Below are 116,349 nucleotides of genomic sequence, written 5' to 3' on the forward strand. Positions count from 1 at the left end.
GACAGGTTAATTATTAAACGTTAGGTTACATGCTAGACAGACATATTATATAATAAAGACCACTGACTACCAATTGTATTGTAGTCAAGGATAGCTATAACAAAATGAGGGTATGTTAGGCTAGGTGATATACAGTGCTCCGCATTAATGTTAGGTACACACAAATATATGTATATTAACAGCCGCATAGTTACTCTTTCAGGAGATGGAATTACCCTTGTGAGTACACTTTTGATGGGCAGTCAGTGGTCGCCTGCCAAGGGACCCCCCTAAATATATCTCGAAGCATTTAAATAAAAGGGGATATAAGGACTGCTATGGTAGTTATAGTCCCGATGTGTGTCATGTTCGTATGGTGGCAGTCCCTGTATGGACGATCCAGACGAGTGTCTGTCTTAGGCGGGAAAAGAGTCCCTGTTGCCGTGCCGATCATCGTGTACAGTATGGTGGCTGTAGGTGGTTAATCCGCGTTCGTTGGCCCGCATGCAGTGTGGAAGGTAAGGTTAAGTTGTTGTCCCTCTGTAGTGAGGCTAGTGGGGTATGAGGATGTGCTCGCCTGTTCCTGCTTGGCGTCCTTCGGCAGTCCGTCCTTGAGAAGTCAGAAGGGAGGGTGCCTCAGTCAGCCCTCGGGCATGGATAGCTGGGCATGCAGTCTCCGCCATTTTAAAGGTGGACTCTGTGCTCTGTGGTCTCTTGTGAAGGTGCCGCTTCTAGCCGGTGCTGCCCGCAAGTTTATTCTGTGCAGGGGGAGCGGTGTGGGTCGCTTCTGAGCCTCACTGCCGGTTTTGGTGCCAGCATCCTTGGTCTCCGCCATCTTGCACGCTGCGCTTTGGTGCTGGATCCAGGCGGCCCTGCTGCTGCTCCCGGGATGGTCGGGGCATGCGGGGGTGGGGACCGGGATCACCCCCCCAGTCCATGGGGGGGGGGGGAACGGGGCCACAGCTCCACGGGTCTGGCTCCTGTCTGAGCACCGATGAGCAGGATAGCGGGGCAGCGACCGTCTGCCCCACTCACCGCCGGAGTAGGCCTCGTTGATGCCAGTGAGGATTCATCCCCCAGGGGACTGAAACCGGTCGGGCCAGCCTCACCCTGGGTCCGGTACTCTCCACCCGATGTGTTTCACTGATTTTTGTCAACTTTTTATGCCAAAATAAACTGATTGCTTGTTCTTCCGTTGTAAATTTCGGGAGCTGGTCTGACATGCGACCATCTCGCTCGGCGGCCTGGCCCTGCCCCCATCATCAAATATTTTAATATGAAAGTCCTCCATATCAACAGTGGAGTGGGCATCTGGGCCCACTGTTTCTTGTGCCCCTCAGGACCAGATATTTTTATGTCGATGTTGTGCTTCCAGTGATGGTACTGTGCGGTTAAGCCTCTGGACCTGTTGGGAGATCTTATCGTTTGTGTATGGGTCACAGTCAGTAGTCCCTCTCGTTCCTCCTCTCGGTATTTAACGTCGCTAATGAGTCGATTCAGGCTGCCTATTTCAGTTTGCTTTCTGCTAGGTCTGCTTTCCTAACCGCTTGTAGATCCTACAGGAGCTTTTCAATGTTCCCTTTAGCGGAGGGTGATGTGGCGGTATACCCTCTCGAGAATGGGTTACTACCGCCTGTGGTCGCCCCTTCCTAGTTGTGCCCAGTCCTAGAGTGATTATAGCTGCAAACCAGTGATTATAGTATTTTGCAGGAAGGCAAGCGTGGTATCACCCAAACACTAGTCGAGACTTAGGGAAGGGTAAACAAGAACTGTTTATTGTAGGAAAGATACAAAGTATTTATGCACAGGCATCGCTGTGTCTGGGAGATAATGGTATCTCCCGGACACAGGAAGCCGAACACACAAAAAACCCAAAACTCACCCAATACAGTAACACAACCCCATGCCATACATCACCAAATAGCTCCTGGTCCCAGCTATAATCCCTGCAAATAGCGGGGCGATCGGATGTACAGAGCCAGAGAAATCATCATATAAAGTCTGGGCTTAACACTCTGTACATTCTCACAAATAGTTCCACTTGGTTTAGGCCTGTAGAGTCAAACTACACGCCTAAACCATGCAGCAACCAATCAGCACTCACAGAGGGGAGGAGTTACAAGCTAAGCCCTTGAGGGCTCGCCGACCAATCGTGATAAATGGCGCAAACAAGTTTGAATGGCAGCTCCTTCTCCTATTGGTTGGCATGGATTTCCCAACCCAAGGTAAGCTTACCCCCAAGGGTACAATTCAGCTCCCATGGAGTTATGAAAAAAATATTGTGCAATAGCGGAATTGACTTCCGCATGGCTGATTCAGGGCAGTTGCCCGATGTGCATGACATAATGGAAGTCAAATTGAGACAGAAATGTTCCATCTAGTGATTTGCTGCCGCATTCACGGCTTGCCAACTACTCGCGATGTAGCCCCGCTTTCTAGTCGCATGTCTCTGCACCCTCATCAAGTGGCTCTGCTGCTCCTTCACAATGTCACTGTCCCATTGTCCACACTGTCACTGTCCCACACTGTCAGACTACTCCCTCTCCCACAATATAACTGCCCCAAGTTGTCACACTGCCCCCTCCATCACATTGTCACTGTCCCATTGCCCACAGTGTCACTGTCCCACTGCCCCACACTGTTAGACTACTCCCTCCCCCACAATGTCACTTACCCAAGCTGTCACACTGCCGCCTCCAAACACACACTGTCCCCTCCACCACAATGTCACAGGCCCCAAGCTGTCGCACTGCCAACTCCCAACATACACTGTCACGCTGCCCCCTCCACCACAATGTCACTGCCGCAAGCTGTCACACTGCCACTCCCAACACACACTGTCCCCTACACCACAATGTCACTGCCCCACTCCTACAATGTCATTGTCCCACACTGTCACACTGCCTCACACTGTCATTGCCCCACACTATCAGACTACTCCCTCCCCCACAATGGCACTGCCCCAAGTTTTCACACTACCCCCTCACACACACTGTCACACTACACCCTCCACATACTGTCACTGCCTCCCTCGGCCCCACACCCCACTACCTCAACCCTATAACCCCCAGCCCTCCACACAGCACCCCATGGCTACCACAGTAGAGCCACATCGCACCAACCCTCGCTGTTTACCCTTGTAAACAGCCCAGGCATTACAGGAACAACTGCCCCCAGCAAATCCGGATGGAGTGGAACTGACCCCCATCTAACCAGCCCTGAGCCGGAGCCCACTGTGAAGAGGGAAACCGTTACGGGGGTGGTCCAGGCGCAACCCAGGAAATTTGGCCAGTGCTTCATGAGATGGCCCCGGTACAAGCTGTGGAGGACAGCCATGCCGAGCATAGGCAAGTTGTCAAAATAAATGGCAAGGAGGCTCAGGGGCTAAGAGACACGAGGGGCACTCTGACCCTAGTACAGCCGCACCAGGTTAGCACCACGGCAAATACCGGCCGGACTGTGGCTGGTAGAGTCGCCGGCGGAGCCATCAATACACAGAGGTCGGCATCATGCAAGACTTACCGGCAGAGGTGTGAATACATACACACACACACACACAGATTTCTGAATGCACACAGGCGTTGCTGAATGCACACAGGCTGATTTATACACGTACACACAGACTGCTGAGTCCATACACACAGACATACAGACATACAGACTGCTGAGTCCATACACACACACACAGACATACAGACTGCTGAGTACAGACACAGACTGCTGAGTCCATATACACACACAGACTGCTGAGTCCATACACAGACACACACACACACACACAGACTGCTGAGTCCATACACAGACACACACACACACACACATACTGCTGATTCCATACACACACACAGACTGCTGAGTCCATACACACACACACAGACATACAGACTGCTGAGTCCATACACACACACACAGACATACAGACTGCTGAGTACAGACACAGACTGCTGAGTCCATATACACACACAGACTGCTGAGTCCATACACAGACACACACACACAGACTGCTGAGTCCATACACAGACACACACACACACACACACATACTGCTGATTCCATACACACACACAGACTGCTGAGTCCACACACACACACACACATACACAGACTGCTGAGTCCATACACCCACAGACTGCTGAGTCCATACACCCACAGACTGCTGAATCCATACACACGCACAGACTGCTGAGTCCATACACCCACAGACACACAGGCTGCTGAGTCCATACACAGGCAGAGACTGCTGAGTCCATAAACACACACACACACACACACAGATTGTTGAGTCTTTACACACATACAGACTGCTGAGTTCATACACACACACAGACTGCTGAGTCCATACACACACACACAAACACACACACACAGACTGCTGAGTCCTTACACACACACAGACTGCTGAGTAGGACTGCCATCAGAAATTTTAGGGCCCCTGACACAGATCAAGATCTGGGCCCCCGGGGCCAGCACCAAGTCCGCCCACAAGGATGAAGTGTGTGTGTATAGTGGATGTAGAATGTGTGTCATGGATGCAGTGTGTATAGTGGATGTAGAATGTGTGTAGTGGATGCGGTATTTGTGTCATGGATGCAGTGTGTATAGTGGATGCAGTATGTGTGTCATGGATGCAGTGTGTATAGTGGATGCAGATTGTACATTTAGTGTAATGTATGTAATGTTTGTATGCATGCATTAGATGCAGAGTGTGTGTGTAGTGAATGTAGGTGTGTATAGTGAATGCAGAGTGTGTGTTTTTGTAGTGGATGTAGTGTGTATAGTGAATGTAGTGTGTATAGTGAATGTAGTGTGTTTGTAGTGAGTGCAAAGTGTGTTTAGTAAATGTAAAATGCAACTAGTGAGTGCAACGTGTGTATAGTGAATGCAGTGTGTGTGTGTTTGTGTGTAGTGCAAAGTGTGTTTAATGAATGTAGTGTGTGTGTGTGTGTAGTACCGAGCGTGTTTAGTAAATGTAGTGTGTAGTGAGTGAAATGTGTGTGTATAGTGAATGTAGTGTGTGTGTGTGTAGTGCAAAGTGTGCTTAGTGAATGTAGTGCAAAGTGTGTTTAGTGAATGTAGTGTGTGTGTAGGGCAGAGTGTGTTTAGTGAATGTAGTGTGAGTATGTGTAGTGCAGAATGTGTTTAGTGAATGTAGTGTGTGTAGTGCAAAATGTGTATAGTGAATGTAGTGTGTGTGTGTAGAGCAAAATGTGTATAGTGAATGTAGTGTGTAGCGCAAAGTGTGTTTAGTGAATGTAGTGTGTGTGTAGTGCACAGTGTGTTTAGTAAATGTAGTGTTTGTAGTGAGTGCAGAGTGTGTTTAGTGAATGTAGTGTATGTGTAGTGCAGAGTATGTTTAGTGAATGTAGTGTGTGTGTGTGTGTGTAGTGCAGAGTGTGTTTAGTGAATGTAGTGTGTGTGTAGTGCAGAGTGTGTTTAGTGAACCTAGTATGTGTGTGTGTGTAGTATTTTTTTTATTTGTGTGTGTATATTTCAATTTTATTCCCCCCTCCCTGGTTCTTACCATGCCAGGGAGGGGGGAGATCGCATTCCCTGTTGGTCCAGTGGCATGGTGGAGGGTGCCAGCCGCGGTACATTGAAGAGGGGGCCCAGCAACACACACTGTCTTCCTTTCCAGCTCCCCTCTGACTAACTCTCGCGAGACAGGCCTGCGTGCTGTGCGCTCTGGCGGCCGCAGGAAAGTTAGACAGAGAGCAGCTGGAAAGGAGGACAGAGTGTGCTGCTTTGCCCCCCTCTGCAATGTACAGGTAGCAGGGCGCCCTCTGTGCACGTATATATAGCGAAAATCGCTAGATATATATATGTGCACATAATGAATGTGGGGCTCGGGCCCCCCAGGACCGCCGGGCCCATGACAACCGTTATGGTTGTCATGCCCTGATGGCGGCCCTGCTGCTGAGTCCAAACACACACACACACACACACACACAGACTGCTGAGTCCAAACACACACACAGACTGCTGAGTCCATACACACATACACACACACACAGACTGATGAGTCCATACACATTCTGCTGAGTCCATACACACACACACACACACACAGACGGCTGAGTCCATACACACACACACACACACAGACTGCTGAGTCCATACACACACACACACACACAGACTGCTGAGTCTATACACACACACACACACGCACACACACAGACTGCTGAGTCCATATACACATACACACACACACAGACTGATGAGTCCATACACAGACTGCTGAGTCCATACACACATACACACACACACACAGACTGATGAGTCCATACACAGACTGCTGAGTCCATACACACACACACACACACACAGACTGCTGAGTCCATACACACACACACACAGACTGCTGAGTCCATACACACACACACAGACTGCTGAGTCTATACACACACACACAGACTGCTGAGTCCATACACACACACACAGACTGCTGAGTCCATACACACACACACACGCACACACACAGACTGCTGAGTCCATATACACACGCACACACACAGACTGCTGAGTCCATACACACACACACTCAGACTGCTGAGCCCACACACACACACACACACACACACACAGACTGCTGAGTCCATACACACACACACAAGCTTCCTCACTAGCAGAGACACACACACACCTGAGCACATCAAGCCTACCTGTTGCTGGGGGTCAGACACTCAGACATCTTCTGGCCTTTGCAGAGCAGCAGCATGGGCTGCTGCTTAACGGCAGGGGCGGGGCTTATTTTCGGGAGGTGGGGCTTCATTTGGGGCGCGGCCTGTGCCGGGGAGCCTGTCAGTGCTCCCTCCGGCCACAGACAGCCCCCAGCACCGCTCCAGCTCCTCTCTCCTGCATACCCTCGGGCTGTCACACACTGTTACAGCCCGAGGGAATCGAATTTAAACACATGGACAGCAGGTTGCTGGCATTTGAGGGGGCCCAAGGGGGGGCACAGCATGATGTAGGGGGGGGGCATGCCCACCCCCAGCGACACCACTGTAGCCTGTTGCGGCTAAGGCTTTCTTCAGCGCGGCCAGTGACACACCTCCGAAACTCAAGAAGTATGAACGCAGTCACTGAGTGCTATATCCACATGATCCCACTTGCTTGCCCGCATGGCTTTCACGTTCCCCTGTGGGGGATCGCCCTACCTGCTCCTAAAGGAGCCATAATCACTAGCCAGGGAAGCTGGCCAGGCATGAGGCTCCTGGATCCTCCCTGGACAGTGATTATGGCTCCTTCAGGAGCAGGTAGGGCGTTCCCCTGCAGGGGAACCTGAAAACTATGCAGGCATTCAAGTGGTCACATGTGGGTATGGCGCCCTTTCTACCCATTTGCCGGCGAAACACCTCCACTCCCTGAGTGCCAATTGGTGCAAATTGGTTCATGGCCTTTCTCCTGATTGGCCATCACGTGGTTGAGATGCAAAGTTTGAATCCACCGGACAAAATCAAGTGATTCTGTGGAGCTATTTTCGGGTATGTACAGAGTCTCAAGCCCAGACTTTGTACGATGATTTCTCGGGCTCTGCACATCCGATAGCTCCGCTATTTGCAGGGATCATAGCTGAGACCAGGCGCTATTGTATGGCATGTAGGGTTGTGTTACTGTACAGTGTGTATTTTTGTGGTTTTGGTGTGGTAGGCTTCCTGTGTCTTGAGATACCATTATCTCCGAGAGACAGCGACGCTTGGGCGGGCTTATGTTTTCATGTTGCTAGGGGTCTGTGCATAAAGACTGTGTATCTTGCCTGAAATAAACAGGGTTTTTTTCGCCCTTCACTAGGTCTCGAATAGTGTTTGGGTGATACCACGATTGCCCTTCTGCAAGCGGCTATAATCACTGGCTAGCAGCTCTAATCCCTCTAGGGCTGGGCACAACATGGAAGGAGCGACCACAGGCAGTAGTAACCCATCCTCGAGAGTATACCGCTACACCACTCTCAACAACATTCAGACGTCTATGAGGCAGGTGTTTGTTAATACCCCAAAAGAGGCGTTTTTTGACGGGGTTTGTCAGCAACGGGGCCGTGCCACCGGCTGCTTTTGGTCTTCAAGCTCCTGAAATATTGTGCAATCACCTTCGTTATTATTATTGTTAAGGGTTCCTAGGCTATTGTCGCCGTTCTGTACAATGGCATGGGCAGTTCCCTCTTTCTACTGCCAATACCTCTCCCTATACAACCAAACATTCTGCAAGCACTCCCTGCTGCTCTATAGCATTGTCTTCCTACCTTTGAGTCATCAGAAATAATCTTATGTCCAAGATGCATTATCTTGCCCTTATCCACATTCAATGTCAGTTGCCACAACTTTGACCATTTTTCTAGTTTACCTATACCATTTGCCATTTTGCTTATCCCTCCTGGAACATTAACCCTGTTACATATCTTAGTAGTGTCAGCAAAAAGATATATCTTCTGCAATATCACTAATAAAAATATTAAAGAGAATGGGTCCAGGTACAGATCCCTGAGGTACCCAACTGGTGACAAGCCCATGCTCGAATATACTCCATTAACTACAACCCTCTGTTGCCTGTCACTCAGCCACTGCCTTGCCCATTCAACAATATTGGAATCCAAACTTCAAGATTTCAGTTTATGGACAAGCCTTCTATGTGCAACAGTGTCAAAATCCTTACTGAAATCTAGGTAAGCAATGTCTACTGCACCACCCTGATCTATTAATTTAGTAACCCAATACACGTTCTATTTCCTAGTTCCCTCTGTACGGCCTGACCACCTGGTTTCTGACGTGCTTACTCCACACTCCAGGTACGGTCTGCCTTACGTTGCTGCCTCATACCTCCCCTACGTTTTTGTTACATGTTTTCCCCAGGTACGTCCTGTCTCGCACTTCGCCCCCCACCTAGTCTAGATGTGGCTGGCTGTCAGAGTCTTAGGTGTCCAATAGAGGTTATCTCCCCCTGGCTTTCTTAGCCTTAGGTTAGTGGTCCCGCGACGCCAACACCCATCCTCATACTCGGAGGTACTACGCCCCTCGGGCCAAATCATAGTTAGTTGCCTCGCATGTGGCATAGAGAGGGCCTACCCTGTCACTCCCATTCTGTCTTATGCTTTACTGGTCACCGAGAGGCTGACACCCCGCCACAACGTTCAGTGGCCACGAAATCCCCTCGCGTCAACGCATAGATAGAGTCTCTCAAGCCGCTTGGCATCTAGCAGGGCCTCACCTGTCACCAACTTAGTTTTAATTGTTTCGCCGCCTTGCGGCACTAGCAAGCTGGCCAGCTCACACTGGTCCTACACTTACTCTGGTCCTTTTTCTTGCTCTGATTTCTCGCTTCTTTCTTTTAGCATGGATCAAGTACCGGAAGGTGGCGAACACTTGTTACTGCCCGACACTCCGGCCAGGTCTGGTACTCCATCTCGCAGGGGAGATTCTGCCACGCCTGCCTCCTTCGGTTCCTGGTTGATTCTTCACCTCATGACAGATTTTCGGAAATGTCAGCTCCCGTTCCCTGCATACACTAGGAAGACCGAACTGTTCTCCATTTTAGATGCTGGACCTTTCTGATGTTTTCACTCCGACCATGTAAGTAAACTCCCATTTACCTGGCTTTCTACGGTCTTCTTAGACCCCGTGAACTTACCACTACTACCATAACCAACCTACAATAATGCCTCAGGAGGTCTCACCTAGTTAATTTGGGAGACTATTATGTACTTACACTTCCTCACACTCGAACTACACATACTCTGTTCATACCACAACCACTACAGAACCTAGACATATTTTTCATACTATGTCCATGTAAGTCATGCTCTTCCTGTTGTTGATTGTAATAAATTCTAGTCTGTATCTTTTTGGCCCTCTTTATTTACAGGCCTACTGCTACGTCGGTTCCGGCACACCTCAACCAACTTTTCCTCTTCTTACACATTGCTCTCCTTACACTCTTGCCTCTGCCTTTTTATGCCCCTACCACAAACGTGAAGGCTTGGCCTGCAGTTGTGGGATGGGCATGGTCCCCTATTTAAGCTCACTACTCACCTCCACCTGTCCCGTTCGTTTCTTAGTGTTGCTTGACCCCACCCTCCTCTCCCTTTTATACTTTTCTCTATTCATTACTTGGTAGGCCCTCTTTATTTACAGGTCTACTGCTACGTTCCCCGCACACCTCAACCGACTTTTCCTCTTCTTACACATTGCTACACAGTCATACTCTCCTTACACTCTTGCCTGGGCCTTTTTATGCCCCTACCACAAGTATAAAACGAACAAGGGAACGTTGGAAAGTATAATACTGAAACTTAAATAAAATAAATAAAAAAATTTAAAAAAATATATACAAAATTAGGTTTCTAATAAACATGTTTTCCTGGTAGGATAATCAAAATCAAATACACATTCACCTTATCAGTGGCTGGAATGGCACACAGTAACATAGTATCAAATTGTAACAAGTATGCCATACCTTCAAAAACAAAAGAAACAAAGGATCTATTAAAGCATATGCCGACAAATCTTTTAAAGATTTTCCCGTGTGGTTTTCAAAATGAACGTAGGAAGTTGGAAAGCAGAATACTGAAATTGACATTGAAAATAAAAAAATAAAAAGCGATTTAGGTTCTTATAAACTTGGTAAGATTCTTCGTTTTTTCCTGCTTTCATTATTTATACATTTTCTGATGCACATTTAAACAGCTACGAATCTCTCAAAAATGTTAGGATTCTGACTGAAACTGGGAATTGGGGTGGGTGGAGAGAGAGAAAATGATTATCTAGCTCCAAGGAGAAAAAAAAAAAAGCAATATACATATATAAATCATAGAAAATGGGATGAATGGTTCTGTTTTTAGGTATAATTATTTCCAAGTGCTTGTATTATTGTTAATGTACTTTATTATGCCTCACAGCAGGACCTGTTTGCTAGTAAAGTGCAGGAGATTAGCCAATAGAAATAAAGAACATAGTCCTGGATAATAAAGGGTGCGGGAGGAAGGGATTGACAAGCTCGTTTGGTTGAAGACATAGTGGCTCTGAAAAGAGCCTTTGGTTGGAGAAATGAAGAGATTGGTCAGGAGAATGGCATTAAGCGCGCTCTCCTCTAATCCTGCGAGCCAGCTGGATGTCTTTGGGCATGATGGTCACTCTCTTGGCGTGGATGGCACACAGGTTGGTATCCTCGAAGAGGCCAACCAGGTAAGCCTCGCTAGCCTCTTGCAAGGCCATGACAGCAGAGCTCTGGAAGCGCAGGTCGGTTTTGAAGTCCTGGGCGATCTCACGGACCAGGCGCTGGAAGGGCAGTTTGCGGATCAGCAGCTCAGTGGATTTCTGATAGCGACGGATTTCCCGAAGAGCTACCGTGCCAGGGCGGTAACGGTGAGGTTTCTTGACACCACCGGTAGCGGGAGCGCTTTTCCTGGCAGCCTTGGTGGCCAGCTGCTTCCTGGGAGCCTTCCCTCCGGTGGATTTACGGGCTGTCTGCTTAGTACGGGCCATTCTGTCAAACTGAGCGTCTCACCTACCACAAGGTTATCAGGAGCTATGGCTAGAAAGCCGCGAGCCCGAGTTCTTTATAGATGAAAGATGGATATGATTGGACACAATGTACCACGCCCCTAACTCTGATAGGAGAGAGACGCTGCCACTTGGAGACAAAAGTGTAGTTTGAAATACTGAGCACAACGCATGCTCTTTCAATGTTACACTGCCATCTAGTGGCCATGTATAGGTACTGCGTTAATTGATTAATTACATAATTCGATCCAGAACTAAGAGATACTATGTGTAATACATACAATCAGTGTAAAAATTAAAAGATTATAATTATGTCTTTAGCTAAATAATTTATCGAGACATATTTACTTTTAATCTCTTTACCTGCATTCCGTGCTATTACAGGATTTGTCTATTATGTATGAAGCAAAGGGAAGGAAAATGAAACATTTTATCAGTAAATGCAGTCTGCACTGAATACTTGCCGGAGCTGCAAATTCGAATACGGTAGAAACCTTTCCCGCTGGCGTTTTTTTTTCTCTAGTTCAAAAATGACTATTCAGCAAATCACCGCAAAGCACAACCTCCTGCATCAGCCAATCAACGACAAGAGCCGCCCAGTGACGGTTTGATTTGTCTATCAGTTCCCCACTCGGTCGTCTCAAGAGACATATAAGAGAAGGCAGCCGTGTTGGGAGCATTCATTGTTCCACTTGTCTCAGCTCAGAATGTCTGGTCGCGGTAAAGGAGGGAAAGGGCTCGGTAAAGGTGGTGCCAAGCGGCACAGGAAGGTGCTCCGTGATAACATCCAGGGGATCACTAAACCGGCTATCCGCCGTTTGGCTCGCAGAGGAGGTGTCAAGCGAATCTCCGGCCTCATTTACGAGGAGACTCGAGGAGTGCTGAAAGTCTTCCTGGAGAACGTTATCCGCGATGCCGTCACATACACCGAGCACGCCAAGAGGAAGACGGTCACCGCCATGGACGTGGTGTACGCGCTGAAACGCCAGGGCCGCACTCTCTACGGTTTCGGAGGTTAAACGTTTCGGCTGATGTTCGATAATTCATTCAAACCAAAGGCTCTTTTCAGAGCCGCCCACTCCTTCCCTCATAAGGCTATAATTCCACCAGGATGGCTCGGCTGTCTCAATGCTCCCTACAACATATTGGAGAACGAGAAATTACAGAGTAGCCTTCCGGTAACACAAACTCCAATGTGTTTCCTATCCATATAATGTTGCCTTATGTTTCCCCGAATATCCTGCTTCGTTTTCTGTTTGAATGCAATGCTCTCATAAAACATGAAATAAGGGCATTGGAGGCTGAGAGGGTTAAAGTCTTCCTTGTTAGTAAGACTAGAATCCTCTCTGCACTAAACTGCAGTCAGTATGTGATCTAAAACGGCCGGAGAGAAAAGCTGCTGTGATCGAAGCAGCCATTCCCGCTTTTTATATGGAAAACATGCTGCATACTGACTTTATACACCTCGAAACAGACCTAAAACTAGACATTCTATACTGTGATAATTATAGTTTGAGGAATCATTAGAATTCTCTAAGCATCACAGTCCATACAAATTATATGGCAGTCGTTTCCACCTGAGTATGAAAGGGTTAAACTATATGCATTTTATCATCACAAAATACTGCTTAATGAAACTGCAATCAGTATGTGGCCAGGAAATGGCGGGAGAGGAAAGTGGAAGAACAAAAAGCTGCTGTGACAGAGCCAGCAGGGGGACTATATCGTGCAGGATTTAAACTTCGCCATTTTGTAACCGACTTTCCCGCTTTAAAAACGCCATGCAGAGAACGCTGAATGTATAAATTTGGTAATAAATACATTATAAGAGGGAAACAGACCCACCAAACTCCTAATTTTAATTTATAAAGTATTCATTGAGATTGATATTGCTGGTTTGATCCATGATATGTATTAAACAAAAAGTAACCATTGCAATCTGTATACACGAGATGGCAGCATTGTATAATTTGTGAGAGAGGAGTGTGAATGGAAACACGTTTCATGTGTAAGCTAGATTGATACATTATAATAGTTTCAGGCTGTTGTATCTTTTAGTATACTTTATAACCAGCAGAATAAATGTTACACTATAGGTTCTGCCATTGAGAGTGTTTTACAATTTATTTTAGCTTGAAGAAGATTTCAAAATTGAAATAGTGTAACGCGACAATCGATTACTTTTTACATTTCGCACATAGAGAATACTCTCGTAATATAGTCACAGCTCTCTCGTGGATTGTGTGGGTGGCTCTTAGAAGAGCCTTTGTGTTATTAGAGTTTGGGTGACGGGTCTTTACTTGGCGCTGGTGTACTTGGTCACTGCCTTGGTGCCCTCAGACACGGCGTGTTTGGCCAGCTCTCCGGGCAGTAAGAGCCGTACAGCGGTCTGGATCTCCCGGGAGGTGATGGTGGAGCGCTTGTTATAGTGAGCCAGACGGGAGGCTTCCCCTGCGATGCGCTCGAAGATATCATTGACAAAGGAGTTCATGATCCCCATGGCCTTGGAGGAGATACCGGTGTCGGGGTGGACCTGTTTCAGCACCTTGTACACGTAGATGGCATAGCTCTCCTTCCTGCTCTTTCTGCGCTTCTTCCCATCCTTCTTCTGGGTCTTGGTCACGGCTTTTTTAGAGCCCTTCTTGGGTGCGGGAGCGGACTTGGCTGGTTCAGGCATGATGATCAGAGAAATCTTACGAAATTTCCAACAGAATAAGGAACACGTTCCCCAGCTGCTCTATATATAGAAGCCCTGGCAGTAAAGCCTGACCTGTGTGCATTTTCTATTGGTTCGTTCAGTAAGAGCATTGAGCATGGAACGCGGTAACCTACAGCGATTGGTTACTTTCTGAGTCGGACGCTGATTGGTGGCTTTAAAATGCAACCAATTAGATTAGAGCTCGCGGTATCTGAGATGGTATAAATAGCCGTGCAGGGGGCGCCAAGGTCTAGACGATAATTCGATTTCGTTTTGAAAATGTCAGGAAGAGGCAAACAGGGCGGCAAAGTCAGGGCTAAAGCCAAGACCCGATCATCCAGAGCAGGTCTGCAGTTCCCAGTCGGCCGTGTCCACAGGCTGCTCAGAAAGGGCAATTATGCCGAGCGGGTTGGAGCCGGAGCTCCGGTCTATCTGGCTGCAGTGCTGGAGTATCTGACCGCCGAGATCCTGGAACTGGCTGGGAATGCAGCCCGAGACAACAAGAAGACCCGCATCATCCCCCGCCATCTGCAGCTCGCTGTGCGCAACGACGAGGAGCTCAACAAACTGCTCGGAGGGGTCACCATAGCCCAGGGTGGGGTATTGCCCAATATCCAGGCTGTTTTACTGCCCAAGAAAACCGACAGCCACAAGCCAGCCAAGAGCAAGTAACTCCACTGTCCCTCAGCTCCCAAACTTACACAAAGGCTCTTTTAAGAGCCACCCACAATCCCCAGAAAGAGCTCACACTGATATATGACTGTATGGAGGTGATCACTGTCTTGCTACATTCTTATACGGTTATTCACTACAGTGACACGTCAAAGGGAATTTAGTATTTAAGGGTCTAATACCTCTTTTTTACAGTCTCTGTAATTCGGCTAACGAACTAAGTGATGCTTTTCAAATTTCCATTAAAACACACCTAGCGGACTTTCCCTTTCTAACCATTGCTATTACTACTTGTTATACACTGGGGAGTCTTTAGTGAAACACAAGAAATCGATCAAAAGCGGATTAATAGTTAAGTCACTATTGTGAACAATAGGAAAGTGCTGCATATCATTATAAGGTGGAAGGAAGTAAAGACTCCAATCCATCCCGATTTTCACACATCGGTAGATTCAATTAAACTTGAGATCTTTTGGGGTTTTTTTGCCTCAATTTTATAATTCAGGTTTTAGTGAATGAGCATGCCTCTCTTTCTACTGGTAATGCAAAAGAGGGCGGCAAATTCCAATTTCAAGTGACTTCCAATCATGCCACAAAAAAAAAAATCTCAACTCCAAAGCCAGTCAGATTTCTCCTAGGTGGGATTTAGTCACACCATATGGCCATGTGGGGGTCCTCTCCTGCTTCAAAATAAGCCAGTATGCCATACGGTGTAACTAAATTCCGTATTGCCAAGATAGGTCTAAGTAAGTAGTATTGTAAGATTTCATGCTGTATTTTGGGATGTGCTCTCCTTCACATGTACAAACCTTTTGGAAATGTATTACTGTTCTGCTTTAATTGTACTACGTTGTTTATTTTGTTTTCCATATTTCTAAACACTAAAAATATAGATGAACCAAAAACCCTCTCCCCTCCCCCTTTAAAAAAAAATAAATAAATATATATTTATTCTTGATGTGGTATCATTCAAGTAAGACACATAAAGTCATAGCTTTCCCATATTTTGTAAATTCTAGTAGGCTTAAATTTGTATACTTTCATATCACTAGAAATGAGGCAAATCTAATCAACATGAGGTTGAGGGTCAATCATCAAAGCCTGGGCCTCCTCCCTATTTTCTTCTCCCTTGCACAGTGGGTCAGCTAACTGCCTCCATCCACACATCAGGACATGCATGCACACATTCACACGGCAAGGGATTTTATATACCACTCGAGATAATATTCTCAAAGCCAAGCGACTTTTTCTAAAAATGGTTTTCACTGAGACCTCATTGTGGGGCTGGACTATTCACGGTCCACAGACCCAACCCATGGGCAGCCTAGATTTCCTTTAAAACAGCCTTCTGTCCTCTAGGTAAGCCCACTGGTGCAAAATGGTAGAGGAGGGGTAGTCTCAATTAGGGTCACTACAGGCCACCTTTCCCACACCTGGCTTACACACAGGTTCCCTCGCCCACAGGCCATCATTCCCAGCTATTTAAATACCCTCCCTCTCACAGGAAAAGTACAACATTAACTTTCACAAGGTAAGTACAAAAGAAAAAATGCATTACTGTAAAACCAAAAATAAAAGCAGGTTGTGTCAAATAGACAGTGTGTCTGGGAAAACAAACAGCCCCAATGCAACCCATATGCCAGGCCGGGTGGTTTATAGAGGGTCTTGGCTCTTCTCCTCACCACCTCGTCTCAGACTGATTACGGCTTTGGGTGGATCTACATTCACCCTCGATAGTCGTAGAGGCGTCAATTGAAGGGTGCAAGTGACTCTCCAGCCGACAGTGTTGACACAGAATCTCCTTGAGGCACCCACCACCAGAGTACCTGCATCTTCGCCACTCCATCAGGACGGAGAATGGCAAATCATCAAATATTTTATTTATTTTTTAAATTCTTTATTTTTGTTGAGGCATGTGATTATGGGGGTACAGAAAAAAGAGAGGGAGACGTTCAAGAGTTGTACAGGATGGGGTCGTCATAACATATTGACAAAGTCTCCTATGATTATCAACCTCATTTTATATATATATAGTAACATGCTGTGGCTAAATACTGTTATCTCTTGCTTTAATACTGTAATCTCTCGCATTGATACTGTTTCCTCTCGCTTTAATATTGTTATCTCTCGCTTTAATACTGTTATCTCTCGCCTTAATACGGTTATCTCTCGCTTTAATACGGTTATCTCTCGCTTTAATACGGTTGTCTTCTCGACTTAATACTGTCAACGTATAGTAGCTTACATGCAAGGCTGTACTCGGTTGGGACAGGTTAATTATTAAACGTTAGGTTACATGCTAGACAGACATATTATATAATAAAGACCACTGACTACCAATTGTATTGTAGTCAAGGATAGCTATAACAAAATGAGGGTATGTTAGGCTAGGTGATATACAGTGCTCTGCATTAATGTTAGGTACACACAAATATATGTATATTAACAGCCGCATAGTTACTCTTTCAGGAGATGGAATTACCCTTGTGAGTACACTTTTGATGGGCAGTCAGTGGTCGCCTGCCAAGGGACCCCCCTAAATATATCTCGAAGCATTTAAATAAAAGGGGATATAAGGACTGCTATGGTAGTTATAGTCCCGATGTGTGTCATGTTCGTATGGTGGCAGTCCCTGTATGGGCGATCCAGACGAGTGTCTGTCTTAGGCGGGAAAAGAGTCCCTGTTGCCGTGCCGATCATCGTGTACAGTATGGTGGCTGTAGGTGGTTAATCCGCGTTCGTTGGCCCGCATGCAGTGTGGAAGGTAAGGTTAAGTTGTTGTCCCTCTGTAGTGAGACTAGTGGGGTATGAGGATGTGCTCGCCTGTTCCTGCTTGGCGTCCTTCGGCAGTCCGTCCTTGAGAAGTCAGAAGGGAGGGTGCCTCAGTCAGCCCTCGGGCATGGATAGCTGGGCATGCAGTCTCCGCCATTTTAAAGGTGGACTCTGCGCTCTGTGGTCTCTTGTGAAGGTGCCGCTTCTAGCCGGTGCTGCCCGCAAGTTTATTCTGTGCAGGGGGAGCGGTGTGGGTCGCTTCTGAGCCTCACTGCCGGTTTTGGTGCCAGCATCCTTGGTCTCCGCCATCTTGCACGCTGCGCTTTGGTGCTGGATCCAGGCGGCCCTGCTGCTGCTCCCGGGATGGTCGGGGCATGCGGGGGTGGGGACCGGGATCACCCCCCCGGTCCATGGGGGGGGGGAACGGGGCCAAAGCTCCACGGGTCTGGCTCCTGTCTGAGCACCGATGAGCAGGATAGCGGGGCAGCGACCGTCTGCCCCACTCACCGCCGGAGTAGGCCTCGTTGATGCCAGTGAGGATTCATCCCCCAGGGGACTGAAACCGGTCGGGCCAGCCTCACCCTGGGTCCGGTACTCTCCACCCGATGTGTTTCACTGATTTTTGTCAACTTTTTATGCCAAAATAAACTGATTGCTTGTTCTTCCGTTGTAAATTTCGGGAGCTGGTCTGACATGCGACCATCTCGCTCGGCGGCCTGGCCCTGCCCCCATCATCAAATATTTTAATATGAAAGTCCTCCATATCAACAGTGGAGTGGGCATCTGGGCCCACTGTTTCTTGTGCCCCTCAGGACCAGATATTTTTATGTCGATGTTGTGCTTCCAGTGATGGTACTGTGCGGTTAAGCCTCTGGACCTGTTGGGAGATCTTATCGTTTGTGTATGGGTCACAGTCAGTAGTCCCTCTCGTTCCTCCTCTCGGTATTTAACGTCGCTAATGAGTCGATTCAGGCTGCCTATTTCAGTTTGCTTTCTGCTAGGTCTGCTTTCCTAACCGCTTGTAGATCCTACAGGAGCTTTTCAATGTTCCCTTTAGCGGAGGGTGATGTGGCGGTATACCCTCTCGAGAATGGGTTACTACCGCCTGTGGTCGCCCCTTCCTAGTTGTGCCCAGTCCTAGAGTGATTATAGCTGCAAACCAGTGATTATAGTATTTTGCAGGAAGGCAAGCGTGGTATCACCCAAACACTAGTCGAGACTTAGGGAAGGGTAAACAAGAACTGTTTATTGTAGGAAAGATACAAAGTATTTATGCACAGGCATCGCTGTGTCTGGGAGATAATGGTATCTCCCGGACACAGGAAGCCGAACACACAAAAAACCCAAAACTCACCCAATACAGTAACACAACCCCATGCCATACATCACCAAATAGCTCCTGGTCCCAGCTATAATCCCTGCAAATAGCGGGGCGATCGGATGTACAGAGCCAGAGAAATCATCATATAAAGTCTGGGCTTAACACTCTGTACATTCTCACAAATAGTTCCACTTGGTTTAGGCCTGTAGAGTCAAACTACACGCCTAAACCATGCAGCAACCAATCAGCACTCACAGAGGGGAGGAGTTACAAGCTAAGCCCTTGAGGGCTCGCCGACCAATCGTGATAAATGGCGCAAACAAGTTTGAATGGCAGCTCCTTCTCCTATTGGTTGGCATGGATTTCCCAACCCAAGGTAAGCTTACCCCCAAGGGTACAATTCAGCTCCCATGGAGTTATGAAAAAAATATTGTGCAATAGCGGAATTGACTTCCGCATGGCTGATTCAGGGCAGTTGCCCGATGTGCATGACATAATGGAAGTCAAATTGAGACAGAAATGTTCCATCTAGTGATTTGCTGCCGCATTCACGGCTTGCCAACTACTCGCGATGTAGCCCCACTTTCTAGTCGCATGTCTCTGCACCCTCATCAAGTGGCTCTGCTGCTCCTTCACAATGTCACTGTCCCATTGTCCACACTGTCACTGTCCCACACTGTCAGACTACTCCCTCTCCCACAATATAACTGCCCCAAGTTGTCACACTGCCCCCTCCATCACATTGTCACTGTCCCATTGCCCACAGTGTCACTGTCCCACTGCCCCACACTGTTAGACTACTCCCTCCCCCACAATGTCACTTACCCAAGCTGTCACACTGCCGCCTCCAAACACACACTGTCCCCTCCACCACAATGTCACAGGCCCCAAGCTGTCGCACTGCCAACTCCCAACATACACTGTCACGCTGCCCCCTCCACCACAATGTCACTGCCGCAAGCTGTCACACTGCCACTCCCAACACACACTGTCCCCTACACCACAATGTCACTGCCCCACTCCTACAATGTCATTGTCCCACACTGTCACACTGCCTCACACTGTCATTGCCCCACACTATCAGACTACTCCCTCCCCCACAATGGCACTGCCCCAAGTTGTCACACTACCCCCTCACACACACTGTCACACTACACCCTCCACATACTGTCACTGCCTCCCTCGGCCCCACACCCCACTACCTCAACCCTATAACCCCCAGCCCTCCACACAGCACCCCATGGCTACCACAGTAGAGCCACATCGCACCAACCCTCGCTGTTTACCCTTGTAAACAGCCCAGGCATTACAGGAACAACTGCCCCCAGCAAATCCGGATGGAGTGGAACTGACCCCCATCTAACCAGCCCTGAGCCGGAGCCCACTGTGAAGAGGGAAACCGTTACGGGGGTGGTCCAGGCGCAACCCAGGAAATTTGGCCAGTGCTTCATGAGATGGCCCCGGTACAAGCTGTGGAGGACAGCCATGCCGAGCATAGGCAAGTTGTCAAAATAAATGGCAAGGAGGCTCAGGGGCTAAGAGACACGAGGGGCACTCTGACCCTAGTACAGCCGCACCAGGTTAGCACCACGGCAAATACCGGCCGGACTGTGGCTGGTAGAGTCGCCGGCGGAGCCATCAATACACAGAGGTCGGCATCATGCAAGACTTACCGGCAGAGGTGTGAATACATACACACACACACACACAGATTTCTGAATGCACACAGGCGTTGCTGAATGCACACAGGCTGATTTATACACGTACACACAGACTGCTGAGTCCATACACACAGACATACAGACATACAGACTGCTGAGTCCATACACACACACACAGACATACAGACTGCTGAGTACAGACACAGACTGCTGAGTCCATATACACACACAGACTGCTGAGTCCATACACAGACACACACACACACAGACTGCTGAGTCCATACACAGACACACACACACACATACTGCTGATTCCATACACACACACAGACTGCTGAGTCCATACACACACACACACAGACATACAGACTGCTGAGTCCATACACACACACACAGACATACAGACTGCTGAGTACAGACACAGACTGCTGAGTCCATATACACACACAGACTGCTGAGTCCATACACAGACACACACACACAGACTGCTGAGTCCATACACAGACACACACACACACACACACACACATACTGCTGATTCCATACACACACACAGACTGCTGAGTCCACACACACACACACACATACACAGACTGCTGAGTCCATACACCCACAGACTGCTGAGTCCATACACCCACAGACTGCTGAATCCATACACACGCACAGACTGCTGAGTCCATACACCCACAGACACACAGGCTGCTGAGTCCATACACAGGCAGAGACTGCTGAGTCCATAAACACACACACACACACACACACACACAGATTGTTGAGTCTTTACACACATACAGACTGCTGAGTTCATACACACACACAGACTGCTGAGTCCATACACACACACACAAACACACACACACAGACTGCTGAGTCCTTACACACACACAGACTGCTGAGTAGGACTGCCATCAGAAATTTTAGGGCCCCTGACACAGATCAAGATCTGGGCCCCCGGGGCCAGCACCAAGTCCGCCCACAAGGATGAAGTGTGTGTGTATAGTGGATGTAGAATGTGTGTCATGGATGCAGTGTGTATAGTGGATGTAGAATGTGTGTAGTGGATGCGGTATTTGTGTCATGGATGCAGTGTGTATAGTGGATGCAGTATGTGTGTCATGGATGCAGTGTGTATAGTGGATGCAGATTGTACATTTAGTGTAATGTATGTAATGTTTGTATGCATGCATTAGATGCAGAGTGTGTGTGTAGTGAATGTAGGTGTGTATAGTGAATGCAGAGTGTGTGTTTTTGTAGTGGATGTAGTGTGTATAGTGAATGTAGTGTGTATAGTGAATGTAGTGTGTTTGTAGTGAGTGCAAAGTGTGTTTAGTAAATGTAAAATGCAACTAGTGAGTGCAACGTGTGTATAGTGAATGCAGTGTGTGTGTGTTTGTGTGTAGTGCAAAGTGTGTTTAATGAATGTAGTGTGTGTGTGTGTGTAGTACCGAGCGTGTTTAGTAAATGTAGTGTGTAGTGAGTGAAATGTGTGTGTATAGTGAATGTAGTGTGTGTGTGTGTAGTGCAAAGTGTGCTTAGTGAATGTAGTGCAAAGTGTGTTTAGTGAATGTAGTGTGTGTGTAGGGCAGAGTGTGTTTAGTGAATGTAGTGTGAGTATGTGTAGTGCAGAATGTGTTTAGTGAATGTAGTGTGTGTAGTGCAAAATGTGTATAGTGAATGTAGTGTGTGTGTGTAGAGCAAAATGTGTATAGTGAATGTAGTGTGTAGCGCAAAGTGTGTTTAGTGAATGTAGTGTGTGTGTAGTGCACAGTGTGTTTAGTAAATGTAGTGTTTGTAGTGAGTGCAGAGTGTGTTTAGTGAATGTAGTGTATGTGTAGTGCAGAGTATGTTTAGTGAATGTAGTGTGTGTGTGTGTGTGTAGTGCAGAGTGTGTTTAGTGAATGTAGTGTGTGTGTAGTGCAGAGTGTGTTTAGTGAACCTAGTATGTGTGTGTGTGTAGTATTTTTTTTATTTGTGTGTGTATATTTCAATTTTATTCCCCCCTCCCTGGTTCTTACCATGCCAGGGAGGGGGGAGATCGCATTCCCTGTTGGTCCAGTGGCATGGTGGAGGGTGCCAGCCGCGGTACATTGAAGAGGGGGCCCAGCAACACACACTGTCTTCCTTTCCAGCTCCCCTCTGACTAACTCTCGCGAGACAGGCCTGCGTGCTGTGCGCTCTGGCGGCCGCAGGAAAGTTAGACAGAGAGCAGCTGGAAAGGAGGACAGAGTGTGCTGCTTTGCCCCCCTCTGCAATGTACAGGTAGCAGGGCGCCCTCTGTGCACGTATATATAGCGAAAATCGCTAGATATATATATGTGCACATAATGAATGTGGGGCTCGGGCCCCCCAGGACCGCCGGGCCCATGACAACCGTTATGGTTGTCATGCCCTGATGGCGGCCCTGCTGCTGAGTCCAAACACACACACACACACACACACAGACTGCTGAGTCCAAACACACACACAGACTGCTGAGTCCATACACACATACACACACACACAGACTGATGAGTCCATACACATTCTGCTGAGTCCATACACACACACACACACACACACACAGACGGCTGAGTCCATACACACACACACACACAGACTGCTGAGTCCATACACACACACACACACACACACACACAGACTGCTGAGTCCATATACACACACACACGCACACACACAGACTGCTGAGTCCATATACACATACACACACACACACACACACAGACTGATGAGTCCATACACAGACTGCTGAGTCCATACACACATACACACACACACAGACTGATGAGTCCATACACAGACTGCTGGGTCCATACACACACACACACACACACACACAGACTGCTGAGTCCATACACACACACACACAGACTGCTGAGTCCATACACACACACACACACACACACAGACTGCTGAGTCTATACACACACACACAGACTGCTGAGTCCATACACACACACACACACACACACACAGACTGCTGAGTCCATACACAGACACACACACACACACACACAGACGGCTGAGTCCATACACACACACACACAGACTGCTGAGTCCATACACACACACACACACACACAGACTGATGAGTCCATACACACACAGACTGCTGAGTCCATACACACACACACAGACTGATGAGTCCATACACACACAGACTGCTGAGTCCATACACACACACACACACACACACAGAGACTGCTGAGTCCATACACACACACACACGCACACACACAGACTGCTGAGTCCATATACACACGCACACACACAGACTGCTGAGTCCATACACACACACACACAGACTGCTGAGCCCACACACACACACACACACAGACTGCTGAGTCCATACACACACACACAAGCTTCCTCACTAGCAGAGACACACACACACCTGAGCACATCAAGCCTACCTGTTGCTGGGGGTCAGACACTCAGACATCTTCTGGCCTTTGCAGAGCAGCAGCATGGGCTGCTGCTTAACGGCAGGGGCGGGGCTTATTTTCGGGAAGTGGGGCTTCATTTGGGGCGCGGCCTGTGCCGGGGAGCCTGTCAGTGCTCCCTCCGGCCACAGACAGCCCCCAGCACCGCTCCAGCTCCTCTCTCCTGTTACAGCCCGAGGGAATCGAATTTAAACACATGGACAGCAGGTTGCTGGCATTTGAGGGGGCCCAAGGGGGGGCACAGCATGATGTAGGGGGGGGGCATGCCCACCCCCAGCGACACCACTGTAGCCTGTTGCGGCTAAGGCTTTCTTCAGCGCGGCCAGTGACACACCTCCGAAACTCAAGAAGTATGAACGCAGTCACTGAGTGCTATATCCACATGATCCCACTTGCTTGCCCGCATGGCTTTCACGTTCCCCTGTGGGGCATCGCCCTACCTGCTCCTAAAGGAGCCATAATCACTAGCCGGGGAAGCTGGCCAGGCATGAGGCTCCTGGATCCTCCCTGGACAGTGATTATGGCTCCTTCAGGAGCAGGTAGGGCGTTCCCCTGCAGGGGAACCTGAAAACTATGCAGGCATTCAAGTGGTCACATGTGGGTATGGCGCCCTTTCTACCCATTTGCCGGCGAAACACCTCCCCTCCCTGAGTGCCAATTGGTGCAAATTGGTTCATGGCCTTTCTCCTGATTGGCCATCACGTGGTTGAGATGCAAAGTTTGAATCCACCGGACAAAATCAAGTGATTCTGTGGAGCTATTTTCGGGTATGTACAGAGTCTCAAGCCCAGACTTTGTACGATGATTTCTCGGGCTCTGCACATCCGATAGCTCCGCTATTTGCAGGGATCATAGCTGAGACCAGGCGCTATTGTATGGCATGTAGGGTTGTGTTACTGTACAGTGTGTATTTTTGTGGTTTTGGTGTGTTCGGCTTCCTGTGTCTTGAGATACCATTATCTCCGAGAGACAGCGACGCTTGGGCGGGCTTATGTTTTCATGTTGCTAGGGGTCTGTGCATAAAGACTGTGTATCTTGCCTGAAATAAACAGGGTTTTTTTCGCCCTTCACTAGGTCTCGAATAGTGTTTGGGTGATACCACGATTGCCCTTCTGCAAGCGGCTATAATCACTGGCTAGCAGCTCTAATCCCTCTAGGGCTGGGCACAACATGGAAGGAGCGACCACAGGCAGTAGTAACCCATCCTCGAGAGTATACCGCTACACCACTCTCAACAACATTCAGACGTCTATGAGGCAGGTGTTTGTTAATACCCCAAAAGAGGCGTTTTTTGACGGGGTTTGTCAGCAACGGGGCCGTGCCACCGGCTGCTTTTGGTCTTCAAGCTCCTGAAATATTGTGCAATCACCTTCGTTATTATTATTGTTAAGGGTTCCTAGGCTATTGTCGCCGTTCTGTACAATGGCATGGGCAGTTCCCTCTTTCTACTGCCAATACCTCTCCCTATACAACCAAACATTCTGCAAGCACTCCCTGCTGCTCTATAGCATTGTCTTCCTACCTTTGAGTCATCAGAAATAATCTTATGTCCAAGATGCATTATCTTGCCCTTATCCACATTCAATGTCAGTTGCCACAACTTTGACCATTTTTCTAGTTTACCTATACCATTTGCCATTTTGCTTATCCCTCCTGGAACATTAACCCTGTTACATATCTTAGTAGTGTCAGCAAAAAGATATATCTTCTGCAATATCACTAATAAAAATATTAAAGAGAATGGGTCCAGGTACAGATCCCTGAGGTACCCAACTGGTGACAAGCCCATGCTCGAATATACTCCATTAACTACAACCCTCTGTTGCCTGTCACTCAGCCACTGCCTTGCCCATTCAACAATATTGGAATCCAAACTTCAAGATTTCAGTTTATGGACAAGCCTTCTATGTGCAACAGTGTCAAAATCCTTACTGAAATCTAGGTAAGCAATGTCTACTGCACCACCCTGATCTATTAATTTAGTAACCCAATACACGTTCTATTTCCTAGTTCCCTCTGTACGGCCTGACCACCTGGTTTCTGACGTGCTTACTCCACACTCCAGGTACGGTCTGCCTTACGTTGCTGCCTCATACCTCCCCTACGTTTTTGTTACATGTTTTCCCCAGGTACGTCCTGTCTCGCACTTCGCCCCCCACCTAGTCTAGATGTGGCTGGCTGTCAGAGTCTTAGGTGTCCAATAGAGGTTATCTCCCCCTGGCTTTCTTAGCCTTAGGTTAGTGGTCCCGCGACGCCAACGCCCATCCTCATACTCGGAGGTACTACGCCCCTCGGGCCAAATCATAGTTAGTTGCCTCGCATGTGGCATAGAGAGGGCCTACCCTGTCACTCCCATTCTGTCTTATGCTTTACTGGTCACCGAGAGGCTGACACCCCGCCACAACGTTCAGTGGCCACGAAATCCCCTCGCGTCAACGCATAGATAGAGTCTCTCAAGCCGCTTGGCATCTAGCAGGGCCTCACCTGTCACCAACTTAGTTTTAATTGTTTCGCCGCCTTGCGGCACTAGCAAGCTGGCCAGCTCACACTGGTCCTACACTTACTCTGGTCCTTTTTCTTGCTCTGATTTCTCGCTTCTTTCTTTTAGCATGGATCAAGTACCGGAAGGTGGCGAACACTTGTTACTGCCCGACACTCCGGCCAGGTCTGGTACTCCATCTCGCAGGGGAGATTCTGCCACGCCTGCCTCCTTCGGTTCCTGGTTGATTCTTCACCTCATGACAGATTTTCGGAAATGTCAGCTCCCGTTCCCTGCATACACTAGGAAGACCGAACTGTTCTCCATTTTAGATGCTGGACCTTTCTGATGTTTTCACTCCGACCATGTAAGTAAACTCCCATTTACCTGGCTTTCTACGGTCTTCTTAGACCCCGTGAACTTACCACTACTACCATAACCAACCTACAATAATGCCTCAGGAGGTCTCACCTAGTTAATTTGGGAGACTATTATGTACTTACACTTCCTCACACTCGAACTACACATACTCTGTTCATACCACAACCACTACAGAACCTAGACATATTTTTCATACTATGTCCATGTAAGTCATGCTCTTCCTGTTGTTGATTGTAATAAATTCTAGTCTGTATCTTTTTGGCCCTCTTTATTTACAGGCCTACTGCTACGTCGGTTCCGGCACACCTCAACCAACTTTTCCTCTTCTTACACATTGCTCTCCTTACACTCTTGCCTCTGCCTTTTTATGCCCCTACCACAAATGTGAAGGCTTGGCCTGCAGTTGTGGGATGGGCATGGTCCCCTATTTAAGCTCACTACTCACCTCCACCTGTCCCGTTCGTTTCTTAGTGTTGCTTGACCCCACCCTCCTCTCCCTTTTATACTTTTCTCTATTCATTACTTGGTAGGCCCTCTTTATTTACAGGTCTACTGCTACGTTCCCCGCACACCTCAACCGACTTTTCCTCTTCTTACACATTGCTACACAGTCATACTCTCCTTACACTCTTGCCTGGGCCTTTTTATGCCCCTACCACAAGTATAAAACGAACAAGGGAACGTTGGAAAGTATAATACTGAAACTTAAATAAAATAAATAAAAAAATTTAAAAAAATATATACAAAATTAGGTTTCTAATAAACATGTTTTCCTGGTAGGATAATCAAAATCAAATACACATTCACCTTATCAGTGGCTGGAATGGCACACAGTAACATAGTATCAAATTGTAACAAGTATGCCATACCTTCAAAAACAAAAGAAACAAAGGATCTATTAAAGCATATGCCGACAAATCTTTTAAAGATTTTCCCGTGTGGTTTTCAAAATGAACGTAGGAAGTTGGAAAGCAGAATACTGAAATTGACATTGAAAATAAAAAAATAAAAAGCGATTTAGGTTCTTATAAACTTGGTAAGATTCTTCGTTTTTTCCTGCTTTCATTATTTATACATTTTCTGATGCACATTTAAACAGCTACGAATCTCTCAAAAATGTTAGGATTCTGACTGAAACTGGGAATTGGGGTGGGTGGAGAGAGAGAAAATGATTATCTAGCTCCAAGGAGAAAAAAAAAAAGCAATATACATATATAAATCATAGAAAATGGGATGAATGGTTCTGTTTTTAGGTATAATTATTTCCAAGTGCTTGTATTATTGTTAATGTACTTTATTATGCCTCACAGCAGGACCTGTTTGCTAGTAAAGTGCAGGAGATTAGCCAATAGAAATAAAGAACATAGTCCTGGATAATAAAGGGTGCGGGAGGAAGGGATTGACAAGCTCGTTTGGTTGAAGACATAGTGGCTCTGAAAAGAGCCTTTGGTTGGAGAAATGAAGAGATTGGTCAGGAGAATGGCATTAAGCGCGCTCTCCTCTAATCCTGCGAGCCAGCTGGATGTCTTTGGGCATGATGGTCACTCTCTTGGCGTGGATGGCACACAGGTTGGTATCCTCGAAGAGGCCAACCAGGTAAGCCTCGCTAGCCTCTTGCAAGGCCATGACAGCAGAGCTCTGGAAGCGCAGGTCGGTTTTGAAGTCCTGGGCGATCTCACGGACCAGGCGCTGGAAGGGCAGTTTGCGGATCAGCAGCTCAGTGGATTTCTGATAGCGACGGATTTCCCGAAGAGCTACCGTGCCAGGGCGGTAACGGTGAGGTTTCTTGACACCACCGGTAGCGGGAGCGCTTTTCCTGGCAGCCTTGGTGGCCAGCTGCTTCCTGGGAGCCTTCCCTCCGGTGGATTTACGGGCTGTCTGCTTAGTACGGGCCATTCTGTCAAACTGAGCGTCTCACCTACCACAAGGTTATCAGGAGCTATGGCTAGAAAGCCGCGAGCCCGAGTTCTTTATAGATGAAAGATGGATATGATTGGACACAATGTACCACGCCCCTAACTCTGATAGGAGAGAGACGCTGCCACTTGGAGACAAAAGTGTAGATTGAAATACTGAGCACAACGCATGCTCTTTCAATGTTACACTGCCATCTAGTGGCCATGTATAGGTACTGCGTTAATTGATTAATTACATAATTCGATCCAGAACTAAGAGATACTATGTGTAATACATACAATCAGTGTAAAAATTAAAAGATTATAATTATGTCTTTAGCTAAATAATTTATCGAGACATATTTACTTTTAATCTCTTTACCTGCATTCCGTGCTATTACAGGATTTGTCTATTATGTATGAAGCAAAGGGAAGGAAAATGAAACATTTTATCAGTAAATGCAGTCTGCACTGAATACTTGCCGGAGCTGCAAATTCGAATACGGTAGAAACCTTTCCCGCTGGCGTTTTTTTTTCTCTAGTTCAAAAATGACTATTCAGCAAATCACCGCAAAGCACAACCTCCTGCATCAGCCAATCAACGACAAGAGCCGCCCAGTGACGGTTTGATTTGTCTATCAGTTCCCCACTCGGTCGTCTCAAGAGACATATAAGAGAAGGCAGCCGTGTTGGGAGCATTCATTGTTCCACTTGTCTCAGCTCAGAATGTCTGGTCGCGGTAAAGGAGGGAAAGGGCTCGGTAAAGGTGGTGCCAAGCGGCACAGGAAGGTGCTCCGTGATAACATCCAGGGGATCACTAAACCGGCTATCCGCCGTTTGGCTCGCAGAGGAGGTGTCAAGCGAATCTCCGGCCTCATTTACGAGGAGACTCGAGGAGTGCTGAAAGTCTTCCTGGAGAACGTTATCCGCGATGCCGTCACATACACCGAGCACGCCAAGAGGAAGACGGTCACCGCCATGGACGTGGTGTACGCGCTGAAACGCCAGGGCCGCACTCTCTACGGTTTCGGAGGTTAAACGTTTCGGCTGATGTTCGATAATTCATTCAAACCAAAGGCTCTTTTCAGAGCCGCCCACTCCTTCCCTCATAAGGCTATAATTCCACCAGGATGGCTCGGCTGTCTCAATGCTCCCTACAACATATTGGAGAACGAGAAATTACAGAGTAGCCTTCCGGTAACACAAACTCCAATGTGTTTCCTATCCATATAATGTTGCCTTATGTTTCCCCGAATATCCTGCTTCGTTTTCTGTTTGAATGCAATGCTCTCATAAAACATGAAATAAGGGCATTGGAGGCTGAGAGGGTTAAAGTCTTCCTTGTTAGTAAGACTAGAATCCTCTCTGCACTAAACTGCAGTCAGTATGTGATCTAAAACGGCCGGAGAGAAAAGCTGCTGTGATCGAAGCAGCCATTCCCGCTTTTTATATGGAAAACATGCTGCATACTGACTTTATACACCTCGAAACAGACCTAAAACTAGACATTCTATACTGTGATAATTGTAGTTTGAGGAATCATTAGAATTCTCTAAGCATCACAGTCCATACAAATTATATGGCAGTCGTTTCCACCTGAGTATGAAAGGGTTAAACTATATGCATTTTATCATCACAAAATACTGCTTAATGAAACTGCAATCAGTATGTGGCCAGGAAATGGCGGGAGAGGAAAGTGGAAGAACAAAAAGCTGCTGTGACAGAGCCAGCAGGGGGACTATATCGTGCAGGATTTAAACTTCGCCATTTTGTAACCGACTTTCCCGCTTTAAAAACGCCATGCAGAGAACGCTGAATGTATAAATTTGGTAATAAATACATTATAAGAGGGAAACAGACCCACCAAACTCCTAATTTTAATTTATAAAGTATTCATTGAGATTGATATTGCTGGTTTGATCCATGATATGTATTAAACAAAAAGTAACCATTGCAATCTGTATACACGAGATGGCAGCATTGTATAATTTGTGAGAGAGGAGTGTGAATGGAAACACGTTTCATGTGTAAGCTAGATTGATACATTATAATAGTTTCAGGCTGTTGTATCTTTTAGTATACTTTATAACCAGCAGAATAAATGTTACACTATAGGTTCTGCCATTGAGAGTGTTTTACAATTTATTTTAGCTTGAAGAAGATTTCAAAATTGAAATAGTGTAACGCGACAATCGATTACTTTTTACATTTCGCACATAGAGAATACTCTCGTAATATAGTCACAGCTCTCTCGTGGATTGTGTGGGTGGCTCTTAGAAGAGCCTTTGTGTTATTAGAGTTTGGGTGACGGGTCTTTACTTGGCGCTGGTGTACTTGGTCACTGCCTTGGTGCCCTCAGACACGGCGTGTTTGGCCAGCTCTCCGGGCAGTAAGAGCCGTACAGCGGTCTGGATCTCCCGGGAGGTGATGGTGGAGCGCTTGTTATAGTGAGCCAGACGGGAGGCTTCCCCTGCGATGCGCTCGAAGATATCATTGACAAAGGAGTTCATGATCCCCATGGCCTTGGAGGAGATACCGGTGTCGGGGTGGACCTGTTTCAGCACCTTGTACACGTAGATGGCATAGCTCTCCTTCCTGCTCTTTCTGCGCTTCTTCCCATCCTTCTTCTGGGTCTTGGTCACGGCTTTTTTAGAGCCCTTCTTGGGTGCGGGAGCGGACTTGGCTGGTTCAGGCATGATGATCAGAGAAATCTTACGAAATTTCCAACAGAATAAGGAACACGTTCCCCAGCTGCTCTATATATAGAAGCCCTGGCAGTAAAGCCTGACCTGTGTGCATTTTCTATTGGTTCGTTCAGTAAGAGCATTGAGCATGGAACGCGGTAACCTACAGCGATTGGTTACTTTCTGAGTCGGACGCTGATTGGTGGCTTTAAAATGCAACCAATTAGATTAGAGCTCGCGGTATCTGAGATGGTATAAATAGCCGTGCAGGGGGCGCCAAGGTCTAGACGATAATTCGATTTCGTTTTGAAAATGTCAGGAAGAGGCAAACAGGGCGGCAAAGTCAGGGCTAAAGCCAAGACCCGATCATCCAGAGCAGGTCTGCAGTTCCCAGTCGGCCGTGTCCACAGGCTGCTCAGAAAGGGCAATTATGCCGAGCGGGTTGGAGCCGGAGCTCCGGTCTATCTGGCTGCAGTGCTGGAGTATCTGACCGCCGAGATCCTGGAACTGGCTGGGAATGCAGCCCGAGACAACAAGAAGACCCGCATCATCCCCCGCCATCTGCAGCTCGCTGTGCGCAACGACGAGGAGCTCAACAAACTGCTCGGAGGGGTCACCATAGCCCAGGGTGGGGTATTGCCCAATATCCAGGCTGTTTTACTGCCCAAGAAAACCGACAGCCACAAGCCAGCCAAGAGCAAGTAACTCCACTGTCCCTCAGCTCCCAAACTTACACAAAGGCTCTTTTAAGAGCCACCCACAATCCCCAGAAAGAGCTCACACTGATATATGACTGTATGGAGGTGATCACTGTCTTGCTACATTCTTATACGGTTATTCACTACAGTGACACGTCAAAGGGAATTTAGTATTTAAGGGTCTAATACCTCTTTTTTACAGTCTCTGTAATTCGGCTAACGAACTAAGTGATGCTTTTCAAATTTCCATTAAAACACACCTAGCGGACTTTCCCTTTCTAACCATTGCTATTACTACTTGTTATACACTGGGGAGTCTTTAGTGAAACACAAGAAATCGATCAAAAGCGGATTAATAGTTAAGTCACTATTGTGAACAATAGGAAAGTGCTGCATATCATTATAAGGTGGAAGGAAGTAAAGACTCCAATCCATCCCGATTTTCACACATCGGTAGATTCAATTAAACTTGAGATCTTTTGGGGTTTTTTTGCCTCAATTTTATAATTCAGGTTTTAGTGAATGAGCATGCCTCTCTTTCTACTGGTAATGCAAAAGAGGGCGGCAAATTCCAATTTCAAGTGACTTCCAATCATGCCACAAAAAAAAAAATCTCAACTCCAAAGCCAGTCAGATTTCTCCTAGGTGGGATTTAGTCACACCATATGGCCATGTGGGGGTCCTCTCCTGCTTCAAAATAAGCCAGTATGCCATACGGTGTAACTAAATTCCGTATTGCCAAGATAGGTCTAAGTAAGTAGTATTGTAAGATTTCATGCTGTATTTTGGGATGTGCTCTCCTTCACATGTACAAACCTTTTGGAAATGTATTACTGTTCTGCTTTAATTGTACTACGTTGTTTATTTTGTTTTCCATATTTCTAAACACTAAAAATATAGATGAACCAAAAACCCTCTCCCCTCCCCCTTTAAAAAAAAATAAATAAATATATATTTATTCTTGATGTGGTATCATTCAAGTAAGACACATAAAGTCATAGCTTTCCCATATTTTGTAAATTCTAGTAGGCTTAAATTTGTATACTTTCATATCACTAGAAATGAGGCAAATCTAATCAACATGAGGTTGAGGGTCAATCATCAAAGCCTGGGCCTCCTCCCTATTTTCTTCTCCCTTGCACAGTGGGTCAGCTAACTGCCTCCATCCACACATCAGGACATGCATGCACACATTCACACGGCAAGGGATTTTATATACCACTCGAGATAATATTCTCAAAGCCAAGCGACTTTTTCTAAAAATGGTTTTCACTGAGACCTCATTGTGGGGCTGGACTATTCACGGTCCACAGACCCAACCCATGGGCAGCCTAGATTTCCTTTAAAACAGCCTTCTGTCCTCTAGGTAAGCCCACTGGTGCAAAATGGTAGAGGAGGGGTAGTCTCAATTAGGGTCACTACAGGCCACCTTTCCCACACCTGGCTTACACACAGGTTCCCTCGCCCACAGGCCATCATTCCCAGCTATTTAAATACCCTCCCTCTCACAGGAAAAGTACAACATTAACTTTCACAAGGTAAGTACAAAAGAAAAAATGCATTACTGTAAAACCAAAAATAAAAGCAGGTTGTGTCAAATAGACAGTGTGTCTGGGAAAACAAACAGCCCCAATGCAACCCATATGCCAGGCCGGGTGGTTTATAGAGGGTCTTGGCTCTTCTCCTCACCACCTCGTCTCAGACTGATTACGGCTTTGGGTGGATCTACATTCACCCTCGATAGTCGTAGAGGCGTCAATTGAAGGGTGCAAGTGACTCTCCAGCCGACAGTGTTGACACAGAATCTCCTTGAGGCACCCACCACCAGAGTACCTGCATCTTCGCCACTCCATCAGGACGGAGAATGGCAAATCATCAAATATTTTATTTATTTTTTAAATTCTTTATTTTTGTTGAGGCATGTGATTATGGGGGTACAGAAAAAAGAGAGGGAGACGTTCAAGAGTTGTACAGGATGGGGTCGTCATAACATATTGACAAAGTCTCCTATGATTATCAACCTCATTTTATATATATATAGTAACATGCTGTGGCTAAATACTGTTATCTCTTGCTTTAATACTGTAATCTCTCGCATTGATACTGTTTCCTCTCGCTTTAATATTGTTATCTCTCGCTTTAATACTGTTATCTCTCGCCTTAATACGGTTATCTCTCGCTTTAATACGGTTATCTCTCGCTTTAATACGGTTGTCTTCTCGACTTAATACTGTCAACGTATAGTAGCTTACATGCAAGGCTGTACTCGGTTGGGACAGGTTAATTATTAAACGTTAGGTTACATGCTAGACAGACATATTATATAATAAAGACCACTGACTACCAATTGTATTGTAGTCAAGGATAGCTATAACAAAATGAGGGTATGTTAGGCTAGGTGATATACAGTGCTCTGCATTAATGTTAGGTACACACAAATATATGTATATTAACAGCCGCATAGTTACTCTTTCAGGAGATGGAATAACGCTTGTGAGTACACTTTTGATGGGCAGTCAGTGGTCGCCTGCCAAGGGACCCCCCTAAATATATCTCGAAGCATTTAAATAAAAGGGGATATAAGGACTGCTATGGTAGTTATAGTCCCGATGTGTGTCATGTTCGTATGGTGGCAGTCCCTGTATGGGCGATCCAGACGAGTGTCTGTCTTAGGCGGGAAAAGAGTCCCTGTTGCCGTGCCGATCATCGTGTACAGTATGGTGGCTGTAGGTGGTTAATCCGCGTTCGTTGGCCCGCATGCAGTGTGGAAGGTAAGGTTAAGTTGTTGTCCCTCTGTAGTGAGGCTAGTGGGGTATGAGGATGTGCTCGCCTGTTCCTGCTTGGCGTCCTTCGGCAGTCCGTCCTTGAGAAGTCAGAAGGGAGGGTGCCTCAGTCAGCCCTCGGGCATGGATAGCTGGGCATGCAGTCTCCGCCATTTTAAAGGTGGACTCTGCGCTCTGTGGTCTCTTGTGAAGGTGCCGCTTCTAGCCGGTGCTGCCCGCAAGTTTATTCTGTGCAGGGGGAGCGGTGTGGGTCGCTTCTGAGCCTCACTGCCGGTTTTGGTGCCAGCATCCTTGGTCTCCGCCATCTTGCACGCTGCGCTTTGGTGCTGGATCCAGGCGGCCCTGCTGCTGCTCCCGGGATGGTCGGGGCATGCGGGGGTGGGGACCGGGATCACCCCCCCGGTCCATGGGGGGGGGGGAAAGGGGCCACAGCTCCACGGGTCTGGCTCGTGTCTGAGCACCGATGAGCAGGATAGCGGGGCAGCGACCGTCTGCCCCACTCACCGCCGGAGTAGGCCTCGTTGATGCCAGTGAGGATTCATCCCCCAGGGGACTGAAACCGGTCGGGCCAGCCTCACCCTGGGTCCGGTACTCTCCACCCGATGTGTTTCACTGATTTTTGTCAACTTTTTATGCCAAAATAAACTGATTGCTTGTTCTTCCGTTGTAAATTTCGGGAGCTGGTCTGACATGCGACCATCTCGCTCGGCGGCCTGGCCCTGCCCCCATCATCAAATATTTTAATATGAAAGTCCTCCATATCAACAGTGGAGTGGGCATCTGGGCCCACTGTTTCTTGTGCCCCTCAGGACCAGATATTTTTATGTCGATGTTGTGCTTCCAGTGATGGTACTGTGCGGTTAAGCCTCTGGACCTGTTGGGAGATCTTATCGTTTGTGTATGGGTCACAGTCAGTAGTCCCTCTCGTTCCTCCTCTCGGTATTTAACGTCGCTAATGAGTCGATTCAGGCTGCCTATTTCAGTTTGCTTTCTGCTAGGTCTGCTTTCCTAACCGCTTGTAGATCCTACAGGAGCTTTTCAATGTTCCCTTTAGCGGAGGGTGATGTGGCGGTATACCCTCTCGAGAATGGGTTACTACCGCCTGTGGTCGCCCCTTCCTAGTTGTGCCCAGTCCTAGAGTGATTATAGCTGCAAACCAGTGATTATAGTATTTTGCAGGAAGGCAAGCGTGGTATCACCCAAACACTAGTCGAGACTTAGGGAAGGGTAAACAAGAACTGTTTATTGTAGGAAAGATACAAAGTATTTATGCACAGGCATCGCTGTGTCTGGGAGATAATGGTATCTCCCGGACACAGGAAGCCGAACACACAAAAAACCCAAAACTCACCCAATACAGTAACACAACCCCATGCCATACATCACCAAATAGCTCCTGGTCCCAGCTATAATCCCTGCAAATAGCGGGGCGATCGGATGTACAGAGCCAGAGAAATCATCATATAAAGTCTGGGCTTAACACTCTGTACATTCTCACAAATAGTTCCACTTGGTTTAGGCCTGTAGAGTCAAACTACACGCCTAAACCATGCAGCAACCAATCAGCACTCACAGAGGGGAGGAGTTACAAGCTAAGCCCTTGAGGGCTCGCCGACCAATCGTGATAAATGGCGCAAACAAGTTTGAATGGCAGCTCCTTCTCCTATTGGTTGGCATGGATTTCCCAACCCAAGGTAAGCTTACCCCCAAGGGTACAATTCAGCTCCCATGGAGTTATGAAAAAAATATTGTGCAATAGCGGAATTGACTTCCGCATGGCTGATTCAGGGCAGTTGCCCGATGTGCATGACATAATGGAAGTCAAATTGAGACAGAAATGTTCCATCTAGTGATTTGCTGCCGCATTCACGGCTTGCCAACTACTCGCGATGTAGCCCCGCTTTCTAGTCGCATGTCTCTGCACCCTCATCAAGTGGCTCTGCTGCTCCTTCACAATGTCACTGTCCCATTGTCCACACTGTCACTGTCCCACACTGTCAGACTACTCCCTCTCCCACAATATAACTGCCCCAAGTTGTCACACTGCCCCCTCCATCACATTGTCACTGTCCCATTGCCCACAGTGTCACTGTCCCACTGCCCCACACTGTTAGACTACTCCCTCCCCCACAATGTCACTTACCCAAGCTGTCACACTGCCGCCTCCAAACACACACTGTCCCCTCCACCACAATGTCACAGGCCCCAAGCTGTCGCACTGCCAACTCCCAACATACACTGTCACGCTGCCCCCTCCACCACAATGTCACTGCCGCAAGCTGTCACACTGCCACTCCCAACACACACTGTCCCCTACACCACAATGTCACTGCCCCACTCCTACAATGTCATTGTCCCACACTGTCACACTGCCTCACACTGTCATTGCCCCACACTATCAGACTACTCCCTCCCCCACAATGGCACTGCCCCAAGTTTTCACACTACCCCCTCACACACACTGTCACACTACACCCTCCACATACTGTCACTGCCTCCCTCGGCCCCACACCCCACTACCTCAACCCTATAACCCCCAGCCCTCCACACAGCACCCCATGGCTACCACAGTAGAGCCACATCGCACCAACCCTCGCTGTTTACCCTTGTAAACAGCCCAGGCATTACAGGAACAACTGCCCCCAGCAAATCCGGATGGAGTGGAACTGACCCCCATCTAACCAGCCCTGAGCCGGAGCCCACTGTGAAGAGGGAAACCGTTACGGGGGTGGTCCAGGCGCAACCCAGGAAATTTGGCCAGTGCTTCATGAGATGGCCCCGGTACAAGCTGTGGAGGACAGCCATGCCGAGCATAGGCAAGTTGTCAAAATAAATGGCAAGGAGGCTCAGGGGCTAAGAGACACGAGGGGCACTCTGACCCTAGTACAGCCGCACCAGGTTAGCACCACGGCAAATACCGGCCGGACTGTGGCTGGTAGAGTCGCCGGCGGAGCCATCAATACACAGAGGTCGGCATCATGCAAGACTTACCGGCAGAGGTGTGAATACATACACACACACACACACAGATTTCTGAATGCACACAGGCGTTGCTGAATGCACACAGGCTGATTTATACACGTACACACAGACTGCTGAGTCCATACACACAGACATACAGACACAGACTGCTGAGTCCATATACACACACAGACTGCTGAGTCCATACACAGACACACACACACACAGACTGCTGAGTCCATACACAGACACACACACACACACACATACTGCTGATTCCATACACACACACAGACTGCTGAGTCCATACACACACACACAGACATACAGACTGCTGAGTCCATACACACACACACAGACATACAGACTGCTGAGTACAGACACAGACTGCTGAGTCCATATACACACACAGACTGCTGAGTCCATACACAGACACACACACACAGACTGCTGAGTCCATACACAGACACACACACACACACACACATACTGCTGATTCCATACACACACACAGACTGCTGAGTCCACACACACACACACACATACACAGACTGCTGAGTCCATACACCCACAGACTGCTGAGTCCATACACCCACAGACTGCTGAATCCATACACACGCACAGACTGCTGAGTCCATACACCCACAGACACACAGGCTGCTGAGTCCATACACAGGCAGAGACTGCTGAGTCCATAAACACACACACACACACACACAGATTGTTGAGTCTTTACACACATACAGACTGCTGAGTTCATACACACACACAGACTGCTGAGTCCATACACACACACACAAACACACACACACAGACTGCTGAGTCCTTACACACACACAGACTGCTGAGTAGGACTGCCATCAGAAATTTTAGGGCCCCTGACACAGATCAAGATCTGGGCCCCCGGGGCCAGCACCAAGTCCGCCCACAAGGATGAAGTGTGTGTGTATAGTGGATGTAGAATGTGTGTCATGGATGCAGTGTGTATAGTGGATGTAGAATGTGTGTAGTGGATGCGGTATTTGTGTCATGGATGCAGTGTGTATAGTGGATGCAGTATGTGTGTCATGGATGCAGTGTGTATAGTGGATGCAGATTGTACATTTAGTGTAATGTATGTAATGTTTGTATGCATGCATTAGATGCAGAGTGTGTGTGTAGTGAATGTAGGTGTGTATAGTGAATGCAGAGTGTGTGTTTTTGTAGTGGATGTAGTGTGTATAGTGAATGTAGTGTGTATAGTGAATGTAGTGTGTTTGTAGTGAGTGCAAAGTGTGTTTAGTAAATGTAAAATGCAACTAGTGAGTGCAACGTGTGTATAGTGAATGCAGTGTGTGTGTGTTTGTGTGTAGTGCAAAGTGTGTTTAATGAATGTAGTGTGTGTGTGTGTGTAGTACCGAGCGTGTTTAGTAAATGTAGTGTGTAGTGAGTGAAATGTGTGTGTATAGTGAATGTAGTGTGTGTGTGTGTAGTGCAAAGTGTGCTTAGTGAATGTAGTGCAAAGTGTGTTTAGTGAATGTAGTGTGTGTGTAGGGCAGAGTGTGTTTAGTGAATGTAGTGTGAGTATGTGTAGTGCAGAATGTGTTTAGTGAATGTAGTGTGTGTAGTGCAAAATGTGTATAGTGAATGTAGTGTGTGTGTGTAGAGCAAAATGTGTATAGTGAATGTAGTGTGTAGCGCAAAGTGTGTTTAGTGAATGTAGTGTGTGTGTAGTGCACAGTGTGTTTAGTAAATGTAGTGTTTGTAGTGAGTGCAGAGTGTGTTTAGTGAATGTAGTGTATGTGTAGTGCAGAGTATGTTTAGTGAATGTAGTGTGTGTGTGTGTGTGTAGTGCAGAGTGTGTTTAGTGAATGTAGTGTGTGTGTAGTGCAGAGTGTGTTTAGTGAACCTAGTATGTGTGTGTGTGTAGTATTTTTTTTATTTGTGTGTGTATATTTCAATTTTATTCCCCCCTCCCTGGTTCTTACCATGCCAGGGAGGGGGGAGATCGCATTCCCTGTTGGTCCAGTGGCATGGTGGAGGGTGCCAGCCGCGGTACATTGAAGAGGGGGCCCAGCAACACACACTGTCTTCCTTTCCAGCTCCCCTCTGACTAACTCTCGCGAGACAGGCCTGCGTGCTGTGCGCTCTGGCGGCCGCAGGAAAGTTAGACAGAGAGCAGCTGGAAAGGAGGACAGAGTGTGCTGCTTTGCCCCCCTCTGCAATGTACAGGTAGCAGGGCGCCCTCTGTGCACGTATATATAGCGAAAATCGCTAGATATATATATGTGCACATAATGAATGTGGGGCTCGGGCCCCCCAGGACCGCCGGGCCCATGACAACCGTTATGGTTGTCATGCCCTGATGGCGGCCCTGCTGCTGAGTCCAAACACACACACACACACACACACACAGACTGCTGAGTCCAAACACACACACAGACTGCTGAGTCCATACACACATACACACACACACAGACTGATGAGTCCATACACATTCTGCTGAGTCCATACACACACACACACACACACAGACGGCTGAGTCCATACACACACACACACACACAGACTGCTGAGTCCATACACACACACACACACACAGACTGCTGAGTCTATACACACACACACGCACACACACAGACTGCTGAGTCCATATACACATACACACACACACAGACTGATGAGTCCATACACAGACTGCTGAGTCCATACACACATACACACACACACACAGACTGATGAGTCCATACACAGACTGCTGAGTCCATACACACACACACACACACACAGACTGCTGAGTCCATACACACACACACACAGACTGCTGAGTCCATACACACACACACACAGACTGCTGAGTCTATACACACACACACAGACTGCTGAGTCCATACACACACACACAGACTGCTGAGTCCATACACACACACACACGCACACACACAGACTGCTGAGTCCATATACACACGCACACACACAGACTGCTGAGTCCATACACACACACACTCAGACTGCTGAGCCCACACACACACACACACACACACACACAGACTGCTGAGTCCATACACACACACACAAGCTTCCTCACTAGCAGAGACACACACACACCTGAGCACATCAAGCCTACCTGTTGCTGGGGGTCAGACACTCAGACATCTTCTGGCCTTTGCAGAGCAGCAGCATGGGCTGCTGCTTAACGGCAGGGGCGGGGCTTATTTTCGGGAGGTGGGGCTTCATTTGGGGCGCGGCCTGTGCCGGGGAGCCTGTCAGTGCTCCCTCCGGCCACAGACAGCCCCCAGCACCGCTCCAGCTCCTCTCTCCTGCATACCCTCGGGCTGTCACACACTGTTACAGCCCGAGGGAATCGAATTTAAACACATGGACAGCAGGTTGCTGGCATTTGAGGGGGCCCAAGGGGGGGCACAGCATGATGTAGGGGGGGGGCATGCCCACCCCCAGCGACACCACTGTAGCCTGTTGCGGCTAAGGCTTTCTTCAGCGCGGCCAGTGACACACCTCCGAAACTCAAGAAGTATGAACGCAGTCACTGAGTGCTATATCCACATGATCCCACTTGCTTGCCCGCATGGCTTTCACGTTCCCCTGTGGGGGATCGCCCTACCTGCTCCTAAAGGAGCCATAATCACTAGCCAGGGAAGCTGGCCAGGCATGAGGCTCCTGGATCCTCCCTGGACAGTGATTATGGCTCCTTCAGGAGCAGGTAGGGCGTTCCCCTGCAGGGGAACCTGAAAACTATGCAGGCATTCAAGTGGTCACATGTGGGTATGGCGCCCTTTCTACCCATTTGCCGGCGAAACACCTCCCCTCCCTGAGTGCCAATTGGTGCAAATTGGTTCATGGCCTTTCTCCTGATTGGCCATCACGTGGTTGAGATGCAAAGTTTGAATCCACCGGACAAAATCAAGTGATTCTGTGGAGCTATTTTCGGGTATGTACAGAGTCTCAAGCCCAGACTTTGTACGATGATTTCTCGGGCTCTGCACATCCGATAGCTCCGCTATTTGCAGGGATCATAGCTGAGACCAGGCGCTATTGTATGGCATGTAGGGTTGTGTTACTGTACAGTGTGTATTTTTGTGGTTTTGGTGTGGTAGGCTTCCTGTGTCTTGAGATACCATTATCTCCGAGAGACAGCGACGCTTGGGCGGGCTTATGTTTTCATGTTGCTAGGGGTCTGTGCATAAAGACTGTGTATCTTGCCTGAAATAAACAGGGTTTTTTTCGCCCTTCACTAGGTCTCGAATAGTGTTTGGGTGATACCACGATTGCCCTTCTGCAAGCGGCTATAATCACTGGCTAGCAGCTCTAATCCCTCTAGGGCTGGGCACAACATGGAAGGAGCGACCACAGGCAGTAGTAACCCATCCTCGAGAGTATACCGCTACACCACTCTCAACAACATTCAGACGTCTATGAGGCAGGTGTTTGTTAATACCCCAAAAGAGGCGTTTTTTGACGGGGTTTGTCAGCAACGGGGCCGTGCCACCGGCTGCTTTTGGTCTTCAAGCTCCTGAAATATTGTGCAATCACCTTCGTTATTATTATTGTTAAGGGTTCCTAGGCTATTGTCGCCGTTCTGTACAATGGCATGGGCAGTTCCCTCTTTCTACTGCCAATACCTCTCCCTATACAACCAAACATTCTGCAAGCACTCCCTGCTGCTCTATAGCATTGTCTTCCTACCTTTGAGTCATCAGAAATAATCTTATGTCCAAGATGCATTATCTTGCCCTTATCCACATTCAATGTCAGTTGCCACAACTTTGACCATTTTTCTAGTTTACCTATACCATTTGCCATTTTGCTTATCCCTCCTGGAACATTAACCCTGTTACATATCTTAGTAGTGTCAGCAAAAAGATATATCTTCTGCAATATCACTAATAAAAATATTAAAGAGAATGGGTCCAGGTACAGATCCCTGAGGTACCCAACTGGTGACAAGCCCATGCTCGAATATACTCCATTAACTACAACCCTCTGTTGCCTGTCACTCAGCCACTGCCTTGCCCATTCAACAATATTGGAATCCAAACTTCAAGATTTCAGTTTATGGACAAGCCTTCTATGTGCAACAGTGTCAAAATCCTTACTGAAATCTAGGTAAGCAATGTCTACTGCACCACCCTGATCTATTAATTTAGTAACCCAATACACGTTCTATTTCCTAGTTCCCTCTGTACGGCCTGACCACCTGGTTTCTGACGTGCTTACTCCACACTCCAGGTACGGTCTGCCTTACGTTGCTGCCTCATACCTCCCCTACGTTTTTGTTACATGTTTTCCCCAGGTACGTCCTGTCTCGCACTTCGCCCCCCACCTAGTCTAGATGTGGCTGGCTGTCAGAGTCTTAGGTGTCCAATAGAGGTTATCTCCCCCTGGCTTTCTTAGCCTTAGGTTAGTGGTCCCGCGACGCCAACACCCATCCTCATACTCGGAGGTACTACGCCCCTCGGGCCAAATCATAGTTAGTTGCCTCGCATGTGGCATAGAGAGGGCCTACCCTGTCACTCCCATTCTGTCTTATGCTTTACTGGTCACCGAGAGGCTGACACCCCGCCACAACGTTCAGTGGCCACGAAATCCCCTCGCGTCAACGCATAGATAGAGTCTCTCAAGCCGCTTGGCATCTAGCAGGGCCTCACCTGTCACCAACTTAGTTTTAATTGTTTCGCCGCCTTGCGGCACTAGCAAGCTGGCCAGCTCACACTGGTCCTACACTTACTCTGGTCCTTTTTCTTGCTCTGATTTCTCGCTTCTTTCTTTTAGCATGGATCAAGTACCGGAAGGTGGCGAACACTTGTTACTGCCCGACACTCCGGCCAGGTCTGGTACTCCATCTCGCAGGGGAGATTCTGCCACGCCTGCCTCCTTCGGTTCCTGGTTGATTCTTCACCTCATGACAGATTTTCGGAAATGTCAGCTCCCGTTCCCTGCATACACTAGGAAGACCGAACTGTTCTCCATTTTAGATGCTGGACCTTTCTGATGTTTTCACTCCGACCATGTAAGTAAACTCCCATTTACCTGGCTTTCTACGGTCTTCTTAGACCCCGTGAACTTACCACTACTACCATAACCAACCTACAATAATGCCTCAGGAGGTCTCACCTAGTTAATTTGGGAGACTATTATGTACTTACACTTCCTCACACTCGAACTACACATACTCTGTTCATACCACAACCACTACAGAACCTAGACATATTTTTCATACTATGTCCATGTAAGTCATGCTCTTCCTGTTGTTGATTGTAATAAATTCTAGTCTGTATCTTTTTGGCCCTCTTTATTTACAGGCCTACTGCTACGTCGGTTCCGGCACACCTCAACCAACTTTTCCTCTTCTTACACATTGCTCTCCTTACACTCTTGCCTCTGCCTTTTTATGCCCCTACCACAAATGTGAAGGCTTGGCCTGCAGTTGTGGGATGGGCATGGTCCCCTATTTAAGCTCACTACTCACCTCCACCTGTCCCGTTCGTTTCTTAGTGTTGCTTGACCCCACCCTCCTCTCCCTTTTATACTTTTCTCTATTCATTACTTGGTAGGCCCTCTTTATTTACAGGTCTACTGCTACGTTCCCCGCACACCTCAACCGACTTTTCCTCTTCTTACACATTGCTACACAGTCATACTCTCCTTACACTCTTGCCTGGGCCTTTTTATGCCCCTACCACAAGTATAAAACGAACAAGGGAACGTTGGAAAGTATAATACTGAAACTTAAATAAAATAAATAAAAAAATTTAAAAAAATATATACAAAATTAGGTTTCTAATAAACATGTTTTCCTGGTAGGATAATCAAAATCAAATACACATTCACCTTATCAGTGGCTGGAATGGCACACAGTAACATAGTATCAAATTGTAACAAGTATGCCATACCTTCAAAAACAAAAGAAACAAAGGATCTATTAAAGCATATGCCGACAAATCTTTTAAAGATTTTCCCGTGTGGTTTTCAAAATGAACGTAGGAAGTTGGAAAGCAGAATACTGAAATTGACATTGAAAATAAAAAAATAAAAAGCGATTTAGGTTCTTATAAACTTGGTAAGATTCTTCGTTTTTTCCTGCTTTCATTATTTATACATTTTCTGATGCACATTTAAACAGCTACGAATCTCTCAAAAATGTTAGGATTCTGACTGAAACTGGGAATTGGGGTGGGTGGAGAGAGAGAAAATGATTATCTAGCTCCAAGGAGAAAAAAAAAAAAGCAATATACATATATAAATCATAGAAAATGGGATGAATGGTTCTGTTTTTAGGTATAATTATTTCCAAGTGCTTGTATTATTGTTAATGTACTTTATTATGCCTCACAGCAGGACCTGTTTGCTAGTAAAGTGCAGGAGATTAGCCAATAGAAATAAAGAACATAGTCCTGGATAATAAAGGGTGCGGGAGGAAGGGATTGACAAGCTCGTTTGGTTGAAGACATAGTGGCTCTGAAAAGAGCCTTTGGTTGGAGAAATGAAGAGATTGGTCAGGAGAATGGCATTAAGCGCGCTCTCCTCTAATCCTGCGAGCCAGCTGGATGTCTTTGGGCATGATGGTCACTCTCTTGGCGTGGATGGCACACAGGTTGGTATCCTCGAAGAGGCCAACCAGGTAAGCCTCGCTAGCCTCTTGCAAGGCCATGACAGCAGAGCTCTGGAAGCGCAGGTCGGTTTTGAAGTCCTGGGCGATCTCACGGACCAGGCGCTGGAAGGGCAGTTTGCGGATCAGCAGCTCAGTGGATTTCTGATAGCGACGGATTTCCCGAAGAGCTACCGTGCCAGGGCGGTAACGGTGAGGTTTCTTGACACCACCGGTAGCGGGAGCGCTTTTCCTGGCAGCCTTGGTGGCCAGCTGCTTCCTGGGAGCCTTCCCTCCGGTGGATTTACGGGCTGTCTGCTTAGTACGGGCCATTCTGTCAAACTGAGCGTCTCACCTACCACAAGGTTATCAGGAGCTATGGCTAGAAAGCCGCGAGCCCGAGTTCTTTATAGATGAAAGATGGATATGATTGGACACAATGTACCACGCCCCTAACTCTGATAGGAGAGAGACGCTGCCACTTGGAGACAAAAGTGTAGATTGAAATACTGAGCACAACGCATGCTCTTTCAATGTTACACTGCCATCTAGTGGCCATGTATAGGTACTGCGTTAATTGATTAATTACATAATTCGATCCAGAACTAAGAGATACTATGTGTAATACATACAATCAGTGTAAAAATTAAAAGATTATAATTATGTCTTTAGCTAAATAATTTATCGAGACATATTTACTTTTAATCTCTTTACCTGCATTCCGTGCTATTACAGGATTTGTCTATTATGTATGAAGCAAAGGGAATGAAAATGAAACATTTTATCAGTAAATGCAGTCTGCACTGAATACTTGCCGGAGCTGCAAATTCGAATACGGTAGAAACCTTTCCCGCTGGCGTTTTTTTTTCTCTAGTTCAAAAATGACTATTCAGCAAATCACCGCAAAGCACAACCTCCTGCATCAGCCAATCAACGACAAGAGCCGCCCAGTGACGGTTTGATTTGTCTATCAGTTCCCCACTCGGTCGTCTCAAGAGACATATAAGAGAAGGCAGCCGTGTTGGGAGCATTCATTGTTCCACTTGTCTCAGCTCAGAATGTCTGGTCGCGGTAAAGGAGGGAAAGGGCTCGGTAAAGGTGGTGCCAAGCGGCACAGGAAGGTGCTCCGTGATAACATCCAGGGGATCACTAAACCGGCTATCCGCCGTTTGGCTCGCAGAGGAGGTGTCAAGCGAATCTCCGGCCTCATTTACGAGGAGACTCGAGGAGTGCTGAAAGTCTTCCTGGAGAACGTTATCCGCGATGCCGTCACATACACCGAGCACGCCAAGAGGAAGACGGTCACCGCCATGGACGTGGTGTACGCGCTGAAACGCCAGGGCCGCACTCTCTACGGTTTCGGAGGTTAAACGTTTCGGCTGATGTTCGATAATTCATTCAAACCAAAGGCTCTTTTCAGAGCCGCCCACTCCTTCCCTCATAAGGCTATAATTCCACCAGGATGGCTCGGCTGTCTCAATGCTCCCTACAACATATTGGAGAACGAGAAATTACAGAGTAGCCTTCCGGTAACACAAACTCCAATGTGTTTCCTATCCATATAATGTTGCCTTATGTTTCCCCGAATATCCTGCTTCGTTTTCTGTTTGAATGCAATGCTCTCATAAAACATGAAATAAGGGCATTGGAGGCTGAGAGGGTTAAAGTCTTCCTTGTTAGTAAGACTAGAATCCTCTCTGCACTAAACTGCAGTCAGTATGTGATCTAAAACGGCCGGAGAGAAAAGCTGCTGTGATCGAAGCAGCCATTCCCGCTTTTTATATGGAAAACATGCTGCATACTGACTTTATACACCTCGAAACAGACCTAAAACTAGACATTCTATACTGTGATAATTATAGTTTGAGGAATCATTAGAATTCTCTAAGCATCACAGTCCATACAAATTATATGGCAGTCGTTTCCACCTGAGTATGAAAGGGTTAAACTATATGCATTTTATCATCACAAAATACTGCTTAATGAAACTGCAATCAGTATGTGGCCAGGAAATGGCGGGAGAGGAAAGTGGAAGAACAAAAAGCTGCTGTGACAGAGCCAGCAGGGGGACTATATCGTGCAGGATTTAAACTTCGCCATTTTGTAACCGACTTTCCCGCTTTAAAAACGCCATGCAGAGAACGCTGAATGTATAAATTTGGTAATAAATACATTATAAGAGGGAAACAGACCCACCAAACTCCTAATTTTAATTTATAAAGTATTCATTGAGATTGATATTGCTGGTTTGATCCATGATATGTATTAAACAAAAAGTAACCATTGCAATCTGTATACACGAGATGGCAGCATTGTATAATTTGTGAGAGAGGAGTGTGAATGGAAACACGTTTCATGTGTAAGCTAGATTGATACATTATAATAGTTTCAGGCTGTTGTATCTTTTAGTATACTTTATAACCAGCAGAATAAATGTTACACTATAGGTTCTGCCATTGAGAGTGTTTTACAATTTATTTTAGCTTGAAGAAGATTTCAAAATTGAAATAGTGTAACGCGACAATCGATTACTTTTTACATTTCGCACATAGAGAATACTCTCGTAATATAGTCACAGCTCTCTCGTGGATTGTGTGGGTGGCTCTTAGAAGAGCCTTTGTGTTATTAGAGTTTGGGTGACGGGTCTTTACTTGGCGCTGGTGTACTTGGTCACTGCCTTGGTGCCCTCAGACACGGCGTGTTTGGCCAGCTCTCCGGGCAGTAAGAGCCGTACAGCGGTCTGGATCTCCCGGGAGGTGATGGTGGAGCGCTTGTTATAGTGAGCCAGACGGGAGGCTTCCCCTGCGATGCGCTCGAAGATATCATTGACAAAGGAGTTCATGATCCCCATGGCCTTGGAGGAGATACCGGTGTCGGGGTGGACCTGTTTCAGCACCTTGTACACGTAGATGGCATAGCTCTCCTTCCTGCTCTTTCTGCGCTTCTTCCCATCCTTCTTCTGGGTCTTGGTCACGGCTTTTTTAGAGCCCTTCTTGGGTGCGGGAGCGGACTTGGCTGGTTCAGGCATGATGATCAGAGAAATCTTACGAAATTTCCAACAGAATAAGGAACACGTTCCCCAGCTGCTCTATATATAGAAGCCCTGGCAGTAAAGCCTGACCTGTGTGCATTTTCTATTGGTTCGTTCAGTAAGAGCATTGAGCATGGAACGCGGTAACCTACAGCGATTGGTTACTTTCTGAGTCGGACGCTGATTGGTGGCTTTAAAATGCAACCAATTAGATTAGAGCTCGCGGTATCTGAGATGGTATAAATAGCCGTGCAGGGGGCGCCAAGGTCTAGACGATAATTCGATTTCGTTTTGAAAATGTCAGGAAGAGGCAAACAGGGCGGCAAAGTCAGGGCTAAAGCCAAGACCCGATCATCCAGAGCAGGTCTGCAGTTCCCAGTCGGCCGTGTCCACAGGCTGCTCAGAAAGGGCAATTATGCCGAGCGGGTTGGAGCCGGAGCTCCGGTCTATCTGGCTGCAGTGCTGGAGTATCTGACCGCCGAGATCCTGGAACTGGCTGGGAATGCAGCCCGAGACAACAAGAAGACCCGCATCATCCCCCGCCATCTGCAGCTCGCTGTGCGCAACGACGAGGAGCTCAACAAATTGCTCGGAGGGGTCACCATAGCCCAGGGTGGGGTATTGCCCAATATCCAGGCTGTTTTACTGCCCAAGAAAACCGACAGCCACAAGCCAGCCAAGAGCAAGTAACTCCACTGTCCCTCAGCTCCCAAACTTACACAAAGGCTCTTTTAAGAGCCACCCACAATCCCCAGAAAGAGCTCACACTGATATATGACTGTATGGAGGTGATCACTGTCTTGCTACATTCTTATACGGTTATTCACTACAGTGACACGTCAAAGGGAATTTAGTATTTAAGGGTCTAATACCTCTTTTTTACAGTCTCTGTAATTCGGCTAACGAACTAAGTGATGCTTTTCAAATTTCCATTAAAACACACCTAGCGGACTTTCCCTTTCTAACCATTGCTATTACTACTTGTTATACACTGGGGAGTCTTTAGTGAAACACAAGAAATCGATCAAAAGCGGATTAATAGTTAAGTCACTATTGTGAACAATAGGAAAGTGCTGCATATCATTATAAGGTGGAAGGAAGTAAAGACTCCAATCCATCCCGATTTTCACACATCGGTAGATTCAATTAAACTTGAGATCTTTTGGGGTTTTTTTGCCTCAATTTTATAATTCAGGTTTTAGTGAATGAGCATGCCTCTCTTTCTACTGGTAATGCAAAAGAGGGCGGCAAATTCCAATTTCAAGTGACTTCCAATCATGCCACAAAAAAAAAAATCTCAACTCCAAAGCCAGTCAGATTTCTCCTAGGTGGGATTTAGTCACACCATATGGCCATGTGGGGGTCCTCTCCTGCTTCAAAATAAGCCAGTATGCCATACGGTGTAACTAAATTCCGTATTGCCAAGATAGGTCTAAGTAAGTAGTATTGTAAGATTTCATGCTGTATTTTGGGATGTGCTCTCCTTCACATGTACAAACCTTTTGGAAATGTATTACTGTTCTGCTTTAATTGTACTACGTTGTTTATTTTGTTTTCCATATTTCTAAACACTAAAAATATAGATGAACCAAAAACCCTCTCCCCTCCCCCTTTAAAAAAAAATAAATAAATATATATTTATTCTTGATGTGGTATCATTCAAGTAAGACACATAAAGTCATAGCTTTCCCATATTTTGTAAATTCTAGTAGGCTTAAATTTGTATACTTTCATATCACTAGAAATGAGGCAAATCTAATCAACATGAGGTTGAGGGTCAATCATCAAAGCCTGGGCCTCCTCCCTATTTTCTTCTCCCTTGCACAGTGGGTCAGCTAACTGCCTCCATCCACACATCAGGACATGCATGCACACATTCACACGGCAAGGGATTTTATATACCACTCGAGATAATATTCTCAAAGCCAAGCGACTTTTTCTAAAAATGGTTTTCACTGAGACCTCATTGTGGGGCTGGACTATTCACGGTCCACAGACCCAACCCATGGGCAGCCTAGATTTCCTTTAAAACAGCCTTCTGTCCTCTAGGTAAGCCCACTGGTGCAAAATGGTAGAGGAGGGGTAGTCTCAATTAGGGTCACTACAGGCCACCTTTCCCACACCTGGCTTACACACAGGTTCCCTCGCCCACAGGCCATCATTCCCAGCTATTTAAATACCCTCCCTCTCACAGGAAAAGTACAACATTAACTTTCACAAGGTAAGTACAAAAGAAAAAATGCATTACTGTAAAACCAAAAATAAAAGCAGGTTGTGTCAAATAGACAGTGTGTCTGGGAAAACAAACAGCCCCAATGCAACCCATATGCCAGGCCGGGTGGTTTATAGAGGGTCTTGGCTCTTCTCCTCACCACCTCGTCTCAGACTGATTACGGCTTTGGGTGGATCTACATTCACCCTCGATAGTCGTAGAGGCGTCAATTGAAGGGTGCAAGTGACTCTCCAGCCGACAGTGTTGACACAGAATCTCCTTGAGGCACCCACCACCAGAGTACCTGCATCTTCGCCACTCCATCAGGACGGAGAATGGCAAATCATCAAATATTTTATTTATTTTTTAAATTCTTTATTTTTGTTGAGGCATGTGATTATGGGGGTACAGAAAAAAGAGAGGGAGACGTTCAAGAGTTGTACAGGATGGGGTCGTCATAACATATTGACAAAGTCTCCTATGATTATCAACCTCATTTTATATATATATAGTAACATGCTGTGGCTAAATACTGTTATCTCTTGCTTTAATACTGTAATCTCTCGCATTGATACTGTTTCCTCTCGCTTTAATATTGTTATCTCTCGCTTTAATACTGTTATCTCTCGCCTTAATACGGTTATCTCTCGCTTTAATACGGTTATCTCTCGCTTTAATACGGTTGTCTTCTCGACTTAATACTGTCAACGTATAGTAGCTTACATGCAAGGCTGTACTCGGTTGGGACAGGTTAATTATTAAACGTTAGGTTACATGCTAGACAGACATATTATATAATAAAGACCACTGACTACCAATTGTATTGTAGTCAAGGATAGCTATAACAAAATGAGGGTATGTTAGGCTAGGTGATATACAGTGCTCTGCATTAATGTTAGGTACACACAAATATATGTATATTAACAGCCGCATAGTTACTCTTTCAGGAGATGGAATAACGCTTGTGAGTACACTTTTGATGGGCAGTCAGTGGTCGCCTGCCAAGGGACCCCCCTAAATATATCTCGAAGCATTTAAATAAAAGGGGATATAAGGACTGCTATGGTAGTTATAGTCCCGATGTGTGTCATGTTCGTATGGTGGCAGTCCCTGTATGGGCGATCCAGACGAGTGTCTGTCTTAGGCGGGAAAAGAGTCCCTGTTGCCGTGCCGATCATCGTGTACAGTATGGTGGCTGTAGGTGGTTAATCCGCGTTCGTTGGCCCGCATGCAGTGTGGAAGGTAAGGTTAAGTTGTTGTCCCTCTGTAGTGAGGCTAGTGGGGTATGAGGATGTGCTCGCCTGTTCCTGCTTGGCGTCCTTCGGCAGTCCGTCCTTGAGAAGTCAGAAGGGAGGGTGCCTCAGTCAGCCCTCGGGCATGGATAGCTGGGCATGCAGTCTCCGCCATTTTAAAGGTGGACTCTGCGCTCTGTGGTCTCTTGTGAAGGTGCCGCTTCTAGCCGGTGCTGCCCGCAAGTTTATTCTGTGCAGGGGGAGCGGTGTGGGTCGCTTCTGAGCCTCACTGCCGGTTTTGGTGCCAGCATCCTTGGTCTCCGCCATCTTGCACGCTGCGCTTTGGTGCTGGATCCAGGCGGCCCTGCTGCTGCTCCCGGGATGGTCGGGGCATGCGGGGGTGGGGACCGGGATCACCCCCCCGGTCCATGGGGGGGGGGGAAAGGGGCCACAGCTCCACGGGTCTGGCTCGTGTCTGAGCACCGATGAGCAGGATAGCGGGGCAGCGACCGTCTGCCCCACTCACCGCCGGAGTAGGCCTCGTTGATGCCAGTGAGGATTCATCCCCCAGGGGACTGAAACCGGTCGGGCCAGCCTCACCCTGGGTCCGGTACTCTCCACCCGATGTGTTTCACTGATTTTTGTCAACTTTTTATGCCAAAATAAACTGATTGCTTGTTCTTCCGTTGTAAATTTCGGGAGCTGGTCTGACATGCGACCATCTCGCTCGGCGGCCTGGCCCTGCCCCCATCATCAAATATTTTAATATGAAAGTCCTCCATATCAACAGTGGAGTGGGCATCTGGGCCCACTGTTTCTTGTGCCCCTCAGGACCAGATATTTTTATGTCGATGTTGTGCTTCCAGTGATGGTACTGTGCGGTTAAGCCTCTGGACCTGTTGGGAGATCTTATCGTTTGTGTATGGGTCACAGTCAGTAGTCCCTCTCGTTCCTCCTCTCGGTATTTAACGTCGCTAATGAGTCGATTCAGGCTGCCTATTTCAGTTTGCTTTCTGCTAGGTCTGCTTTCCTAACCGCTTGTAGATCCTACAGGAGCTTTTCAATGTTCCCTTTAGCGGAGGGTGATGTGGCGGTATACCCTCTCGAGAATGGGTTACTACCGCCTGTGGTCGCCCCTTCCTAGTTGTGCCCAGTCCTAGAGTGATTATAGCTGCAAACCAGTGATTATAGTATTTTGCAGGAAGGCAAGCGTGGTATCACCCAAACACTAGTCGAGACTTAGGGAAGGGTAAACAAGAACTGTTTATTGTAGGAAAGATACAAAGTATTTATGCACAGGCATCGCTGTGTCTGGGAGATAATGGTATCTCCCGGACACAGGAAGCCGAACACACAAAAAACCCAAAACTCACCCAATACAGTAACACAACCCCATGCCATACATCACCAAATAGCTCCTGGTCCCAGCTATAATCCCTGCAAATAGCGGGGCGATCGGATGTACAGAGCCAGAGAAATCATCATATAAAGTCTGGGCTTAACACTCTGTACATTCTCACAAATAGTTCCACTTGGTTTAGGCCTGTAGAGTCAAACTACACGCCTAAACCATGCAGCAACCAATCAGCACTCACAGAGGGGAGGAGTTACAAGCTAAGCCCTTGAGGGCTCGCCGACCAATCGTGATAAATGGCGCAAACAAGTTTGAATGGCAGCTCCTTCTCCTATTGGTTGGCATGGATTTCCCAACCCAAGGTAAGCTTACCCCCAAGGGTACAATTCAGCTCCCATGGAGTTATGAAAAAAATATTGTGCAATAGCGGAATTGACTTCCGCATGGCTGATTCAGGGCAGTTGCCCGATGTGCATGACATAATGGAAGTCAAATTGAGACAGAAATGTTCCATCTAGTGATTTGCTGCCGCATTCACGGCTTGCCAACTACTCGCGATGTAGCCCCGCTTTCTAGTCGCATGTCTCTGCACCCTCATCAAGTGGCTCTGCTGCTCCTTCACAATGTCACTGTCCCATTGTCCACACTGTCACTGTCCCACACTGTCAGACTACTCCCTCTCCCACAATATAACTGCCCCAAGTTGTCACACTGCCCCCTCCATCACATTGTCACTGTCCCATTGCCCACAGTGTCACTGTCCCACTGCCCCACACTGTTAGACTACTCCCTCCCCCACAATGTCACTTACCCAAGCTGTCACACTGCCGCCTCCAAACACACACTGTCCCCTCCACCACAATGTCACAGGCCCCAAGCTGTCGCACTGCCAACTCCCAACATACACTGTCACGCTGCCCCCTCCACCACAATGTCACTGCCGCAAGCTGTCACACTGCCACTCCCAACACACACTGTCCCCTACACCACAATGTCACTGCCCCACTCCTACAATGTCATTGTCCCACACTGTCACACTGCCTCACACTGTCATTGCCCCACACTATCAGACTACTCCCTCCCCCACAATGGCACTGCCCCAAGTTTTCACACTACCCCCTCACACACACTGTCACACTACACCCTCCACATACTGTCACTGCCTCCCTCGGCCCCACACCCCACTACCTCAACCCTATAACCCCCAGCCCTCCACACAGCACCCCATGGCTACCACAGTAGAGCCACATCGCACCAACCCTCGCTGTTTACCCTTGTAAACAGCCCAGGCATTACAGGAACAACTGCCCCCAGCAAATCCGGATGGAGTGGAACTGACCCCCATCTAACCAGCCCTGAGCCGGAGCCCACTGTGAAGAGGGAAACCGTTACGGGGGTGGTCCAGGCGCAACCCAGGAAATTTGGCCAGTGCTTCATGAGATGGCCCCGGTACAAGCTGTGGAGGACAGCCATGCCGAGCATAGGCAAGTTGTCAAAATAAATGGCAAGGAGGCTCAGGGGCTAAGAGACACGAGGGGCACTCTGACCCTAGTACAGCCGCACCAGGTTAGCACCACGGCAAATACCGGCCGGACTGTGGCTGGTAGAGTCGCCGGCGGAGCCATCAATACACAGAGGTCGGCATCATGCAAGACTTACCGGCAGAGGTGTGAATACATACACACACACACACACAGATTTCTGAATGCACACAGGCGTTGCTGAATGCACACAGGCTGATTTATACACGTACACACAGACTGCTGAGTCCATACACACAGACATACAGACATACAGACTGCTGAGTCCATACACACACACACAGACATACAGACTGCTGAGTACAGACACAGACTGCTGAGTCCATATACACACACAGACTGCTGAGTCCATACACAGACACACACACACACAGACTGCTGAGTCCATACACAGACACACACACACACACACATACTGCTGATTCCATACACACACACAGACTGCTGAGTCCATACACACACACACAGACATACAGACTGCTGAGTCCATACACACACACACAGACATACAGACTGCTGAGTACAGACACAGACTGCTGAGTCCATATACACACACAGACTGCTGAGTCCATACACAGACACACACACACAGACTGCTGAGTCCATACACAGACACACACACACACACACACATACTGCTGATTCCATACACACACACAGACTGCTGAGTCCACACACACACACACACATACACAGACTGCTGAGTCCATACACCCACAGACTGCTGAGTCCATACACCCACAGACTGCTGAATCCATACACACGCACAGACTGCTGAGTCCATACACCCACAGACACACAGGCTGCTGAGTCCATACACAGGCAGAGACTGCTGAGTCCATAAACACACACACACACACACACAGATTGTTGAGTCTTTACACACATACAGACTGCTGAGTTCATACACACACACAGACTGCTGAGTCCATACACACACACACAAACACACACACACAGACTGCTGAGTCCTTACACACACACAGACTGCTGAGTAGGACTGCCATCAGAAATTTTAGGGCCCCTGACACAGATCAAGATCTGGGCCCCCGGGGCCAGCACCAAGTCCGCCCACAAGGATGAAGTGTGTGTGTATAGTGGATGTAGAATGTGTGTCATGGATGCAGTGTGTATAGTGGATGTAGAATGTGTGTAGTGGATGCGGTATTTGTGTCATGGATGCAGTGTGTATAGTGGATGCAGTATGTGTGTCATGGATGCAGTGTGTATAGTGGATGCAGATTGTACATTTAGTGTAATGTATGTAATGTTTGTATGCATGCATTAGATGCAGAGTGTGTGTGTAGTGAATGTAGGTGTGTATAGTGAATGCAGAGTGTGTGTTTTTGTAGTGGATGTAGTGTGTATAGTGAATGTAGTGTGTATAGTGAATGTAGTGTGTTTGTAGTGAGTGCAAAGTGTGTTTAGTAAATGTAAAATGCAACTAGTGAGTGCAACGTGTGTATAGTGAATGCAGTGTGTGTGTGTTTGTGTGTAGTGCAAAGTGTGTTTAATGAATGTAGTGTGTGTGTGTGTGTAGTACCGAGCGTGTTTAGTAAATGTAGTGTGTAGTGAGTGAAATGTGTGTGTATAGTGAATGTAGTGTGTGTGTGTGTAGTGCAAAGTGTGCTTAGTGAATGTAGTGCAAAGTGTGTTTAGTGAATGTAGTGTGTGTGTAGGGCAGAGTGTGTTTAGTGAATGTAGTGTGAGTATGTGTAGTGCAGAATGTGTTTAGTGAATGTAGTGTGTGTAGTGCAAAATGTGTATAGTGAATGTAGTGTGTGTGTGTAGAGCAAAATGTGTATAGTGAATGTAGTGTGTAGCGCAAAGTGTGTTTAGTGAATGTAGTGTGTGTGTAGTGCACAGTGTGTTTAGTAAATGTAGTGTTTGTAGTGAGTGCAGAGTGTGTTTAGTGAATGTAGTGTATGTGTAGTGCAGAGTATGTTTAGTGAATGTAGTGTGTGTGTGTGTGTGTAGTGCAGAGTGTGTTTAGTGAATGTAGTGTGTGTGTAGTGCAGAGTGTGTTTAGTGAACCTAGTATGTGTGTGTGTGTAGTATTTTTTTTATTTGTGTGTGTATATTTCAATTTTATTCCCCCCTCCCTGGTTCTTACCATGCCAGGGAGGGGGGAGATCGCATTCCCTGTTGGTCCAGTGGCATGGTGGAGGGTGCCAGCCGCGGTACATTGAAGAGGGGGCCCAGCAACACACACTGTCTTCCTTTCCAGCTCCCCTCTGACTAACTCTCGCGAGACAGGCCTGCGTGCTGTGCGCTCTGGCGGCCGCAGGAAAGTTAGACAGAGAGCAGCTGGAAAGGAGGACAGAGTGTGCTGCTTTGCCCCCCTCTGCAATGTACAGGTAGCAGGGCGCCCTCTGTGCACGTATATATAGCGAAAATCGCTAGATATATATATGTGCACATAATGAATGTGGGGCTCGGGCCCCCCAGGACCGCCGGGCCCATGACAACCGTTATGGTTGTCATGCCCTGATGGCGGCCCTGCTGCTGAGTCCAAACACACACACACACACACACACACAGACTGCTGAGTCCAAACACACACACAGACTGCTGAGTCCATACACACATACACACACACACAGACTGATGAGTCCATACACATTCTGCTGAGTCCATACACACACACACACACACACAGACGGCTGAGTCCATACACACACACACACACACAGACTGCTGAGTCCATACACACACACACACACACAGACTGCTGAGTCTATACACACACACACACACGCACACACACAGACTGCTGAGTCCATATACACATACACACACACACAGACTGATGAGTCCATACACAGACTGCTGAGTCCATACACACATACACACACACACACAGACTGATGAGTCCATACACAGACTGCTGAGTCCATACACACACACACACACACACAGACTGCTGAGTCCATACACACACACACACAGACTGCTGAGTCCATACACACACACACAGACTGCTGAGTCTATACACACACACACAGACTGCTGAGTCCATACACACACACACAGACTGCTGAGTCCATACACACACACACACGCACACACACAGACTGCTGAGTCCATATACACACGCACACACACAGACTGCTGAGTCCATACACACACACACTCAGACTGCTGAGCCCACACACACACACACACACACACACACAGACTGCTGAGTCCATACACACACACACAAGCTTCCTCACTAGCAGAGACACACACACACCTGAGCACATCAAGCCTACCTGTTGCTGGGGGTCAGACACTCAGACATCTTCTGGCCTTTGCAGAGCAGCAGCATGGGCTGCTGCTTAACGGCAGGGGCGGGGCTTATTTTCGGGAGGTGGGGCTTCATTTGGGGCGCGGCCTGTGCCGGGGAGCCTGTCAGTGCTCCCTCCGGCCACAGACAGCCCCCAGCACCGCTCCAGCTCCTCTCTCCTGCATACCCTCGGGCTGTCACACACTGTTACAGCCCGAGGGAATCGAATTTAAACACATGGACAGCAGGTTGCTGGCATTTGAGGGGGCCCAAGGGGGGGCACAGCATGATGTAGGGGGGGGGCATGCCCACCCCCAGCGACACCACTGTAGCCTGTTGCGGCTAAGGCTTTCTTCAGCGCGGCCAGTGACACACCTCCGAAACTCAAGAAGTATGAACGCAGTCACTGAGTGCTATATCCACATGATCCCACTTGCTTGCCCGCATGGCTTTCACGTTCCCCTGTGGGGGATCGCCCTACCTGCTCCTAAAGGAGCCATAATCACTAGCCAGGGAAGCTGGCCAGGCATGAGGCTCCTGGATCCTCCCTGGACAGTGATTATGGCTCCTTCAGGAGCAGGTAGGGCGTTCCCCTGCAGGGGAACCTGAAAACTATGCAGGCATTCAAGTGGTCACATGTGGGTATGGCGCCCTTTCTACCCATTTGCCGGCGAAACACCTCCACTCCCTGAGTGCCAATTGGTGCAAATTGGTTCATGGCCTTTCTCCTGATTGGCCATCACGTGGTTGAGATGCAAAGTTTGAATCCACCGGACAAAATCAAGTGATTCTGTGGAGCTATTTTCGGGTATGTACAGAGTCTCAAGCCCAGACTTTGTACGATGATTTCTCGGGCTCTGCACATCCGATAGCTCCGCTATTTGCAGGGATCATAGCTGAGACCAGGCGCTATTGTATGGCATGTAGGGTTGTGTTACTGTACAGTGTGTATTTTTGTGGTTTTGGTGTGGTAGGCTTCCTGTGTCTTGAGATACCATTATCTCCGAGAGACAGCGACGCTTGGGCGGGCTTATGTTTTCATGTTGCTAGGGGTCTGTGCATAAAGACTGTGTATCTTGCCTGAAATAAACAGGGTTTTTTTCGCCCTTCACTAGGTCTCGAATAGTGTTTGGGTGATACCACGATTGCCCTTCTGCAAGCGGCTATAATCACTGGCTAGCAGCTCTAATCCCTCTAGGGCTGGGCACAACATGGAAGGAGCGACCACAGGCAGTAGTAACCCATCCTCGAGAGTATACCGCTACACCACTCTCAACAACATTCAGACGTCTATGAGGCAGGTGTTTGTTAATACCCCAAAAGAGGCGTTTTTTGACGGGGTTTGTCAGCAACGGGGCCGTGCCACCGGCTGCTTTTGGTCTTCAAGCTCCTGAAATATTGTGCAATCACCTTCGTTATTATTATTGTTAAGGGTTCCTAGGCTATTGTCGCCGTTCTGTACAATGGCATGGGCAGTTCCCTCTTTCTACTGCCAATACCTCTCCCTATACAACCAAACATTCTGCAAGCACTCCCTGCTGCTCTATAGCATTGTCTTCCTACCTTTGAGTCATCAGAAATAATCTTATGTCCAAGATGCATTATCTTGCCCTTATCCACATTCAATGTCAGTTGCCACAACTTTGACCATTTTTCTAGTTTACCTATACCATTTGCCATTTTGCTTATCCCTCCTGGAACATTAACCCTGTTACATATCTTAGTAGTGTCAGCAAAAAGATATATCTTCTGCAATATCACTAATAAAAATATTAAAGAGAATGGGTCCAGGTACAGATCCCTGAGGTACCCAACTGGTGACAAGCCCATGCTCGAATATACTCCATTAACTACAACCCTCTGTTGCCTGTCACTCAGCCACTGCCTTGCCCATTCAACAATATTGGAATCCAAACTTCAAGATTTCAGTTTATGGACAAGCCTTCTATGTGCAACAGTGTCAAAATCCTTACTGAAATCTAGGTAAGCAATGTCTACTGCACCACCCTGATCTATTAATTTAGTAACCCAATACACGTTCTATTTCCTAGTTCCCTCTGTACGGCCTGACCACCTGGTTTCTGACGTGCTTACTCCACACTCCAGGTACGGTCTGCCTTACGTTGCTGCCTCATACCTCCCCTACGTTTTTGTTACATGTTTTCCCCAGGTACGTCCTGTCTCGCACTTCGCCCCCCACCTAGTCTAGATGTGGCTGGCTGTCAGAGTCTTAGGTGTCCAATAGAGGTTATCTCCCCCTGGCTTTCTTAGCCTTAGGTTAGTGGTCCCGCGACGCCAACACCCATCCTCATACTCGGAGGTACTACGCCCCTCGGGCCAAATCATAGTTAGTTGCCTCGCATGTGGCATAGAGAGGGCCTACCCTGTCACTCCCATTCTGTCTTATGCTTTACTGGTCACCGAGAGGCTGACACCCCGCCACAACGTTCAGTGGCCACGAAATCCCCTCGCGTCAACGCATAGATAGAGTCTCTCAAGCCGCTTGGCATCTAGCAGGGCCTCACCTGTCACCAACTTAGTTTTAATTGTTTCGCCGCCTTGCGGCACTAGCAAGCTGGCCAGCTCACACTGGTCCTACACTTACTCTGGTCCTTTTTCTTGCTCTGATTTCTCGCTTCTTTCTTTTAGCATGGATCAAGTACCGGAAGGTGGCGAACACTTGTTACTGCCCGACACTCCGGCCAGGTCTGGTACTCCATCTCGCAGGGGAGATTCTGCCACGCCTGCCTCCTTCGGTTCCTGGTTGATTCTTCACCTCATGACAGATTTTCGGAAATGTCAGCTCCCGTTCCCTGCATACACTAGGAAGACCGAACTGTTCTCCATTTTAGATGCTGGACCTTTCTGATGTTTTCACTCCGACCATGTAAGTAAACTCCCATTTACCTGGCTTTCTACGGTCTTCTTAGACCCCGTGAACTTACCACTACTACCATAACCAACCTACAATAATGCCTCAGGAGGTCTCACCTAGTTAATTTGGGAGACTATTATGTACTTACACTTCCTCACACTCGAACTACACATACTCTGTTCATACCACAACCACTACAGAACCTAGACATATTTTTCATACTATGTCCATGTAAGTCATGCTCTTCCTGTTGTTGATTGTAATAAATTCTAGTCTGTATCTTTTTGGCCCTCTTTATTTACAGGCCTACTGCTACGTCGGTTCCGGCACACCTCAACCAACTTTTCCTCTTCTTACACATTGCTCTCCTTACACTCTTGCCTCTGCCTTTTTATGCCCCTACCACAAACGTGAAGGCTTGGCCTGCAGTTGTGGGATGGGCATGGTCCCCTATTTAAGCTCACTACTCACCTCCACCTGTCCCGTTCGTTTCTTAGTGTTGCTTGACCCCACCCTCCTCTCCCTTTTATACTTTTCTCTATTCATTACTTGGTAGGCCCTCTTTATTTACAGGTCTACTGCTACGTTCCCCGCACACCTCAACCGACTTTTCCTCTTCTTACACATTGCTACACAGTCATACTCTCCTTACACTCTTGCCTGGGCCTTTTTATGCCCCTACCACAAGTATAAAACGAACAAGGGAACGTTGGAAAGTATAATACTGAAACTTAAATAAAATAAATAAAAAAATTTAAAAAAATATATACAAAATTAGGTTTCTAATAAACATGTTTTCCTGGTAGGATAATCAAAATCAAATACACATTCACCTTATCAGTGGCTGGAATGGCACACAGTAACATAGTATCAAATTGTAACAAGTATGCCATACCTTCAAAAACAAAAGAAACAAAGGATCTATTAAAGCATATGCCGACAAATCTTTTAAAGATTTTCCCGTGTGGTTTTCAAAATGAACGTAGGAAGTTGGAAAGCAGAATACTGAAATTGACATTGAAAATAAAAAAATAAAAAGCGATTTAGGTTCTTATAAACTTGGTAAGATTCTTCGTTTTTTCCTGCTTTCATTATTTATACATTTTCTGATGCACATTTAAACAGCTACGAATCTCTCAAAAATGTTAGGATTCTGACTGAAACTGGGAATTGGGGTGGGTGGAGAGAGAGAAAATGATTATCTAGCTCCAAGGAGAAAAAAAAAAAAGCAATATACATATATAAATCATAGAAAATGGGATGAATGGTTCTGTTTTTAGGTATAATTATTTCCAAGTGCTTGTATTATTGTTAATGTACTTTATTATGCCTCACAGCAGGACCTGTTTGCTAGTAAAGTGCAGGAGATTAGCCAATAGAAATAAAGAACATAGTCCTGGATAATAAAGGGTGCGGGAGGAAGGGATTGACAAGCTCGTTTGGTTGAAGACATAGTGGCTCTGAAAAGAGCCTTTGGTTGGAGAAATGAAGAGATTGGTCAGGAGAATGGCATTAAGCGCGCTCTCCTCTAATCCTGCGAGCCAGCTGGATGTCTTTGGGCATGATGGTCACTCTCTTGGCGTGGATGGCACACAGGTTGGTATCCTCGAAGAGGCCAACCAGGTAAGCCTCGCTAGCCTCTTGCAAGGCCATGACAGCAGAGCTCTGGAAGCGCAGGTCGGTTTTGAAGTCCTGGGCGATCTCACGGACCAGGCGCTGGAAGGGCAGTTTGCGGATCAGCAGCTCAGTGGATTTCTGATAGCGACGGATTTCCCGAAGAGCTACCGTGCCAGGGCGGTAACGGTGAGGTTTCTTGACACCACCGGTAGCGGGAGCGCTTTTCCTGGCAGCCTTGGTGGCCAGCTGCTTCCTGGGAGCCTTCCCTCCGGTGGATTTACGGGCTGTCTGCTTAGTACGGGCCATTCTGTCAAACTGAGCGTCTCACCTACCACAAGGTTATCAGGAGCTATGGCTAGAAAGCCGCGAGCCCGAGTTCTTTATAGATGAAAGATGGATATGATTGGACACAATGTACCACGCCCCTAACTCTGATAGGAGAGAGACGCTGCCACTTGGAGACAAAAGTGTAGTTTGAAATACTGAGCACAACGCATGCTCTTTCAATGTTACACTGCCATCTAGTGGCCATGTATAGGTACTGCGTTAATTGATTAATTACATAATTCGATCCAGAACTAAGAGATACTATGTGTAATACATACAATCAGTGTAAAAATTAAAAGATTATAATTATGTCTTTAGCTAAATAATTTATCGAGACATATTTACTTTTAATCTCTTTACCTGCATTCCGTGCTATTACAGGATTTGTCTATTATGTATGAAGCAAAGGGAAGGAAAATGAAACATTTTATCAGTAAATGCAGTCTGCACTGAATACTTGCCGGAGCTGCAAATTCGAATACGGTAGAAACCTTTCCCGCTGGCGTTTTTTTTTCTCTAGTTCAAAAATGACTATTCAGCAAATCACCGCAAAGCACAACCTCCTGCATCAGCCAATCAACGACAAGAGCCGCCCAGTGACGGTTTGATTTGTCTATCAGTTCCCCACTCGGTCGTCTCAAGAGACATATAAGAGAAGGCAGCCGTGTTGGGAGCATTCATTGTTCCACTTGTCTCAGCTCAGAATGTCTGGTCGCGGTAAAGGAGGGAAAGGGCTCGGTAAAGGTGGTGCCAAGCGGCACAGGAAGGTGCTCCGTGATAACATCCAGGGGATCACTAAACCGGCTATCCGCCGTTTGGCTCGCAGAGGAGGTGTCAAGCGAATCTCCGGCCTCATTTACGAGGAGACTCGAGGAGTGCTGAAAGTCTTCCTGGAGAACGTTATCCGCGATGCCGTCACATACACCGAGCACGCCAAGAGGAAGACGGTCACCGCCATGGACGTGGTGTACGCGCTGAAACGCCAGGGCCGCACTCTCTACGGTTTCGGAGGTTAAACGTTTCGGCTGATGTTCGATAATTCATTCAAACCAAAGGCTCTTTTCAGAGCCGCCCACTCCTTCCCTCATAAGGCTATAATTCCACCAGGATGGCTCGGCTGTCTCAATGCTCCCTACAACATATTGGAGAACGAGAAATTACAGAGTAGCCTTCCGGTAACACAAACTCCAATGTGTTTCCTATCCATATAATGTTGCCTTATGTTTCCCCGAATATCCTGCTTCGTTTTCTGTTTGAATGCAATGCTCTCATAAAACATGAAATAAGGGCATTGGAGGCTGAGAGGGTTAAAGTCTTCCTTGTTAGTAAGACTAGAATCCTCTCTGCACTAAACTGCAGTCAGTATGTGATCTAAAACGGCCGGAGAGAAAAGCTGCTGTGATCGAAGCAGCCATTCCCGCTTTTTATATGGAAAACATGCTGCATACTGACTTTATACACCTCGAAACAGACCTAAAACTAGACATTCTATACTGTGATAATTATAGTTTGAGGAATCATTAGAATTCTCTAAGCATCACAGTCCATACAAATTATATGGCAGTCGTTTCCACCTGAGTATGAAAGGGTTAAACTATATGCATTTTATCATCACAAAATACTGCTTAATGAAACTGCAATCAGTATGTGGCCAGGAAATGGCGGGAGAGGAAAGTGGAAGAACAAAAAGCTGCTGTGACAGAGCCAGCAGGGGGACTATATCGTGCAGGATTTAAACTTCGCCATTTTGTAACCGACTTTCCCGCTTTAAAAACGCCATGCAGAGAACGCTGAATGTATAAATTTGGTAATAAATACATTATAAGAGGGAAACAGACCCACCAAACTCCTAATTTTAATTTATAAAGTATTCATTGAGATTGATATTGCTGGTTTGATCCATGATATGTATTAAACAAAAAGTAACCATTGCAATCTGTATACACGAGATGGCAGCATTGTATAATTTGTGAGAGAGGAGTGTGAATGGAAACACGTTTCATGTGTAAGCTAGATTGATACATTATAATAGTTTCAGGCTGTTGTATCTTTTAGTATACTTTATAACCAGCAGAATAAATGTTACACTATAGGTTCTGCCATTGAGAGTGTTTTACAATTTATTTTAGCTTGAAGAAGATTTCAAAATTGAAATAGTGTAACGCGACAATCGATTACTTTTTACATTTCGCACATAGAGAATACTCTCGTAATATAGTCACAGCTCTCTCGTGGATTGTGTGGGTGGCTCTTAGAAGAGCCTTTGTGTTATTAGAGTTTGGGTGACGGGTCTTTACTTGGCGCTGGTGTACTTGGTCACTGCCTTGGTGCCCTCAGACACGGCGTGTTTGGCCAGCTCTCCGGGCAGTAAGAGCCGTACAGCGGTCTGGATCTCCCGGGAGGTGATGGTGGAGCGCTTGTTATAGTGAGCCAGACGGGAGGCTTCCCCTGCGATGCGCTCGAAGATATCATTGACAAAGGAGTTCATGATCCCCATGGCCTTGGAGGAGATACCGGTGTCGGGGTGGACCTGTTTCAGCACCTTGTACACGTAGATGGCATAGCTCTCCTTCCTGCTCTTTCTGCGCTTCTTCCCATCCTTCTTCTGGGTCTTGGTCACGGCTTTTTTAGAGCCCTTCTTGGGTGCGGGAGCGGACTTGGCTGGTTCAGGCATGATGATCAGAGAAATCTTACGAAATTTCCAACAGAATAAGGAACACGTTCCCCAGCTGCTCTATATATAGAAGCCCTGGCAGTAAAGCCTGACCTGTGTGCATTTTCTATTGGTTCGTTCAGTAAGAGCATTGAGCATGGAACGCGGTAACCTACAGCGATTGGTTACTTTCTGAGTCGGACGCTGATTGGTGGCTTTAAAATGCAACCAATTAGATTAGAGCTCGCGGTATCTGAGATGGTATAAATAGCCGTGCAGGGGGCGCCAAGGTCTAGACGATAATTCGATTTCGTTTTGAAAATGTCAGGAAGAGGCAAACAGGGCGGCAAAGTCAGGGCTAAAGCCAAGACCCGATCATCCAGAGCAGGTCTGCAGTTCCCAGTCGGCCGTGTCCACAGGCTGCTCAGAAAGGGCAATTATGCCGAGCGGGTTGGAGCCGGAGCTCCGGTCTATCTGGCTGCAGTGCTGGAGTATCTGACCGCCGAGATCCTGGAACTGGCTGGGAATGCAGCCCGAGACAACAAGAAGACCCGCATCATCCCCCGCCATCTGCAGCTCGCTGTGCGCAACGACGAGGAGCTCAACAAACTGCTCGGAGGGGTCACCATAGCCCAGGGTGGGGTATTGCCCAATATCCAGGCTGTTTTACTGCCCAAGAAAACCGACAGCCACAAGCCAGCCAAGAGCAAGTAACTCCACTGTCCCTCAGCTCCCAAACTTACACAAAGGCTCTTTTAAGAGCCACCCACAATCCCCAGAAAGAGCTCACACTGATATATGACTGTATGGAGGTGATCACTGTCTTGCTACATTCTTATACGGTTATTCACTACAGTGACACGTCAAAGGGAATTTAGTATTTAAGGGTCTAATACCTCTTTTTTACAGTCTCTGTAATTCGGCTAACGAACTAAGTGATGCTTTTCAAATTTCCATTAAAACACACCTAGCGGACTTTCCCTTTCTAACCATTGCTATTACTACTTGTTATACACTGGGGAGTCTTTAGTGAAACACAAGAAATCGATCAAAAGCGGATTAATAGTTAAGTCACTATTGTGAACAATAGGAAAGTGCTGCATATCATTATAAGGTGGAAGGAAGTAAAGACTCCAATCCATCCCGATTTTCACACATCGGTAGATTCAATTAAACTTGAGATCTTTTGGGGTTTTTTTGCCTCAATTTTATAATTCAGGTTTTAGTGAATGAGCATGCCTCTCTTTCTACTGGTAATGCAAAAGAGGGCGGCAAATTCCAATTTCAAGTGACTTCCAATCATGCCACAAAAAAAAAAATCTCAACTCCAAAGCCAGTCAGATTTCTCCTAGGTGGGATTTAGTCACACCATATGGCCATGTGGGGGTCCTCTCCTGCTTCAAAATAAGCCAGTATGCCATACGGTGTAACTAAATTCCGTATTGCCAAGATAGGTCTAAGTAAGTAGTATTGTAAGATTTCATGCTGTATTTTGGGATGTGCTCTCCTTCACATGTACAAACCTTTTGGAAATGTATTACTGTTCTGCTTTAATTGTACTACGTTGTTTATTTTGTTTTCCATATTTCTAAACACTAAAAATATAGATGAACCAAAAACCCTCTCCCCTCCCCCTTTAAAAAAAAATAAATAAATATATATTTATTCTTGATGTGGTATCATTCAAGTAAGACACATAAAGTCATAGCTTTCCCATATTTTGTAAATTCTAGTAGGCTTAAATTTGTATACTTTCATATCACTAGAAATGAGGCAAATCTAATCAACATGAGGTTGAGGGTCAATCATCAAAGCCTGGGCCTCCTCCCTATTTTCTTCTCCCTTGCACAGTGGGTCAGCTAACTGCCTCCATCCACACATCAGGACATGCATGCACACATTCACACGGCAAGGGATTTTATATACCACTCGAGATAATATTCTCAAAGCCAAGCGACTTTTTCTAAAAATGGTTTTCACTGAGACCTCATTGTGGGGCTGGACTATTCACGGTCCACAGACCCAACCCATGGGCAGCCTAGATTTCCTTTAAAACAGCCTTCTGTCCTCTAGGTAAGCCCACTGGTGCAAAATGGTAGAGGAGGGGTAGTCTCAATTAGGGTCACTACAGGCCACCTTTCCCACACCTGGCTTACACACAGGTTCCCTCGCCCACAGGCCATCATTCCCAGCTTTTTAAATACCCTCCCTCTCACAGGAAAAGTACAACATTAACTTTCACAAGGTAAGTACAAAAGAAAAAATGCATTACTGTAAAACCAAAAATAAAAGCAGGTTGTGTCAAATAGACAGTGTGTCTGGGAAAACAAACAGCCCCAATGCAACCCATATGCCAGGCCGGGTGGTTTATAGAGGGTCTTGGCTCTTCTCCTCACCACCTCGTCTCAGACTGATTACGGCTTTGGGTGGATCTACATTCACCCTCGATAGTCGTAGAGGCGTCAATTGAAGGGTGCAAGTGACTCTCCAGCCGACAGTGTTGACACAGAATCTCCTTGAGGCACCCACCACCAGAGTACCTGCATCTTCGCCACTCCATCAGGACGGAGAATGGCAAATCATCAAATATTTTATTTATTTTTTAAATTCTTTATTTTTGTTGAGGCATGTGATTATGGGGGTACAGAAAAAAGAGAGGGAGACGTTCAAGAGTTGTACAGGATGGGGTCGTCATAACATATTGACAAAGTCTCCTATGATTATCAACCTCATTTTATATATATATAGTAACATGCTGTGGCTAAATACTGTTATCTCTTGCTTTAATACTGTAATCTCTCGCATTGATACTGTTTCCTCTCGCTTTAATATTGTTATCTCTCGCTTTAATACTGTTATCTCTCGCCTTAATACGGTTATCTCTCGCTTTAATACGGTTATCTCTCGCTTTAATACGGTTGTCTTCTCGACTTAATACTGTCAACGTATAGTAGCTTACATGCAAGGCTGTACTCGGTTGGGACAGGTTAATTATTAAACGTTAGGTTACATGCTAGACAGACATATTATATAATAAAGACCACTGACTACCAATTGTATTGTAGTCAAGGATAGCTATAACAAAATGAGGGTATGTTAGGCTAGGTGATATACAGTGCTCTGCATTAATGTTAGGTACACACAAATATATGTATATTAACAGCCGCATAGTTACTCTTTCAGGAGATGGAATTACCCTTGTGAGTACACTTTTGATGGGCAGTCAGTGGTCGCCTGCCAAGGGACCCCCCTAAATATATCTCGAAGCATTTAAATAAAAGGGGATATAAGGACTGCTATGGTAGTTATAGTCCCGATGTGTGTCATGTTCGTATGGTGGCAGTCCCTGTATGGGCGATCCAGACGAGTGTCTGTCTTAGGCGGGAAAAGAGTCCCTGTTGCCGTGCCGATCATCGTGTACAGTATGGTGGCTGTAGGTGGTTAATCCGCGTTCGTTGGCCCGCATGCAGTGTGGAAGGTAAGGTTAAGTTGTTGTCCCTCTGTAGTGAGACTAGTGGGGTATGAGGATGTGCTCGCCTGTTCCTGCTTGGCGTCCTTCGGCAGTCCGTCCTTGAGAAGTCAGAAGGGAGGGTGCCTCAGTCAGCCCTCGGGCATGGATAGCTGGGCATGCAGTCTCCGCCATTTTAAAGGTGGACTCTGCGCTCTGTGGTCTCTTGTGAAGGTGCCGCTTCTAGCCGGTGCTGCCCGCAAGTTTATTCTGTGCAGGGGGAGCGGTGTGGGTCGCTTCTGAGCCTCACTGCCGGTTTTGGTGCCAGCATCCTTGGTCTCCGCCATCTTGCACGCTGCGCTTTGGTGCTGGATCCAGGCGGCCCTGCTGCTGCTCCCGGGATGGTCGGGGCATGCGGGGGTGGGGACCGGGATCACCCCCCCGGTCCATGGGGGGGGGGAACGGGGCCAAAGCTCCACGGGTCTGGCTCCTGTCTGAGCACCGATGAGCAGGATAGCGGGGCAGCGACCGTCTGCCCCACTCACCGCCGGAGTAGGCCTCGTTGATGCCAGTGAGGATTCATCCCCCAGGGGACTGAAACCGGTCGGGCCAGCCTCACCCTGGGTCCGGTACTCTCCACCCGATGTGTTTCACTGATTTTTGTCAACTTTTTATGCCAAAATAAACTGATTGCTTGTTCTTCCGTTGTAAATTTCGGGAGCTGGTCTGACATGCGACCATCTCGCTCGGCGGCCTGGCCCTGCCCCCATCATCAAATATTTTAATATGAAAGTCCTCCATATCAACAGTGGAGTGGGCATCTGGGCCCACTGTTTCTTGTGCCCCTCAGGACCAGATATTTTTATGTCGATGTTGTGCTTCCAGTGATGGTACTGTGCGGTTAAGCCTCTGGACCTGTTGGGAGATCTTATCGTTTGTGTATGGGTCACAGTCAGTAGTCCCTCTCGTTCCTCCTCTCGGTATTTAACGTCGCTAATGAGTCGATTCAGGCTGCCTATTTCAGTTTGCTTTCTGCTAGGTCTGCTTTCCTAACCGCTTGTAGATCCTACAGGAGCTTTTCAATGTTCCCTTTAGCGGAGGGTGATGTGGCGGTATACCCTCTCGAGAATGGGTTACTACCGCCTGTGGTCGCCCCTTCCTAGTTGTGCCCAGTCCTAGAGTGATTATAGCTGCAAACCAGTGATTATAGTATTTTGCAGGAAGGCAAGCGTGGTATCACCCAAACACTAGTCGAGACTTAGGGAAGGGTAAACAAGAACTGTTTATTGTAGGAAAGATACAAAGTATTTATGCACAGGCATCGCTGTGTCTGGGAGATAATGGTATCTCCCGGACACAGGAAGCCGAACACACAAAAAACCCAAAACTCACCCAATACAGTAACACAACCCCATGCCATACATCACCAAATAGCTCCTGGTCCCAGCTATAATCCCTGCAAATAGCGGGGCGATCGGATGTACAGAGCCAGAGAAATCATCATATAAAGTCTGGGCTTAACACTCTGTACATTCTCACAAATAGTTCCACTTGGTTTAGGCCTGTAGAGTCAAACTACACGCCTAAACCATGCAGCAACCAATCAGCACTCACAGAGGGGAGGAGTTACAAGCTAAGCCCTTGAGGGCTCGCCGACCAATCGTGATAAATGGCGCAAACAAGTTTGAATGGCAGCTCCTTCTCCTATTGGTTGGCATGGATTTCCCAACCCAAGGTAAGCTTACCCCCAAGGGTACAATTCAGCTCCCATGGAGTTATGAAAAAAATATTGTGCAATAGCGGAATTGACTTCCGCATGGCTGATTCAGGGCAGTTGCCCGATGTGCATGACATAATGGAAGTCAAATTGAGACAGAAATGTTCCATCTAGTGATTTGCTGCCGCATTCACGGCTTGCCAACTACTCGCGATGTAGCCCCACTTTCTAGTCGCATGTCTCTGCACCCTCATCAAGTGGCTCTGCTGCTCCTTCACAATGTCACTGTCCCATTGTCCACACTGTCACTGTCCCACACTGTCAGACTACTCCCTCTCCCACAATATAACTGCCCCAAGTTGTCACACTGCCCCCTCCATCACATTGTCACTGTCCCATTGCCCACAGTGTCACTGTCCCACTGCCCCACACTGTTAGACTACTCCCTCCCCCACAATGTCACTTACCCAAGCTGTCACACTGCCGCCTCCAAACACACACTGTCCCCTCCACCACAATGTCACAGGCCCCAAGCTGTCGCACTGCCAACTCCCAACATACACTGTCACGCTGCCCCCTCCACCACAATGTCACTGCCGCAAGCTGTCACACTGCCACTCCCAACACACACTGTCCCCTACACCACAATGTCACTGCCCCACTCCTACAATGTCATTGTCCCACACTGTCACACTGCCTCACACTGTCATTGCCCCACACTATCAGACTACTCCCTCCCCCACAATGGCACTGCCCCAAGTTGTCACACTACCCCCTCACACACACTGTCACACTACACCCTCCACATACTGTCACTGCCTCCCTCGGCCCCACACCCCACTACCTCAACCCTATAACCCCCAGCCCTCCACACAGCACCCCATGGCTACCACAGTAGAGCCACATCGCACCAACCCTCGCTGTTTACCCTTGTAAACAGCCCAGGCATTACAGGAACAACTGCCCCCAGCAAATCCGGATGGAGTGGAACTGACCCCCATCTAACCAGCCCTGAGCCGGAGCCCACTGTGAAGAGGGAAACCGTTACGGGGGTGGTCCAGGCGCAACCCAGGAAATTTGGCCAGTGCTTCATGAGATGGCCCCGGTACAAGCTGTGGAGGACAGCCATGCCGAGCATAGGCAAGTTGTCAAAATAAATGGCAAGGAGGCTCAGGGGCTAAGAGACACGAGGGGCACTCTGACCCTAGTACAGCCGCACCAGGTTAGCACCACGGCAAATACCGGCCGGACTGTGGCTGGTAGAGTCGCCGGCGGAGCCATCAATACACAGAGGTCGGCATCATGCAAGACTTACCGGCAGAGGTGTGAATACATACACACACACACACACAGATTTCTGAATGCACACAGGCGTTGCTGAATGCACACAGGCTGATTTATACACGTACACACAGACTGCTGAGTCCATACACACAGACATACAGACATACAGACTGCTGAGTCCATACACACACACACAGACATACAGACTGCTGAGTACAGACACAGACTGCTGAGTCCATATACACACACAGACTGCTGAGTCCATACACAGACACACACACACACAGACTGCTGAGTCCATACACAGACACACACACACACATACTGCTGATTCCATACACACACACAGACTGCTGAGTCCATACACACACACACACAGACATACAGACTGCTGAGTCCATACACACACACACAGACATACAGACTGCTGAGTACAGACACAGACTGCTGAGTCCATATACACACACAGACTGCTGAGTCCATACACAGACACACACACACAGACTGCTGAGTCCATACACAGACACACACACACACACACACACACATACTGCTGATTCCATACACACACACAGACTGCTGAGTCCACACACACACACACACATACACAGACTGCTGAGTCCATACACCCACAGACTGCTGAGTCCATACACCCACAGACTGCTGAATCCATACACACGCACAGACTGCTGAGTCCATACACCCACAGACACACAGGCTGCTGAGTCCATACACAGGCAGAGACTGCTGAGTCCATAAACACACACACACACACACACAGATTGTTGAGTCTTTACACACATACAGACTGCTGAGTTCATACACACACACAGACTGCTGAGTCCATACACACACACACAAACACACACACACAGACTGCTGAGTCCTTACACACACACAGACTGCTGAGTAGGACTGCCATCAGAAATTTTAGGGCCCCTGACACAGATCAAGATCTGGGCCCCCGGGGCCAGCACCAAGTCCGCCCACAAGGATGAAGTGTGTGTGTATAGTGGATGTAGAATGTGTGTCATGGATGCAGTGTGTATAGTGGATGTAGAATGTGTGTAGTGGATGCGGTATTTGTGTCATGGATGCAGTGTGTATAGTGGATGCAGTATGTGTGTCATGGATGCAGTGTGTATAGTGGATGCAGATTGTACATTTAGTGTAATGTATGTAATGTTTGTATGCATGCATTAGATGCAGAGTGTGTGTGTAGTGAATGTAGGTGTGTATAGTGAATGCAGAGTGTGTGTTTTTGTAGTGGATGTAGTGTGTATAGTGAATGTAGTGTGTATAGTGAATGTAGTGTGTTTGTAGTGAGTGCAAAGTGTGTTTAGTAAATGTAAAATGCAACTAGTGAGTGCAACGTGTGTATAGTGAATGCAGTGTGTGTGTGTTTGTGTGTAGTGCAAAGTGTGTTTAATGAATGTAGTGTGTGTGTGTGTGTAGTACCGAGCGTGTTTAGTAAATGTAGTGTGTAGTGAGTGAAATGTGTGTGTATAGTGAATGTAGTGTGTGTGTGTGTAGTGCAAAGTGTGCTTAGTGAATGTAGTGCAAAGTGTGTTTAGTGAATGTAGTGTGTGTGTAGGGCAGAGTGTGTTTAGTGAATGTAGTGTGAGTATGTGTAGTGCAGAATGTGTTTAGTGAATGTAGTGTGTGTAGTGCAAAATGTGTATAGTGAATGTAGTGTGTGTGTGTAGAGCAAAATGTGTATAGTGAATGTAGTGTGTAGCGCAAAGTGTGTTTAGTGAATGTAGTGTGTGTGTAGTGCACAGTGTGTTTAGTAAATGTAGTGTTTGTAGTGAGTGCAGAGTGTGTTTAGTGAATGTAGTGTATGTGTAGTGCAGAGTATGTTTAGTGAATGTAGTGTGTGTGTGTGTGTGTAGTGCAGAGTGTGTTTAGTGAATGTAGTGTGTGTGTAGTGCAGAGTGTGTTTAGTGAACCTAGTATGTGTGTGTGTGTAGTATTTTTTTTATTTGTGTGTGTATATTTCAATTTTATTCCCCCCTCCCTGGTTCTTACCATGCCAGGGAGGGGGGAGATCGCATTCCCTGTTGGTCCAGTGGCATGGTGGAGGGTGCCAGCCGCGGTACATTGAAGAGGGGGCCCAGCAACACACACTGTCTTCCTTTCCAGCTCCCCTCTGACTAACTCTCGCGAGACAGGCCTGCGTGCTGTGCGCTCTGGCGGCCGCAGGAAAGTTAGACAGAGAGCAGCTGGAAAGGAGGACAGAGTGTGCTGCTTTGCCCCCCTCTGCAATGTACAGGTAGCAGGGCGCCCTCTGTGCACGTATATATAGCGAAAATCGCTAGATATATATATGTGCACATAATGAATGTGGGGCTCGGGCCCCCCAGGACCGCCGGGCCCATGACAACCGTTATGGTTGTCATGCCCTGATGGCGGCCCTGCTGCTGAGTCCAAACACACACACACACACACACACAGACTGCTGAGTCCAAACACACACACAGACTGCTGAGTCCATACACACATACACACACACACAGACTGATGAGTCCATACACATTCTGCTGAGTCCATACACACACACACACACACACACACAGACGGCTGAGTCCATACACACACACACACACAGACTGCTGAGTCCATACACACACACACACACACACACACACAGACTGCTGAGTCCATATACACACACACACGCACACACACAGACTGCTGAGTCCATATACACATACACACACACACACACACACAGACTGATGAGTCCATACACAGACTGCTGAGTCCATACACACATACACACACACACAGACTGATGAGTCCATACACAGACTGCTGGGTCCATACACACACACACACACACACACACAGACTGCTGAGTCCATACACACACACACACAGACTGCTGAGTCCATACACACACACACACACACACACAGACTGCTGAGTCTATACACACACACACAGACTGCTGAGTCCATACACACACACACACACACACACACAGACTGCTGAGTCCATACACAGACACACACACACACACACACAGACGGCTGAGTCCATACACACACACACACAGACTGCTGAGTCCATACACACACACACACACACACAGACTGATGAGTCCATACACACACAGACTGCTGAGTCCATACACACACACACAGACTGATGAGTCCATACACACACAGACTGCTGAGTCCATACACACACACACACACACACACAGAGACTGCTGAGTCCATACACACACACACACGCACACACACAGACTGCTGAGTCCATATACACACGCACACACACAGACTGCTGAGTCCATACACACACACACACAGACTGCTGAGCCCACACACACACACACACACAGACTGCTGAGTCCATACACACACACACAAGCTTCCTCACTAGCAGAGACACACACACACCTGAGCACATCAAGCCTACCTGTTGCTGGGGGTCAGACACTCAGACATCTTCTGGCCTTTGCAGAGCAGCAGCATGGGCTGCTGCTTAACGGCAGGGGCGGGGCTTATTTTCGGGAAGTGGGGCTTCATTTGGGGCGCGGCCTGTGCCGGGGAGCCTGTCAGTGCTCCCTCCGGCCACAGACAGCCCCCAGCACCGCTCCAGCTCCTCTCTCCTGTTACAGCCCGAGGGAATCGAATTTAAACACATGGACAGCAGGTTGCTGGCATTTGAGGGGGCCCAAGGGGGGGCACAGCATGATGTAGGGGGGGGGCATGCCCACCCCCAGCGACACCACTGTAGCCTGTTGCGGCTAAGGCTTTCTTCAGCGCGGCCAGTGACACACCTCCGAAACTCAAGAAGTATGAACGCAGTCACTGAGTGCTATATCCACATGATCCCACTTGCTTGCCCGCATGGCTTTCACGTTCCCCTGTGGGGCATCGCCCTACCTGCTCCTAAAGGAGCCATAATCACTAGCCGGGGAAGCTGGCCAGGCATGAGGCTCCTGGATCCTCCCTGGACAGTGATTATGGCTCCTTCAGGAGCAGGTAGGGCGTTCCCCTGCAGGGGAACCTGAAAACTATGCAGGCATTCAAGTGGTCACATGTGGGTATGGCGCCCTTTCTACCCATTTGCCGGCGAAACACCTCCCCTCCCTGAGTGCCAATTGGTGCAAATTGGTTCATGGCCTTTCTCCTGATTGGCCATCACGTGGTTGAGATGCAAAGTTTGAATCCACCGGACAAAATCAAGTGATTCTGTGGAGCTATTTTCGGGTATGTACAGAGTCTCAAGCCCAGACTTTGTACGATGATTTCTCGGGCTCTGCACATCCGATAGCTCCGCTATTTGCAGGGATCATAGCTGAGACCAGGCGCTATTGTATGGCATGTAGGGTTGTGTTACTGTACAGTGTGTATTTTTGTGGTTTTGGTGTGTTCGGCTTCCTGTGTCTTGAGATACCATTATCTCCGAGAGACAGCGACGCTTGGGCGGGCTTATGTTTTCATGTTGCTAGGGGTCTGTGCATAAAGACTGTGTATCTTGCCTGAAATAAACAGGGTTTTTTTCGCCCTTCACTAGGTCTCGAATAGTGTTTGGGTGATACCACGATTGCCCTTCTGCAAGCGGCTATAATCACTGGCTAGCAGCTCTAATCCCTCTAGGGCTGGGCACAACATGGAAGGAGCGACCACAGGCAGTAGTAACCCATCCTCGAGAGTATACCGCTACACCACTCTCAACAACATTCAGACGTCTATGAGGCAGGTGTTTGTTAATACCCCAAAAGAGGCGTTTTTTGACGGGGTTTGTCAGCAACGGGGCCGTGCCACCGGCTGCTTTTGGTCTTCAAGCTCCTGAAATATTGTGCAATCACCTTCGTTATTATTATTGTTAAGGGTTCCTAGGCTATTGTCGCCGTTCTGTACAATGGCATGGGCAGTTCCCTCTTTCTACTGCCAATACCTCTCCCTATACAACCAAACATTCTGCAAGCACTCCCTGCTGCTCTATAGCATTGTCTTCCTACCTTTGAGTCATCAGAAATAATCTTATGTCCAAGATGCATTATCTTGCCCTTATCCACATTCAATGTCAGTTGCCACAACTTTGACCATTTTTCTAGTTTACCTATACCATTTGCCATTTTGCTTATCCCTCCTGGAACATTAACCCTGTTACATATCTTAGTAGTGTCAGCAAAAAGATATATCTTCTGCAATATCACTAATAAAAATATTAAAGAGAATGGGTCCAGGTACAGATCCCTGAGGTACCCAACTGGTGACAAGCCCATGCTCGAATATACTCCATTAACTACAACCCTCTGTTGCCTGTCACTCAGCCACTGCCTTGCCCATTCAACAATATTGGAATCCAAACTTCAAGATTTCAGTTTATGGACAAGCCTTCTATGTGCAACAGTGTCAAAATCCTTACTGAAATCTAGGTAAGCAATGTCTACTGCACCACCCTGATCTATTAATTTAGTAACCCAATACACGTTCTATTTCCTAGTTCCCTCTGTACGGCCTGACCACCTGGTTTCTGACGTGCTTACTCCACACTCCAGGTACGGTCTGCCTTACGTTGCTGCCTCATACCTCCCCTACGTTTTTGTTACATGTTTTCCCCAGGTACGTCCTGTCTCGCACTTCGCCCCCCACCTAGTCTAGATGTGGCTGGCTGTCAGAGTCTTAGGTGTCCAATAGAGGTTATCTCCCCCTGGCTTTCTTAGCCTTAGGTTAGTGGTCCCGCGACGCCAACACCCATCCTCATACTCGGAGGTACTACGCCCCTCGGGCCAAATCATAGTTAGTTGCCTCGCATGTGGCATAGAGAGGGCCTACCCTGTCACTCCCATTCTGTCTTATGCTTTACTGGTCACCGAGAGGCTGACACCCCGCCACAACGTTCAGTGGCCACGAAATCCCCTCGCGTCAACGCATAGATAGAGTCTCTCAAGCCGCTTGGCATCTAGCAGGGCCTCACCTGTCACCAACTTAGTTTTAATTGTTTCGCCGCCTTGCGGCACTAGCAAGCTGGCCAGCTCACACTGGTCCTACACTTACTCTGGTCCTTTTTCTTGCTCTGATTTCTCGCTTCTTTCTTTTAGCATGGATCAAGTACCGGAAGGTGGCGAACACTTGTTACTGCCCGACACTCCGGCCAGGTCTGGTACTCCATCTCGCAGGGGAGATTCTGCCACGCCTGCCTCCTTCGGTTCCTGGTTGATTCTTCACCTCATGACAGATTTTCGGAAATGTCAGCTCCCGTTCCCTGCATACACTAGGAAGACCGAACTGTTCTCCATTTTAGATGCTGGACCTTTCTGATGTTTTCACTCCGACCATGTAAGTAAACTCCCATTTACCTGGCTTTCTACGGTCTTCTTAGACCCCGTGAACTTACCACTACTACCATAACCAACCTACAATAATGCCTCAGGAGGTCTCACCTAGTTAATTTGGGAGACTATTATGTACTTACACTTCCTCACACTCGAACTACACATACTCTGTTCATACCACAACCACTACAGAACCTAGACATATTTTTCATACTATGTCCATGTAAGTCATGCTCTTCCTGTTGTTGATTGTAATAAATTCTAGTCTGTATCTTTTTGGCCCTCTTTATTTACAGGCCTACTGCTACGTCGGTTCCGGCACACCTCAACCAACTTTTCCTCTTCTTACACATTGCTCTCCTTACACTCTTGCCTCTGCCTTTTTATGCCCCTACCACAAATGTGAAGGCTTGGCCTGCAGTTGTGGGATGGGCATGGTCCCCTATTTAAGCTCACTACTCACCTCCACCTGTCCCGTTCGTTTCTTAGTGTTGCTTGACCCCACCCTCCTCTCCCTTTTATACTTTTCTCTATTCATTACTTGGTAGGCCCTCTTTATTTACAGGTCTACTGCTACGTTCCCCGCACACCTCAACCGACTTTTCCTCTTCTTACACATTGCTACACAGTCATACTCTCCTTACACTCTTGCCTGGGCCTTTTTATGCCCCTACCACAAGTATAAAACGAACAAGGGAACGTTGGAAAGTATAATACTGAAACTTAAATAAAATAAATAAAAAAATTTAAAAAAATATATACAAAATTAGGTTTCTAATAAACATGTTTTCCTGGTAGGATAATCAAAATCAAATACACATTCACCTTATCAGTGGCTGGAATGGCACACAGTAACATAGTATCAAATTGTAACAAGTATGCCATACCTTCAAAAACAAAAGAAACAAAGGATCTATTAAAGCATATGCCGACAAATCTTTTAAAGATTTTCCCGTGTGGTTTTCAAAATGAACGTAGGAAGTTGGAAAGCAGAATACTGAAATTGACATTGAAAATAAAAAAATAAAAAGCGATTTAGGTTCTTATAAACTTGGTAAGATTCTTCGTTTTTTCCTGCTTTCATTATTTATACATTTTCTGATGCACATTTAAACAGCTACGAATCTCTCAAAAATGTTAGGATTCTGACTGAAACTGGGAATTGGGGTGGGTGGAGAGAGAGAAAATGATTATCTAGCTCCAAGGAGAAAAAAAAAAAGCAATATACATATATAAATCATAGAAAATGGGATGAATGGTTCTGTTTTTAGGTATAATTATTTCCAAGTGCTTGTATTATTGTTAATGTACTTTATTATGCCTCACAGCAGGACCTGTTTGCTAGTAAAGTGCAGGAGATTAGCCAATAGAAATAAAGAACATAGTCCTGGATAATAAAGGGTGCGGGAGGAAGGGATTGACAAGCTCGTTTGGTTGAAGACATAGTGGCTCTGAAAAGAGCCTTTGGTTGGAGAAATGAAGAGATTGGTCAGGAGAATGGCATTAAGCGCGCTCTCCTCTAATCCTGCGAGCCAGCTGGATGTCTTTGGGCATGATGGTCACTCTCTTGGCGTGGATGGCACACAGGTTGGTATCCTCGAAGAGGCCAACCAGGTAAGCCTCGCTAGCCTCTTGCAAGGCCATGACAGCAGAGCTCTGGAAGCGCAGGTCGGTTTTGAAGTCCTGGGCGATCTCACGGACCAGGCGCTGGAAGGGCAGTTTGCGGATCAGCAGCTCAGTGGATTTCTGATAGCGACGGATTTCCCGAAGAGCTACCGTGCCAGGGCGGTAACGGTGAGGTTTCTTGACACCACCGGTAGCGGGAGCGCTTTTCCTGGCAGCCTTGGTGGCCAGCTGCTTCCTGGGAGCCTTCCCTCCGGTGGATTTACGGGCTGTCTGCTTAGTACGGGCCATTCTGTCAAACTGAGCGTCTCACCTACCACAAGGTTATCAGGAGCTATGGCTAGAAAGCCGCGAGCCCGAGTTCTTTATAGATGAAAGATGGATATGATTGGACACAATGTACCACGCCCCTAACTCTGATAGGAGAGAGACGCTGCCACTTGGAGACAAAAGTGTAGATTGAAATACTGAGCACAACGCATGCTCTTTCAATGTTACACTGCCATCTAGTGGCCATGTATAGGTACTGCGTTAATTGATTAATTACATAATTCGATCCAGAACTAAGAGATACTATGTGTAATACATACAATCAGTGTAAAAATTAAAAGATTATAATTATGTCTTTAGCTAAATAATTTATCGAGACATATTTACTTTTAATCTCTTTACCTGCATTCCGTGCTATTACAGGATTTGTCTATTATGTATGAAGCAAAGGGAAGGAAAATGAAACATTTTATCAGTAAATGCAGTCTGCACTGAATACTTGCCGGAGCTGCAAATTCGAATACGGTAGAAACCTTTCCCGCTGGCGTTTTTTTTTCTCTAGTTCAAAAATGACTATTCAGCAAATCACCGCAAAGCACAACCTCCTGCATCAGCCAATCAACGACAAGAGCCGCCCAGTGACGGTTTGATTTGTCTATCAGTTCCCCACTCGGTCGTCTCAAGAGACATATAAGAGAAGGCAGCCGTGTTGGGAGCATTCATTGTTCCACTTGTCTCAGCTCAGAATGTCTGGTCGCGGTAAAGGAGGGAAAGGGCTCGGTAAAGGTGGTGCCAAGCGGCACAGGAAGGTGCTCCGTGATAACATCCAGGGGATCACTAAACCGGCTATCCGCCGTTTGGCTCGCAGAGGAGGTGTCAAGCGAATCTCCGGCCTCATTTACGAGGAGACTCGAGGAGTGCTGAAAGTCTTCCTGGAGAACGTTATCCGCGATGCCGTCACATACACCGAGCACGCCAAGAGGAAGACGGTCACCGCCATGGACGTGGTGTACGCGCTGAAACGCCAGGGCCGCACTCTCTACGGTTTCGGAGGTTAAACGTTTCGGCTGATGTTCGATAATTCATTCAAACCAAAGGCTCTTTTCAGAGCCGCCCACTCCTTCCCTCATAAGGCTATAATTCCACCAGGATGGCTCGGCTGTCTCAATGCTCCCTACAACATATTGGAGAACGAGAAATTACAGAGTAGCCTTCCGGTAACACAAACTCCAATGTGTTTCCTATCCATATAATGTTGCCTTATGTTTCCCCGAATATCCTGCTTCGTTTTCTGTTTGAATGCAATGCTCTCATAAAACATGAAATAAGGGCATTGGAGGCTGAGAGGGTTAAAGTCTTCCTTGTTAGTAAGACTAGAATCCTCTCTGCACTAAACTGCAGTCAGTATGTGATCTAAAACGGCCGGAGAGAAAAGCTGCTGTGATCGAAGCAGCCATTCCCGCTTTTTATATGGAAAACATGCTGCATACTGACTTTATACACCTCGAAACAGACCTAAAACTAGACATTCTATACTGTGATAATTGTAGTTTGAGGAATCATTAGAATTCTCTAAGCATCACAGTCCATACAAATTATATGGCAGTCGTTTCCACCTGAGTATGAAAGGGTTAAACTATATGCATTTTATCATCACAAAATACTGCTTAATGAAACTGCAATCAGTATGTGGCCAGGAAATGGCGGGAGAGGAAAGTGGAAGAACAAAAAGCTGCTGTGACAGAGCCAGCAGGGGGACTATATCGTGCAGGATTTAAACTTCGCCATTTTGTAACCGACTTTCCCGCTTTAAAAACGCCATGCAGAGAACGCTGAATGTATAAATTTGGTAATAAATACATTATAAGAGGGAAACAGACCCACCAAACTCCTAATTTTAATTTATAAAGTATTCATTGAGATTGATATTGCTGGTTTGATCCATGATATGTATTAAACAAAAAGTAACCATTGCAATCTGTATACACGAGATGGCAGCATTGTATAATTTGTGAGAGAGGAGTGTGAATGGAAACACGTTTCATGTGTAAGCTAGATTGATACATTATAATAGTTTCAGGCTGTTGTATCTTTTAGTATACTTTATAACCAGCAGAATAAATGTTACACTATAGGTTCTGCCATTGAGAGTGTTTTACAATTTATTTTAGCTTGAAGAAGATTTCAAAATTGAAATAGTGTAACGCGACAATCGATTACTTTTTACATTTCGCACATAGAGAATACTCTCGTAATATAGTCACAGCTCTCTCGTGGATTGTGTGGGTGGCTCTTAGAAGAGCCTTTGTGTTATTAGAGTTTGGGTGACGGGTCTTTACTTGGCGCTGGTGTACTTGGTCACTGCCTTGGTGCCCTCAGACACGGCGTGTTTGGCCAGCTCTCCGGGCAGTAAGAGCCGTACAGCGGTCTGGATCTCCCGGGAGGTGATGGTGGAGCGCTTGTTATAGTGAGCCAGACGGGAGGCTTCCCCTGCGATGCGCTCGAAGATATCATTGACAAAGGAGTTCATGATCCCCATGGCCTTGGAGGAGATACCGGTGTCGGGGTGGACCTGTTTCAGCACCTTGTACACGTAGATGGCATAGCTCTCCTTCCTGCTCTTTCTGCGCTTCTTCCCATCCTTCTTCTGGGTCTTGGTCACGGCTTTTTTAGAGCCCTTCTTGGGTGCGGGAGCGGACTTGGCTGGTTCAGGCATGATGATCAGAGAAATCTTACGAAATTTCCAACAGAATAAGGAACACGTTCCCCAGCTGCTCTATATATAGAAGCCCTGGCAGTAAAGCCTGACCTGTGTGCATTTTCTATTGGTTCGTTCAGTAAGAGCATTGAGCATGGAACGCGGTAACCTACAGCGATTGGTTACTTTCTGAGTCGGACGCTGATTGGTGGCTTTAAAATGCAACCAATTAGATTAGAGCTCGCGGTATCTGAGATGGTATAAATAGCCGTGCAGGGGGCGCCAAGGTCTAGACGATAATTCGATTTCGTTTTGAAAATGTCAGGAAGAGGCAAACAGGGCGGCAAAGTCAGGGCTAAAGCCAAGACCCGATCATCCAGAGCAGGTCTGCAGTTCCCAGTCGGCCGTGTCCACAGGCTGCTCAGAAAGGGCAATTATGCCGAGCGGGTTGGAGCCGGAGCTCCGGTCTATCTGGCTGCAGTGCTGGAGTATCTGACCGCCGAGATCCTGGAACTGGCTGGGAATGCAGCCCGAGACAACAAGAAGACCCGCATCATCCCCCGCCATCTGCAGCTCGCTGTGCGCAACGACGAGGAGCTCAACAAACTGCTCGGAGGGGTCACCATAGCCCAGGGTGGGGTATTGCCCAATATCCAGGCTGTTTTACTGCCCAAGAAAACCGACAGCCACAAGCCAGCCAAGAGCAAGTAACTCCACTGTCCCTCAGCTCCCAAACTTACACAAAGGCTCTTTTAAGAGCCACCCACAATCCCCAGAAAGAGCTCACACTGATATATGACTGTATGGAGGTGATCACTGTCTTGCTACATTCTTATACGGTTATTCACTACAGTGACACGTCAAAGGGAATTTAGTATTTAAGGGTCTAATACCTCTTTTTTACAGTCTCTGTAATTCGGCTAACGAACTAAGTGATGCTTTTCAAATTTCCATTAAAACACACCTAGCGGACTTTCCCTTTCTAACCATTGCTATTACTACTTGTTATACACTGGGGAGTCTTTAGTGAAACACAAGAAATCGATCAAAAGCGGATTAATAGTTAAGTCACTATTGTGAACAATAGGAAAGTGCTGCATATCATTATAAGGTGGAAGGAAGTAAAGACTCCAATCCATCCCGATTTTCACACATCGGTAGATTCAATTAAACTTGAGATCTTTTGGGGTTTTTTTGCCTCAATTTTATAATTCAGGTTTTAGTGAATGAGCATGCCTCTCTTTCTACTGGTAATGCAAAAGAGGGCGGCAAATTCCAATTTCAAGTGACTTCCAATCATGCCACAAAAAAAAAAATCTCAACTCCAAAGCCAGTCAGATTTCTCCTAGGTGGGATTTAGTCACACCATATGGCCATGTGGGGGTCCTCTCCTGCTTCAAAATAAGCCAGTATGCCATACGGTGTAACTAAATTCCGTATTGCCAAGATAGGTCTAAGTAAGTAGTATTGTAAGATTTCATGCTGTATTTTGGGATGTGCTCTCCTTCACATGTACAAACCTTTTGGAAATGTATTACTGTTCTGCTTTAATTGTACTACGTTGTTTATTTTGTTTTCCATATTTCTAAACACTAAAAATATAGATGAACCAAAAACCCTCTCCCCTCCCCCTTTAAAAAAAAATAAATAAATATATATTTATTCTTGATGTGGTATCATTCAAGTAAGACACATAAAGTCATAGCTTTCCCATATTTTGTAAATTCTAGTAGGCTTAAATTTGTATACTTTCATATCACTAGAAATGAGGCAAATCTAATCAACATGAGGTTGAGGGTCAATCATCAAAGCCTGGGCCTCCTCCCTATTTTCTTCTCCCTTGCACAGTGGGTCAGCTAACTGCCTCCATCCACACATCAGGACATGCATGCACACATTCACACGGCAAGGGATTTTATATACCACTCGAGATAATATTCTCAAAGCCAAGCGACTTTTTCTAAAAATGGTTTTCACTGAGACCTCATTGTGGGGCTGGACTATTCACGGTCCACAGACCCAACCCATGGGCAGCCTAGATTTCCTTTAAAACAGCCTTCTGTCCTCTAGGTAAGCCCACTGGTGCAAAATGGTAGAGGAGGGGTAGTCTCAATTAGGGTCACTACAGGCCACCTTTCCCACACCTGGCTTACACACAGGTTCCCTCGCCCACAGGCCATCATTCCCAGCTATTTAAATACCCTCCCTCTCACAGGAAAAGTACAACATTAACTTTCACAAGGTAAGTACAAAAGAAAAAATGCATTACTGTAAAACCAAAAATAAAAGCAGGTTGTGTCAAATAGACAGTGTGTCTGGGAAAACAAACAGCCCCAATGCAACCCATATGCCAGGCCGGGTGGTTTATAGAGGGTCTTGGCTCTTCTCCTCACCACCTCGTCTCAGACTGATTACGGCTTTGGGTGGATCTACATTCACCCTCGATAGTCGTAGAGGCGTCAATTGAAGGGTGCAAGTGACTCTCCAGCCGACAGTGTTGACACAGAATCTCCTTGAGGCACCCACCACCAGAGTACCTGCATCTTCGCCACTCCATCAGGACGGAGAATGGCAAATCATCAAATATTTTATTTATTTTTTAAATTCTTTATTTTTGTTGAGGCATGTGATTATGGGGGTACAGAAAAAAGAGAGGGAGACGTTCAAGAGTTGTACAGGATGGGGTCGTCATAACATATTGACAAAGTCTCCTATGATTATCAACCTCATTTTATATATATATAGTAACATGCTGTGGCTAAATACTGTTATCTCTTGCTTTAATACTGTAATCTCTCGCATTGATACTGTTTCCTCTCGCTTTAATATTGTTATCTCTCGCTTTAATACTGTTATCTCTCGCCTTAATACGGTTATCTCTCGCTTTAATACGGTTATCTCTCGCTTTAATACGGTTGTCTTCTCGACTTAATACTGTCAACGTATAGTAGCTTACATGCAAGGCTGTACTCGGTTGGGACAGGTTAATTATTAAACGTTAGGTTACATGCTAGACAGACATATTATATAATAAAGACCACTGACTACCAATTGTATTGTAGTCAAGGATAGCTATAACAAAATGAGGGTATGTTAGGCTAGGTGATATACAGTGCTCTGCATTAATGTTAGGTACACACAAATATATGTATATTAACAGCCGCATAGTTACTCTTTCAGGAGATGGAATAACGCTTGTGAGTACACTTTTGATGGGCAGTCAGTGGTCGCCTGCCAAGGGACCCCCCTAAATATATCTCGAAGCATTTAAATAAAAGGGGATATAAGGACTGCTATGGTAGTTATAGTCCCGATGTGTGTCATGTTCGTATGGTGGCAGTCCCTGTATGGGCGATCCAGACGAGTGTCTGTCTTAGGCGGGAAAAGAGTCCCTGTTGCCGTGCCGATCATCGTGTACAGTATGGTGGCTGTAGGTGGTTAATCCGCGTTCGTTGGCCCGCATGCAGTGTGGAAGGTAAGGTTAAGTTGTTGTCCCTCTGTAGTGAGGCTAGTGGGGTATGAGGATGTGCTCGCCTGTTCCTGCTTGGCGTCCTTCGGCAGTCCGTCCTTGAGAAGTCAGAAGGGAGGGTGCCTCAGTCAGCCCTCGGGCATGGATAGCTGGGCATGCAGTCTCCGCCATTTTAAAGGTGGACTCTGCGCTCTGTGGTCTCTTGTGAAGGTGCCGCTTCTAGCCGGTGCTGCCCGCAAGTTTATTCTGTGCAGGGGGAGCGGTGTGGGTCGCTTCTGAGCCTCACTGCCGGTTTTGGTGCCAGCATCCTTGGTCTCCGCCATCTTGCACGCTGCGCTTTGGTGCTGGATCCAGGCGGCCCTGCTGCTGCTCCCGGGATGGTCGGGGCATGCGGGGGTGGGGACCGGGATCACCCCCCCGGTCCATGGGGGGGGGGGAAAGGGGCCACAGCTCCACGGGTCTGGCTCGTGTCTGAGCACCGATGAGCAGGATAGCGGGGCAGCGACCGTCTGCCCCACTCACCGCCGGAGTAGGCCTCGTTGATGCCAGTGAGGATTCATCCCCCAGGGGACTGAAACCGGTCGGGCCAGCCTCACCCTGGGTCCGGTACTCTCCACCCGATGTGTTTCACTGATTTTTGTCAACTTTTTATGCCAAAATAAACTGATTGCTTGTTCTTCCGTTGTAAATTTCGGGAGCTGGTCTGACATGCGACCATCTCGCTCGGCGGCCTGGCCCTGCCCCCATCATCAAATATTTTAATATGAAAGTCCTCCATATCAACAGTGGAGTGGGCATCTGGGCCCACTGTTTCTTGTGCCCCTCAGGACCAGATATTTTTATGTCGATGTTGTGCTTCCAGTGATGGTACTGTGCGGTTAAGCCTCTGGACCTGTTGGGAGATCTTATCGTTTGTGTATGGGTCACAGTCAGTAGTCCCTCTCGTTCCTCCTCTCGGTATTTAACGTCGCTAATGAGTCGATTCAGGCTGCCTATTTCAGTTTGCTTTCTGCTAGGTCTGCTTTCCTAACCGCTTGTAGATCCTACAGGAGCTTTTCAATGTTCCCTTTAGCGGAGGGTGATGTGGCGGTATACCCTCTCGAGAATGGGTTACTACCGCCTGTGGTCGCCCCTTCCTAGTTGTGCCCAGTCCTAGAGTGATTATAGCTGCAAACCAGTGATTATAGTATTTTGCAGGAAGGCAAGCGTGGTATCACCCAAACACTAGTCGAGACTTAGGGAAGGGTAAACAAGAACTGTTTATTGTAGGAAAGATACAAAGTATTTATGCACAGGCATCGCTGTGTCTGGGAGATAATGGTATCTCCCGGACACAGGAAGCCGAACACACAAAAAACCCAAAACTCACCCAATACAGTAACACAACCCCATGCCATACATCACCAAATAGCTCCTGGTCCCAGCTATAATCCCTGCAAATAGCGGGGCGATCGGATGTACAGAGCCAGAGAAATCATCATATAAAGTCTGGGCTTAACACTCTGTACATTCTCACAAATAGTTCCACTTGGTTTAGGCCTGTAGAGTCAAACTACACGCCTAAACCATGCAGCAACCAATCAGCACTCACAGAGGGGAGGAGTTACAAGCTAAGCCCTTGAGGGCTCGCCGACCAATCGTGATAAATGGCGCAAACAAGTTTGAATGGCAGCTCCTTCTCCTATTGGTTGGCATGGATTTCCCAACCCAAGGTAAGCTTACCCCCAAGGGTACAATTCAGCTCCCATGGAGTTATGAAAAAAATATTGTGCAATAGCGGAATTGACTTCCGCATGGCTGATTCAGGGCAGTTGCCCGATGTGCATGACATAATGGAAGTCAAATTGAGACAGAAATGTTCCATCTAGTGATTTGCTGCCGCATTCACGGCTTGCCAACTACTCGCGATGTAGCCCCGCTTTCTAGTCGCATGTCTCTGCACCCTCATCAAGTGGCTCTGCTGCTCCTTCACAATGTCACTGTCCCATTGTCCACACTGTCACTGTCCCACACTGTCAGACTACTCCCTCTCCCACAATATAACTGCCCCAAGTTGTCACACTGCCCCCTCCATCACATTGTCACTGTCCCATTGCCCACAGTGTCACTGTCCCACTGCCCCACACTGTTAGACTACTCCCTCCCCCACAATGTCACTTACCCAAGCTGTCACACTGCCGCCTCCAAACACACACTGTCCCCTCCACCACAATGTCACAGGCCCCAAGCTGTCGCACTGCCAACTCCCAACATACACTGTCACGCTGCCCCCTCCACCACAATGTCACTGCCGCAAGCTGTCACACTGCCACTCCCAACACACACTGTCCCCTACACCACAATGTCACTGCCCCACTCCTACAATGTCATTGTCCCACACTGTCACACTGCCTCACACTGTCATTGCCCCACACTATCAGACTACTCCCTCCCCCACAATGGCACTGCCCCAAGTTTTCACACTACCCCCTCACACACACTGTCACACTACACCCTCCACATACTGTCACTGCCTCCCTCGGCCCCACACCCCACTACCTCAACCCTATAACCCCCAGCCCTCCACACAGCACCCCATGGCTACCACAGTAGAGCCACATCGCACCAACCCTCGCTGTTTACCCTTGTAAACAGCCCAGGCATTACAGGAACAACTGCCCCCAGCAAATCCGGATGGAGTGGAACTGACCCCCATCTAACCAGCCCTGAGCCGGAGCCCACTGTGAAGAGGGAAACCGTTACGGGGGTGGTCCAGGCGCAACCCAGGAAATTTGGCCAGTGCTTCATGAGATGGCCCCGGTACAAGCTGTGGAGGACAGCCATGCCGAGCATAGGCAAGTTGTCAAAATAAATGGCAAGGAGGCTCAGGGGCTAAGAGACACGAGGGGCACTCTGACCCTAGTACAGCCGCACCAGGTTAGCACCACGGCAAATACCGGCCGGACTGTGGCTGGTAGAGTCGCCGGCGGAGCCATCAATACACAGAGGTCGGCATCATGCAAGACTTACCGGCAGAGGTGTGAATACATACACACACACACACACAGATTTCTGAATGCACACAGGCGTTGCTGAATGCACACAGGCTGATTTATACACGTACACACAGACTGCTGAGTCCATACACACAGACATACAGACATACAGACTGCTGAGTCCATACACACACACACAGACATACAGACTGCTGAGTACAGACACAGACTGCTGAGTCCATATACACACACAGACTGCTGAGTCCATACACAGACACACACACACACAGACTGCTGAGTCCATACACAGACACACACACACACACACATACTGCTGATTCCATACACACACACAGACTGCTGAGTCCATACACACACACACAGACATACAGACTGCTGAGTCCATACACACACACACAGACATACAGACTGCTGAGTACAGACACAGACTGCTGAGTCCATATACACACACAGACTGCTGAGTCCATACACAGACACACACACACAGACTGCTGAGTCCATACACAGACACACACACACACACACACATACTGCTGATTCCATACACACACACAGACTGCTGAGTCCACACACACACACACACATACACAGACTGCTGAGTCCATACACCCACAGACTGCTGAGTCCATACACCCACAGACTGCTGAATCCATACACACGCACAGACTGCTGAGTCCATACACCCACAGACACACAGGCTGCTGAGTCCATACACAGGCAGAGACTGCTGAGTCCATAAACACACACACACACACACACAGATTGTTGAGTCTTTACACACATACAGACTGCTGAGTTCATACACACACACAGACTGCTGAGTCCATACACACACACACAAACACACACACACAGACTGCTGAGTCCTTACACACACACAGACTGCTGAGTAGGACTGCCATCAGAAATTTTAGGGCCCCTGACACAGATCAAGATCTGGGCCCCCGGGGCCAGCACCAAGTCCGCCCACAAGGATGAAGTGTGTGTGTATAGTGGATGTAGAATGTGTGTCATGGATGCAGTGTGTATAGTGGATGTAGAATGTGTGTAGTGGATGCGGTATTTGTGTCATGGATGCAGTGTGTATAGTGGATGCAGTATGTGTGTCATGGATGCAGTGTGTATAGTGGATGCAGATTGTACATTTAGTGTAATGTATGTAATGTTTGTATGCATGCATTAGATGCAGAGTGTGTGTGTAGTGAATGTAGGTGTGTATAGTGAATGCAGAGTGTGTGTTTTTGTAGTGGATGTAGTGTGTATAGTGAATGTAGTGTGTATAGTGAATGTAGTGTGTTTGTAGTGAGTGCAAAGTGTGTTTAGTAAATGTAAAATGCAACTAGTGAGTGCAACGTGTGTATAGTGAATGCAGTGTGTGTGTGTTTGTGTGTAGTGCAAAGTGTGTTTAATGAATGTAGTGTGTGTGTGTGTGTAGTACCGAGCGTGTTTAGTAAATGTAGTGTGTAGTGAGTGAAATGTGTGTGTATAGTGAATGTAGTGTGTGTGTGTGTAGTGCAAAGTGTGCTTAGTGAATGTAGTGCAAAGTGTGTTTAGTGAATGTAGTGTGTGTGTAGGGCAGAGTGTGTTTAGTGAATGTAGTGTGAGTATGTGTAGTGCAGAATGTGTTTAGTGAATGTAGTGTGTGTAGTGCAAAATGTGTATAGTGAATGTAGTGTGTGTGTGTAGAGCAAAATGTGTATAGTGAATGTAGTGTGTAGCGCAAAGTGTGTTTAGTGAATGTAGTGTGTGTGTAGTGCACAGTGTGTTTAGTAAATGTAGTGTTTGTAGTGAGTGCAGAGTGTGTTTAGTGAATGTAGTGTATGTGTAGTGCAGAGTATGTTTAGTGAATGTAGTGTGTGTGTGTGTGTGTAGTGCAGAGTGTGTTTAGTGAATGTAGTGTGTGTGTAGTGCAGAGTGTGTTTAGTGAACCTAGTATGTGTGTGTGTGTAGTATTTTTTTTATTTGTGTGTGTATATTTCAATTTTATTCCCCCCTCCCTGGTTCTTACCATGCCAGGGAGGGGGGAGATCGCATTCCCTGTTGGTCCAGTGGCATGGTGGAGGGTGCCAGCCGCGGTACATTGAAGAGGGGGCCCAGCAACACACACTGTCTTCCTTTCCAGCTCCCCTCTGACTAACTCTCGCGAGACAGGCCTGCGTGCTGTGCGCTCTGGCGGCCGCAGGAAAGTTAGACAGAGAGCAGCTGGAAAGGAGGACAGAGTGTGCTGCTTTGCCCCCCTCTGCAATGTACAGGTAGCAGGGCGCCCTCTGTGCACGTATATATAGCGAAAATCGCTAGATATATATATGTGCACATAATGAATGTGGGGCTCGGGCCCCCCAGGACCGCCGGGCCCATGACAACCGTTATGGTTGTCATGCCCTGATGGCGGCCCTGCTGCTGAGTCCAAACACACACACACACACACACACACAGACTGCTGAGTCCAAACACACACACAGACTGCTGAGTCCATACACACATACACACACACACAGACTGATGAGTCCATACACATTCTGCTGAGTCCATACACACACACACACACACACAGACGGCTGAGTCCATACACACACACACACACACAGACTGCTGAGTCCATACACACACACACACACACAGACTGCTGAGTCTATACACACACACACGCACACACACAGACTGCTGAGTCCATATACACATACACACACACACAGACTGATGAGTCCATACACAGACTGCTGAGTCCATACACACATACACACACACACACAGACTGATGAGTCCATACACAGACTGCTGAGTCCATACACACACACACACACACACAGACTGCTGAGTCCATACACACACACACACAGACTGCTGAGTCCATACACACACACACACAGACTGCTGAGTCTATACACACACACACAGACTGCTGAGTCCATACACACACACACAGACTGCTGAGTCCATACACACACACACACGCACACACACAGACTGCTGAGTCCATATACACACGCACACACACAGACTGCTGAGTCCATACACACACACACTCAGACTGCTGAGCCCACACACACACACACACACACACACACAGACTGCTGAGTCCATACACACACACACAAGCTTCCTCACTAGCAGAGACACACACACACCTGAGCACATCAAGCCTACCTGTTGCTGGGGGTCAGACACTCAGACATCTTCTGGCCTTTGCAGAGCAGCAGCATGGGCTGCTGCTTAACGGCAGGGGCGGGGCTTATTTTCGGGAGGTGGGGCTTCATTTGGGGCGCGGCCTGTGCCGGGGAGCCTGTCAGTGCTCCCTCCGGCCACAGACAGCCCCCAGCACCGCTCCAGCTCCTCTCTCCTGCATACCCTCGGGCTGTCACACACTGTTACAGCCCGAGGGAATCGAATTTAAACACATGGACAGCAGGTTGCTGGCATTTGAGGGGGCCCAAGGGGGGGCACAGCATGATGTAGGGGGGGGGCATGCCCACCCCCAGCGACACCACTGTAGCCTGTTGCGGCTAAGGCTTTCTTCAGCGCGGCCAGTGACACACCTCCGAAACTCAAGAAGTATGAACGCAGTCACTGAGTGCTATATCCACATGATCCCACTTGCTTGCCCGCATGGCTTTCACGTTCCCCTGTGGGGGATCGCCCTACCTGCTCCTAAAGGAGCCATAATCACTAGCCAGGGAAGCTGGCCAGGCATGAGGCTCCTGGATCCTCCCTGGACAGTGATTATGGCTCCTTCAGGAGCAGGTAGGGCGTTCCCCTGCAGGGGAACCTGAAAACTATGCAGGCATTCAAGTGGTCACATGTGGGTATGGCGCCCTTTCTACCCATTTGCCGGCGAAACACCTCCCCTCCCTGAGTGCCAATTGGTGCAAATTGGTTCATGGCCTTTCTCCTGATTGGCCATCACGTGGTTGAGATGCAAAGTTTGAATCCACCGGACAAAATCAAGTGATTCTGTGGAGCTATTTTCGGGTATGTACAGAGTCTCAAGCCCAGACTTTGTACGATGATTTCTCGGGCTCTGCACATCCGATAGCTCCGCTATTTGCAGGGATCATAGCTGAGACCAGGCGCTATTGTATGGCATGTAGGGTTGTGTTACTGTACAGTGTGTATTTTTGTGGTTTTGGTGTGGTAGGCTTCCTGTGTCTTGAGATACCATTATCTCCGAGAGACAGCGACGCTTGGGCGGGCTTATGTTTTCATGTTGCTAGGGGTCTGTGCATAAAGACTGTGTATCTTGCCTGAAATAAACAGGGTTTTTTTCGCCCTTCACTAGGTCTCGAATAGTGTTTGGGTGATACCACGATTGCCCTTCTGCAAGCGGCTATAATCACTGGCTAGCAGCTCTAATCCCTCTAGGGCTGGGCACAACATGGAAGGAGCGACCACAGGCAGTAGTAACCCATCCTCGAGAGTATACCGCTACACCACTCTCAACAACATTCAGACGTCTATGAGGCAGGTGTTTGTTAATACCCCAAAAGAGGCGTTTTTTGACGGGGTTTGTCAGCAACGGGGCCGTGCCACCGGCTGCTTTTGGTCTTCAAGCTCCTGAAATATTGTGCAATCACCTTCGTTATTATTATTGTTAAGGGTTCCTAGGCTATTGTCGCCGTTCTGTACAATGGCATGGGCAGTTCCCTCTTTCTACTGCCAATACCTCTCCCTATACAACCAAACATTCTGCAAGCACTCCCTGCTGCTCTATAGCATTGTCTTCCTACCTTTGAGTCATCAGAAATAATCTTATGTCCAAGATGCATTATCTTGCCCTTATCCACATTCAATGTCAGTTGCCACAACTTTGACCATTTTTCTAGTTTACCTATACCATTTGCCATTTTGCTTATCCCTCCTGGAACATTAACCCTGTTACATATCTTAGTAGTGTCAGCAAAAAGATATATCTTCTGCAATATCACTAATAAAAATATTAAAGAGAATGGGTCCAGGTACAGATCCCTGAGGTACCCAACTGGTGACAAGCCCATGCTCGAATATACTCCATTAACTACAACCCTCTGTTGCCTGTCACTCAGCCACTGCCTTGCCCATTCAACAATATTGGAATCCAAACTTCAAGATTTCAGTTTATGGACAAGCCTTCTATGTGCAACAGTGTCAAAATCCTTACTGAAATCTAGGTAAGCAATGTCTACTGCACCACCCTGATCTATTAATTTAGTAACCCAATACACGTTCTATTTCCTAGTTCCCTCTGTACGGCCTGACCACCTGGTTTCTGACGTGCTTACTCCACACTCCAGGTACGGTCTGCCTTACGTTGCTGCCTCATACCTCCCCTACGTTTTTGTTACATGTTTTCCCCAGGTACGTCCTGTCTCGCACTTCGCCCCCCACCTAGTCTAGATGTGGCTGGCTGTCAGAGTCTTAGGTGTCCAATAGAGGTTATCTCCCCCTGGCTTTCTTAGCCTTAGGTTAGTGGTCCCGCGACGCCAACACCCATCCTCATACTCGGAGGTACTACGCCCCTCGGGCCAAATCATAGTTAGTTGCCTCGCATGTGGCATAGAGAGGGCCTACCCTGTCACTCCCATTCTGTCTTATGCTTTACTGGTCACCGAGAGGCTGACACCCCGCCACAACGTTCAGTGGCCACGAAATCCCCTCGCGTCAACGCATAGATAGAGTCTCTCAAGCCGCTTGGCATCTAGCAGGGCCTCACCTGTCACCAACTTAGTTTTAATTGTTTCGCCGCCTTGCGGCACTAGCAAGCTGGCCAGCTCACACTGGTCCTACACTTACTCTGGTCCTTTTTCTTGCTCTGATTTCTCGCTTCTTTCTTTTAGCATGGATCAAGTACCGGAAGGTGGCGAACACTTGTTACTGCCCGACACTCCGGCCAGGTCTGGTACTCCATCTCGCAGGGGAGATTCTGCCACGCCTGCCTCCTTCGGTTCCTGGTTGATTCTTCACCTCATGACAGATTTTCGGAAATGTCAGCTCCCGTTCCCTGCATACACTAGGAAGACTGAACTGTTCTCCATTTTAGATGCTGGACCTTTCTGATGTTTTCACTCCGACCATGTAAGAAAACTCCCATTTACCTGGCTTTCTACGGTCTTCTTAGACCCCGTGAACTTACCACTACTACCATAACCAACCTACAGTAATGCCTCAGGAGGTCTCACCTAGTTAATTTGGGAGACTATTATGTACTTACACTTCCTCACACTCGAACTACACATACTCTGTTCATACCACAACCACTACAGAACCTAGACATATTTTTCATACTATGTCCATGTAAGTCATGCTCTTCCTGTTGTTGATTGTAATAAATTCTAGTCTGTATCTTTTTGGCCCTCTTTATTTACAGGCCTACTGCTACGTCGGTTCCGGCACACCTCAACCAACTTTTCCTCTTCTTACACATTGCTCTCCTTACACTCTTGCCTCTGCCTTTTTATGCCCCTACCACAAATGTGAAGGCTTGGCCTGCAGTTGTGGGATGGGCATGGTCCCCTATTTAAGCTCACTACTCACCTCCACCTGTCCCGTTCGTTTCTTAGTGTTGCTTGACCCCACCCTCCTCTCCCTTTTATACTTTTCTCTATTCATTACTTGGTAGGCCCTCTTTATTTACAGGTCTACTGCTACGTTCCCCGCACACCTCAACCGACTTTTCCTCTTCTTACACATTGCTACACAGTCATACTCTCCTTACACTCTTGCCTGGGCCTTTTTATGCCCCTACCACAAGTATAAAACGAACAAGGGAACGTTGGAAAGTATAATACTGAAACTTAAATAAAATAAATAAAAAAATTTAAAAAAATATATACAAAATTAGGTTTCTAATAAACATGTTTTCCTGGTAGGATAATCAAAATCAAATACACATTCACCTTATCAGTGGCTGGAATGGCACACAGTAACATAGTATCAAATTGTAACAAGTATGCCATACCTTCAAAAACAAAAGAAACAAAGGATCTATTAAAGCATATGCCGACAAATCTTTTAAAGATTTTCCCGTGTGGTTTTCAAAATGAACGTAGGAAGTTGGAAAGCAGAATACTGAAATTGACATTGAAAATAAAAAAATAAAAAGCGATTTAGGTTCTTATAAACTTGGTAAGATTCTTCGTTTTTTCCTGCTTTCATTATTTATACATTTTCTGATGCACATTTAAACAGCTACGAATCTCTCAAAAATGTTAGGATTCTGACTGAAACTGGGAATTGGGGTGGGTGGAGAGAGAGAAAATGATTATCTAGCTCCAAGGAGAAAAAAAAAAAGCAATATACATATATAAATCATAGAAAATGGGATGAATGGTTCTGTTTTTAGGTATAATTATTTCCAAGTGCTTGTATTATTGTTAATGTACTTTATTATGCCTCACAGCAGGACCTGTTTGCTAGTAAAGTGCAGGAGATTAGCCAATAGAAATAAAGAACATAGTCCTGGATAATAAAGGGTGCGGGAGGAAGGGATTGACAAGCTCGTTTGGTTGAAGACATAGTGGCTCTGAAAAGAGCCTTTGGTTGGAGAAATGAAGAGATTGGTCAGGAGAATGGCATTAAGCGCGCTCTCCTCTAATCCTGCGAGCCAGCTGGATGTCTTTGGGCATGATGGTCACTCTCTTGGCGTGGATGGCACACAGGTTGGTATCCTCGAAGAGGCCAACCAGGTAAGCCTCGCTAGCCTCTTGCAAGGCCATGACAGCAGAGCTCTGGAAGCGCAGGTCGGTTTTGAAGTCCTGGGCGATCTCACGGACCAGGCGCTGGAAGGGCAGTTTGCGGATCAGCAGCTCAGTGGATTTCTGATAGCGACGGATTTCCCGAAGAGCTACCGTGCCAGGGCGGTAACGGTGAGGTTTCTTGACACCACCGGTAGCGGGAGCGCTTTTCCTGGCAGCCTTGGTGGCCAGCTGCTTCCTGGGAGCCTTCCCTCCGGTGGATTTACGGGCTGTCTGCTTAGTACGGGCCATTCTGTCAAACTGAGCGTCTCACCTACCACAAGGTTATCAGGAGCTATGGCTAGAAAGCCGCGAGCCCGAGTTCTTTATAGATGAAAGATGGATATGATTGGACACAATGTACCACGCCCCTAACTCTGATAGGAGAGAGACGCTGCCACTTGGAGACAAAAGTGTAGATTGAAATACTGAGCACAACGCATGCTCTTTCAATGTTACACTGCCATCTAGTGGCCATGTATAGGTACTGCGTTAATTGATTAATTACATAATTCGATCCAGAACTAAGAGATACTATGTGTAATACATACAATCAGTGTAAAAATTAAAAGATTATAATTATGTCTTTAGCTAAATAATTTATCGAGACATATTTACTTTTAATCTCTTTACCTGCATTCCGTGCTATTACAGGATTTGTCTATTATGTATGAAGCAAAGGGAAGGAAAATGAAACATTTTATCAGTAAATGCAGTCTGCACTGAATACTTGCCGGAGCTGCAAATTCGAATACGGTAGAAACCTTTCCCGCTGGCGTTTTTTTTTCTCTAGTTCAAAAATGACTATTCAGCAAATCACCGCAAAGCACAACCTCCTGCATCAGCCAATCAACGACAAGAGCCGCCCAGTGACGGTTTGATTTGTCTATCAGTTCCCCACTCGGTCGTCTCAAGAGACATATAAGAGAAGGCAGCCGTGTTGGGAGCATTCATTGTTCCACTTGTCTCAGCTCAGAATGTCTGGTCGCGGTAAAGGAGGGAAAGGGCTCGGTAAAGGTGGTGCCAAGCGGCACAGGAAGGTGCTCCGTGATAACATCCAGGGGATCACTAAACCGGCTATCCGCCGTTTGGCTCGCAGAGGAGGTGTCAAGCGAATCTCCGGCCTCATTTACGAGGAGACTCGAGGAGTGCTGAAAGTCTTCCTGGAGAACGTTATCCGCGATGCCGTCACATACACCGAGCACGCCAAGAGGAAGACGGTCACCGCCATGGACGTGGTGTACGCGCTGAAACGCCAGGGCCGCACTCTCTACGGTTTCGGAGGTTAAACGTTTCGGCTGATGTTCGATAATTCATTCAAACCAAAGGCTCTTTTCAGAGCCGCCCACTCCTTCCCTCATAAGGCTATAATTCCACCAGGATGGCTCGGCTGTCTCAATGCTCCCTACAACATATTGGAGAACGAGAAATTACAGAGTAGCCTTCCGGTAACACAAACTCCAATGTGTTTCCTATCCATATAATGTTGCCTTATGTTTCCCCGAATATCCTGCTTCGTTTTCTGTTTGAATGCAATGCTCTCATAAAACATGAAATAAGGGCATTGGAGGCTGAGAGGGTTAAAGTCTTCCTTGTTAGTAAGACTAGAATCCTCTCTGCACTAAACTGCAGTCAGTATGTGATCTAAAACGGCCGGAGAGAAAAGCTGCTGTGATCGAAGCAGCCATTCCCGCTTTTTATATGGAAAACATGCTGCATACTGACTTTATACACCTCGAAACAGACCTAAAACTAGACATTCTATACTGTGATAATTATAGTTTGAGGAATCATTAGAATTCTCTAAGCATCACAGTCCATACAAATTATATGGCAGTCGTTTCCACCTGAGTATGAAAGGGTTAAACTATATGCATTTTATCATCACAAAATACTGCTTAATGAAACTGCAATCAGTATGTGGCCAGGAAATGGCGGGAGAGGAAAGTGGAAGAACAAAAAGCTGCTGTGACAGAGCCAGCAGGGGGACTATATCGTGCAGGATTTAAACTTCGCCATTTTGTAACCGACTTTCCCGCTTTAAAAACGCCATGCAGAGAACGCTGAATGTATAAATTTGGTAATAAATACATTATAAGAGGGAAACAGACCCACCAAACTCCTAATTTTAATTTATAAAGTATTCATTGAGATTGATATTGCTGGTTTGATCCATGATATGTATTAAACAAAAAGTAACCATTGCAATCTGTATACACGAGATGGCAGCATTGTATAATTTGTGAGAGAGGAGTGTGAATGGAAACACGTTTCATGTGTAAGCTAGATTGATACATTATAATAGTTTCAGGCTGTTGTATCTTTTAGTATACTTTATAACCAGCAGAATAAATGTTACACTATAGGTTCTGCCATTGAGAGTGTTTTACAATTTATTTTAGCTTGAAGAAGATTTCAAAATTGAAATAGTGTAACGCGACAATCGATTACTTTTTACATTTCGCACATAGAGAATACTCTCGTAATATAGTCACAGCTCTCTCGTGGATTGTGTGGGTGGCTCTTAGAAGAGCCTTTGTGTTATTAGAGTTTGGGTGACGGGTCTTTACTTGGCGCTGGTGTACTTGGTCACTGCCTTGGTGCCCTCAGACACGGCGTGTTTGGCCAGCTCTCCGGGCAGTAAGAGCCGTACAGCGGTCTGGATCTCCCGGGAGGTGATGGTGGAGCGCTTGTTATAGTGAGCCAGACGGGAGGCTTCCCCTGCGATGCGCTCGAAGATATCATTGACAAAGGAGTTCATGATCCCCATGGCCTTGGAGGAGATACCGGTGTCGGGGTGGACCTGTTTCAGCACCTTGTACACGTAGATGGCATAGCTCTCCTTCCTGCTCTTTCTGCGCTTCTTCCCATCCTTCTTCTGGGTCTTGGTCACGGCTTTTTTAGAGCCCTTCTTGGGTGCGGGAGCGGACTTGGCTGGTTCAGGCATGATGATCAGAGAAATCTTACGAAATTTCCAACAGAATAAGGAACACGTTCCCCAGCTGCTCTATATATAGAAGCCCTGGCAGTAAAGCCTGACCTGTGTGCATTTTCTATTGGTTCGTTCAGTAAGAGCATTGAGCATGGAACGCGGTAACCTACAGCGATTGGTTACTTTCTGAGTCGGACGCTGATTGGTGGCTTTAAAATGCAACCGATTAGAGCTCGCGGTATCTGAGATGGTATAAATAGCCGTGCAGGGGGCGCCAAGGTCTAGACGATAATTCGATTTCGTTTTGAAAATGTCAGGAAGAGGCAAACAGGGTGGCAAAGTCAGGGCTAAAGCCAAGACCCGATCATCCAGAGCAGGTCTGCAGTTCCCAGTCGGCCGTGTCCACAGGCTGCTCAGAAAGGGCAATTATGCCGAGCGGGTTGGAGCCGGAGCTCCGGTCTATCTGGCTGCAGTGCTGGAGTATCTGACCGCCGAGATCCTGGAACTGGCTGGGAATGCAGCCCGAGACAACAAGAAGACCCGCATCATCCCCCGCCATCTGCAGCTCGCTGTGCGCAACGACGAGGAGCTCAACAAACTGCTCGGAGGGGTCACCATAGCCCAGGGTGGGGTATTGCCCAATATCCAGGCTGTTTTACTGCCCAAGAAAACCGACAGCCACAAGCCAGCCAAGAGCAAGTAACTCCACTGTCCCTCAGCTCCCAAACTTACACAAAGGCTCTTTTAAGAGCCACCCACAATCCCCAGAAAGAGCTCACACTGATATATGACTGTATGGAGGTGATCACTGTCTTGCTACATTCTTATACGGTTATTCACTACAGTGACACGTCAAAGGGAATTTAGTATTTAAGGGTCTAATACCTCTTTTTTTACAGTCTCTGTAATTCGGCTAACGAACTAAGTGATGCTTTTCAAATTTCCATTAAAACACACCTAGCGGACTTTCCCTTTCTAACCATTGCTATTACTACTTGTTATACACTGGGGAGTCTTTAGTGAAACACAAGAAATCGATCAAAAGCGGATTAATAGTTAAGTCACTATTGTGAACAATAGGAAAGTGCTGCATATCATTATAAGGTGGAAGGAAGTAAAGACTCCAATCCATCCCGATTTTCACACATCGGTAGATTCAATTAAACTTGAGATCTTTTGGGGTTTTTTTGCCTCAATTTTATAATTCAGGTTTTAGTGAATGAGCATGCCTCTCTTTCTACTGGTAATGCAAAAGAGGGCGGCAAATTCCAATTTCAAGTGACTTCCAATCATGCCACAAAAAAAAAAATCTCAACTCCAAAGCCAGTCAGATTTCTCCTAGGTGGGATTTAGTCACACCATATGGCCATGTGGGGGTCCTCTCCTGCTTCAAAATAAGCCAGTATGCCATACGGTGTAACTAAATTCCGTATTGCCAAGATAGGTCTAAGTAAGTAGTATTGTAAGATTTCATGCTGTATTTTGGGATGTGCTCTCCTTCACATGTACAAACCTTTTGGAAATGTATTACTGTTCTGCTTTAATTGTACTACGTTGTTTATTTTGTTTTCCATATTTCTAAACACTAAAAATATAGATGAACCAAAAACCCTCTCCCCTCCCCCTTTAAAAAAAAATAAATAAATATATATTTATTCTTGATGTGGTATCATTCAAGTAAGACACATAAAGTCATAGCTTTCCCATATTTTGTAAATTCTAGTAGGCTTAAATTTGTATACTTTCATATCACTAGAAATGAGGCAAATCTAATCAACATGAGGTTGAGGGTCAATCATCAAAGCCTGGGCCTCCTCCCTATTTTCTTCTCCCTTGCACAGTGGGTCAGCTAACTGCCTCCATCCACACATCAGGACATGCATGCACACATTCACACGGCAAGGGATTTTATATACCACTCGAGATAATATTCTCAAAGCCAAGCGACTTTTTCTAAAAATGGTTTTCACTGAGACCTCATTGTGGGGCTGGACTATTCACGGTCCACAGACCCAACCCATGGGCAGCCTAGATTTCCTTTAAAACAGCCTTCTGTCCTCTAGGTAAGCCCACTGGTGCAAAATGGTAGAGGAGGGGTAGTCTCAATTAGGGTCACTACAGGCCACCTTTCCCACACCTGGCTTACACACAGGTTCCCTCGCCCACAGGCCATCATTCCCAGCTATTTAAATACCCTCCCTCTCACAGGAAAAGTACAACATTAACTTTCACAAGGTAAGTACAAAAGAAAAAATGCATTACTGTAAAACCAAAAATAAAAGCAGGTTGTGTCAAATAGACAGTGTGTCTGGGAAAACAAACAGCCCCAATGCAACCCATATGCCAGGCCGGGTGGTTTATAGAGGGTCTTGGCTCTTCTCCTCACCACCTCGTCTCAGACTGATTACGGCTTTGGGTGGATCTACATTCACCCTCGATAGTCGTAGAGGCGTCAATTGAAGGGTGCAAGTGACTCTCCAGCCGACAGTGTTGACACAGAATCTCCTTGAGGCACCCACCACCAGAGTACCTGCATCTTCGCCACTCCATCAGGACGGAGAATGGCAAATCATCAAATATTTTATTTATTTTTTAAATTCTTTATTTTTGTTGAGGCATGTGATTATGGGGGTACAGAAAAAAGAGAGGGAGACGTTCAAGAGTTGTACAGGATGGGGTCGTCATAACATATTGACAAAGTCTCCTATGATTATCAACCTCATTTTATATATATATAGTAACATGCTGTGGCTAAATACTGTTATCTCTTGCTTTAATACTGTAATCTCTCGCATTGATACTGTTTCCTCTCGCTTTAATATTGTTATCTCTCGCTTTAATACTGTTATCTCTCGCCTTAATACGGTTATCTCTCGCTTTAATACGGTTATCTCTCGCTTTAATACGGTTGTCTTCTCGACTTAATACTGTCAACGTATAGTAGCTTACATGCAAGGCTGTACTCGGTTGGGACAGGTTAATTATTAAACGTTAGGTTACATGCTAGACAGACATATTATATAATAAAGACCACTGACTACCAATTGTATTGTAGTCAAGGATAGCTATAACAAAATGAGGGTATGTTAGGCTAGGTGATATACAGTGCTCTGCATTAATGTTAGGTACACACAAATATATGTATATTAACAGCCGCATAGTTACTCTTTCAGGAGATGGAATTACCCTTGTGAGTACACTTTTGATGGGCAGTCAGTGGTCGCCTGCCAAGGGACCCCCCTAAATATATCTCGAAGCATTTAAATAAAAGGGGATATAAGGACTGCTATGGTAGTTATAGTCCCGATGTGTGTCATGTTCGTATGGTGGCAGTCCCTGTATGGGCGATCCAGACGAGTGTCTGTCTTAGGCGGGAAAAGAGTCCCTGTTGCCGTGCCGATCATCGTGTACAGTATGGTGGCTGTAGGTGGTTAATCCGCGTTCGTTGGCCCGCATGCAGTGTGGAAGGTAAGGTTAAGTTGTTGTCCCTCTGTAGTGAGGCTAGTGGGGTATGAGGATGTGCTCGCCTGTTCCTGCTTGGCGTCCTTCGGCAGTCCGTCCTTGAGAAGTCAGAAGGGAGGGTGCCTCAGTCAGCCCTCGGGCATGGATAGCTGGGCATGCAGTCTCCGCCATTTTAAAGGTGGACTCTGCGCTCTGTGGTCTCTTGTGAAGGTGCCGCTTCTAGCCGGTGCTGCCCGCAAGTTTATTCTGTGCAGGGGGAGCGGTGTGGGTCGCTTCTGAGCCTCACTGCCGGTTTTGGTGCCAGCATCCTTGGTCTCCGCCATCTTGCACGCTGCGCTTTGGTGCTGGATCCAGGCGGCCCTGCTGCTGCTCCCGGGATGGTCGGGGCATGCGGGGGTGGGGACCGGGATCACCCCCCCGGTCCATGGGGGGGGGGAACGGGGCCAAAGCTCCACGGGTCTGGCTCCTGTCTGAGCACCGATGAGCAGGATAGCGGGGCAGCGACCGTCTGCCCCACTCACCGCCGGAGTAGGCCTCGTTGATGCCAGTGAGGATTCATCCCCCAGGGGACTGAAACCGGTCGGGCCAGCCTCACCCTGGGTCCGGTACTCTCCACCCGATGTGTTTCACTGATTTTTGTCAACTTTTTATGCCAAAATAAACTGATTGCTTGTTCTTCCGTTGTAAATTTCGGGAGCTGGTCTGACATGCGACCATCTCGCTCGGCGGCCTGGCCCTGCCCCCATCATCAAATATTTTAATATGAAAGTCCTCCATATCAACAGTGGAGTGGGCATCTGGGCCCACTGTTTCTTGTGCCCCTCAGGACCAGATATTTTTATGTCGATGTTGTGCTTCCAGTGATGGTACTGTGCGGTTAAGCCTCTGGACCTGTTGGGAGATCTTATCGTTTGTGTATGGGTCACAGTCAGTAGTCCCTCTCGTTCCTCCTCTCGGTATTTAACGTCGCTAATGAGTCGATTCAGGCTGCCTATTTCAGTTTGCTTTCTGCTAGGTCTGCTTTCCTAACCGCTTGTAGATCCTACAGGAGCTTTTCAATGTTCCCTTTAGCGGAGGGTGATGTGGCGGTATACCCTCTCGAGAATGGGTTACTACCGCCTGTGGTCGCCCCTTCCTAGTTGTGCCCAGTCCTAGAGTGATTATAGCTGCAAACCAGTGATTATAGTATTTTGCAGGAAGGCAAGCGTGGTATCACCCAAACACTAGTCGAGACTTAGGGAAGGGTAAACAAGAACTGTTTATTGTAGGAAAGATACAAAGTATTTATGCACAGGCATCGCTGTGTCTGGGAGATAATGGTATCTCCCGGACACAGGAAGCCGAACACACAAAAAACCCAAAACTCACCCAATACAGTAACACAACCCCATGCCATACATCACCAAATAGCTCCTGGTCCCAGCTATAATCCCTGCAAATAGCGGGGCGATCGGATGTACAGAGCCAGAGAAATCATCATATAAAGTCTGGGCTTAACACTCTGTACATTCTCACAAATAGTTCCACTTGGTTTAGGCCTGTAGAGTCAAACTACACGCCTAAACCATGCAGCAACCAATCAGCACTCACAGAGGGGAGGAGTTACAAGCTAAGCCCTTGAGGGCTCGCCGACCAATCGTGATAAATGGCGCAAACAAGTTTGAATGGCAGCTCCTTCTCCTATTGGTTGGCATGGATTTCCCAACCCAAGGTAAGCTTACCCCCAAGGGTACAATTCAGCTCCCATGGAGTTATGAAAAAAATATTGTGCAATAGCGGAATTGACTTCCGCATGGCTGATTCAGGGCAGTTGCCCGATGTGCATTACATAATGGAAGTCAAATTGAGACAGAAATGTTCCATCTAGTGATTTGCTGCCGCATTCACGGCTTGCCAACTACTCGCGATGTAGCCCCGCTTTCTAGTCGCATGTCTCTGCACCCTCATCAAGTGGCTCTGCTGCTCCTTCACAATGTCACTGTCCCATTGTCCACACTGTCACTGTCCCACACTGTCAGACTACTCCCTCTCCCACAATATAACTGCCCCAAGTTGTCACACTGCCCCCTCCATCACATTGTCACTGTCCCATTGCCCACAGTGTCACTGTCCCACTGCCCCACACTGTTAGACTACTCCCTCCCCCACAATGTCACTTACCCAAGCTGTCACACTGCCGCCTCCAAACACACACTGTCCCCTCCACCACAATGTCACAGGCCCCAAGCTGTCGCACTGCCAACTCCCAACATACACTGTCACGCTGCCCCCTCCACCACAATGTCACTGCCGCAAGCTGTCACACTGCCACTCCCAACACACACTGTCCCCTACACCACAATGTCACTGCCCCACTCCTACAATGTCATTGTCCCACACTGTCACACTGCCTCACACTGTCATTGCCCCACACTATCAGACTACTCCCTCCCCCACAATGGCACTGCCCCAAGTTGTCACACTACCCCCTCACACACACTGTCACACTACACCCTCCACATACTGTCACTGCCTCCCTCGGCCCCACACCCCACTACCTCAACCCTATAACCCCCAGCCCTCCACACAGCACCCCATGGCTACCACAGTAGAGCCACATCGCACCAACCCTCGCTGTTTACCCTTGTAAACAGCCCAGGCATTACAGGAACAACTGCCCCCAGCAAATCCGGATGGAGTGGAACTGACCCCCATCTAACCAGCCCTGAGCCGGAGCCCACTGTGAAGAGGGAAACCGTTACGGGGGTGGTCCAGGCGCAACCCAGGAAATTTGGCCAGTGCTTCATGAGATGGCCCCGGTACAAGCTGTGGAGGACAGCCATGCCGAGCATAGGCAAGTTGTCAAAATAAATGGCAAGGAGGCTCAGGGGCTAAGAGACACGAGGGGCACTCTGACCCTAGTACAGCCGCACCAGGTTAGCACCACGGCAAATACCGGCCGGACTGTGGCTGGTAGAGTCGCCGGCGGAGCCATCAATACACAGAGGTCGGCATCATGCAAGACTTACCGGCAGAGGTGTGAATACATACACACACACACACACACACACAGATTTCTGAATGCACACAGGCGTTGCTGAATGCACACAGGCTGATTTATACACGTACACACAGACTGCTGAGTCCATACACACAGACATACAGACATACAGACTGCTGAGTCCATACACACACACACAGACATACAGACTGCTGAGTACAGACACAGACTGCTGAGTCCATATACACACACAGACTGCTGAGTCCATAGTCACAGCTCTCTCGTGGATTGTGTGGGTGGCTCTTAGAAGAGCCTTTGTGTTATTAGAGTTTGGGTGACGGGTCTTTACTTGGCGCTGGTGTACTTGGTCACTGCCTTGGTGCCCTCAGACACGGCGTGTTTGGCCAGCTCTCCGGGCAGTAAGAGCCGTACAGCGGTCTGGATCTCCCGGGAGGTGATGGTGGAGCGCTTGTTATAGTGAGCCAGACGGGAGGCTTCCCCTGCGATGCGCTCGAAGATATCATTGACAAAGGAGTTCATGATCCCCATGGCCTTGGAGGAGATACCGGTGTCGGGGTGGACCTGTTTCAGCACCTTGTACACGTAGATGGCATAGCTCTCCTTCCTGCTCTTTCTGCGCTTCTTCCCATCCTTCTTCTGGGTCTTGGTCACGGCTTTTTTAGAGCCCTTCTTGGGTGCGGGAGCGGACTTGGCTGGTTCAGGCATGATGATCAGAGAAATCTTACGAAATTTCCAACAGAATAAGGAACACGTTCCCCAGCTGCTCTATATATAGAAGCCCTGGCAGTAAAGCCTGACCTGTGTGCATTTTCTATTGGTTCGTTCAGTAAGAGCATTGAGCATGGAACGCGGTAACCTACAGCGATTGGTTACTTTCTGAGTCGGACGCTGATTGGTGGCTTTAAAATGCAACCAATTAGATTAGAGCTCGCGGTATCTGAGATGGTATAAATAGCCGTGCAGGGGGCGCCAAGGTCTAGACGATAATTCGATTTCGTTTTGAAAATGTCAGGAAGAGGCAAACAGGGCGGCAAAGTCAGGGCTAAAGCCAAGACCCGATCATCCAGAGCAGGTCTGCAGTTCCCAGTCGGCCGTGTCCACAGGCTGCTCAGAAAGGGCAATTATGCCGAGCGGGTTGGAGCCGGAGCTCCGGTCTATCTGGCTGCAGTGCTGGAGTATCTGACCGCCGAGATCCTGGAACTGGCTGGGAATGCAGCCCGAGACAACAAGAAGACCCGCATCATCCCCCGCCATCTGCAGCTCGCTGTGCGCAACGACGAGGAGCTCAACAAACTGCTCGGAGGGGTCACCATAGCCCAGGGTGGGGTATTGCCCAATATCCAGGCTGTTTTACTGCCCAAGAAAACCGACAGCCACAAGCCAGCCAAGAGCAAGTAACTCCACTGTCCCTCAGCTCCCAAACTTACACAAAGGCTCTTTTAAGAGCCACCCACAATCCCCAGAAAGAGCTCACACTGATATATGACTGTATGGAGGTGATCACTGTCTTGCTACATTCTTATACGGTTATTCACTACAGTGACACGTCAAAGGGAATTTAGTATTTAAGGGTCTAATACCTCTTTTTTACAGTCTCTGTAATTCGGCTAACGAACTAAGTGATGCTTTTCAAATTTCCATTAAAACACACCTAGCGGACTTTCCCTTTCTAACCATTGCTATTACTACTTGTTATACACTGGGGAGTCTTTAGTGAAACACAAGAAATCGATCAAAAGCGGATTAATAGTTAAGTCACTATTGTGAACAATAGGAAAGTGCTGCATATCATTATAAGGTGGAAGGAAGTAAAGACTCCAATCCATCCCGATTTTCACACATCGGTAGATTCAATTAAACTTGAGATCTTTTGGGGTTTTTTTGCCTCAATTTTATAATTCAGGTTTTAGTGAATGAGCATGCCTCTCTTTCTACTGGTAATGCAAAAGAGGGCGGCAAATTCCAATTTCAAGTGACTTCCAATCATGCCACAAAAAAAAAAATCTCAACTCCAAAGCCAGTCAGATTTCTCCTAGGTGGGATTTAGTCACACCATATGGCCATGTGGGGGTCCTCTCCTGCTTCAAAATAAGCCAGTATGCCATACGGTGTAACTAAATTCCGTATTGCCAAGATAGGTCTAAGTAAGTAGTATTGTAAGATTTCATGCTGTATTTTGGGATGTGCTCTCCTTCACATGTACAAACCTTTTGGAAATGTATTACTGTTCTGCTTTAATTGTACTACGTTGTTTATTTTGTTTTCCATATTTCTAAACACTAAAAATATAGATGAACCAAAAACCCTCTCCCCTCCCCCTTTAAAAAAAAATAAATAAATATATATTTATTCTTGATGTGGTATCATTCAAGTAAGACACATAAAGTCATAGCTTTCCCATATTTTGTAAATTCTAGTAGGCTTAAATTTGTATACTTTCATATCACTAGAAATGAGGCAAATCTAATCAACATGAGGTTGAGGGTCAATCATCAAAGCCTGGGCCTCCTCCCTATTTTCTTCTCCCTTGCACAGTGGGTCAGCTAACTGCCTCCATCCACACATCAGGACATGCATGCACACATTCACACGGCAAGGGATTTTATATACCACTCGAGATAATATTCTCAAAGCCAAGCGACTTTTTCTAAAAATGGTTTTCACTGAGACCTCATTGTGGGGCTGGACTATTCACGGTCCACAGACCCAACCCATGGGCAGCCTAGATTTCCTTTAAAACAGCCTTCTGTCCTCTAGGTAAGCCCACTGGTGCAAAATGGTAGAGGAGGGGTAGTCTCAATTAGGGTCACTACAGGCCACCTTTCCCACACCTGGCTTACACACAGGTTCCCTCGCCCACAGGCCATCATTCCCAGCTATTTAAATACCCTCCCTCTCACAGGAAAAGTACAACATTAACTTTCACAAGGTAAGTACAAAAGAAAAAATGCATTACTGTAAAACCAAAAATAAAAGCAGGTTGTGTCAAATAGACAGTGTGTCTGGGAAAACAAACAGCCCCAATGCAACCCATATGCCAGGCCGGGTGGTTTATAGAGGGTCTTGGCTCTTCTCCTCACCACCTCGTCTCAGACTGATTACGGCTTTGGGTGGATCTACATTCACCCTCGATAGTCGTAGAGGCGTCAATTGAAGGGTGCAAGTGACTCTCCAGCCGACAGTGTTGACACAGAATCTCCTTGAGGCACCCACCACCAGAGTACCTGCATCTTCGCCACTCCATCAGGACGGAGAATGGCAAATCATCAAATATTTTATTTATTTTTTAAATTCTTTATTTTTGTTGAGGCATGTGATTATGGGGGTACAGAAAAAAGAGAGGGAGACGTTCAAGAGTTGTACAGGATGGGGTCGTCATAACATATTGACAAAGTCTCCTATGATTATCAACCTCATTTTATATATATATAGTAACATGCTGTGGCTAAATACTGTTATCTCTTGCTTTAATACTGTAATCTCTCGCATTGATACTGTTTCCTCTCGCTTTAATATTGTTATCTCTCGCTTTAATACTGTTATCTCTCGCCTTAATACGGTTATCTCTTGCTTTAATACGGTTATCTCTCGCTTTAATACGGTTGTCTTCTCGACTTAATACTGTCAACGTATAGTAGCTTACATGCAAGGCTGTACTCGGTTGGGACAGGTTAATTATTAAACGTTAGGTTACATGCTAGACAGACATATTATATAATAAAGACCACTGACTACCAATTGTATTGTAGTCAAGGATAGCTATAACAAAATGAGGGTATGTTAGGCTAGGTGATATACAGTGCTCCGCATTAATGTTAGGTACACACAAATATATGTATATTAACAGCCGCATAGTTACTCTTTCAGGAGATGGAATTACCCTTGTGAGTACACTTTTGATGGGCAGTCAGTGGTCGCCTGCCAAGGGACCCCCCTAAATATATCTCGAAGCATTTAAATAAAAGGGGATATAAGGACTGCTATGGTAGTTATAGTCCCGATGTGTGTCATGTTCGTATGGTGGCAGTCCCTGTATGGACGATCCAGACGAGTGTCTGTCTTAGGCGGGAAAAGAGTCCCTGTTGCCGTGCCGATCATCGTGTACAGTATGGTGGCTGTAGGTGGTTAATCCGCGTTCGTTGGCCCGCATGCAGTGTGGAAGGTAAGGTTAAGTTGTTGTCCCTCTGTAGTGAGGCTAGTGGGGTATGAGGATGTGCTCGCCTGTTCCTGCTTGGCGTCCTTCGGCAGTCCGTCCTTGAGAAGTCAGAAGGGAGGGTGCCTCAGTCAGCCCTCGGGCATGGATAGCTGGGCATGCAGTCTCCGCCATTTTAAAGGTGGACTCTGTGCTCTGTGGTCTCTTGTGAAGGTGCCGCTTCTAGCCGGTGCTGCCCGCAAGTTTATTCTGTGCAGGGGGAGCGGTGTGGGTCGCTTCTGAGCCTCACTGCCGGTTTTGGTGCCAGCATCCTTGGTCTCCGCCATCTTGCACGCTGCGCTTTGGTGCTGGATCCAGGCGGCCCTGCTGCTGCTCCCGGGATGGTCGGGGCATGCGGGGGTGGGGACCGGGATCACCCCCCCAGTCCATGGGGGGGGGGGGGAACGGGGCCACAGCTCCACGGGTCTGGCTCCTGTCTGAGCACCGATGAGCAGGATAGCGGGGCAGCGACCGTCTGCCCCACTCACCGCCGGAGTAGGCCTCGTTGATGCCAGTGAGGATTCATCCCCCAGGGGACTGAAACCGGTCGGGCCAGCCTCACCCTGGGTCCGGTACTCTCCACCCGATGTGTTTCACTGATTTTTGTCAACTTTTTATGCCAAAATAAACTGATTGCTTGTTCTTCCGTTGTAAATTTCGGGAGCTGGTCTGACATGCGACCATCTCGCTCGGCGGCCTGGCCCTGCCCCCATCATCAAATATTTTAATATGAAAGTCCTCCATATCAACAGTGGAGTGGGCATCTGGGTCCACTGTTTCTTGTGCCCCTCAGGACCAGATATTTTTATGTCGATGTTGTGCTTCCAGTGATGGTACTGTGCGGTTAAGCCTCTGGACCTGTTGGGAGATCTTATCGTTTGTGTATGGGTCACAGTCAGTAGTCCCTCTCGTTCCTCCTCTCGGTATTTAACGTCGCTAATGAGTCGATTCAGGCTGCCTATTTCAGTTTGCTTTCTGCTAGGTCTGCTTTCCTAACCGCTTGTAGATCCTACAGGAGCTTTTCAATGTTCCCTTTAGCGGAGGGTGATGTGGCGGTATACCCTCTCGAGAATGGGTTACTACCGCCTGTGGTCGCCCCTTCCTAGTTGTGCCCAGTCCTAGAGTGATTATAGCTGCAAACCAGTGATTATAGTATTTTGCAGGAAGGCAAGCGTGGTATCACCCAAACACTAGTCGAGACTTAGGGAAGGGTAAACAAGAACTGTTTATTGTAGGAAAGATACAAAGTATTTATGCACAGGCATCGCTGTGTCTGGGAGATAATGGTATCTCCCGGACACAGGAAGCCGAACACACAAAAAACCCAAAACTCACCCAATACAGTAACACAACCCCATGCCATACATCACCAAATAGCTCCTGGTCCCAGCTATAATCCCTGCAAATAGCGGGGCGATCGGATGTACAGAGCCAGAGAAATCATCATATAAAGTCTGGGCTTAACACTCTGTACATTCTCACAAATAGTTCCACTTGGTTTAGGCCTGTAGAGTCAAACTACACGCCTAAACCATGCAGCAACCAATCAGCACTCACAGAGGGGAGGAGTTACAAGCTAAGCCCTTGAGGGCTCGCCGACCAATCGTGATAAATGGCGCAAACAAGTTTGAATGGCAGCTCCTTCTCCTATTGGTTGGCATGGATTTCCCAACCCAAGGTAAGCTTACCCCCAAGGGTACAATTCAGCTCCCATGGAGTTATGAAAAAAATATTGTGCAATAGCGGAATTGACTTCCGCATGGCTGATTCAGGGCAGTTGCCCGATGTGCATGACATAATGGAAGTCAAATTGAGACAGAAATGTTCCATCTAGTGATTTGCTGCCGCATTCACGGCTTGCCAACTACTCGCGATGTAGCCCCGCTTTCTAGTCGCATGTCTCTGCACCCTCATCAAGTGGCTCTGCTGCTCCTTCACAATGTCACTGTCCCATTGTCCACACTGTCACTGTCCCACACTGTCAGACTACTCCCTCTCCCACAATATAACTGCCCCAAGTTGTCACACTGCCCCCTCCATCACATTGTCACTGTCCCATTGCCCACAGTGTCACTGTCCCACTGCCCCACACTGTTAGACTACTCCCTCCCCCACAATGTCACTTACCCAAGCTGTCACACTGCCGCCTCCAAACACACACTGTCCCCTCCACCACAATGTCACAGGCCCCAAGCTGTCGCACTGCCAACTCCCAACATACACTGTCACGCTGCCCCCTCCACCACAATGTCACTGCCGCAAGCTGTCACACTGCCACTCCCAACACACACTGTCCCCTACACCACAATGTCACTGCCCCACTCCTACAATGTCATTGTCCCACACTGTCACACTGCCTCACACTGTCATTGCCCCACACTATCAGACTACTCCCTCCCCCACAATGGCACTGCCCCAAGTTGTCACACTACCCCCTCACACACACTGTCACACTACACCCTCCACATACTGTCACTGCCTCCCTCGGCCCCACACCCCACTACCTCAACCCTATAACCCCCAGCCCTCCACACAGCACCCCATGGCTACCACAGTAGAGCCACATCGCACCAACCCTCGCTGTTTACCCTTGTAAACAGCCCAGGCATTACAGGAACAACTGCCCCCAGCAAATCCGGATGGAGTGGAACTGACCCCCATCTAACCAGCCCTGAGCCGGAGCCCACTGTGAAGAGGGAAACCGTTACGGGGGTGGTCCAGGCGCAACCCAGGAAATTTGGCCAGTGCTTCATGAGATGGCCCCGGTACAAGCTGTGGAGGACAGCCATGCCGAGCATAGGCAAGTTGTCAAAATAAATGGCAAGGAGGCTCAGGGGCTAAGAGACACGAGGGGCACTCTGACCCTAGTACAGCCGCACCAGGTTAGCACCACGGCAAATACCGGCCGGACTGTGGCTGGTAGAGTCGCCGGCGGAGCCATCAATACACAGAGGTCGGCATCATGCAAGACTTACCGGCAGAGGTGTGAATACATACACACACACACACACACACACAGATTTCTGAATGCACACAGGCGTTGCTGAATGCACACAGGCTGATTTATACACGTACACACAGACTGCTGAGTCCATACACACAGAAATACAGACATACAGACTGCTGAGTCCATACACACACACACAGACATACAGACTGCTGAGTACAGACACAGACTGCTGAGTCCATATACACACACAGACTGCTGAGTCCATACACAGACACACACACACACACACAGACTGCTGAGTCCATACACAGACACACACACACACATACTGCTGATTCCATACACACACACAGACTGCTGAGTCCATACACACACACACAGACATACAGACTGCTGAGTCCATACACACACACACAGACATACAGACTGCTGAGTACAGACACAGACTGCTGAGTCCATATACACACACAGACTGCTGAGTCCATACACAGACACACACACACAGACTGCTGAGTCCATACACAGACACACACACACACACACACATACTGCTGATTCCATACACACACACACAGACTGCTGAGTCCACACACACACACACACATACACAGACTGCTGAGTCCATACACCCACAGACTGCTGAGTCCATACACCCACAGACTGCTGAATCCATACACACGCACAGACTGCTGAGTCCATACACCCACAGACACACAGGCTGCTGAGTCCATACACAGGCAGAGACTGCTGAGTCCATAAACACACACACACACACACACACACAGATTGTTGAGTCTTTACACACATACAGACTGCTGAGTTCATACACACACACAGACTGCTGAGTCCATACACACACACACAAACACACACACACAGACTGCTGAGTCCTTACACACACACAGACTGCTGAGTAGGACTGCCATCAGAAATTTTAGGGCCCCTGACACAGATCAAGATCTGGGCCCCCGGGGCCAGCACCAAGTCCGCCCACAAGGATGAAGTGTGTGTGTATAGTGGATGTAGAATGTGTGTCATGGATGCAGTGTGTATAGTGGATGTAGAATGTGTGTAGTGGATGCGGTATTTGTGTCATGGATGCAGTGTGTATAGTGGATGCAGTATGTGTGTCATGGATGCAGTGTGTATAGTGGATGCAGATTGTACATTTAGTGTAATGTATGTAATGTTTGTATGCATGCATTAGATGCAGAGTGTGTGTGTAGTGAATGTAGGTGTGTATAGTGAATGCAGAGTGTGTGTTTTTGTAGTGGATGTAGTGTGTATAGTGAATGTAGTGTGTATAGTGAATGTAGTGTGTTTGTAGTGAGTGCAAAGTGTGTTTAGTAAATGTAAAATGCAACTAGTGAGTGCAACGTGTGTATAGTGAATGCAGTGTGTGTGTGTTTGTGTGTAGTGCAAAGTGTGTTTAATGAATGTAGTGTGTGTGTGTGTGTAGTACCGAGCGTGTTTAGTAAATGTAGTGTGTAGTGAGTGAAATGTGTGTGTATAGTGAATGTAGTGTGTGTGTGTGTAGTGCAAAGTGTGCTTAGTGAATGTAGTGCAAAGTGTGTTTAGTGAATGTAGTGTGTGTGTAGGGCAGAGTGTGTTTAGTGAATGTAGTGTGAGTATGTGTAGTGCAGAATGTGTTTAGTGAATGTAGTGTGTGTAGTGCAAAATGTGTATAGTGAATGTAGTGTGTGTGTGTAGAGCAAAATGTGTATAGTGAATGTAGTGTGTAGCGCAAAGTGTGTTTAGTGAATGTAGTGTGTGTGTAGTGCACAGTGTGTTTAGTAAATGTAGTGTTTGTAGTGAGTGCAGAGTGTGTTTAGTGAATGTAGTGTATGTGTAGTGCAGAGTATGTTTAGTGAATGTAGTGTGTGTGTAGTGCAGAGTGTGTTTAGTGAATGTAGTGTGTGTGTAGTGCAGAGTGTGTTTAGTGAACCTAGTATGTGTGTGTGTGTAGTATTTTTTTTATTTGTGTGTGTATATTTCAATTTTATTCCCCCCTCCCTGGTTCTTACCATGCCAGGGAGGGGGGAGATCGCATTCCCTGTTGGTCCAGTGGCATGGTGGAGGGTGCCAGCCGCGGTACATTGAAGAGGGGGCCCAGCAACACACACTGTCTTCCTTTCCAGCTCCCCTCTGACTAACTCTCGCGAGACAGGCCTGCGTGCTGTGCGCTCTGGCGGCCGCAGGAAAGTTAGACAGAGAGCAGCTGGAAAGGAGGACAGAGTGTGCTGCTTTGCCCCCCTCTGCAATGTACAGGTAGCAGGGCGCCCTCTGTGCACGTATATATAGCGAAAATCGCTATATATATATATGTGCACATAATGAATGTGGGGCTCGGGCCCCCCAGGACCGCCGGGCCCATGACAACCGTTATGGTTGTCATGCCCTGATGGCGGCCCTGCTACTGAGTCCAAACACACACACACACACACACACACAGACTGCTGAGTCCAAACACACACAGACTGCTGAGTCCATACACACATACACACACACACAGACTGATGAGTCCATACACATTCTGCTGAGTCCATACACACACACACACACACACACACACACAGACAGCTGAGTCCATACACACACACACACACAGACTGCTGAGTCCATACACACACACACACACACACACACACAGACTGCTGAGTCCATATACACACACACACGCACACACACAGACTGC

General features: G+C 47.3%; 23 protein-coding genes across 23 annotated transcripts; 13 read left to right on the plus strand and 10 right to left on the minus strand.

Moving 5' to 3' along the window:
* Nucleotides 1–11,042: 11,042 nt before the first annotated feature.
* Nucleotides 11,043–28,791, minus strand: LOC134566075 (uncharacterized). The gene is made up of 4 exons (XM_063425784.1): nt 28,389–28,791; nt 27,703–27,764; nt 13,772–14,004; nt 11,043–11,454 (listed from the first exon to the last, which is right to left on the minus strand). Exons 1-4 carry the CDS (start codon nt 28,789–28,791, stop codon nt 11,043–11,045), a joined length of 1,110 nt encoding a protein of 369 aa, XP_063281854.1.
* LOC134614342 (histone H4) lies at nt 12,179–12,490 on the plus strand. Its single transcript, XM_063457993.1, has one exon. The coding sequence runs from the start codon at nt 12,179–12,181 to the stop codon at nt 12,488–12,490; it is 312 nt and encodes a 103-aa protein (XP_063314063.1).
* Nucleotides 13,768–14,148, minus strand: LOC134614341 (histone H2B 1.1). The gene has a single exon (XM_063457992.1). It carries the CDS (start codon nt 14,146–14,148, stop codon nt 13,768–13,770), a length of 381 nt encoding a protein of 126 aa, XP_063314062.1.
* On the plus strand, nt 14,449–14,841 carry LOC134614340 (histone H2A type 2-B). The gene has a single exon (XM_063457991.1). The coding sequence runs from the start codon at nt 14,449–14,451 to the stop codon at nt 14,839–14,841; it is 393 nt and encodes a 130-aa protein (XP_063314061.1).
* Nucleotides 28,792–29,516: 725 nt separating the features above from the next.
* LOC134614344 (histone H4) lies at nt 29,517–29,828 on the plus strand. The gene has a single exon (XM_063457996.1). It carries the CDS (start codon nt 29,517–29,519, stop codon nt 29,826–29,828), a length of 312 nt encoding a protein of 103 aa, XP_063314066.1.
* A 1,277-nt stretch (nt 29,829–31,105) lies between these two features.
* LOC134614343 (histone H2B 1.1) lies at nt 31,106–31,486 on the minus strand. The gene has a single exon (XM_063457995.1). It carries the CDS (start codon nt 31,484–31,486, stop codon nt 31,106–31,108), a length of 381 nt encoding a protein of 126 aa, XP_063314065.1.
* A 300-nt stretch (nt 31,487–31,786) lies between these two features.
* LOC134615422 (histone H2A type 2-B) lies at nt 31,787–32,179 on the plus strand. Its single transcript, XM_063459941.1, has one exon. The coding sequence runs from the start codon at nt 31,787–31,789 to the stop codon at nt 32,177–32,179; it is 393 nt and encodes a 130-aa protein (XP_063316011.1).
* Nucleotides 32,180–45,423: 13,244 nt separating this feature from the next.
* On the minus strand, nt 45,424–62,937 carry LOC134566076 (uncharacterized). Its single transcript, XM_063425785.1, has 4 exons — nt 62,535–62,937; nt 61,848–61,909; nt 48,153–48,385; nt 45,424–45,835 (listed from the first exon to the last, which is right to left on the minus strand). Exons 1-4 carry the CDS (start codon nt 62,935–62,937, stop codon nt 45,424–45,426), a joined length of 1,110 nt encoding a protein of 369 aa, XP_063281855.1.
* Nucleotides 46,560–46,871, plus strand: LOC134615426 (histone H4). The gene has a single exon (XM_063459944.1). The coding sequence runs from the start codon at nt 46,560–46,562 to the stop codon at nt 46,869–46,871; it is 312 nt and encodes a 103-aa protein (XP_063316014.1).
* On the minus strand, nt 48,149–48,529 carry LOC134615425 (histone H2B 1.1). The gene has a single exon (XM_063459943.1). The coding sequence runs from the start codon at nt 48,527–48,529 to the stop codon at nt 48,149–48,151; it is 381 nt and encodes a 126-aa protein (XP_063316013.1).
* LOC134615424 (histone H2A type 2-B) lies at nt 48,830–49,222 on the plus strand. Its single transcript, XM_063459942.1, has one exon. The coding sequence runs from the start codon at nt 48,830–48,832 to the stop codon at nt 49,220–49,222; it is 393 nt and encodes a 130-aa protein (XP_063316012.1).
* A 725-nt stretch (nt 62,938–63,662) lies between the features above and the next one.
* On the plus strand, nt 63,663–63,974 carry LOC134615429 (histone H4). Its single transcript, XM_063459948.1, has one exon. It carries the CDS (start codon nt 63,663–63,665, stop codon nt 63,972–63,974), a length of 312 nt encoding a protein of 103 aa, XP_063316018.1.
* A 1,277-nt stretch (nt 63,975–65,251) lies between these two features.
* Nucleotides 65,252–65,632, minus strand: LOC134615428 (histone H2B 1.1). The gene has a single exon (XM_063459947.1). It carries the CDS (start codon nt 65,630–65,632, stop codon nt 65,252–65,254), a length of 381 nt encoding a protein of 126 aa, XP_063316017.1.
* A 300-nt stretch (nt 65,633–65,932) lies between these two features.
* On the plus strand, nt 65,933–66,325 carry LOC134615427 (histone H2A type 2-B). Its single transcript, XM_063459946.1, has one exon. It carries the CDS (start codon nt 65,933–65,935, stop codon nt 66,323–66,325), a length of 393 nt encoding a protein of 130 aa, XP_063316016.1.
* Nucleotides 66,326–79,858: 13,533 nt separating this feature from the next.
* Nucleotides 79,859–97,369, minus strand: LOC134566077 (uncharacterized). Its single transcript, XM_063425787.1, has 4 exons — nt 96,967–97,369; nt 96,281–96,342; nt 82,588–82,820; nt 79,859–80,270 (listed from the first exon to the last, which is right to left on the minus strand). Exons 1-4 carry the CDS (start codon nt 97,367–97,369, stop codon nt 79,859–79,861), a joined length of 1,110 nt encoding a protein of 369 aa, XP_063281857.1.
* On the plus strand, nt 80,995–81,306 carry LOC134615432 (histone H4). The gene has a single exon (XM_063459951.1). The coding sequence runs from the start codon at nt 80,995–80,997 to the stop codon at nt 81,304–81,306; it is 312 nt and encodes a 103-aa protein (XP_063316021.1).
* LOC134615431 (histone H2B 1.1) lies at nt 82,584–82,964 on the minus strand. Its single transcript, XM_063459950.1, has one exon. It carries the CDS (start codon nt 82,962–82,964, stop codon nt 82,584–82,586), a length of 381 nt encoding a protein of 126 aa, XP_063316020.1.
* On the plus strand, nt 83,265–83,657 carry LOC134615430 (histone H2A type 2-B). Its single transcript, XM_063459949.1, has one exon. The coding sequence runs from the start codon at nt 83,265–83,267 to the stop codon at nt 83,655–83,657; it is 393 nt and encodes a 130-aa protein (XP_063316019.1).
* Nucleotides 97,370–98,094: 725 nt separating the features above from the next.
* Nucleotides 98,095–98,406, plus strand: LOC134615436 (histone H4). The gene has a single exon (XM_063459954.1). It carries the CDS (start codon nt 98,095–98,097, stop codon nt 98,404–98,406), a length of 312 nt encoding a protein of 103 aa, XP_063316024.1.
* A 1,277-nt stretch (nt 98,407–99,683) lies between these two features.
* LOC134615435 (histone H2B 1.1) lies at nt 99,684–100,064 on the minus strand. Its single transcript, XM_063459953.1, has one exon. The coding sequence runs from the start codon at nt 100,062–100,064 to the stop codon at nt 99,684–99,686; it is 381 nt and encodes a 126-aa protein (XP_063316023.1).
* A 295-nt stretch (nt 100,065–100,359) lies between these two features.
* On the plus strand, nt 100,360–100,752 carry LOC134615433 (histone H2A type 2-B). The gene has a single exon (XM_063459952.1). It carries the CDS (start codon nt 100,360–100,362, stop codon nt 100,750–100,752), a length of 393 nt encoding a protein of 130 aa, XP_063316022.1.
* Nucleotides 100,753–106,836: 6,084 nt separating this feature from the next.
* On the minus strand, nt 106,837–107,217 carry LOC134615437 (histone H2B 1.1). The gene has a single exon (XM_063459955.1). The coding sequence runs from the start codon at nt 107,215–107,217 to the stop codon at nt 106,837–106,839; it is 381 nt and encodes a 126-aa protein (XP_063316025.1).
* Nucleotides 107,218–107,517: 300 nt separating this feature from the next.
* LOC134615438 (histone H2A type 2-B) lies at nt 107,518–107,910 on the plus strand. The gene has a single exon (XM_063459957.1). It carries the CDS (start codon nt 107,518–107,520, stop codon nt 107,908–107,910), a length of 393 nt encoding a protein of 130 aa, XP_063316027.1.
* The last annotated feature ends 8,439 nt before the right edge of the window (nt 107,911–116,349 follow it).

The sequence above is a fragment of the Pelobates fuscus genome, chromosome 6 (assembly GCF_036172605.1).
Source record: "Pelobates fuscus isolate aPelFus1 chromosome 6, aPelFus1.pri, whole genome shotgun sequence".
NCBI lineage: Eukaryota > Metazoa > Chordata > Amphibia > Anura > Pelobatidae > Pelobates > Pelobates fuscus.

What these genes read in the sequence shown, in the direction of transcription:
- LOC134614342 (XM_063457993.1), top strand. Translation starts at nt 12,179, where the DNA reads ATGTCTGGTCGCGGTAAAGGAGGGAAAGGGCTCGGTAAAGGTGGTGCC.
- LOC134614341 (XM_063457992.1), bottom strand. Translation starts at nt 14,148, where the DNA reads ATGCCTGAACCAGCCAAGTCCGCTCCCGCACCCAAGAAGGGCTCTAAA.
- LOC134614340 (XM_063457991.1), top strand. Translation starts at nt 14,449, where the DNA reads ATGTCAGGAAGAGGCAAACAGGGCGGCAAAGTCAGGGCTAAAGCCAAG.
- LOC134566075 (XM_063425784.1), bottom strand. Translation starts at nt 28,791, where the DNA reads ATGGCCCGTACTAAGCAGACAGCCCGTAAATCCACCGGAGGGAAGGCT. An exon ending in TCGCAGGATTAGAGGAGAGC is followed by an intron (nt 27,765 to 28,388) that starts GCGCTTAATGCC and finishes TTGTTTTTGAAG; the next exon opens with GTATGGCATACTTGTTACAA. An exon ending in CCATTCCAGCCACTGATAAG is followed by an intron (nt 14,005 to 27,702) that starts GTGAATGTGTAT and finishes GTGCTGAAACAG; the next exon opens with GTCCACCCCGACACCGGTAT.
- LOC134614344 (XM_063457996.1), top strand. Translation starts at nt 29,517, where the DNA reads ATGTCTGGTCGCGGTAAAGGAGGGAAAGGGCTCGGTAAAGGTGGTGCC.
- LOC134614343 (XM_063457995.1), bottom strand. Translation starts at nt 31,486, where the DNA reads ATGCCTGAACCAGCCAAGTCCGCTCCCGCACCCAAGAAGGGCTCTAAA.
- LOC134615422 (XM_063459941.1), top strand. Translation starts at nt 31,787, where the DNA reads ATGTCAGGAAGAGGCAAACAGGGCGGCAAAGTCAGGGCTAAAGCCAAG.
- LOC134615426 (XM_063459944.1), top strand. Translation starts at nt 46,560, where the DNA reads ATGTCTGGTCGCGGTAAAGGAGGGAAAGGGCTCGGTAAAGGTGGTGCC.
- LOC134615425 (XM_063459943.1), bottom strand. Translation starts at nt 48,529, where the DNA reads ATGCCTGAACCAGCCAAGTCCGCTCCCGCACCCAAGAAGGGCTCTAAA.
- LOC134615424 (XM_063459942.1), top strand. Translation starts at nt 48,830, where the DNA reads ATGTCAGGAAGAGGCAAACAGGGCGGCAAAGTCAGGGCTAAAGCCAAG.
- LOC134566076 (XM_063425785.1), bottom strand. Translation starts at nt 62,937, where the DNA reads ATGGCCCGTACTAAGCAGACAGCCCGTAAATCCACCGGAGGGAAGGCT. An exon ending in TCGCAGGATTAGAGGAGAGC is followed by an intron (nt 61,910 to 62,534) that starts GCGCTTAATGCC and finishes TTGTTTTTGAAG; the next exon opens with GTATGGCATACTTGTTACAA. An exon ending in ACCAAGTACACCAGCGCCAA is followed by an intron (nt 45,836 to 48,152) that starts GTAAAGACCCGT and finishes TCAGTTTGACAG; the next exon opens with AATGGCCCGTACTAAGCAGA.
- LOC134615429 (XM_063459948.1), top strand. Translation starts at nt 63,663, where the DNA reads ATGTCTGGTCGCGGTAAAGGAGGGAAAGGGCTCGGTAAAGGTGGTGCC.
- LOC134615428 (XM_063459947.1), bottom strand. Translation starts at nt 65,632, where the DNA reads ATGCCTGAACCAGCCAAGTCCGCTCCCGCACCCAAGAAGGGCTCTAAA.
- LOC134615427 (XM_063459946.1), top strand. Translation starts at nt 65,933, where the DNA reads ATGTCAGGAAGAGGCAAACAGGGCGGCAAAGTCAGGGCTAAAGCCAAG.
- LOC134615432 (XM_063459951.1), top strand. Translation starts at nt 80,995, where the DNA reads ATGTCTGGTCGCGGTAAAGGAGGGAAAGGGCTCGGTAAAGGTGGTGCC.
- LOC134615431 (XM_063459950.1), bottom strand. Translation starts at nt 82,964, where the DNA reads ATGCCTGAACCAGCCAAGTCCGCTCCCGCACCCAAGAAGGGCTCTAAA.
- LOC134615430 (XM_063459949.1), top strand. Translation starts at nt 83,265, where the DNA reads ATGTCAGGAAGAGGCAAACAGGGCGGCAAAGTCAGGGCTAAAGCCAAG.
- LOC134566077 (XM_063425787.1), bottom strand. Translation starts at nt 97,369, where the DNA reads ATGGCCCGTACTAAGCAGACAGCCCGTAAATCCACCGGAGGGAAGGCT. An exon ending in TCGCAGGATTAGAGGAGAGC is followed by an intron (nt 96,343 to 96,966) that starts GCGCTTAATGCC and finishes TTGTTTTTGAAG; the next exon opens with GTATGGCATACTTGTTACAA. An exon ending in ACCAAGTACACCAGCGCCAA is followed by an intron (nt 80,271 to 82,587) that starts GTAAAGACCCGT and finishes TCAGTTTGACAG; the next exon opens with AATGGCCCGTACTAAGCAGA.
- LOC134615436 (XM_063459954.1), top strand. Translation starts at nt 98,095, where the DNA reads ATGTCTGGTCGCGGTAAAGGAGGGAAAGGGCTCGGTAAAGGTGGTGCC.
- LOC134615435 (XM_063459953.1), bottom strand. Translation starts at nt 100,064, where the DNA reads ATGCCTGAACCAGCCAAGTCCGCTCCCGCACCCAAGAAGGGCTCTAAA.
- LOC134615433 (XM_063459952.1), top strand. Translation starts at nt 100,360, where the DNA reads ATGTCAGGAAGAGGCAAACAGGGTGGCAAAGTCAGGGCTAAAGCCAAG.
- LOC134615437 (XM_063459955.1), bottom strand. Translation starts at nt 107,217, where the DNA reads ATGCCTGAACCAGCCAAGTCCGCTCCCGCACCCAAGAAGGGCTCTAAA.
- LOC134615438 (XM_063459957.1), top strand. Translation starts at nt 107,518, where the DNA reads ATGTCAGGAAGAGGCAAACAGGGCGGCAAAGTCAGGGCTAAAGCCAAG.